At 33.0% G+C, this 121,461-nt stretch overlaps 8 protein-coding genes, 1 long non-coding RNA gene and 3 pseudogenes across 13 annotated transcripts; 4 read left to right on the top strand and 8 right to left on the bottom strand.

The window, feature by feature from the left end:
* The first annotated feature begins 12,539 nt into the window (after window positions 1–12,539).
* On the top strand, window positions 12,540–15,615 carry LOC146939650 (uncharacterized). 2 transcript variants are annotated; one of them, XR_015031743.1, is made up of 6 exons: window positions 12,540–13,084; window positions 13,755–13,882; window positions 14,403–14,612; window positions 14,973–15,087; window positions 15,183–15,248; window positions 15,380–15,615. It is a non-coding gene; the product is annotated as an uncharacterized LOC146939650 (long non-coding RNA). The 2 variants fall into 2 exon arrangements; XR_015031744.1 differs by having other exon boundaries at window positions 12,938–13,084; window positions 13,778–13,882.
* A 12,233-nt stretch (window positions 15,616–27,848) lies between these two features.
* LOC146939649 (glutathione S-transferase DHAR3, chloroplastic-like) lies at window positions 27,849–33,229 on the top strand. Its single transcript, XM_085753214.1, has 6 exons — window positions 27,849–28,095; window positions 30,345–30,435; window positions 30,538–30,681; window positions 31,243–31,360; window positions 31,907–32,047; window positions 32,771–33,229. The coding sequence occupies exons 1-6, from the start codon at window positions 27,882–27,884 to the stop codon at window positions 32,855–32,857; spliced, it is 795 nt and encodes a 264-aa protein (XP_085609340.1). The 5' UTR covers window positions 27,849–27,881; the 3' UTR covers window positions 32,858–33,229.
* A 511-nt stretch (window positions 33,230–33,740) lies between these two features.
* LOC146939648 (F-box protein SKIP19-like) lies at window positions 33,741–34,893 on the bottom strand (annotated as a pseudogene).
* Window positions 34,894–35,475: 582 nt separating this feature from the next.
* LOC146939647 (TATA-box-binding protein-like) lies at window positions 35,476–39,736 on the bottom strand. Its single transcript, XM_085753211.1, has 9 exons — window positions 39,570–39,736; window positions 39,340–39,427; window positions 39,017–39,088; window positions 38,166–38,216; window positions 37,935–37,979; window positions 37,744–37,836; window positions 36,449–36,550; window positions 36,281–36,354; window positions 35,476–35,832 (listed from the first exon to the last, which is right to left on the bottom strand). Coding segments are annotated over exons 1-9 (603 nt in total). The 5' UTR covers window positions 39,647–39,736; the 3' UTR covers window positions 35,476–35,831.
* Window positions 39,737–55,618: 15,882 nt separating this feature from the next.
* LOC146939646 (F-box protein SKIP19-like) lies at window positions 55,619–56,872 on the bottom strand. Its single transcript, XM_085753210.1, has 2 exons — window positions 56,477–56,872; window positions 55,619–56,321 (listed from the first exon to the last, which is right to left on the bottom strand). The coding sequence occupies exons 1-2, from the start codon at window positions 56,800–56,802 to the stop codon at window positions 55,736–55,738; spliced, it is 912 nt and encodes a 303-aa protein (XP_085609336.1). The 5' UTR covers window positions 56,803–56,872; the 3' UTR covers window positions 55,619–55,735.
* A 3,847-nt stretch (window positions 56,873–60,719) lies between these two features.
* LOC146939645 (TATA-box-binding protein-like) lies at window positions 60,720–67,671 on the bottom strand. 3 transcript variants are annotated; one of them, XR_015031742.1, is made up of 9 exons: window positions 66,605–67,671; window positions 65,637–65,724; window positions 65,279–65,350; window positions 64,161–64,211; window positions 63,014–63,058; window positions 62,854–62,946; window positions 61,557–61,658; window positions 61,392–61,460; window positions 60,720–61,046 (listed from the first exon to the last, which is right to left on the bottom strand). XR_015031742.1 is itself a non-coding variant. In XM_085753212.1 (9 exons), coding segments are annotated over exons 1-9 (591 nt in total). In that variant the 5' UTR covers window positions 66,670–67,671; the 3' UTR covers window positions 60,748–61,045. The 3 variants fall into 3 exon arrangements, 2 of the variants coding, with proteins under 2 accessions (XP_085609338.1, XP_085609339.1); XM_085753212.1 differs by having other exon boundaries at window positions 60,748–61,046; window positions 61,392–61,465; XM_085753213.1 differs by lacking the exon at window positions 63,014–63,058 and having other exon boundaries at window positions 60,748–61,046; window positions 61,392–61,465.
* A 16,949-nt stretch (window positions 67,672–84,620) lies between these two features.
* Window positions 84,621–85,960, bottom strand: LOC146939644 (putative F-box/LRR-repeat protein 23). Its single transcript, XM_085753209.1, has 2 exons — window positions 85,429–85,960; window positions 84,621–85,307 (listed from the first exon to the last, which is right to left on the bottom strand). The coding sequence occupies exons 1-2, from the start codon at window positions 85,767–85,769 to the stop codon at window positions 84,785–84,787; spliced, it is 864 nt and encodes a 287-aa protein (XP_085609335.1). The 5' UTR covers window positions 85,770–85,960; the 3' UTR covers window positions 84,621–84,784.
* Window positions 85,961–93,988: 8,028 nt separating this feature from the next.
* LOC146939643 (putative F-box/LRR-repeat protein 23) lies at window positions 93,989–95,979 on the bottom strand. Its single transcript, XM_085753208.1, has 2 exons — window positions 94,798–95,979; window positions 93,989–94,676 (listed from the first exon to the last, which is right to left on the bottom strand). Exons 1-2 carry the CDS (start codon window positions 95,133–95,135, stop codon window positions 94,154–94,156), a joined length of 861 nt encoding a protein of 286 aa, XP_085609334.1. The 5' UTR covers window positions 95,136–95,979; the 3' UTR covers window positions 93,989–94,153.
* Window positions 95,980–98,904: 2,925 nt separating this feature from the next.
* LOC146939642 (protein MAINTENANCE OF MERISTEMS-like) lies at window positions 98,905–101,304 on the top strand. Its single transcript, XM_085749799.1, has 5 exons — window positions 98,905–98,970; window positions 99,103–99,438; window positions 99,891–100,080; window positions 100,236–100,612; window positions 100,756–101,304. Exons 1-5 carry the CDS (start codon window positions 98,905–98,907, stop codon window positions 101,302–101,304), a joined length of 1,518 nt encoding a protein of 505 aa, XP_085605925.1.
* A 1,494-nt stretch (window positions 101,305–102,798) lies between these two features.
* LOC146939641 (putative F-box/LRR-repeat protein 23) lies at window positions 102,799–104,139 on the bottom strand. The gene is made up of 2 exons (XM_085753206.1): window positions 103,651–104,139; window positions 102,799–103,529 (listed from the first exon to the last, which is right to left on the bottom strand). Exons 1-2 carry the CDS (start codon window positions 103,989–103,991, stop codon window positions 103,001–103,003), a joined length of 870 nt encoding a protein of 289 aa, XP_085609332.1. The 5' UTR covers window positions 103,992–104,139; the 3' UTR covers window positions 102,799–103,000.
* Window positions 104,140–107,639: 3,500 nt separating this feature from the next.
* Window positions 107,640–117,736, bottom strand: LOC146939639 (F-box protein SKIP19-like; annotated as a pseudogene).
* On the top strand, window positions 114,000–115,322 carry LOC146939640 (putative F-box/LRR-repeat protein 9; annotated as a pseudogene). The gene is made up of 2 exons (XR_015033463.1): window positions 114,000–114,365; window positions 114,647–115,322. The product of XR_015033463.1 is annotated as a putative F-box/LRR-repeat protein 9 (transcript).
* Window positions 117,737–121,461: the final 3,725 nt, after the last annotated feature.

Genomic DNA, 121,461 nt, shown 5'->3' with positions numbered 1-121,461 from the left:
TGAAATGGAAAAGATTGAAAGGTGGTAGAGAAACGGAACTGACAGATGGTGTACTGAAAAGAGAGAGGGCCATAGCCATGTGATTCTGCCACGTTTTACAGATTCTCTTGTCCCCGTGGTCCCTCCCCTGCACCTCCCGACCTCCCTCTCTCTATTCTTTCTTTTTTCTCTTTACTATGGATTTTTACCACACAAATAGATATTTTTTAACACCAATAAATATTATTTTTTTCTGGATTTAATTAACTATTCCATCTATTTTAAAATAAGTGTTGTTTATATTTTTTACATACAATTAAGAAACATAATATTGATGTTAATAGACATGTCAATCTGCTCTCCATTTTCTATTATACTATCTCCGGTACTATTTATAAGAGAAAGTTTGGTCAACGAAAGTTGATGTATCTGGACTGAATTTTTAACCACATACATCAATTTTTGTTGATCCAAACTTATCTTATAAATAGGACCGGAGTGAGTAAATGACAATGTCTATTATTATAGTTTTGTAGTAAATACATGATATAAATGCACACACCAAAACTATTGTATTGAACTTTGCCATTTATTGTTGGAAATGGAGAGGATTTGAACTCGACAATTTTACTAAACTATCATTATTTACCGAGTTAATGTAATAATGTTTCGGAAGTAGTGCACACTCAATTAATTAGTGATATAATTGGAAGTAAATTGAAAAGTGCAATTTTTTTTGTCAACTAAAACGACACTCATTGTAAAACGGGAAGAATAACATTAACCATATGTGAACAACATGGTCGAGTCTAGCGAAAGATACCAGGCATTTGAATTTTGTTAGTGGTAGTACTCATGCTTAATACTCCATCCATTTCAAAAACTTTTTGAATGTCATTTTCAAGTATTAATACATTCACTATTATCACAAATGGAAAATAAAATATATTGAATTGAGAGTGATGAGAATAATATTAATTAAAATTATTATATTGATAAGTGAAATGAGTCAATTATTTTATGACAAATTTTTTTTCTTAGCAAATGATTCGTTTATTTTAGGACGGAGAGTACATGACAAGCATTAAATTTGATTAAACTACTAAAGGAAATTTATGAAGAAAGAAAACATATGTACTACGAGGATGCAAAATACAGTTCATTCTTTTAACACATCCCAACTTGAAATAAATGAATGAAATCTGATTTAATCATAAAAAAAAACGAGGACGAAAATAGGAGACAAAACAGGGACACGGTTGAAACAGGGATACGATATTTTTCATTCTTTCTTTTTTCTCTTTACTACGTTTTTACCACACAAATTTGAGTTCAAAACTATTTGATTTTTTTTTCCTGGATTTAATTAACTAACATTAACCTCAAACTCATATTTAGACTTTCAAAATGTAGTACACTATCATTCAAAGTATGGCTATGAGAAATACTCAAACTCATATTTACTACTTGACACACAAAGGTTAGGAAAGTGTATGTTTGATTTTGAGGTGAAAAAAATTGATTTCAAGTGTTAAATTAAGTTTAAAAATTATATAAAAGTGATTTGAACATTCAATTTTAGTTTAAATTTTAATTTTAAAATTATCTCTTAGAACTTTTAATTTCAAGTAGAGTGAGCTTCTAGTCCTTCAAAGTAAAACCAATCATACACGACATTCATGAGAGGAAATTTATGAAGAAGAAAAAAAGGAACCATACGTACTATGAAACATATCACATCGAATTATAAAAAGCAATAGTCAATAAAAAAATGTACACAAGACGGTTAAGGGTCATGTTATCATGATTAAATAAACGGTTGTACTAACCGTAGGACCAACGAGATAACAACGTTACGGAATGCAGCCCCCTACCTGAACAAAATAAAACTATTTTCAGAAAATAAATAAAAACCTTAATCTTTAACAGAAAATCACTATAAAACTGACACATGCTGCATGCACAATCATGTTAACGAAAGTACCTAGTTAAAAAGTAAATTTGTATACAGTTATTATTATTCATGTAAAAACTTTGTATTCATGTTTTCTTTAGATTGATGAGCTAAAATTTACTATCAAAAGTTAGATATTTGTAGAGAAACGTACGTAAATTTTCAAATAATAACTCGACAACATGAAATTTTCATTAAATTATCGTTTGTTTCATCTACATCTACCCACCCCATGATAATTATGTAACAAGACAGTTTGCGGATTTTGCTCCCGAGTACAATCTTATTTTTCTCATGTACAACGTGATTTCTTCCACAAGAGACCAAACCGACATAACCTTCTTTCAAACCTCAGATCTTCTCCGACTCGTAATGGTTCAACAGCTTATAAGCTACCGATGACGACGTTCATGAACATCGTCTGTAACGGCTCCCCTTTAATACACAATGGCTTCCTCGACGTCTATATATAACGACCCTTTACAACCTTTCAAGGTACATACCATTCTAACTTCTCCACTCACCTCAAGCTTATGGAGAGTTGGATAGATAATACGTTTGTAAGGTACCACTTTTGGTGGTACCTACAAGAAAGGAGAAATTATCTAAAAGGACTAAAAATAACAACTACACTATTCTAACAAACTAATTCTTCATTCATTCATTTGATGGTCAATACATTCACCAATTCCCTATTTATACAAACTAGAAATTGACATATTCCCTAACAACTAAACAATGACTCATCATCACAATGGATCTCTCTAGATCCTTCTAGAAAGCATGACTCATCACCTAATATAACTTGGACTTATATTATTCTAATGGGCCTATCATGGATCATTACATTCCATTGGTCTTGCACAAACACCTTGTCCTCAAGGTGGTAATTGAAAAGCTCACATTATACTCATTCTTCATACTCATAGCATTGAATTCCACTTCAATTAGACTTTGATGTTTAGCATATTTGACCCATGACATTCCTCCATTCTTGGAGTAGCACCTTGCCCTCAAGGTGAACTAAAAATTATGTTGCAATTCAAAAATTAATCCAAGAGAAATAAGTTCCTTCAGTATTCCAATTTGAGAATTCCGGTGCTGGAACACACAAAGCCCAATTATTAACCAAATACCAGGCCCATTTTTCCAGACGATTCCAACCCGGCTTTAAAACAATACTAACACAGAGATGCTACCGGAAATTGCCGTCGGAAAAACGAAACTTGCAACACCGGGATCAAAGACCTCAATGCATCCTTTTGGTACTTTGTGTTTTCGAGACCAAGGCACCCATGGCCTTCCAGAAGTTGCACCACGGGTGGCTCCCCTCACCGGAAACAAAACAGTCGCCAGAATTGTGACTAATTGGACGGAAATCACGGTCGTAGAACGAAATCGACCCATATCACCACCGGGATCAAATACCACGACCCTAAAACCAAAAGCATGGAGGTCGGGAGACACTTCGAAGCTGCTGATTTGATTGATGAAGACAGAGAGTAGGAGACCCTTGAAACACCATATTTTAGAGTGGTGGAGGGCGGTGGAGTGTGAGATTGTTGTCACCGTACCGCCGGGATCGAAAACAACAGTGTGCACACCTGGTAGATCGACGACGGAGAGAGGATGCTGACGAAGCGTTTCCGCCGCGACGGCGCGCACAACCTTCATTTCCGTTGAAGGCACGGTGGTTGCGGAGGATTCTTTTAGATCCTTAATGACATCGCGTTTTTGCTCCTTGACAAAATCAGACACGGGATCCGAAATAGCCACGAGATCTAGAACGCGCATAGTTTCTTCCTTGTCGACTTGAGAAATCGACTTGACGGTGAGGCTGAAATCACCTTCATCAACTATGATTTCCTGTGATTCTTTTGTTTCGTTGATTTCAGGTTCAACCAATTTAGTTGTTACAACCAATTCATTTTCATGGACGATGATGGGGAGGTTGATTTCACTATCAGTTATGGGCTCCTGGGTTTTCACTTTATTTGTCATTATGGGTGAGGGAAACTGAACAGTAGCAGTGGTGGATATTGTTTGTGATTGGTAGTGGTGGGAAGGTTTGTGTGAGATGGAAATTGGACGTGATGAGGGTTTGGTGTTGAAGGGTGTTGGTTCATCAGTGAGGGTGAAGTATTGGGTATTGTGGGGTGAGGAAGGCGTGAGTGTAGTTTTGAGGAGGGAAACCTCATTGGCAAAAAGTGAAACCTCATTAGCAAAGAGTGAGAGGGTGTTCTTGAAATCTTGTTGGGAGTGTAATATTTGATTGAGAAGGGATCCAATCTCAGTGGTGGAAATGGGAGTATGTGTTTGTTGTTGATGGAAAGATGGTGTGCGTGAATTCCAGTACTGTGCAGTTGTGGAATAAGTGTTGTTGTGGGCTGGTTGTTGGCAGGTTTGTGGATTCAACAAGGTATGAGTGTTGATGAGTGTAGGGTCATGATGGTAGTGGTGGTAGTAATGGTAAGGAGGAGAATTCATGGCAATGAAAGCACCAATGTAAGGTACCACTTTTGGTGGTACCTACAAGAAAGGAGAAATTATCTAAAAGGACTAAAAATAACAACTACATTATTCTAACAAACTAATTCTTCATTCATTCATTTGATGGTCAATACATTCACCAATTCCCTATTTATACAAACTAGAAATTGACATATTCCCTAACAACTAAACAATGACTCATCATCACAATGGATCTCTCTAGATCCTTCTAGAAAGCATGACTCATCACCTAATATAACTTGGACTTATATTATTCTAATGGGCCTATCATGGATCATTACAACGTTTGAGTTGAAGGATAAAGAATTAAAGATTATGGGTTCAAATTCGATGAAAGGAGAAAAACTAATCTGAAAAATTGTTAGTAACCGTTCACGTATGTAAACACAAGTTAATTACAACAGGTGAGTTGTTCAATGAAATGTCCTAGGTAAAACTCCAAGAGCACTCCGAGTAAGACTTAGATGAAAATACATTGTTCAAGATAATTCGATGTCTTCAATGCTCTCTAGGTGTCTCCTTTTATAGGTCTCGCTTTCTTTACCTAATGGGCCTCTCTTTGGACGTCCAGGCCCATTAACCTCTCCACTCACCAGGTGCGTGGAGCTGATCATGTTTATTTGCACTGCTCATTCGTACAAGGCGCGTGGAGTCAAGGGTACACAACTCACATCACTTGTCCGTGCAGGACACGTGGTACGTTATGAGATACTTTCAAGAGGAGGACCACATTGTTGTTTGGACAATGACCTGAGAGTGAGCTAGTGATGTTGACAATAGAGCTTGTGTGACCTGAACGATCAAGATGAGCTAAGCAGGTGGAGCTCACGTGACGTGAACGATCGATCTGAGTTGTTCATGTTGAATAGTCAATGTATAGGAGAGTCCACGTGGTACAATAACATTTTTCATTAAAAAAAACCACCTTAAGCTATTAAATTTGGCTTCAAAATGTTTGTAGATACATCATTCTCCTATGCAACCACCTCCACCACAGATTCCGACCACCTCCTCCATCCACATAACATTTTCTTCAAACGATCCACAACCAGATGAGCTCCTTTATCCTCTTCGCATAAACCTTGAGTATGTTCATAACATAGTCTAGATGTGTAGAATTAATTCAGACATATTCAAATGTTTTTCAGCAGAATTAATTTTGTCATCAAAATTGACTCTTATATGAAGTAATAATGTAGAGATTTCATCTCTCTTTAATGTATTTTTAGTTTTCAAATAATTTTTAAACTCATTTTTACATAAAAGCATTTAAACATAAATCACTTTGCTACCAACTTATAGTCGGAAACATTTTTTTTATAAATTTATGGTATGTTTGGAACAGCAGACAGATGAAGGAAAGAAAGCACAATGAATGGAAAGTTTCTTGAAAACCGTGTTTCCATAGTTTGGTTTCTTTGTTAGAGAGGAAAGAAAGTGTCAGTTTGGTGGGCCCAATGCATAGATAGCTTTCCTACCAAAAATGCAAAGAAACGTGTGGGAGAGTGTGCAGTGCAAAAGCCATTATGATAAAATTACACAATTGCCATTGTTCTCAAACATATTTTCTAATTTATTTATTTTTCTTTAATTAATATGTTTCCCTCACCTGTCACTTCGGCTTCTATTTTTATTCTAATTTATAATATATATATATATATATATATATATATATATATATATATATATATATATATATATATATAAACCACTTGTTTTTAAGATAGTTACTTAATTATACCTATAAATTATATAAATAAATACTTTAAATATCATAAATATTATGTAGGGATATTCATGTCAATTTACTAACAATATCTTTCCTTTCAATTTCTTATCACTTTCACACTAACCAAACAACTATACAATCATCTCACTTTCTACTCACTTTCTATCCACTTTCATTCCTTTAACAATCTTTCTTTTTACTTTCTTTCCTTTCACTTTCTCTTCTGATCCAAACAAGCCCTTAATTCTTCAAAAACAATTGTTTGTCACTATCTAAGCACACCACATTTTGAAACTTCAATGAAATTATGATGTCAAGTAATTTTATCAAACTCAAGGTTAATCATAGGGAAAGGAGAGTGAGGGGAAGAGGGGGCAGCCCTCGACCCGATCATCCAATTCACTCCAACAGACAGGCATGGTTCTGTAGTCAAAGCAACTTCGTCACTTTCGTGTATCCATCGAACGGCAGCCCTTTCGGGGCTTCCTTAGAGACCGGTTAACTCTGCGTAATTTAATCATAAACCCAAAAATATTTGCTTAAAAGAACTACATTCTATAAAAGAAACAAAGGTGTGTTTCTCATTTGCAAGTAGTATTTTATTACACCAAATACTGTATATACATAAAATATAAAAAAAAGAACAGTGGTTATTTATAAAAATAAAATAGAATTGTACCATGACAAAAAAAAAAACCGATAACAATCAAATAACTTTTCAAAAAAAAATATTTAAACAATAATTTTAGAACAATTTTTAGGATAACTCTCTCTTCTACTCTCATCATGTCCTCTCTCTTCATCTCTTCATCTTTCTATTGTGTTTGTCTCAAAAGAAATGAAAGAAAATAGTGTCTTAAAATTGACCGCAAAGTAGTTTTTGTTTTTTTTGAAGTATCACAAAATAGTTGTATAAATATTATTTCTTTTCGCAAATGATAATGACAACCATAGAGAAACATCACCCAGCATGTTAAACAGTTGCTCAAGATAATAATCAGATTCATGGTTTTAATGTTTGTTGTAGACATACATGTTGGCATTGTAGCCCTTGTACGGGTCAAAACTGAACAGCCCCACAACGAACCCGTAATTGTAAATGCCTTATCCTGTTTCTGTTTGTAGGTAGTGGACCTTCTGCTACGGATCATCACAAAAAATTACTACTCTAATGTATCCAATTGAAAGTGGAATTGCCGACATATTCAATTCTCTATTTTTTGAATCATGTGTTATCAACATCAACAATTTACCTAGCTAGCTACCAAACTGTGAAATGCTTCCATCTACGATTCTATTCTAAAGCCTTCTTTGTTTCAATTGTGAAATTTAGTGACTACCTTGACTTGTAGATAAAAAATGGAATCAAGTAATGCACTTTTTTTTTTTTTTGAGGGACCCTAAGCATGCACTTTTATTATGCTGCTAAATGATACTCCCTCAGTTTTAAGTTATAATTTGCTTTGGAAAAAAACTTGTTTCAAATAATAAATCTGTTTACGATAACATGAAGTATTAATGTTATTTTTTCTATTATATCATTAACTATTTATTACTCTTTCTCCTTAAAAAACTTTAATTTCTCTTTAAAATTTCATTAATGAATGATAATTTTGTAAAATTAATCGTACTTTATCTTTCCCATACACAATTGATTTACGTTTCTTAAATTGTGTGAAATGGTCAAAACGACTTAACATTTGAAACTAACGGAGTATATATTTAAAAAGTGAAATATATGGATAACTCACTTGAGTTGATCCGTTAGTGTTACCTTTAAACTTTGGGGTGTGCTCCTCTCAAAATTTCGATTCTCCCTTATATCATTTCGGTGGACTAGTTCAATTTTTTTAAAAGTGAAATATGTCGATATTTATTAATGTAGAATTTGTAAATTATTATAAATTATCCTCTCAGTCTCTAAATATCATACATGTAGCAAAAAACTTAGCTCTAGTATGTCAAGTTATCACAAATTTACTTTAGTTTCGATGTTTTTTTTTTTTTTTGGGGATAGGTTTCTATATTATTTAGAATGAAAAACCTTTGGATATCATGACTAGCAAAAAGAAGGACACTAACGTAATTGTCTGTTCGTTTTTTTCTATTACGTTTAATTGTATATAGGTTTAAATATGTTTTTCGCTCTATACAATTTTTTTCTATTACGTTTAATTTGTGTTCAGGGTTTGTATAAGGCTCGTAGAGTACATTACAAGGGTGGATTTAGGGAAAACACTTTTGAGTGTGAGATTTAATAATTTATGTAAACTCTTTCCTTTTAAAAAACCTCATTTTTTGCTCTATACATATTTGAGCAATGTTTGTACGTACTTTCAACTTCAATCATGATGGATAGTTACTCAACGTCGGCCATCATTTTTCATCACCTCGGATCAGAAATAAATGCGTATACAAGGTTATTTTCAAAATTACAAATTTAGAATAATATTTTTTAACTCAAATTTTTTAAAAGAAAATAGTTGGAAACACGAAATAAAAACTCAACCTTCGCTATATACATCTTTAGATCATCCAAGATATTGACCCTCTTTAGAGTTGAAAAGAAGTAATAATGTTATTATTGTGCAAAAAAAGTAATAATGTTATTAGAGAAAGAAGAAAAAAAAAAGTACATTCAAAGCATCACCATGAAAGTGATAATATGATTTTTATCATTTTATGTAAAGAAGATACACATAAACTCTAGTATAATGATAATAGAGGACACGAAAAATTAGTATTAAAAAATAATTAAACGAGTCCTTTTAAATGGATGGCAATTTGGTCTTACTTTTTTGAAAGTTGACATATCATAAATCCAGAGAAATGGGAATCTAGTCATTTCTTGTATTTTTTCTTCCCAACTCACATAAGCAAAATTTGTTGCCGAAAAGCTACTTTGGAATATTTAATCTAACCCTTTATCAACCAAACTGATAAGTATTTCATTATCATATATCGAAATCACATAATGCTACCATATATCGATATCACATAATGCTAAAAAAATATCAACAAAAATTTTATAATATTATATAAAAAATTGAATAAATAATGTTCAAATTTCAAAGTATATAATAAAGAAAAATTATTTCCTCAAAAACTAATAAAGAAAAATTATTTTAATACATGAATTCGAATTGTAATAATCTCAATAATAAAATTGAATCTAATACTCCCTCTATCCTATATTTCCTATCTAATTTGAAAACAAATATGACAAAATAGACTTTTAATGTAACATTAATCAATATAGTCTAATTCTACCTATAAAGCATTCTAATGTTTTTACATCACAATTATATCTTGTATTTATGACAATTGGTAACATCAAAGAGCATGAACAATGTAATCGTTAGGGGTCCTCGTGAGCTTAACTCAGATGGTAGAAACCATGCATAATATATGCAATGGTCGAGGTTCAAACATCGGCCACCACAAAAAAAATGTAATCATTAGGTGTTAGGAATAGGTCAAACTGGTCTAAGGAGCCTACGGTCTGGCCTATTTAGGCATAACCTGAACCGTTTATTAAAAATATCAAGCTTAGGCTTTTGAAAAAGCCAATTTAAGCAAATAGGTCAGACATAGGCTATTAAAAAAAAGCCTACGAAGCTTATTAGGCCGACATGTTTATGCATATTATCAAAAATCTAGAAACAACTCAAATAATGGACTTTTTAAATAGGATTTAAGGCCTTGTAGTGAAATCGGTTTTTAAGACCTTATAATGATAGACAAACCTTACAATGAAATAGACTTTAATGCCGATATAATCTATTTAGATGTATTAACAACTTTTATATAAAGTAGACCTGTAATAGGCTTTCACACCAGACCATGTCAAAAAAATAAGCCTACGAAAAGCCATAGGCTGGACTTGCAAATATTTTTGTAAGCCAGACTCAGGCCTATCAAAATCTAGTCCGGCCTTACCTATTCCCACTCTTAGTAACCGTGAATGTTTCACCAATTTCTAAATAGATCGGTTTCGGCCCTCTTTGTGATAAAAAATAATAAACCTCTAAATAAACACATGTTTATATATAGAGAAATATGTCAATAAAAATATCTTAATTAATAATCGTTTTGAAGTGGACTTTTTTATTGGCTAAAATTCAATACTACATCCTTTAAGCTATATAAATTACATCATCTATCAAAGTATGTGTCATTCTAAACTTCACATTCACCTTAAACATTGAGCGTCATAATGTTTGCATGTATATTCTCACTATCAAACGTAATCTAATTAAACTAAATAATGAATGTGGTATAACTAGAAGGGTCATGTTAACTTGTGCCCTAAAGGCACATGTTAAGGAACCCAAAAAGAGCAACTTTGCATTGGAAAACATAACATTTTAACTTTTAAGAAGTTGACTGCACGACTTTTAATAAGTATATTTTTATATTGAGTTCCTTAACATGTGCCCTTGAGGGCACAAGTTAACATTTCCCTAACTAAAAATATTAATATTCAACAAAAAATAAAATATCTAAAACAATTAATTGATCATTTGTTCTTAAATCAAATGGCCGGTTTGAGGTCAAATCAGACCAAGTGCGCCGGAGTCATATTCTAATTTATGTTTGTTGTCTGCAATTATGTTTAAATCCATAATTTAATATGATTACCAATTACCAAAAAATCATATCTATATATCTATATATAGTATAAAGCAATAAACACCAATACTTTCTACCTAAGATAGTCACTATCCAGTATAATACTCTTATAATTTAGAATTTAGATGCAACATAACCCACGCATCATACCATGCTGGTCATTTTTTTAATATTTCTTTTAATATTGAATTCGATGTTGTAGGTATGAAGTATATATATCAATTATCGTTTAAGGGTGATTAATTTTATTGGAGAATCCAGTAAGCACACAAAGTGTTTATATTATCTCCTTTTAATTACAGTATTTTCACCACATGTACGGTTAGAAAATGAGTCTCAGTCAAGTTGCTTGAAATGTTCAAATTTCATACTACTTGGACCAAATATGACATGTTAGTTTTGAGAATATATTTTCATAATTAAATCCTTATTTTTTATCCGGTTGAGGAATATGAGATTTGGATTCTCGACGTGTATAGTAAGAAAATTAAAAGTGGTTGTTGTAACAGATTCATGATTTTTTATGATATATCTACAATATTTACTTTTAGTTTTTAAATTAATGGTTGATATTATTCACTTCATACTCTGAAATAAATTGCTCACTTTATAGGAGCTGAATCCATGAACATATAAGTGTTACGCTTTCCGAACATATTTTTATAAATGAAAAACAAAGCGATAACAATTAATCAATTTCAAATTAAAACTAAATATACAAGCAAATCCATATTTCATTTTAAAATAAATATATGGTCTTAAATTTTTCATTTAATTAATTTTTTGAACTCACCTTTTGGATTCTTTAAGTTTCAAAATTTCCATATGAAAATACTAAAAGTAAAGTTTATTATTAATCAAGATATGATATGATGAGAAGAACTATGTCAATAATTGTGTAAAATATCCTATGTGTGTATGATTAGTATATTAAAATTTATATCTAATTTTTCTCGTTACAAATACGTGTTTCATTTTTTTAAAATCTTATGTTTGTCATTTCATCCTAGCTGGAGTAACTGCAACTCTTCCTCGTTCAAATACAACTCCATGAGATTCCTTTGGTTGCTGATAAAGTTCCAAATCCTGCTGATACTATGTTTTACCTTTACGTGAAACCAAGTGGGAATATTTTTAAAATCTAATATATATAATTAAACACCAACCCTAAGTGCATATTTATATGCTATATCTGAATCTGATCAAGAAATTAATCACTTAATTATTGAACAAATTGCTAGGCCTAAGGTAGCTATCACTTAATAGTTTCCGCCGGCAGGAAATCATACAAACAAGATACATTCTACCAAGTGATTAATAGTTAAATAATGGTATGTCTCAATCTCAATTTATGATCACTCTCTTCATTATTGGGATTACTAATATAAAATAATGGTTTAAATGTGTAATTGGTCCCTGCACTTTTAACAGATTTTGGCATTAATCCCTGCATTTTTTTTTGTTTGGCATTTGTCCCTGCACTTTGTAAAAATATTGGCATTGGTCCCTGCACTTTTTTTTGTTTGGCATTGGTCCCTGCACTTTGTAAAAATATTGGTATTGGTCCCTGCACTTTGAAAAAATATTGGTATTGGTGCCACGTGGCATGAAATGATTGGGACCAATACCAATATTTTTTCAAAGTGCAGGGACCAATACCAATATTTTTACAAAGTGCAGGGACCAATGCCAAACAAAAAAAAGTGCAGGGACCAATGCCAATATTTTTACAAACACTACAAGAATTCATCTAACTACTGACGAATTTAAAATTGCATTACTGACGGATTTAGACCCTCAGTAATTACTGGCGGTCTAAACCCTCAATAATGTAGAAAAAACCCTCAATAATATTACTGACGGAATAAACCCTCAATAATTCAAAAAGTTACACATAAAATAATAATAATAGTATTACTGACGGACAAATCCGTCAGTACCGTTATTAACCAATCTGCCTTAGATTAGTGGAGGATTTTTCCGCCAATAATGATAATAGAGATGACAGTGTATTACTAACGGTTTATATCCGTCAATAATGTCATGACATAATAAAATAATCTGCCAGTACCGCTTTATTTCCGCCAGTAAATTAAAGATACAAACTTTAGGAATACAACACACATATACTTCTCCCTCTCGCTCTGGTCTTCTCTCTCGCAACTCTCTCTCAGTTGTCACACATACCCGAACCCCCACCGACAACTTCAAAACTTCTCCCTCTCGCTCTGGTCTTCTCTCTCGCAAATCTCTCTCAGTTGTCACTCACTCACTCTAAGGTAAGCCTATCAATTCTCTAATTTCTCCTTCCTTCTCCAATTGTTTGTTTTAGGGTTTCAGAATTGGGAATTGTTAATGGGTTGATATTGAATGTTGACGCTTGTTTATGAAAATAACTTTATTAATTGAAATTGTTCAGATTTGGGAATTGTTGATGGGTTGAAAATGAAATTGAATGTTGATGCTTGTTTATGAAAACTGCTTATTGTGTAGAAAATTGCTTATTGGCTAATTTGATGGTGGCATATAAATATGAATGTACAATTTGCTACATTTTTAATTTGAATATTCTTATGTTTTGGAACATCCTTTAGAAGTTATTGATTTTGAAAATTCTAGTCGAAAATCAATTTGAATATTCACAAATTGTTAAAAATCCAAGTTCAAAGTTTTCTCCTGCTGAAATGAGAGTATCTTTTCCTCCATCTCTTAACAAATTGTTAAAAGGTTATGGTATCTTTAGCTAAGCAATGGTTAAAAGAAGTGAAAAATATTAAGCATAAACAAAAGATAGACAACATATGACTAGAAGAGTAGTTTAAGGATAATTATCTTTCTGGTCACACTATATATCTTGAAGTTTAGCATATAACAACGAAAGGGATGACAGCGGTTTTGTGGGTGGCCTGCTGTGGGTGAGGGGTCTTTATTTTGGTGTTGTCATGACAGGTATGGATGCATGGTGTTTGTAGGCTCTGTTAAGCGCAGCTGTAGCTTCTGCAGTAGGCTTTTAGAGTTGCAATTTGGTGTGCTGCAATTTGGTGGTTCACACTTCGCTCCTACTTCACTTTCTCAAGGTAAAGACTTCAGATTCGTGGTTCGCAATTCGTTGTTTTATCTTTGACATTTCCCTTCTGATTAAGATTTGGATATTTGATTAGTGATTTATTAGTATATCAATGTTTGATTCATAACCTAAGATATTTTTACTTGAAAAATTGACTTTTTTATACATAAGTGTGTAGGTTCGCAAGTGTGTGTGTGTGTGTGTGTGTGTGTGTGTGTGTGTGTGTGTGAAAAGAAAAAAAAGTTGTGTTTATGTTGAAGTGGTGGTTTGTTTCTCCGTATTGTTGGTTTTGGGTTGTGATGCAGGGGTATGCGCTATATAGCAATGTATTGTAATGTCCAGTGTTGTGGGATTGTGGTTATTCGCATCCCTAACACATTAAGACAGATTTTATACTTGGAATTGCTGCTGCACCACCATCATTGTCATCTGCATTTTTGAACATGTGATTTTGATATTATACTTTTGGTGATTTCATGTTGTTTGTTTGATTACTTTAAATTGTTCTGTCATGTATTCTACATGCGCAGGGTGAAAGCGATGAATCCAGCAAGTTGAACAAAGTATGTTGTCAAAGGGGCAGGACAACAAGGGCTTAAGATTTGAGCATAGCAGTGGGTAGTACTAAGTGTTGGCCAATAGCTGCAGCACTATGGCACTGTAGCGTAGCAGAATTTGAGCAAACCTCTAGAAAATAGGCCTTCTGATTCATGATTCAAATCTCGATTTGGTAACCTTTGGTATGGTCTGGTTTACATTTATGGTTAAGAGTATTTGTGCATGTTATTAGTGTAATCAAACTTTATATATAGCAAATTTGTAATAAAATTTCAGTTCAGGAAATGCCGACACTTGTTTTTGAGGGTCCTTATGTGTCATAGTAATATTGGTCTTACTTGTCACCTGTCTCGTAAGTGTACAGTAGTTTGGGATGGTGAAAGCTCTTAATTTGGTTGCAATTATTCCATTTACTAATACACTTCTCATTGATTTGTCAATGTTGCCTCGTTTGTATCCATCTTTCCTTTGGGATTTGCCGGTCATTTTGGGTTGTTAATTGTTATGTTACATTTCTGGTATATTTTTTATTCTTTCTCCAGATTGAAAAACGTTGAGGAGTTCACCCAGGCTACAATCAAGAAACTAACTCAAGGAATGGCTGAAAATAACAAATCTATGGCAGATGCTAAAACTGATGAAGAAAAGGAAAAAATTGTGAGTCTTATCTTGTGGTTTGTTAGCTGTGTCATACTTTTAATCTTTTATTTTATTATGGGTTATCACACTTACATTTTTACACGATGTTGCAGAAAACTAAAAAACAGAATGCTACAACTGGGTTGTGTACCTGCAATAATATTTTGACGATGACAAAGGTAAGAAAGATGCAACCTTTTTCAAAAATCTATTTAGCGAATGAGTTATTGCGTATATGAGGGTGATTTTCAGTTATGTCTTTGCCCTCCCTGATCTTTTAATTATTGAATTGTTCAATTTGTATGGCCAGCCATTGCACGCAAAAGCACCTTCTTTTATTGAAGATAAGAGAATCAACCTTTCTTGCTGTTTGTTGTTAGCAGCTGAGGACCTTAAAATTGTATTTATGGTTTTGTACAAATGTTATGATACTTAGTTTATTAATTTAGTTTTTAGACTACAAATATTATTGATATATTTATGGTTTTGTACGAAATTGATTTATGGATTGTACGAATATTATGATGATATATGTCGTTTAATTAATTTGTGTCTTATTAAATTAAAATTGTATTTCATTAATTTATTTGCGTTTAATAAATTTTATTTCTTTAATTAAAATTAAAAAGTGGAAAAGAATAAACAAAAATAGGGGGAATTACATTACTGGCGGAAATTTCCGTCAGTAATTCAAATCAGTATAAACATTACTGGCGGAATTTTCCCACAGTAATGGAAAAGTGGTTTTGACAAAGCATTACTGAGGGATTATTCCGCCAGTAATTACTGACGGAATTGTTCCGTCAGTAATTACTGGCGGAATAATCCCTCAGTAATGTTTTGTCAGAACTCCCACTCCATTACTGAGGGAAAATTCCGCCAGTAACATTTCTGACGCTCATATTACTGAGGGACTCGAATCCGCCAGTAATGCGTATTACTGAGGGATTTTTTGCATTACTGGGGGATTATTTCCACCAGTAATAAGCAAAATTCTTGTAGTGAAAGTGCAGGGACCAATGCCAAACAAAAAAAAGTGCAGGGACCAATGCCAAAATCTGTTGAAAGTGCAGGGACCAATTACACATTTAAACCTAAAATAATTATTGAATGCATAATTAAACACAGATCGACGTGTCCGATGAGATCACATTGAAAATTATTTAATTAAGATCTAAACATATGGCACCTACATAAATTAATATTGCATGGTTGGGAGAGGGATATGTAGAATATTTATTAATTTAATATCTAATAAAAAAATACTATATGTGGCATTGACCCAATGCTTCTGATTCAATATTTCAATTTCAATTGTTGCTTGACGCACCCTCAAAGTTAGCCATGCCTAGGTGGTGTGCCCAACTGGCTAATTAAGATGAATGAACAATGCAAGTATATGTGTAGACATAAATATAGTTTAAGCCTCTCAAAAAAAAAAAATGTATAAGGACTAACAATTTTATGTTCAAACCGAGTGACCTATGTGTTAAAAGTTTTGAGAACTTAGAAATTTTGAAGTTTAGATTATTAAAGAGTTTATTTGAATAAATAAAATTCTAATAATTAGGTTCAATTTCTCTCAAAAAAAAAAAAAAATTAGGCTCAATTTTATTATTGCAAGTGTTTCTTGTTTTGTAAGCAATCAACTAGAATGAATTAATCTAAGGAGAAAGAATGAGATTAGAGGATGATGATGAAGATAGAGAGAGAAGAAGAGTTTGTTGTAACTATATTTAATTGATTGATTAAAATGAGAGTTTAAAACTTATTTATATACAAGTAACTTGTTGTTAATAGAGCTAATCAACTAATTAACAGAAGCTTAACCAAAGCTTAACAGTTTGTAACTAACATTTATTAAATATTATGGATTAACTAACTACAAACTTTTGGATAGATTGAGTATTATTTAACAGTAATTTTCGATAGATGAATAATGCTATTTTCTTACGGAATAAATAACAATGAGGTATGTATATAGTATATATGTTACTATATTAACTAACTACAAACTTTTGGATAGATTGAGTATTATTTAACAGTAATTTTCGATAGATGAATAATGCTATTTTCATTATGGATTAACTAACTACAAACTTTTGGATAGATTGAGTATTATTTAACAGTAATTTTCGATAGATGAATAATGCTATTTTCTTACGGAATAAATAACAATGAGGTATGTCTATAGTATATATGTTACTATTGTAGACTCTTACAATTGTAGTAAATTTTAATATGTCATTGTGTCCGTGAGTATAACTCAGTTGACAGTTGATAGAGACAATTCATTGTAATATGCAGAGACTGAAGTTCGAACTTCGGATATCCTACTTATTCACCTTAAAAAGATGAATTCTAACCACTAAGCTCCTTGACAATTTTTTTTAATATCTCCTTCATTCATTTTTTTTATTGTTAAATAATTTAAAATATTTTTTTTGTGTGTCAACCCTGCTGTTTCTAAGGGAAGGAGACACTGGTAATATGCAGCTCGGCTATGAGGTATGCATAGTTTAACAAAAAGTTGTTCCACCTAGAAATTAAGAATATTATTGACAAAACAATATTTAATGGTATTATAGAATATTTAGAAACGACAAATAAATATGAACAATCTTTGTTTGAAAATGCGAAAATTAAAATGGAACGAGTGAATTATTTTATTGGTAGAATGAAAGAGGAAAAAAATTCAAGAACATCATGAAGTGGCTCAGTGTGGGGCAGTCTTTACTTCGACGAGGGAACATGTCAAAATGTCACACACAAAACCTTGAAGAGTGTTTGCGTTTTGCCAAAAAATCCGCTCAACAGTTTTCCTCTCTAAGCACATGTTGGAAACAAATGTTAGGAATATGCCACTTTAAACCAAAAATCTTAATGAAACATATACACGCTTATGCGTATCTGAATGTTGAAGGTGGAGAACTTTAAAGTTAAACCAAAAATCTTCAACAACAATAAAACATATACACGCTTATGCGTATCTGAATGTTGAAGGTGGAGAACTTTAAAGTATTTGTCTCGCAAATAATTTGTTGAATAGGGTTGTTGATGACCAACCTCAAACCATGATAAACACCAAATAGGTGAACAAAAAGTGCATCTCTTGCTCCTCATTAGAAGAGAAGCCAACTATCAAATCTCCCTTTTATCACGAAGAAAATCGACAGCAATAAATTCACTGAAAGCACCACAACTACCATCAATATTCAATTTCACGCATCCATCTTGAAGGGGTCTACTTAACAATGAGAAGATTAATGTGATGCTTTGAGGAGTGAATATTAACATAGGTTAGGTCGGTACACATAATGTCTATAAAATGCAGGACATTTTGAGTTTTCTATTTCCTATCACCTAAACTATGATTGTTTCTGAAGTGCAAGATCCACCAAATAGCTATTGCAAACATGTTACCAAAAGGTCCTTTGGACATAGATTGTAACCATGTTTTCAAAGTTGTGAAGCTGAAGAAATATGGATGATTAACAATATATATCTACTGTCAAACTTCCTTCGATGAAGCACAATCCACAAGATAGTGAATCACATCTTCCTCGTAGGTTCCACATATCTAGAAGATAGGAAAAGTTGCCAAGATGCAATGATGCTGAAACTTGCTAGCTGGAAATAGAACCGTTGGTTTCTAAATCCAATCTCAATTTTCATTACCACTCCACTCTTTATTACAATGGGGTAAAAGCCACCTATATGATGTAGAGCAAGAATATATACCTTAAGTAGATTTCCAACCCCATAACATTTTAAAGGCCTTTTTTTTTATAAGTAAATATCTTATTGAAACACATTTAGTTTAGCATCATTAGTATACACTCCCAAACCTTAATATACAATTATGCACACTTGTTACTCAAATAAAGTTAGATAACCTAAACAAAATTTTCATCCCACCTAGTTCAATTGCATTGTCCTCAAAATTTGAGAAAGCAATGAATGTGCTTCGTGTGGGTCTCCTTATGTTTGTGCACCAAGAACATTTTTGTGCAAATAAAAATGTGCTCTCCATAATGGGTTTGGATTGATAGATGAAATTAATGAATGAGATTTCTCTGCACGTCTTGAGAGAGATTCCAATCAACTGACATGAACAATGAGGAATCCAATGGCTCTCTTTTGTGGTTGAAAAACATGCACGCATTCAATAAAATTTAGATAAGCTATCAAAAATCTCATTGACATGATATGATACTTGAATGTGTTGTCTGCATAGTTACAAATAGATAGTGGGAATGGTTAATGACTTTTCCTATAAATGACCTATTTTTGGGAATGCTCTCTGGGCCAATCCCTGACTCACAGTGAAATCTTTCAAATCCATCCATTATTAGTTTTGTATGAAGGATGAGATATCTCAAATCTTGAAACTATTGGATATCTTTCTCTGGAAACATATGCTTGTATATATCATTCAATCTATTGCAAGTGGGGTAATGATTTGTTTATGCATTTATTTATTTACATGATCGATTAGAAAAAATTTTGAGTTTAAAGGAGGTGGATTGTCAGTTCAAAACAACTTTGCACAGATAAGTGAAAATACTTAGAAGTGGGAGAAAGCGGGAGAATGTAGTTACATTTGTTTTATATTGTTATTTTATTAATTTGATGTGGCAATTCTAAGTATTTTCATTGGTTGTCTTTGTGAAATTGTTTTAAACCGGTTGTCCACGACCTTTTTAATTTTTAGTCATATAACTAAAAGGTTTATCATTTTAAGTATTCACAATTTTTTTTTTTATCTTTTAGACATTTTTAAAACTATCATTGTTAGTTCTTTTAACAGTGAAGAATTATTTTAGTCTCCAAAGAAAAAGAAACTGCAAAACTCAATAATGGGATCTTTGAGAAAAATTTAAAATAAATTTTAGTCTTTGAGAAGAAAAAAAAATGGGACGACTATTTGAACCGCGGTTAAAAAATGGACAGTTAAAATATGAAAATAATTAAAACGACACTATTTGGTTCCTACAATTGAAAAAGTCACTAAATTATATTTTCTATAATAAATTATTTAATTAAATATCAAAAACAATAAACAATATTGTAAAAAAAAACACTCTAGATAAAATGGACATCAAGTAAGAATCATATTCATAACACACTCTCTTGCATGGTCATCGAGAATATGTCTCATTAATACATTACAAAAAAAATCTTAGTGGGACAATTTTTTTATTTTTTATTTTTGGTCAAGTAGTTAGTGGCTAGAAATTCACATCTTAAGATGAATAAGCAGGGTATCTGGAGTTCATACCACGATCCTTACGTATATTATGCAATGTTTTCATCAATTGAGTTAAACTCACGGGGATAATGGAACAAATTTCTATTGAAGGAAAAAAAAATACAATATCCTTTTGTGAGAATTGCAAAACATTTTTTTTTCTCCCACTCAAGTAGACAATTATTTATGAGACAAGGAAGACCAATTTTTCATTCAAGCTTGGTCAAAAGTTATACTTGAAAATGACTTTGTGAAAAGGTTTGCAAGATTATCTTAGGATGAATTTGTTAAATGCTTATGCCACCACTCCACTACTCTTCTAAAGACCATGATTGAAAAAAATTTGAATTTTTTTTTGATCTCCTTTAATGTACTGCTCTTTCAACTCAGGAAAGCTTGCAATATTATCCTCATAAATGATTGTTGCATTCATTCTTTTGAAAGACAAATATCAAGTCTATTGTATGATTGTTGCATCCATACTTACCTCTTTGTAGTGATAAAAATTCTACATTATTTTATGAGCTTGTTGTTATGGTCTATTGCACAAATGATCATGAAATGGTTCCATTACGAGGATCTGATAGTTAATATGTATATGCAAAACAAATTAATATTTGTTTGAGTACTTTGGAATAAAACAATTATTACCATTGTACCTATAAGGTAACAAATACATGCTTGGCTTGTTTCAATGTTTTGTATAGGTGAAGAACTATTGTTTGCTAATAGGTTGAACTAAAGTGATATATATATATATATATATATATATATATATATATATATATATATATATATATATATATATAAGTGGTCTAGTGGCTAGAAATTCTCTTTTTAGGACGTTTGAGGTTCGAACCATCTCTGTATATATTATGCAATGTCCCTATCAACTGAGTTAAGCTCACAGAGACAAACTAAAATGATATTACATGGCATGTATAACTAGCGAAGTACATCAATGCTCCTCAGGGCCGGCCTAAGGGCCAAGCAAGGGCTTTAGGCCTCAAAATTTCGGGTGAAAAAAAAATCCTCTAAAAAATTAATTTGGTTATAAGTATATTGTATGACAGATAAATTACAGACGCTTGAATATCTTAATTGATTACTAAAAAGACCTCAATTACTCTTGGTCATGAATTCAAATTTTGATCTGCACAAAATTGATTTTATAGAAATATTCTATTAAAAATTTAATAATTTTAAAAATTACATTAAAATTTTTGCTTTAGACCTCTTAATCTGTTAGGCCGGCCCTGATGCTCCTATAGCACTGTAAGCACTGGGATATGTTATTTCAAGGCCAAGTATTTCTACATCCTGTTATCTGTCTAAGATGATCTTTATTCACATTTAGTAAACTCATAATCATTAAAGTACACAATGGATGCAATTTTTCCATATAGAAATGTTCTAAACTTCTGCTACATAAGCTTTTTGATGCACAAATATTCTATTTATTCAAATACTCGATTTGTAACCCTAGACAAAATCTTATCTTTCCATAAAGATTCTTGGACAAAAATGAGCAAGTTATTATATATTGAAGAGAAAAAAAATTATTTAGGGACATTTTCGGCCGTAGGGTCATATTGTGTGTTTTTAATTACTATCAAATATCAGTCTCCGGACACCACAAAAAAAAAAAAATACTATCAGATATAAAATGGTCTCTTTTCAACTATTATTAAAGAACTAATTGTCAAATTTTTTTTGTTATTTTTTTTACCATGGTACAATTTGAGATTAAGTTGTCCTAACTCTTTTTCTCAGAAATTAATATTTTCCTTCCCAAAAACTAGTTTGGATGTTATTATTTTTCTCATAGATTAAAACGAGTTTCATCTCTTCTTTTAAACTTTTACCCGTTGTATTGCATGGCTAATAAATTGAAAATACATGTTATTGTTTTTATATATAATATTGGTAAAGAAATTTTGGTGGGTTGGAATATACTAATTTGAGAAGAAAATGAGAATAGTTATAATATAGAAATAAGAAAATTAGTTTTTATTGAATTCACTAAATCATGTTTACATTACTTTTAATTTTTTTATGACAAAATTACTTTTAAGTTATGACATGTAACTTTTTTTTTTTTTTGGGTATTTACATTATGCTACTTCTTCAACTATGAATGCATTACAATTAATCAATTTGAATATTTCAACGCAAGTTTAACAATCAAGCATCACTTGACTGAGTTTGGTCCATAAAAATAGTATATATAAACTATATTTGTCACTGATTAATATAAAAAAATACGGGACTTATATTTGTAACCGATAATTATAAAAAAGAAATACAACACAAATATTTATCACTGATGCATAAAAAAAAAACGAGACATATATTTATCACTAATAATGTAAATGTGACAAATATTTATTCCTGATACATAAAAACGTGCAAGACAAATGCGTGTCATTGATTTTTTTTTTATCAACAGACAAATATTTGTCAATGATTATTATAAAAAAACATGAGACATATATTTATGACATACATAATAAACGATATAAATATTTGTTAGTGATACTGATAAATATAGAAAACTCGATACACATATTTTTCATTGATACACAGAAGTACGTGACAATATTTTTCATTGATTGATATTGATGACTCCTCATCATATTATCATGTATTATGGTTTATTTTAGTCTTTTTATCCTTTATTTTAGGATTTTATAGAGGATTAGAGTGAGTTAAAGATAGTTCTAAGAAGTCTCTAATATTTTGTTAAAGTCATTGTGTCTTATAATTCTCTAACCAGACAATCATAGGATATTTGAGTCTTTTTGGTGTAGGCTATATGGTTGATTATTGATCCAAGAAAAAGACAACTCAAAGACGTTATGGAAACATGAAGACCGAGCACAACGAAGTATTTGAAATTTATGCAACTTGGGAAAATTCTGTCCCAAATCTCGAACACACATCAAAGGTTAAATTCCATGAATGGTAAAGAGAAACAAGTGAAATTCGCCTCAAGGTCCCACGCCCCACGCATGACCCCACACGTCACACACATGCTAATGCGAAGAAGATGATAAATCAACCAGGCATGTGCTCCCGACACACCATTTATATGGTTTTTTTATACATTTAAAGACTATAATGACAACATCATTTACATCCCTAATCCGACTTGACTCAAATTAGTCAAATTCAATGTCATTTCATTGTCAAATAAAAAGAGTCTACTTATTATATAAGTTTCAAAATGAAATTACAAGATTGTTCAAACTTTGGTATAAAGGTTTGTCTTTGTTCAAACATTTTTTTTCCTGAAATCTATCTAATACCTAAATTCTTATCATGTGAGATTAATCCACCTAGCAACTTGGAAACAATTTCAACACCGTTCTATAATTGGGACCATAATTGGTTTGGGAACATCTCTCCCATGTGCATCATAAGGTAGTCACATGTTCAATTTATACATTCTCTATGTACGAACCAACCGGCAAGAGGCCCTCCTCATATCTTGAATAATTTTTGATTATGGGGTCCCAAGATATAAGCATTCTGTGCCACTATTGTCGTAGAAACATTACACTAAACAAAGTGAAATTGAATGATAGGATAGGAGCAAGGTATACTTTATCATAGCAGGTTATTGCCTATCGTAAACAAAGCCCCACATGCATGCTCTTCCATGTGATCGACTTTGGACATGTTTTGGTCCTTGTTTCTAATTATGTCCATAGAAAATTGATGTGCATGCCTTAAGCCAAATTAAATTAACTTGACATAATGATTTTTCCCTTTAGTAAGAATAAAACAATTTTTTTCTTTACATGTAAATTAAATGCCCAAGATTTTAACCTAGTTAATTTTCTTATTGAAGTATCGAATGCCCGATGAGGATATAAAATTTGATTTCTATTTGTTTCTGCACTCATAAATCCACATAATATATGTCCCTAGTGGTGTTTATATCCAAACAGAACCAATCAACATATATGTTGGTCCCTCTAAAAAAAATATATGTGTTGGTCTAAGAGCTAAGAGGCTCGGTTAAATAAGTGATCATGATTCAATCTTTAACTCTTGCATATGAAAGATAACTTGTATGAAAAGGAAGAATCTATCTTTTATTGCTGCTAAACTACAATATATATTTTGTACTTGTAACACAGTTATAAATCAAATATTAAAATCGGTCCTAAAAAATTGAAGAGACACAAAATCAAATTTGATGCTTTTGGAATTCCTTTTGTGAAAATCGCCTAGATTGGATTTCATTTTTTTTTTATAAGTGTGAGAGTTTACATTAATCTATGGTATATTCTTTGTTTTAATTTTTAAATGAGACATTGATTTAATTTAATCTATTTTTTTCTTCATATGTTTCAAACACAATTGATCATTGTTATTCCACAATGTTAATTTTAGGGGAATTAGTCACTTTAGTCCCTGAATAGGAAAGGAGTAGTCACTTTAGTCCCTGAATGCAGAGAAATTGCAAAACAGTCCCTGAATGTAGACTCTGTTGGTCAATTTCAGGGACTAAAGTGACTAACGGAGTCTACATTCATGGACTAAATTGACTAACGTAGTCTGCATTCAGGGACTAAATTGACTAAGATAGTCTACATTCAGGGACTATTTTGCAATTTATCTGCATTCAGGGATTAATGTGGCGACTCCTTTCCTATTCAGGGACTAAAGTGACTAATTCCCCTTAATTTTAATATATTATGCGCTATACATTAAGAGTGAGAATAAACTGGATTGAACGAGGTTTTGCTAAGCCCAAGTCTGGACCAATAAAAAAACTTCAGGGTTTAACTTGATTTATAGCTTATCATAAGCTTTATTTCATGCTCGAGCTTGGTCTTTTTAAAAGTCTTGTTCGACTTGTCAGTCTAGTTAAGAGCCTATTTCACGTGAATATATTTTTTTTTTGGGTGAAATCATATGAGTATATCTAAATATGAAATATGACTTATGTTTAAATAGACTAATGAGCTAAACCATTGAGATTAAGCTCTATTTTATATTTAATGTGGCATTTAGAGAGTATGACTTACATATAAAATTATATTTCAATTCTAATTTATAATAATATATTTAAATATGCAAAAAATTAATGTAGGTCAATAAGTTTAATCAAAATTTAGTAAACCTATAACTTAATCCAAACTACAAAATCTATTACAATAATAATAAATAATAATATTATTCATATTTATTTAAGTAAATCGATTGCTGGACCTAAGTGGCCTTTTTATGGTATACAACCTAGTCTCTTTAGGCTTCTTAAAACATGAACCTTCTTTACTTAAACTAAGAAATCTAACCTCGACTGAGTCTAATGTAAGTTAAGTCATAGACCCTGTCGATCCAACTGATCTATACCATCTCTACTATACATGTGAAGGTTATTTATTTAACCTATAATATATTGTTTAACATACTATAAATATATCCCTTAAGAAACATAATATAAATATATATCTGTGAAACTATTTGTAATTTCCATAAAGTAATTGTAATTGGATTGAGATATTAAATTTTCCAAAAGAGATTTAATAATGAAGAGGCGTTTAAGAAAAAATTGGATGCAAAGAGAAAACCAATCTTACATTTAGCAATGCTTCAATATGAGTAGAGTGCCATAATGGGCCGTTATGCTTTGAACAACAAAGTATAAAAGAGAGTTTTTTTTTTTCTTTCTTTTCTTTCTAAATTGCTCTTCTCACATAAAAATTGCTCACTAACACTCCAAAAATACAAAAATATTCCCAATGACAGATATATGTTGCTGCACTAAGGACCCCCTTTTTTTTTTTTTTTTTTTTTCTTTCTCCATCACATACATACATTCAATCATTCATTCTTGAATAGTTTCTTAAATACATTCATTCATTCAAAACGATAGAAAACAATAGATGATAATTTATAGTTTTATTTCATCCCCGTTCAAATCGAACAATTATAGCACACATGTTATTCTCCTTAAGGATGTTGTGGAATTTTATTTAATTACTGAAAGTTTCTGAAAATGTTAGCATGGAGGTGTCTTACATAGTGTAAGAATTTATTAGTCTCTTTGAGAAAACTCAAAAGAATTGAGAGAACATGTTTTATATACTACTTAATGAGTTTTTTAAATTCTCACGTTAAATTCTTTCATATAAGATGAGTAGTGACGAAAAAGAACATGTTCCAATACTATTTTTTTAACTTCATTACACTACTTTGCCAACTCTCATATTTCCATGGACAAAGGAGTATCTTAAAGTTCAAAACAACATTTGGGTGAATTGAACGCTTTCATTTGAGTCGTTCAATGGACGACAATACTAAAAAATGTCCATCCTCTTTGTGTCTGTGTGGTTAAGTCGACATTTTATTTGATTTATGTGATCCTTCAGATCTAATAGCATGACATCAACCCATACCCTGAACAGATTAGGTTCTCATGCGTTGTAGTAAACTGCATCTAACTTCGTGTACAGATCTATTGGATAAATGTTCATAGTTGTTTGAAACTTGGGCAAATCTACTTGGTGGAGGTTGTTCAGATATACACAACATAATAAATGAAAAAAATCAATGAAAAACTCATTCAAACATTTCATCAAATACTTAGAGTGCTAAATATACATTCTTGGAATGCTTAATATAAACAATATTCGCATTGCAAACATTTGATCATTTACTTCCCAAAAAATCAAAATTTATATAAATCCTAAACTTTAAAATTATTACTAATTTAAACAAAAATTGTAACATATAAAACATAAAATATTAATGTTAAGCGGTTATGAATACTAACTTGTTATTAGAGTGATGGGTCGCTTGAATTTGAAAAAATTGGAAGCTTGTTGCTTTGAAGGAGTTTGAAGTTTGTTTGTTTTTTTTTTTTTTTTAATATTTTGAAAGTAACGGGAGTTTTTGTTGCTATAAACCCAGAATGCAACGACATAACTGTCGTTGGTTCATTTAACGAGTGACAGTTAACTGGTATTGGGGTGTTAACGGCTGCTAATGGGTATTTTGGTATTTTTTTGAGTGTTATGAAGCAATTTAATTATAATTTATTTCAGGGTTAAATAAGTTTTCTGTCCTTATAAATATAGCGAGTTTTGATTTTAGTCCATAAATAATTAAACTGAATGTTTTCATCCTCACAAAATATTTTATTTTGTATTTGGTCCTTAATGACCACTTTATGTTCATGTGAATGTCAAGATTATAACTCTTTTATGTTCAAATTGTATCCATATTTTTTTGTTGTTGAAAGGATTGTGTCCATATTATGTTCGTTTATTATATTCAACCTTTATATATTTGTATTATGTTCAAAAAATGTCAAAAACATATCAAAATATATCAATTTAGGACCAAAAATAAAACAATTTTTTTTTTTTTGAGGATGAAACATCTCATTTTATTTTTTAGTACTAAAATAAAATAAAATTAAATTAATGTTTTTTGCTATGTTGTGGAAACATAGTACAATGACACGTAAACATCCACATAACAAAACACAACCACATCACCTTCATCTCTTACTCCTACAAACAAACGCACGCAAACGTTACCAATGTCCACCGTTAGAATTCAAGTTTCAGCATGCGCTCTTTCCGCCACCGTTAACCACCTTCGTTACCGTCCAAGCTACGCCGTTTCAACTAGCTCCTTCAACAACGGTTTCAGTATTAGACCCCTTAGAGTTTCAATGTCTTCTGTTCCTCCTTCTGAGCCATTGGAAGTTGCTGTTAAAGCTTCTCTTACCACGCCTAACAAGATTGGAGACTGTAAAAATTCTTACCCTTTTCATGGTTTTAGTTATTTTCAGTGTTGAGCTTGTTTTTTTTGTATTGGTTGATAGAAATTGAAATGAAATTAGTATTTGAGACATTGATGGTATTGGTAGAAAGAATAGGGTAGTGTGGTTATGAATAATCTGTTGCATGGACACTTCTGATTGAAGGTGTGTCCGTATCCGACATGTGTCGTGTTCGACACCGACACTTGTGATTACATTAAATTATGTCGAGGTGTCAGTTTCAGTGTCCGTGTCTGTGTCGTGCTTCATAAATTTTGAAAATGTTTAGGAGTAAAGATGGGGGATATAAATCATGATGTATCTAGACTTATGTTGTGTCTACATGCATTCTCAATATGTTTTTCTTTGAAATTTGAATTTTTCTTTAAGAAAATATTTCTTTGAATTTTATATACCCTTATGATGATACCGATACCCTCTACCCAAGGGTAGGATTTGATTTTATTAGAATATAATAACTAGTAAGAAAAGATTAAAGAAATTCAAATCACAAACAATGGAACATGATCGTTTGATTACGCAATTCGGTCAAGTGTGTTATTTACCTCTCTGACTAGACTACAGAGTAGTTGTAGTCCTGTATACTACTTGAGTGAATTAAGTTTTACATCGTTGGCATATACTCCCTCCAGTCACATTTATTAGCAAAAAACTACATTTTATTGAATGCCTAGTGTATTTGGTCTATTATATATACCAAATACATTAAGTATTCAATGAATCTTTTTTTTTTTTGGTAGTGAAGTATTCAATGAATCTAAAAAGTAGATTTTTGCTAGTATATAATACTAAGGTCCAGATTACAACAATATCCCTGAAACGTACCACAGGGGATATCTCCCCTGCACCCTAGTCGCTCCCTGCAACAAACAGTCGGGCTTAACGCACGTTTGGCCAAATGCAAGGAAGGGTGAAAGGAGTTTTGCAGCGATGCGCTAGCTCAGCTCCCTTGCCCCTTTATTGTGCCTATGAACCGTACTCAATACATGAACAGTAACCAAATGGTCAATTGAATCGGAGTATCCAAGTTCAAATTCTGACCGGGACATTTCTTGACCAGACTTTACTTACCTCCTGATCAAATTCCTAATTACTAGGACTCCTTTTTCTTGGAACAGGGTTAGGACCAATAAATCATACATGACCAGTTACTAGCTAAATTTTAGATTATTAGCTCAAATGTCTGTGTGTATGTGTTGAAGATACAAGTAAAATTGTGTAATTTTTCATGTCTGCTAAGTTTTGAACTTCTATTAAGATGGAAATTGAGTTATTGACATTGACATTTCATTTATTTTTGCTTTAGTTCATGGATGTAGTAAATGGCAATACAACAGCCTCTGTATTGGAATCATAGAGTCAATTATGTTATGCTTATATTCTCTTTTTTTTTTTTTTGGTTCAATAGCCTAGTGGCTAGATCACACACTTTTAAAGTGTGGAGAAGTGGGGAATCCGGGGTTCGAACCCCGTCCCCTGCAAACATTGTCCCTGGTAGCTACCAACTGAGCTACACTTACTCGACATGCTTATATTCTCTATTTGAGAAAACAAAGAAGATTTTTGTTTATATTTGTAAAGGATTGTGCCTTAAAATCAGCTGTTTGGGGTTTCTGATGGTTGTGAATCAATTCACAATAAGAAAATGAATTGATTCACTCTGTGTTTTTTTGCCTATAACTACTGTGTTTTTGACAGCTTTTGCACAGCTCAGAAAATATAACCTAGAGAGAGGGAACACGGAAAAACCTAGGGTTCGAGTGTTGAGAGCTCTTGGGCGAGGTTCTAGGGCCTTGGGTAGTTAGGAATTATTAGAGGAAGGATCCAAACTTTCTCTAGTTTGTTCTTGAGTGATTCATCTTTGAGTGGGTTGAGAGAGGAAAGGAGAGAAATTGGGGGCAATTTCTTGGTCACTCCCCCAGAAGTAGGTCAATTTGGGCCGAACTGGGCGAACAAAGTCTTTGTGTGTTTGTTCATCTTCCTTTATCTTTGTTCTTTGATTTAATTGTGGATTTGCTATACATCTAGGTTGCTAGATTTACTTTTGGTTGATTACTGTTGCTTGGACTGTTTTGGTTGTTGGTTGTCTTTGATATTTGCTCCACAATTATTGTCTTGGTGTGATTTGTTCGAATTCACAACTGCATTTGAGTCTTAAACTTGGAGTAGCTATAGACTATAATCACTTGGTGACCCTTTGTTGAATTGTTTATTCAGGCCCTTTTAGCCAAAGAGTGTTGCTGACACTGGAGGAAAAACATTTACCTTATGAGCCAAAATTGGTGGATTTAAGAAACAAACCAGAATGGTGATCTTCTTGTCCATGTTTCACTTACCGACCACAAGTCATCAACGTTTTCTATTGTCGTAGTATTTCGTTTCCTTGTAATAACTTGTTTTGTTGGTTCAGGTTCCTTGAAATCAGTCCTGAAGGTAAAGTTCCCGTAATAAATTTTGATGGAAAGTGGGTTGCTGATTCAGATTTAATCACACAAACATTGGAAGAGAAGTATCCTAGCCCACCATTGGTGACACCACCTGAAAAGGCTACAGCGTATGCTTCTGGCTTATACATTTCCTTGTCATTTGGAGATAATTTGGACTTATAAAATCTAGTTTTCTTGTACATAGCTGAGTTTTTTTTTTGAAAAATACATGGTGATGCAATTAGACAAGCTTAAACAGTTACATCTTGCTCATCTTTTACATATTTTCCCGTTATGTTTTTCCCTACTACTGCATGTCAGATTTTTATTCAAGTAAATAGTCATTCTAGCCTTTGAATCTATCAGATGTCACTATAGTCCTTGAATATATCAAAATTACAAAATCATCCATGAATGCATTTTTCCTTGGTCAATTTGGTTCTTGAATGTATCTCGCCTTAGTCAGTCTGGTTCTCAAATATATCTTTTGTTAATCAGTTTAGTCCATAAAATTGCTAACGAAAGAAACTCACATGGACATTTTTTTTAATTTTAATACATTCAGGGAACTATAGTGACACCGTATGACACAATTAGGGACCATCTTTATTCCTCTTTATTTTTATATTTACATGGCGATAATAAACTTACTCTGATTATCTAATGTGTGCATGTGATTTTGTCTATAGTGGGTCAAAGATCTTCTCTACATTTATTGGATTTCTCAAGAGCAAAGATCCCAATGATGGAACAGAACAGGCATTGCTAAATGAACTTAGCTCCTTCAATGATTACCTCAAGGAAAATGTATGACTTTTTTTTTTTTTTTTTTTTTTTTTCTCTCCCTGCTATTTGTTTGCAATCTTGTTATAAACTTTCAGTATTTTAGGTCTCTCAATCTCTGACCTGGCTACATCTTTTCCTGCATTATGGTCATGGACCCTATAACCTTTCTTGTAGTGGGCACCGCTTAACTGGTTCCTCTTATACTCCATCTACATAAGATGTTACAAAACATTAAATGGGGATCAGCAAATAAATGCATGCTATATATAGTCAGCAAATAAATAGCTGGTCCCTCTTGATATACATTACTGTTATTTAGTCAGTTTAAGACCTGTAAAGTTTATGAATAATTGGATGTAAGCTGTTTTGTAAACAATTAATTTAAGCAACATTAATTTCATATATTTTTTTAAAATGTATGTAAAAGAATACGATCCAAAACACTTATATTCATATAACTTTGAGGGCACTGTTTTCTTGTCTCGATCTTTCTGGATTTGTCTATCATTTTTTTCTTCCTTCTTTCGTATAAATTTTTTAACCTGTGCGAATTTTTTCTTCACACAGGGTCCTTTTGTCAATGGGAAACACATATCTGCGGCTGACCTATCACTAGGACCAAAGCTATACCATTTGGAGATTGCTTTGGGACATTATAAGAAATGGACAGTACCTGATTCACTGACCTTTTTGAAGTCTTACTTGAAGGTACGTTCACAATAAGCCTCCTCACTCAACATCTATCATATTCTTGTTCTTTTAGACAGTTTTCAAATCTAGAACTGAACGCATACTACTTTCTCAAACCCGTACTTATGATGCAGTTTCATTAATGTGAATAGTTTATTAAATTTGTGGAAAAGATGTTCTGCATTGTCCATGCTTAAAGATCACAGGCTAATGAGTGAAAATGATTTATCAATAGGGAGACCTGAATTTGGAGTTTCTTCTGAGCTCTAAATTCAAATGTTTTCGGTCATGTGCCTTGGGCTTTGCAAACCAATTTTTCCGTATATTCAAAGAGGCTTTGGCTCTAGGACGTTTTTGCAATTTTGAACCTTTTCATCAATACTCAAAATGTTTTCAGTAAGGGGCTTCCACATGTTTTTTTTCCTTACGAATAGTATGACACAAGCCCTTTTGTACAATTACCAATTGCTGAAGGAGTGCTTCTTAACAATCACAAACGGTAAAATGCTAATTTATATCACCGAATGTAAATGAATAATAATGTTCAATTTCGATTCTCTTACACTTCATTTTCTGTCACTTTTGCCTCTTTTTCACCAATTGTTGTCAGCTTGTTGTCCCACAATCCCTAGATGATCTGTTGTCCGTGTGTTACATGTTGTATTTAATAATCCTTAATGGAGTTTTCCTTTGTTTATATTATATTACAGTTTGCTATATCTAACAATGCTGAACTTACAGGAAATTTTCTCGAGGGAATCATTCATTAACACACGTGCACAGCCGGAGGATGTCATTGAAGGTTGGCGTCCTAAAGTAGAGGGTTGATGATATCCACTCATTCTACTCTTTTCTTTCATTTGCTTGAGTCTCTTAAGGTTACGTCCGACTCTAGTTGAGTATATATTCAGCGAACATTCCACTGTAGAGTTGAATACCAATATCGTTATGTAATTTAGCCTTGATTATTCACCATGAACTAAAGCATAATTGTTATTTTGTAGTTGGCCACATAATGTAACATGTTAGGGAGAGGCCATGAAGGCTGCATGTAAAGCAAAATAATTGCATTATGCAAGAGAAACTAGAATTACAATCCTTAAACTAGTGCTGCCCTATATAAGAAATAATTGTGTGACGCTTTGGGGTGATGTGCCACTGACCTTGGTCTTAATAAAAGGCAGCTTTCTTTACCCTCAATATCGGTTCAAATGTACACATCCGAAAATTTATCAAATGTGTATGTCTGAATGTTTGCCAAAATGATGTATTATCAAATATATCGTATGTCTGAAATCTGAACGTGTGCAAAAAAAAGATGTATCTTGTGAACGTCGTGAAGTTTTATCGGTCTGAATTTCATTTCTCGTGTTTTGATCTCCATCTCCACACACGACATGTACTTTTAAGTCAAAATTTAGGGTTTTATAAAATATAAAATGAATTTAAAGGATTGAATAGATAATAGTAGTTATTGGAATTGAAAATGGCAAGTGTGTGCTAACTGAAAACTGAACCGAGCAAAATTGAACCACATAAAACAAATAATCCAATCTAATAATCAAGACATGCAACCATATGCTTTCAAAAAAAGGTTCATGAGAAATTAAAATACACTACTCATAAATAAAATATCAGAACTTTCAAATGTCTACAACAAAGCTACTTTAGAGCAACATCATCAACATTTGAGATGAAATCATGCCAAAAAAACAATAATAGTCTAATTGTTCTTCAACACACAGAAATATAAGAAATTCATAATGAGAGTCGATTCTAATACTCCCAATCATCATTAGCCTATGTATCTTCAAAAGTGTCCACATTAGCTAAACCACCACCACCACCATTCTTCTTCATCGTCACAATCATACAAAAGTTTGTCATATGAAGAGTAGTTCGGACGTAGGAAATCTTTAAGTTGCTCGTTGCACCTTTTCTCCAAACTTTGACTCAAATAACGACAATGACAATCTTCCAAATGAAGAGATTCAAGAAGACGACAACCATCAAGAATGGCAAGACACCCAATATTGTTGACTAGAAGATGAGACAGTTTAAGATGCCGTAGTCTAGACATTGTTTTTGCAATGGCAAATGTTTCATCATAAAACTTCACCCAAAGGGTAAAAAAACGTCCTCGTGAGAATTAGTGAATTCAAAAGAGGACAACATTGACCAATTACTTCAAGAGTGTCTTTAGATATGTTCTCGAAAAATAAAATTTCAATCTTCTCTAATAGTGAAAATTTCACAAATTCACCCAACCCTTTATCTGAAATATTTTCACACACAAGAAGTCGCAATCGCCGTAAATGAATTGCCCTGTAAAATATTATTAGTAACAATACATAAAATTTATGATGATTTATATATAGTCATATTATTATTAAACCATGCAGAAGAACGTTAATGAAGAACTATGCAAAATATGTGAGGTATAAAAAAAAGTATGTATAACCACTGTAAATTATATATAACAAGTTATTATATCACTGGAATTGAAACAAACAAAACGAAACTGATTACCTATGAACCAAATATTCGAGAAGGTCATCGGTCCCAATAATATCAATACTAATGTCTTTCAGATGACCGCAACTTAGATCAATGACATAACGACAAATCTTCTCCAAACAAGAAATACTAAATGGAATAAAGTGAATATTATCGATATGAATGGTACGCCACATGAGAGGGTCCTTGCAAATGTTCCACCAAAGAGGACAAACATTACGAGCATTTGTCACAATTTCAACAGTATCAAGTCTCTCAAGTATGTTCTTCATCAAGTCTACTGGAAGTTCAAGCCAGTTTGGCTTTGTGATCTCACCTTTCGGTTTCTTAGCACACAATGCCATCATGTGACAAAACGATTAGTAAAGATTTCATTTATGTGTGATACTTACATATGCTTTTATGTTTTAACTAGTAAAATTTATGTGTGATAATTTTTATGTGGCAACATATAATTCCAATTTTTCAAAAGCATATTCTTAAAAGGGTTTTCTATCACATGCAAAAAGAGTAAAAATGGTGCTTACTGCTTAGTTCATCTCAAAAGATTCTTTGGTGTAGTGGTGGAGTAGAAATGACAGAAGAGTAAAAAGGGTTTTCTATCCCCTTTTATATTGACAAACTATTTCTGCTCTCCCTTTTGTACCGAATTATTTTCTCTATTTGTGAATCAATCAACAGTTGAAATTAGGAAAATGAGGTGGTTAAACAAAAAGTGATCCGATTCCTATAAAAATACTGCAACTTTTGTCATACAAAAATGGCTCGGAAGTGTTTGTTTTGCGTACATGATCAACCATGTAAGATACTTTATTTAAAAAGAGTGTATCCGATTTATATTATAGATCAGATACGTCATTTATCAAATCATCATATGCAGTTTCATACCTAACATTATCCAAAGAAAATCCGAAATTCCATTCAAGCACTTTTGAAGATAAAAAATAAAACTAAATCATAAATAACCAATAATTCATATTTCTCATACAATCTAAAAACTTTTCAAAACTGGAAAATTGTTTTCCTATTTGCAAGGGCTTATACAAATCATAGTTAACTCATCAAACTATAGGTCCTAATATGGTCCTTCTCACATCTAAATTTTAGTGCTCCAATATACTTGAGAACATGGTTGTTTTTACAATTCTGACCAAGGAAGAAGAGAATAAAGGGTGCTTAGTTATCTCAAAAATCCAAATATCAACAGTTTCAATTTACAGCCTGATCAAGCCCACACTATAGATAGACAGCCTTCTCAACCAGAAATTCTTGCTCTTGACAATGATCTGCCATTAACAGCAAATATCGGAAGACATCAGTTATAACTGAAGATATATATTTCATGACAACACACAGTCACACGATCTCCACAATACAACACCAAGAAAAATGCTCAAAAAACATGCATTTCACTTTCCATTTAAAGATACATCATCATATTTCTCTGGTTCCCAGGTCTCAAACCGAGTTTCTTGAGGTTGAAGAGAGAAACTCTCAACCAAGTGACTTCCTGGGAGACAGGCGATACATCATCATATTTAACTATTGAGCAAATATACAATCCATAACAAAATCTACATGACATATTCCATCGTTCCATTAAAAAAAAAACTGAGGGCCAAGTTTCATGTACAATAATAATAATCTGATAGCTGATGGAAGAAAGCAAAACAAAAGTAACACACATATCGACTACCAATTGAAAAGATAGCTAAAATAGAGATACGTCCATACCATTGTTGGTTTTTCCTGAATTCAGTAAGCACCGGATATATGTTCTTAAAGGCTGTGTAAATCTCATCTCTCGACTATAAAAATGGAAATGAAAACATTAGTCAAATAAGTCATAAAAATAACAAAATATAAAAAATTACATCAGAATATCTCAAGATCATTCATTACCTTGGATCCTTTCAGATGAATTTTTCCCGAGTCGAATATATATAAGACTATCTTTGGTTGCTTCATTTCATAGATTAGCCATGGAAACAACACTGGGTTATACTACAGCAGGAACAAACAAGCAAGTTCAATGTGAGTTTATCATCCCTTAAAACTTTCAAGTGTATGGAATGAAATTAGGAAACCAACTGCACTTGAGCAGACAAAATTGAAAAGGGTTCTTTGCATCTATTACACTTTACCACACACGTATCATAACGGAAAATACTATACAACTAGTTCTTCCCATTCTGGTTTCGCAATGGATAGCTTTATAAAAAAACCAAATTATTGATTCAGATCAGTTCCAAAACTAGCTTTTAAATTCGGATCTGGCAGCCACTAAACTAGTTAAGATGTCAGATCAGATTTGCAACGAATAACCTTTTGACTAAGTATAGTTCCCAAACGGACCTGGCAGCCACTAAACATAGATTACTAAATTGAACGTTCCCACAAAATCCGAAATCATTTCAGTACAGTTAGCCTCAGCAATAAAAATTAAACCCTAATTATCCTCATCGAACACTGATCACACCATCTCGTTCTTTTTACAAACCTTAAATCCCAACAAACCCTAACGCTAGTCTAGACATCTTAATTTGCATGAACTCTTGTGCTTCATTCATCTTCAACAATGAGGCTCTCTTGCCAGTTCTGTTTACTAAGGTTGAAGAAGGTTAGTGTGTATGCAGATTGCTGAAGTGAGCCTCACTGTCATAGATGAATGAAGCACTGAGGTTTATGAAAGTGAAGATGAATGGTAAGATCAAGGTTGTTGAGGGTAACTAGTTAAATGTTGTGTACTATGGCTAATTACAATGAGTAGATTTGGAATTTTGATTGAAACATTCGATTCAGAAACTGATGTTTAGTGGCTGCCAGTCCTGTTCACGAACTGGACTGAGTCAAAAGAGTTCGGTTAGTGATCCGTGTTTAAAAATCCAGTCATTTGTAAAATACTTGAGATCAATTACATAATTCAAGGAAACACAAACATCATGCAAAATATTAATGAAAAGTGTGGTGAGCAATGATAGTTATATGTAAAATAAAACTCATCACAAGCCAAAACATGCCCTCATAAGATTTTTACAAAAAATAAAAACATTGACAACAATCTATAGAAAATATTGAATGCTCCATAGGACCAGAAAGAAACACCTACTGGTTACTGCGACAAATTGTTGTCAAGACCAGTTTTCGACTAAATTCACCAGGCAAAACAGAAAATGATTGCTTCATTTTGTACTTACACTAGAGAAAGCGGCATGGGAATTAGCAAGACGTTCAAGGTGTATGGGGAACTTGACATCACAAGAGCCGACAATTTCCTGAATTTTAAAATCCTAAAGCACAAGAGAAAAGGAAATAATCAATGACCAAGAAGTGGGAAAACAATTTTGGAAGAAGCTCTTTAGTGGAGATTATGTGAGAGTAGCCTTACCTTAAATTTAGTAGGGAAGCCCATCTTCCGGATGATTGCTGCATACTGAAGAAGGAGACAGAAAAATTAGAATAGTATTACAAGGAGTTTATTTTCTACAAACTACAAAATGAGTATGTTCAACACAAGCTAACATCAATGGCAAGGTTCTCCAGTCTAATGAACTTCAAATTAGAAGCATTAATATACATGACGATAAAGGAATGAGCTTAGAAAAGGACATTAGTATACCTTACTTGCCGCCAATTTTGACTGGCTCTCACTCTTAGCTCCAGTACAAACCTAACAGTGGAAATTAAATATGAAAAACGCTTAAGAAACATAAATCCATTACAAGCAACATGCTAATAATGTTATTGTCAAAATAGCAATAGATGTCCTTCAAAAATAAAATAAGGCAGTAAAAATGGATCCTATTGTAAATTCTGCAACTATATTACAAGCACCAATAATGCTAAATGAGTGGGAAAAGGACAGATCTGTTTATGAATTACTCAATATAGCATTCAATTGGCATAAGTAGTGAAAATACGTGTCCACTGATCTCATTACCACAATTAAGTAAAACACTGGATAAGAAAACCATATAAGGGGATTCAATAAGAAAACCATACAACTCCAAGTTAATTTCCAATTTTATACGCGTTATCCAATTTTATACACATGCATATGACTAGAGGTTTGTCTATAGAGCAAAACATCCATGTGTGCCCAATCACTGGTCTGCTTCGCCTCTCAATCAGTGCAAGCATATGATAGCGCAGCTGAGCCCATTTCTTGGCACCATCACTACAGTCCTTTCAACAAAATAAGTTCCAATCCAACCACATCAGTCAGTCACCACCTCAGTGCAGTATGCCTCCTTATCCCTCCTACACGAGTACCATTATAATTGCAATTCCCGTGATTCAAGGACAATTCTGGTAATACATGCCTTGCTTCCGGCACACAAAAAAACAACCAAGCAACAGTTGGTGGTGAAATTGTATCTTACTTACAATTCCATCTAAAATATACAGAAGTGCATCTTATGATTCCATCTAAACTATAGAGAAGTGCCAGAAGCAACAAAAGGAACATACCATCATTCCAAAAGAATTGATTTGTGCTTTTGATTCTGGTGCCCTGATCCTCATAATCACAGCAGGATGACGCTGCAAAGATTCAGATCACATACATCAGCAATCAGCATTGCAGAAAAATGACCAAAACCATCATGATAACATATCAAACATGTAACTATTGATAATTGATTTCAGATAACACAAGCGTAGCGCATAAGTGGCCGACATAAATGATAATACTCATAAAAAATCTTATAGATGAACCAAGCTTCCCTAGAACACAATACGTGTCGCACACAAGTATATGAAGGTGCCATTCACAATTAAGAAACAAAACTTGCCTGGGGATTGTACTCTGAAGTAGGAGCTTGAAGCTTAATGGATTGAAGGTCCAACTTACAATCCAAATTTACAGTTGACACAATATTTCTGCCAATACAAATTCAAATTTGGATATTCAAAAGCACAAAAACAATTCAAGAAAATATTTTGAGTTTATCGTAGAATAAACATACACATACACAAAGGCATCAATTCCATTATTAATCGAAAGAAAAAATGGGATACTGACATAATGGTGGGAACAATCCCAGAAGGATTGTTTTGTAAATTCACAGATTGTTTCTCTTCCAATCCTTGTTCGTTCATTTGATTTTTTTTTTTTTGTATGCGTGTAGAGGCCAGTGGCGGTGGGTGTGGAACGGTGTGAACGAAGGGAGGAGCACACAAGTGTTAATTTTTTTTGAGGGATACTCACAAGTGTTAATTAAAAAGTTAAATCTTAAATTTTGTTAAAGATTTAGATATTTAACTACTTATTTTATAATATTAATGAACTAATAAGATTATATAAATTACTACTTTACCACACTAAGTAAATTAAGAAAGAAGGAAGTAGGATAATATACTTTGATTTTTCAAAATTTATGTACTCCCTCCAGTCACTATTATAAGCAAAATTCCACTTTTTAGATACATTCAATAATTAATGTATCTAGTCTTTATTATAGCCTAGATACATTAATTATTGAATGTATCTAAAAAGTAGAGTTTTACTTATAATAGTGACCAGAGAAAGTATTTACTTTGCTGAAGTTCTTCTCTATTTATAGAGAAATTTGAACCTCAAGCATAAAATGCTTGGTTCTCACATTCAACCACTATACTCCACCATCCTTGACTTTTGTACTACAATTTGCCATGCTTTCAAATTGCTTCTGACACAAATTGAAATTAAGCACAGCATACTATGGATATAGGTAAACATACTACTGGTAAGAATTCCATATTTATACTACTAAATTTACCTACTATTACATGTGTGAAATTATTTGTTTCACTATTCTAATTTAGCATTTACTTAGGTAATAGATAATTATCACTTACTATTGTAAGTTGACAATTTGGATAGATATTTCAACATAAATAATAAAAACTATAATCATTATGTTTATATAATTTATTATAACAAATTCTATTTTTGATTGAGGGATATTTCTATAAAATTTGATAAATAAACATATAATTCCTTAAACAAACGGAAGAGGACCAAAATGGTAAACGACAGAAGACTTATGGGACCAAATTGAGACACTTTATAGTTAGGGGATCAAATGATGTATTAAACCTATATTTTTAAGATATAAAATTCCCAAATTGTTATGGTTAAATAACTTAAAGGACATAATTGGTACGGAAAAAAAATTAAAGGGCCAACTTGTTACAATTAGTTAACTTAAATGATTTAAGTTGTACAAAAAGAACTTAAATGATCTAAGTTGTTACAATTAGTTTACTATTCTTACATCTTTGGTAAGGTTGACGAGATAGAGCTACTCGTTTGTAGAACTATTGACACGGAGAGTATGTTGATGATAAGAGAAAACCATTGAGAATTTAGAAACTCTAGGTTAAGTATATGTTTCAATTACTTTAAGAGAGTAAGAATCTCAAGTACATCTACATGTGAAGGTGCATCCCTCTATAGGATTGACGACCTTAAGCATTGACTCGCGAAGAAACTTTGGTGTAAGGTTGCAACTCGACAGCTGGAGGGGAACAACGCTCCAACGAACACATCACTTAAATAGAAGACATAAAGTCAATATCTGAATAATGCTTGATCATTAACTAATTCCAAAAAAATGAATAGAGAAAATTCAAAGAATTCTAACCGCCGCTAACATTTTGCAATAAAAATAGGTTACTCCTAAACTCTCGCTCTTAGCAAACAAATCAAACTGCAAAATCTTCCCCTTACCTTTTATTTATTTATTTCATTTTCTTAAATAAGTAACGCGAATTGTTTAGTTGGACCGACAATTACTTGAATAATCTGTCTTAAGTTGTTTAGTTCAGTAAATAAATATAATTCATTAATATCTAGTAATATGATTTAAATTCATATTCTACTTGAATTTTTACTAGATATTAATACTTGAATTTTTACTAAATATTTACTACTAGATATTAAGTAAATAAATACGATTTAAATTCATATTATCATTGATCAAGTAGCCTAGTGTTAGGCTGTATTTTTGAGTATGTGTTTCAACATGAAAGAAAGGAAAAGCCTCGACAGGATTGTAATTTTCGAATGTGTTTTAGTTTCTAGGCATATGATTTGTTGAACATCTTTACTTAAGTTTGTTTGCCTTTTCTTAAGTTCATCCCAAATCAGTTTTCTTTATTTTGTTAATATGTGAAAAAGTGGGGTGTCCGGGTTTAAACCCCTGCCTCTACATATATTATGCATTGTTGCGGAGATGATTTAAATTCATATTCTATTTGTATATGATTTAATTCATATTCATATTTTACTTGTATGTAATTTTAAAACCGGAGCAGTGGCTCTGTTTAGTAAAAATAGCGCATAACTGATAAGTTAGCTGATAACTTATAGCTTATAACTGATAGCTGATGACTGATAGCTTATAAGCTAATTGAAATGTTTGATAGAATTAGCAGTTCAACTAGCTGATAAATGTAAAATGCATAAAAGGGCATTTTTAATTCTTAATAAAATTTATATCAATTAATATTTAAATATTTATAATTTGGTAATTTAAATTTTTTAATTAATTATATCTTTGATATTAAACTATCAAATCAAATTTTATTCAGTAACATTTATTTTATAGTTATTTTCATTTAAATGTTTATACTTTGTTTTTGTTTGAGGAATGTATTATTATTATTATTATTATTATTATTATTATTATTATTATTATTATTATTATTATTATTATTATTATTATTATTATTATTATTATTATTATTATTATTATTATTATGTTTTTTTTGTCAAGATTTTATATGTATTATTAACACTGGATTATATTTATGTTGAATACTTACTTCACTGAATTATATTTACGTATTTAAAAAACAAAGAATTATTTTACCTAACAATAAGAGCATGCATGACCCTTTATTAAAAAAAATAACATCATGTATCTGGAACCAAAATAAAAATGGTACGTGGTCTTTCGTAACAAAAACAATATGTACATTTTTTTAAAGAAAAGAAATGTACATGTCCAACACCTAACGTTTATTGAAAAAAAAAAAATTGTCCAGCAACTAACGTAGCTATATATATATATATATATATATATATATATATATATATATATATATATATATATTAGTTTAAATTACAATAAATTATGAAGGGTAAAAAAGAATTTTATATAAAACAATAAGAGTAAAATTGGAAGAAAAAATGATAAGTTGTAAGCTATAAGCTCAAACGCTATTTGGAATAGCGTCTGAAAAATAGCTTATAAGCTCGTGAAATAAGCTATAAGCTCGTGGTGAAAAAATATTATCAAACAGAGCTTTTTTGGTCAATCGAGCTTATAAGCTATTCGCTATAAACTCATTTTTTGGATACTATTTCTGTGGCTCATAAATTCATAGTATATTTTTCCTTTTAATCTTTTTTGCATTAAGAAAAACATTTATACGGAGGGAGTAACAAATTTCTATTAAAAATAAAACAGTATTGTAGGAGTATTTTAAATGGTTATAAATATAGTATTTGAAGTTTGAATGATCATTAAAGTAATTTAACATTAGTATGTTCTTGAGAGCGGTAGTTTTTTCAAGCAAATTCCCCATATTTTTGAATTAAAGTTTTGTAAAAACGATCCTTTCAAACATTTATTCCTTAAAACAAAACATTATTGGAAAGTGGAAACATAGCAACTTTTATTATGATTGGAAACCTGTATCTCTTTCAACCGTTGGGTAACCCTGTTAGTGTTTATTGAGGTACACGCCAGATAATATTTTTTGCAAAGTTAATTGGAAATAGAAACTATGTTTTACTTTTACAACGTTTAGTTTTCACATTCAGCGTGTATAAAATGGTTATGATTCAGGAAGCAGTTTTTAAGACTATTCGTTCACATACATGAAATGGCATCAAGTTCTTTTACTTCAAAGGAAGCAGAGTGTAAGAGCACAATGGTACCAAATTGGCTTGAGCACAATGAGCACAAAGGAAGCAGAGTGTAAGAGCACAATGGCATCAAATATCCAATGCCAAATATCCAATGCCAATGTCAATGTCAATGTCAATGTCAATGCCAATGTAAATGTTAATGTCAAATGCCAATGTCAATGTCAATGTCAATGTCAATGTCAATGTCAATTTCAATTTCCAAGCCAATGTCAATGTCAATGTCAATTTCAATTTCCAAGCCAATGTCAATGTCAATGTCAATTTCAACTGTCAATGTCAACTTTCAATTCAAATCAATGTCAATTTACTCTCAATTTGCTTTTGGGCCAACAAAAATGGTCATGTCTACCTTCAAATCAAGTCAATGACAATTTACCCTCAATTGGTATTTTGTTAAACCAGACTTTCAATTTGTATCTTGTTACTGGTCAAGTGCCAGGTTCGATCCAAAAAGAACCACTTGTACCTGCTTTTATACCTATGCTTCCGGACAAACGACAAGTTCGATCTAAAAAGAACAGTTTGTACCCAGCTCATGCTTTGTTATCAGTCAGACGGCAAGTTCAATCTGAAGAACAGTTTGTACCCAGCTTATGCTTTGTTATTGGTCAAACGACAAGTTCGATCTAAGAAAACAGTCTGCACCTTCCCACATGACGTGGTGATAATCCAACAAGCAAGTTCGATCCAAAGAAACAGCTTGTATCAACCCTTTTGTCTATGTCTCCAGCCAAACGGCCAGTTCAATCCAAAGAACAGTTTGTGTCTGCCTATCTGTTTGTATCTTCAGCTAAGTGTCAAGTTCGATCCAAAGAACAACTTGTATCTGCCTATATGTCTATGTTTCCGGTCAAGTGCCAAGTTCAATCCCATGAACAGCTTGCACCTATCTCTTGTTTTGTATTCCTTGGTCAAGTGGCTAGTTCGACCCAAAGAACAACTTGTACCCTATTTTCTATCCCTGGTTTGTCTACCCTGGCCATGTCTATCTGAATCCCCAGTGACATGACAGGTTCCATAGACTCCAGTTGTTTGTCTTGCATTCATAATCAACATATTGCGTAACACTCATGTTTTTCAACTCTGAAAACGTATTTTTATGTCCAAAAACAGTACAAATGCTAATATTTAAGTATCTTCGTCCCGTCAACTCTAAGACTTCGTCTCTAGACTCTCCGGACAAAGAAACTTAAATAGGGGCAGCTGTTATACCCTAATTTTGGACCTAAAAATACCAATTCAATTCCTCTTTTCTTGCATCTTAAGTCATTTGATATGTCTCTGATCAATTGCATCTTTCTCTGCATTTTATTTCGATGTTATTTGCAAAATTCATGAAGAAGGGCATTTTAGTCATTTCCCATGATAAAATTTCTTTCAATCTTTGAAAATTTGTTTGAGTGCTTTCAAATAGTCTGGATAAGTTTCTATTGCAATTCCATGTCAAAATCCATTTTAAAAATTGCGTTTGAAGTCATTTTGAGTCAGTTTTGCCCCTAGGGGCATTTTAGTCTTTTCATGTGTTAAAACCCTGTTTAAATTCTAAAAATTGTCTCTGAGTCTTTTAATTCGCTTGTATAAACTCTTGCTTTAATCCCTTGTTAAAAAAATCATTTTAAAATTGCATTTGAGTCGTTTCGAGTCATTTTAGTCCCTAGGGGCGTTTTGGTCATTTCACATAATATTTCTGATTCGTTTTAATCTGCTTTGTTGTTTTTAATCGTCTCGTTTTACGTTAATTTTCAATTTACTTTTTCAATTCAATTTTAGTTTTAATTTTCATTTTAGTCCGCGCACTTTTGTTATTTACGTTTTAATCCCTTTTAAGTTTGTTAGAGTCCAAGTGCCATGTGTCCAAATGCTATTGGTCCATAAGAGTTTGTTACAAGTCCAGTGCCACATGTCTCATTCCAATTGGTCCAAGGTTCACCACATCATCTATAAATGGGTCAAAGTCAAGTCAAAGTCCACACATTCAATCATTTTTCACAAAAAATCACAAAAATTCATAACTTATTTTCTCTCAATTTTCTCTCTCCTCTAACTAACTCATCTTCAACCTCTCAATTTTCTCTTTCCACCATAACCACCTTCAACCACCACACTCCACCCAAACAACCACCACAACTAACCTAAACCACCACCTCTAACCACCACATTCTTCACAAAATCTCTGGAATTCACCCAAACCGATTCATTTTCCCATCCATTTTCGTCCCTTTCCCTTCACAACAATCGTACAAAATTTTGCAAATTCGTCCATGAATGCACAACAATTTCGAAAATCTATCTCAAACAACAACGGTGACGGATTCGTGACGGTACAGTGATGGAATTGTGAGAAGGAAACAGAGAAGAGAACGGAGAAGAAACAACCAAGATCATGTTCGTCGCACACTGAACCGGCACAAATTCGAATCACAACGAAATCAGAAGCGCAAGTCCATCGCACCTGAATCACCTTCAGACGAGGTAGCCTCAAACAGCGAGAATCCAAAACCGAGGCCAGAATCAGGAACAAGCAAACTCAAATCAGACCGGTGATACAAGTTCAAGCTGGAACGGCGAACAACACCGAATTGTGACAACCGGAAGTGTAACAGATCGGGATAGAGCGGCAGATCAAGTTTTCCTCCTCTCAGAGAGTAATCTCCAAGATCGTAACTGATCAGTTTAGAGGTATGTTGTCCTATTTTCTTTCCCTTTCGCGCTCCAATGTGTTCATCTTTGTTATAAAATTCTCAAAACTCCTATTGTAGACTTAGACATGTATGTTAGGTTGTTATACCCTAATTTTGGACCTAAAAATACCAGTCAATTTTTCTTTTCTTGCATTATAAGTCATTTGAACTGTCTCTGATCAATTACATCTCTCTCTGCATTTTATTTCAATGTTAGTTGCAGAATTCACATGGAAGGGCATTTTAGTCATTTCCTTTGTCAAAATTTCTTTCAATCTTTTAAAAATTTGTTTAAGTCCTTTCAAGTAGTTTGAATAAGTCTCTGTTTCATTCTATGTCAAAATCCAGTTCAAAATTTGCATTCGAAGTCATTTTGAGTCAGTCTTGCCCCCAGGGGCATTTTAGTCATTTCAAATGTCAAATCACTGTTTTAATTCTAAGATTGTCTCTGAGTCTTTTAACTTTGTTTGTATAGGCTCTTGCTTCATTTTCCTGTTAAAAATTCATTTTAAATTCGCATCTGAGTCATTTTTAGCCCCAGGGGCATTTTGGTCATTTCACACGAAATTTCGGCAGAGAGGTACTTTAAAGTACCTCATTTAGGCCATTGGTTCATTTTAGTCCGTTTTGTCAAATTTTAGACGTCGCACTTTACGTTTAGTCAAATTATCATTTTTTATTTTCAATTTTACTTTTAGTTTTTTTCTAAAGTCCAAAGTGTCCAAAATTGCATTCAAGTCCCTTTTAGTTTTCTTTTTAGGCCTTAATTTCGCATTTTTGCATAAATGGTCCTTTTTACCTCAATTTTCTTCTTTAAGTTTTTAAATTGCAATTAAGTCCTCTTTTCCATTTTGCAGTTTTGTCCCTTTAGTTTTTTTTAATTTGCAGAATAGTCCTCCAACTTTCAAAAATTGCAGAAAGGGTCCCAAGTCCAAATGCAGTCATTTTGTTCGAACCATAGTCCAAGTCCAGATGGCAGTTTTCTATTGGACCAGAAGCCACATGGCTCCCTATAAAAGGAGCATTTACTGCAATGTGTCAGAATACACCACACAATCGAAGCCAACTCATCCAAAAAACACAGTCACCATTCTCTTTTCACGCGCCACCATACCAGAGTCCTAACAAACTCTCTCCGTCGCTAAAACCACCGTAACCGTTTCCAATTCATCAAAAACACACACAAATCCACAAATTCATCACTGATTCTTGCCAGATTCATCAACAATTACACAAATTCAGCATGAATATTACAAGAACATAATCAAAACCATTCAATTCGAAGATTCTTTCAAGTTTTTTTTCGTATCTAGTTCTCAGTGGTTTTTCTGCGAAAAACCTCATCATCGAACGTTTTCTTCTTCCTCTTGCAATTCAAGCCCGTAGGCGATCACAAGACGAAGGTCTGAGAAGAGAAGAGAGGGAATCAAAAAACCAGTGAAATCACAGAGACGAAGGGTGAGAAGACAGAGAAGCTTCGATTTATTTTCGAAGTTTCGTTCAAAACATACCTCAGAGACGAAGAAGAAGCTTCAGTGCCTTTTCTCCTCTTTCTTTTGGTTCGTATCTCCAATTTTCAACAGGTATACTCAAGAACCCTCTCGTTTTCAAGTTTTAATCATCATCGAAGGTTCAAAGTAGAAAATAAACGGTGAATCTGAACAGATCGACAAGTTTTAAGACTTGTTTGTTCGAAAAAGTCCAAAAGATTTGAAAAATTTTCAAAGTCGAAATCCTAACGCATAGATCTAGGATGATTCACCGTTTATTTCGAAAGATTAAGTCCAGATTCGTGATCAGCATGAAAAATAACATAAGTTAGGGTTTAGATTCAAATAGATCGGAGAGATTTGAGTGTTGCCGGAATCTGGAATTCACGGCGGTGACTATGAAGATTCCGATGAATCTTCATCGTCTCCAGCCGTTTCATTCCAGAAACCGGCGGAGGAAGACGAAGAAGAGAGAAGAGAGAGGTGAGAGTTTCTCTCACTAGGATTAGTTTAGAGAGAGAGAGGTGTGTTGGAAATGAGACTGGACCGGTCTCATACCTTATATAAAGGCGTTGAACCGGTCCGGTTTGTTTCTGGTTTGGTTCCTTTTCATTTTAACCGTTAGATCTAGGTTTTGGAAACCCTGGATCAATCCAACGCCTCTGAGGCTCTTGGATGATCCAGACACATCCATGGGTTTGGGCTTGGGCTTAGTATCCTTGCAGAGTTCGTTTTTTTCTTTTATCTTTGCTATTTCCTATACCTTTTTTCACTCCCTGCACCTCTGTATATGCTCAAATTACTTGAAAAATTCTACAAATTTTTGTACATGTTTTTGTTAATTTTTGTGATGTTTTTATGCATTTTGTTTACTTAAAATCTTGATGAAAAATGTTAGTGTATATTCTTGCTTCATTTCTTGTTTTTTTATGCAAAATTCATGGAAAATTGTTTAGTTCTACTTCAAGTTCTTGATAATTGTTGGTGATACATGTCACTTGAATTTTTATGCATTTATTGCTACTGTTTGTATTTGGTTTTGACTGCATGTGTGGGAATTTTTCTTAATTGCTTGGTTTACAAGTCATGTTTGTAAATAAATAGTGTAAATATGCCTAAATTCACCTCAAAATGCAAAGCTTATCATATTGCTTCGATTCTCCTTCTAAAACCTGAATTTGTGCCTTTGGAAAATATGTTGAATTGTGAGAATTATAAGCCATATGATTCTTGTATTTTGTTTGTTTGAACCTTGGCTATATTTTGCATTGTTTTGGTTTTGTCTTGTGTTGATTTCTATTGCACTTGTTATGGTATCTTACTTGCTTTATCTTCACCATATTATATCTTGTGCTACTAACTCCTTTCATTTCATGTTTCATCATTTCATAAGCATCTTCATTTCATCCCATATTCATCTCTATTTCTTTCTTGCAACTTAATTTGTACCAAAGTTAGAATGTAAACATTTAGGAGTTTTTTGTAATATTTTCCTTTATGCACTTTTAATTTCTTGGCAAAGAGGCCATAGAATGTATCTAGGGTATGATGTAATGGACAATGGACTCTAATGATGTACACCGACACAAGCACCGACACATGCACACACATCACCATATATAGTTAGAATATGCATGTTTAGATGTATGTTTAGGATTGTATGTTTAGGTGAATGCCTAGGACTTGTACTTAGAAAAAACCAATTTTCCAAACAAATGTGAACAACTTCACTCAAATCTTTTCCAAATAAACCTTGGGATCCAACATCCCATTGAATTTTCCTTTTGTTTTCTTAATCAAAAATCCAATGAAAATAATCATACTTTGACCTCTTTTGCAAATGACTAATTCAACCTCACAATTTTTCAATCTCATGCCCTTGAGGCCTCTTTCTATTCTTCAAACTCTATTTTTTTCAAACTTAAAATCAACCAACAAAAACAAAAACATTTTTGAGAGAGAACTACGGTGGATTTGATCCCTTAAACGGGTACGTAGGCAAGGAACAAAATTCCTTCAATTCAAATAAAATAAAAATCCAAAAACATTCTTCTCCCTCCAATTCTTCATTTAGTAACTTTTAGGTGTAAATAACATTTTCAAAATAGCATTTAAAAATAAAGCGCGCGCGTAGAAATTAAAGACGGTTCCTATAGGATACTATAGTCGTTATGGGTGCCTAACACCTTCCCGTAGCGAAAACAACTCCCGGACCTCGATTCTCAAGGGTTTTGCTTACTTTTTCCCTTCCCAAGAAAAAATAAGATATCACCGGTTAAAAGGTTCAAACGTAATCAATGTTTGACACCCGAAAACCAAGATAAAACATAGGTGTTGTTTGTTTTTGATTTGAGATTGGAGTAGAGAAGAGGTAGGCGGCGCTGATGAACTGGTAGAGAGAGAGAGAGAGAGCGAAGCTTAGGGAGAGATGAGAGGGAGCGGCGTGTTTCAGAGAAGATGAGAGGGAGTTTTCTTTTGTGTGAGTTCCTGCAAAAACGTGTGTATGCTTCTTTCCTTTTTCACCTCATGCGACCCATTCCTATTACCATGCTCATGGGTTAACTAACCCGCTCCATAACCCATTTCTGCATTTTGGGGTTGGGCTTGGGCCTAGTCTCATTGATAAATTCATGATACCTTACTTTCTTGCTATAGGAACACTGTATTTTGCTACCTGAGCCGCTATATTGTTTAACTTTCATGCAAAGAACCCAAAAATTTTACCAAGGCATTTCTTGACATTCCTAGTTGTTTGGATGTTTTTTTTTTATGATAATCCTGATTAAAAAAAATGTGTGATAATATCTTGTTTCTTGCCAACGTTTTCTTGATGAATCTTGTGTAATTTTTACCCAAACTTTGATCATGTATTTTTGTTACTATGTGATATGGATGCTTGAAATTTGATTTTGTGACTGGTCTACCTCTGGAAATGTCTATGATTTTATTACTTTGAGTGTTTAAATTTTGCTTTCTTGTTTTACAAATAATGCGAGTATTCGTGTGAAAATAAAGTGGAAAATATGCCTAAAAATATGCTAGGAGGTTTGGCTTGATAGGTCCTCTTAATTCTTGTGTTGGGACTGAAATAAAACTCTTTGGGAACTTGTTAAAATATGAGGATTGTAGGTCTTGTTCAAGCCTTGCATTGTTGATGAATCTTTAGGCCTATTTTGCACTATTTTTGCCATGTTTTGTAGTATTTTTTTTCTTACTTTTGTTATAGTGATGTTTCCTTGCTTTTATCTCTTGATGTTATCATGTGCTACTAATCCTTTTTGTTTCTTGTTTCATGTATCCCATAAGCTCATCTCATTTCATATTCTAGTTTAACTTTCTTGCAATTTATATTTCATACCAAATTTAGAATGTAAACACTTAGGATTTCTTGTACTTTTACTTTTATGCAATTTTAATTTCTTGGCAAAGAGGCCATAGAATGTATCTAGGGTATGATGTAATAAGGACAATGGACTCTAATGATGTACACCGACACAAGCACCGACACATGCACACACTTCACTTTAGCTATATAGTTAGAATATGCATGTTTAGATGTATGTTTAGGATTGTTTGTTTAGATGAATGTTTAGGCTTTATACTTAGAAAAATCAATTTTCCAAAAAATGTGAACAAACTTCACTCAAACTATTTTCCAAATAAACCTTGGGATCCAAAATCCCATTGTATTTTCTTTTTCATTTTCTTAATCAAATTTCAATGAAAATAATCAAACTTGGACTACATTTTGCAAATGACTAATTCAACCTCACAATTTCCCAATCTCATGCCCTTGAGGCCTCTTTCTATTCTTCAAAATCCATTTTCAAACTTAAAATCAACCAACAAAAACAAAAACATTTTTTGAGAGAGAACTACGGTGAATTTGATCCCTTAAACGGGCACGTAGGCAAGGAACAAAATTCCTTCAATTCAAATAAAATAAAAATCCAAAAACATTCTTCTCCCTCCAATTCTTCACTTAGAAACTCTTAGGTTTAAATAACATCTTTCAAAATAGTATTTAAAAATAAAGCGCGCGCGTAGAAATTAAAGACGGTTCCTATAGGATACTATAGTCGTTATGGGTGCCTAACACCTTCCCGTAGCGAAAACAACTCCCGGACCTCGATTCTCAAGGGTTTTGCTTACTTTTTCCCTTCCCAAGAAAAAATAAGATATCACCGGTTTAAAAGGTTCAAACGTAATCAATGTTTGACACCCGAAAACCAAGATAAAACAATGCCTTCTTCTTGAAACTCTTTACCTTGATTGTTTTATTTCTAATTTAAGTGAAAATTTAAAGCAAAGGTGTCATGAGCAAATAAAATGTTTACGACTTCCGTATGAATATGAAAACTATTTTGTTCATAATGATGACGATGATGATGATGATGATTCTTATTGGGTCGGTCAAAGTGAAAATATGATTGATCATTCAAATTATCTGGGCCGTGAAGATGAATATCATGATGAAGATTCTGAATATGGTGGTGCTATAAGTGATGATGATGTATTATTCTCTATTGCTTGGCATGATTTTATCTCCAAGAGTGGTGGTTACTGATCAACGTTGGTCCATGAAGAGATACAGATATTATTTGATTATTGATGTTGATTTGAAAGTACTATTACGTTGAAGACATGCAAGGCTAAATGGTTTACTTTTATAGTGTCAACTTGTATTCTCTGCTCCCATGAACCTTGTACTAAGTTGTGGTTATCATGTTTTATTAATCTGTATGGGTTATCTATGTTTTTGTTACCTTATTATTTCGATTTTGCATTTTCTTTGATAATGATCAATGTTAGTACTTCAAAGACATCACATTGTTTATGCAGGTGTAGGGTCGTGATTACTGTGAGGATTATTGTTATGGGTATATAGAACCATATGATTAATCTCCATTGTTATGATTCATTGGTAGCTCTGGTTCTCAATTTTTGATTTGCGATTCTCAATTTTAGACTCATGCTTAATTAGTGTTTCTCAATTTTAGATTCACCTTCAATTTGCGATTTATGATTTGTAGTTTCAGAAGTTGACAAATATGTAAACCTTAATAGGCATAAATTAAGTGGCTCTAGAACTTCGAAACCATGTTGAGAATTCAGAAATTTGATTATGTTAAACTTGTGATTATAGGCTATGTTATTATTTTAATCAATTTTTTTGGGTGGATACTGTGAGAAAACATTGAGATTATTATGTCCAACTGCAGTGAAATATTAAAACTTTGTTGTATGTGAATAAGATCAATGTTTATTTCAACCAGTATTGTAATTTAAAAAATGTTGAGGCTATTGTTGAATAGGATATATTATGAGAGGAGTCATACAATGATAGCACTTTGATCGTGCAACTTCTCTGTCATAACAAGAACATCAAGCTTTAAAAATAGCCTAAATTTTAGATATTCTAAAGCACACAAAAGCAGTCATTATCCGGTCAACGTGTCTGAGAATATCTTACTGCATCCACATAAGCAATTCGAGCATACAATTTGAGTTCATCGTAGAACAAGAACAGCTCCATTACGGACATGCTCATTAAAACTCACTCACAAAGCTTTGACGATTTAAATTTATACATCAGGTAAGAATAACTCAATAAAGAGCTGTATCAGTATCAACCAATATACAGTTGATGAAAATATATGCTCTGATAAAATGGAAAAACAAGACTGGACATTTACCGTCCTAGAGGAGGGGGCGGACCCCATGACTTCATTATATATTGTCCCCTCAAGTATCTTATTCCAATTCTAGGGGTGTGAATAATGGTTCTTCTGATGTGGGACTTTTCGATCCGGGCCACTGCATCCCAATAGCCTTTACCTAATTATAAGGTTTGGTACCCCCACCAATGGTGTTCATGGCGCTCTTGGAGACTTGGCTTTGAACTCGACTGGGTCGAAGGTGAAAATTACGGAGGGAGAGGTGTTTGAAATGTCAATGCAAGTTGGTAATTGGCTTGTCAATATTAGGACAGGTTTGTGTATTAGAGATGGGATTGTTGTCTTGTCGATCTCATCTTATTCTTCGAAAAATGCTTTGAAGCCCAAACTTTTTTTCCTAGGGATTTTCTTCCCAATACGAAGAGAAAGAAGCGTCGAGAAATGTTGGGTGTGAAAAAACCTTTATTCCAAGACAAGGGTAACAAGTCCAAATAAGGAGTGGTGACAGGAGTTTCTCCATCAGAGATGGCCTCTAGGAGTTTGCTGGTTCCTCGACTCCTAACATATGAATATTTGTCAGGTACTATATTGTTTTTATTAGCTTATGTCTTGAGGAATGGGTTCCAAGCTTCACTCCCTTAGTGACGGAGGTGTTTTGGGGTGTTGTTTTGGTGGTTCCTCGATTTTAGGGTACTTCTTCTCCGAGTGCTCAACATCATGTGCCTACTGATTCTATTTTGGCGGGTATTCCTAGCGGTCCACATAGTTTTTTTTGTTATCAGTTCTTTCTTTGGGAGGAGGAAGGGGTTTGGTTACTGTTTTGGTCGAGAGGATGAGGTTGAGATTGATTGGATGTTGGTCTATGAAGAGAAAAATGTTGTAGAAAAAAGACGTAGGTTAAGGTCCTAAGTTTGTAATAATTTTCTAAGTGATTGTGCACTTTTGAATTCAACAGAATTTTGGAGGACTAAAATATTCTAACAAAATTATAAGGGGACTAAAACGAATAATAGATATATTTATAGAGATCAAAAACATATTTTTATAAGATTATTAGTATTTTATATAAAAAACAACATTGATATTTATACACCCTTATCTCCAAACATTCATTTAACACCTCATTTTCTTTTCGTCACTCTCTTCCAATCACATAACAACCAACTTATCAACCACATCATTGTCTTAATCTCTATCTATCTCAAATTGTATACACCTCTAAACAAGAAGTGAATTAGAACTTATGGTTACAAATAAGATTCCAACAACAGATTAACTCCCTTGCACATGAACCTCCACACTCACCAATTGGTTTACTAATTAATAACATACATATTCCAAAAACTTTCTGATTCCATTTTGATCACCCACAATTCCTACCACTGACAATCATTCTTATAAGTAGACTCCATTTCAAATTAAATTGAATAGTATTTGTTCACCAAAAAAAAGCTGACTAGTATTTTTTTTTAAAGAGCAAAATAAATGAACAAAACATAACAAATTACAAGTGGTAATTTGACTGTACCACAAAGTACATGAAACCAAACTGCCAGCTCCTAAAACAACATAACAGCAACAGCCAACAACCAAACAATTTCAACAACTCTAAAAAGACAAGAGCAATGCTATTGACAGATGCTTTGACAAAATATGTATCTCAAATTAAGTCATTTTGCAATATCAATGTAAAATTATTCATGTTCTTCCTAATTTACCTTTGTCTATTCTCTTTTCCCTGCACTTTTTTATTCAAGGTTCCCATATAGTAATTCATTGTACCTTCGCAAAAACCATAACTCATTGTTCCCATATAGTAATTTAGGATTCCCATAAATTCATTTTACCAACACAAATTGTGATTTCTTTAGACTCTCTCCACAAATGTATTCACGGTTCCATATTTTAATCCACATTAAATTCAATTTGGAACCGTGTGATTTAAATGATTCAGCCGTGCATTTCATTGCTTTGGAGTAATTTGAACGGAGGGAGTAACATACATTAGTAATTAAGCCAAAACCAACAAAATTACTCCAAGACACAATTGTGATCAACCATATCAACTCGCTCACAAGAAAAAAAATTTAACAAAATAATTGAAGATTACTACAATTAGAAACTTATAACATGGTCAACAACTAACATGAACCACATCAATGGAGGGAGTAGCAATTATGGAAGAATTTTTTTAGAATAAAGATGATATTTCTGTTTAAATGTGAGGTTAAACAGTTACTACTCAAAAAACAAGTAGAGATTGTATCTAATAAATAAAGCATGCAAGCCACACATGGACAAAATTGACAAATAACAAACAAAATACGATTTTCATTGCCTTAATAAAATCATGAGCTTAATTAATGAGTCTCTTCAAAGGATCACCATCCGAATATTCACTATGAAATGAAGGGATGCAACTAAATCAATTGCAATAGCCTCATACATATTTCATCATCACTTAGATCTTCACATTCAGAATAATCATAAGTATCATAAGAATCATCAACCGATAGAGAATCCTGGTAAGAAACATTATCATCATCATAGTATTCTTCATAGTTGTTCGTATATGGCAGTCGTAAATCCTTTATCTGCTCAATGCATCTTTTACTCAAACTTTCACCCAAATCAAGATGATTACATTCCTTAATGTCAAGATATTCAAGAAGAGGACATCCGTCAAGAATAGCACGAAGCCCAATATCAGTGAGCCTGTTTCCTTTAATATCAAGACGACATAGACTAAACATTGTTTCTGAAATAACAAGAGCCTCATTATCATTAGCACCCAGAAAATTTGCATACCCGAGTCCTTCTCTCCCAAATTCGAGTGATTTTAAAAGAGGGCAGGATTGGCCAAGGGCTTCAAGAGAATCCTTTGTTAGGTTGCATAGTGAAATGTACACTTCCTCTAACTGTGGAAGCTTTCTCACAGCTTCAATAAATCCTTTATCCGAAATTCTCATGCATTCATCAAGTCGCATGCATCGTAGGTCGTTGGCACTGTAAAATTTCAATTAAAAAATACTTTATACAACAATAAACACAGATCCTTCATTAAGCAACAAAATATCTAAAAAAATAAAAAATCACAAATAATGAATATTATTAGCCAGTTGAAGACAAATAAAAAAGACGATATTGATATAAAAAATTACTTATCAGCAATGTATTCAAGGAGATCATCAGAGCAACAAGATTCCATTTCAATGTCTACAAGGTGACCGCGACTTCGTTCAACAGCATAACGAACAATCTTTTCAAAATTCATATTATAGTAGCGGTAACGGTAAGAGCTATTGTATATCATGCGGATGCTACGCCACATGTGAGGATCCTTACAAATGTTCCACCATAGAGAACAAACTTGAGATGCACTCGCTACGATTTCAATGGTGTCAATCCTCTGAAGGATGTTTGCTGTAATGTCTCTTGGGAGATCAAGCCAGTTTGGAACATTTGTAGGGATAGAACAAGATGCCATCGTCTCAATATGCAGAAGATACAGTCTAGTGAGCAATGGAACATTTATTTATAGTGAAAACTAATTGTCCTCAAGGAGAAATAGTTTTCAATGAATAAACTTTGGAAAAAGATGTATTATCACGCGTATACGCATAATAATCAAAATTATGTTTCCGATGATAATCCAAAATTGCTCTGTTTCCACTTTCCAATAAATGTTATCTTGAATTTCCTTGAAACTTGAAAGGACAATTTTCACCAAACTGAAATCAAATATAGGGAATTTGTTTGAAAATACTGCTCTCTTGAACACGTCAAAGTTAAATGACACTAGGGCTGGCAATGAACCGAACCAACTCGAAAATAGTTCGATATTCGATTCGATAAATGGTTCGTTGAACTTGGTTCACGAACCTAATGAGTCGAACTTGAGTTGAAAATTAAGCTCGTTAAATAAATGAGTTGAACTTGAACTAAGAATGGTTCGACTCGTTTGGTGTGTATATATATATATATATATATATATATATATATATATATATATATAATTTATTACAAGCTTCTTCTAATAATTATGCACTTCTTTCACAGGAGTTATTACTAATTTGAATAAAAATCAACGATAATTCTAATACATGAAAGTGGAAAAAAAAGGTTAATACCTTTACAAGGCTTTTTAAACATACATATGCATAAAAATTGTCCCACATCGGGTAGTTTTGAAAGTATTGAGAGGAGGAGTGGATATATGAGCCAGCGCATTTCGTTCACAATGTAAAACCTACCGTGGTAGTATATGCTACAGTAGTAAATACAAAGTGCTACCTTACTAGTAGTTTTATTTAAATTATATTTTTGTTTTTGTAATGGTCAAAGACATATTTTTGACACAAAAAAAAAAAAGACTTTTCAAAAAAAAAAAACTCTTAAAATATGCATTTCGAGCAAACGAGTTGAACCTAACGAGCCGAACCGAGTTGTTCGTGAACTTTAAACGAGCCGAACTCGAGTTAAAGAAAAGGTTCGTTTCGAACTCGAGTCGAGTTTCGAGCCGAACTAATTCTTATCGAGTCGAGTCGAGCTCAGACAGGTTCGACTCGACTCGACTCATTTCCAGCCCTAAATGACACCAATATAGGGAGTTTTTAAATATTTTTAATTTCAAAAATCATATTTCAGATTTTTTAAATTGTTTTTTTAATTTTTTAATTAAGAGAATTTACACATCAGCGCCATGTGACAAAAGTTGCAGAGTCAACAACTGTCGCATAGGCGAAAGCATGTCCAATCACCCATAAAATGGGTCCATGGACTATTTTAAAAGACACAATTTTCTTTGTTTTTTTTTTTTTGAATGGCAAAATATATATATAATAGAAAGATAAAAAAGAGTTTACAAAACAAAGGGGAGGCACCAAAACGGGACCCCACAAAACACCACCCCACGGAACACCTCCGACCCCACAGACGGAGCTAGCGGCACACCCAAAGACCCCCAAAAAGGAGCCAAACACCAAGATAAAAGCCACAAAAAGGAACACCAAGAAGCGGAGAGCCAATCAGAATAGGAAGGCCATCAACACCTGCAAGAAAAGAGAACACAAGAAAAACCCCGAAAGCCACACCGGGAAGGAAGGGGAGATACAACCCCACCCACCCCCACAAGCAGCCCCAGGAACACCTACCACCACAAAACGCTACCGACTCAAACACAGGACAGGTTGCGCCTCCCACTCATAGAGAGAACAGGAACTAGCAGGGCATTTAGCCAGGAACCACTTCCAAGCTAAGAGTTTAACCCTATCCACCACTGGCTCCTCTCGGAGAGTACCACCAGCAAAGATAAGGTCATTCCGGGACGCCCAGATGGTCCAGATAACAGCATGCCAAACAAGAAGCAAACCTAACCTAACTCTCCTCCCCCGTCCTAAACCCGTAAAGGCCTGAAACTGCTGGGCTAGCCCCAGGGGCATCACAAACTCCCAGCCCAGCCACCGAGACACCTGATACCACACCGGGAAAAAAGATGGACAAGAAAGGAATAAGTGCACCGAAGACTCAGACGGATCATCGCAGAAGACACAACCCCTCCCATCAAAGGGAAAATTCACCCCGAAAGACACAATTTTCTGAAAGGGTATATTTAAAAAAATAAATACATGGACTAAAATTCAAATTGGTCATATTTGCAGAGACTATTGACATATTTTATCGATAAATATTTTTTTTTGACTATCTTACCGATAAATATATTTAGAAATTTATAGATGGTCTTATAATTAGGCTATATTTAGATTGATAGAGTGGTAAGTTATTAAGTTCCATTGTTTGGATTAGCAATGAAATTAAGCTTGTTTCTTTCCGTCCAATTTTTCAAATAATGGAATGGAAACATTATTCATATTCAAACAATAAAATGAAATCTTTATTCCATTATGTTTCGTTTTCTTCATTCCATTATGTTCCATTCTACTATACTCTATGTTCCATCCATACAAGTAAAACCTTAGGGACAAACATATATATGTTCCAAAAGAATGCATGTTGTAAGAACATTATTTGCTTGAAAATATAATTTGATGAGATCAGCCTTGGTCAATACCAAAATTGATCAAATATACAATGAGTACCATTTATATCAAGTCTGCAAAATGTAAATGGTAGAAACAAGTTTGATATTTAAAATTGATTAAATATGATATTTTGGTCCATGTTCCATTTAGGACCCAAAAGGAAGGAGTCTAAAATAATAGAGGTAGAATTTAAACAAATATTATTTTGTTTGTAGTCTTACTCTCTGTTGCATAAGACCTTCGTGTCTTTAATCTTGTTCATGTTGTTTGAATGTGTGCAAAAAAGACGTGTATCGTAATGAAAAATGAAACAATTTAAATTTTTGGAATTTTGAAATATCATGGCAGAATTGTTTAGATCTAGTGAGACATTGAGCTTATAACTAACTACCGAAAGAAATCGTTGTTTTCGTTATAGAGGGAAAATCACGAGGTGTTGGTGAGTAAGCTAGCCAATACAAATCCTTGGTTTTTACCAATCACATCACTTTTCGTAACACATAAGTACAACTTAGATGATAAAAGACTATAGATATTTGATGTGTTGAGACTCAGACATTTGATATGTTGAGACGCGGTTTAAAATTTTTCACTTCTCTACACTCATGCAAGTTTTGCCGCTAAATCTTTGATAACAAAAACATAGTTGATTGCAGCTGAATTCTTAATGTTCGATTCATTAATCCAAGTAATTACAATTACTTAGTATTTGCATTATTAGTCATTATTGTCTTTCTCAATAGATTACCTAATTATATAATTATGAGTAAATTACACTCCCCTCCCCTAAAAGATGCTTGAATTACACTCCCCTCCCCTCTTTTGTTAAAATGTACACTTCCCTCCCCTCTTATTCAAAACATATTAAAAAATATTTCACTCCCCTCCCTTGAGAGAAGCTTAAATTACATTCCCCTCCCCTCTTAAGTTAAAATCTACGCTTTAGTCCCTCAATAATTTTTTTTAATTTCTAATAATCTAGCAAAAAAATTATCTGACACACTTCAAAGAAAAATAGCAGTGCGGGTTCATTTTAATATAATCAAATTTTGAATACATATCTTTCTCTATTTTTTTTATTCACAATCTCATTAACATATAGTTTTAAACCCTATTATAAAATATGAAACAACCAAAAATAAAATTAAAATATATGAAAAATTAGTAAAGTCGATTAAGTACGGTTATTTAAAAGTGAATTTTATAATCTATTAAAATAAAATACCATGACTTGGAGGTTTTTGCTTGGAGTATATGTTTTCATATTACTCGTTGACAGCAGAACATTGATAATTGGTAAATCATCATCTCCGGTTTCAAACATATCATTATCCAATGAAAATCTGAAATTCCATGACAGAACTTTTCAAGAGAAAAAATAAAACTAAATATTACCAATAATTCACATTTCTCTTGCATTGTAAAAACTTTTTAAAACTGGAAAATCATTTTCCTGTTTTGCAGGGGTGTGGCGATGGGGTTATACAAATCATGGCTTCTCATCTAACTTATAGTGTTCGAATATACTTGAGAACATGGTTGTTTTTACTCTTCTCACCAAGGTAGAAGAAAATAAAGGGTGCTTAGTTCATCTAAAAAATCCAAATATCTACAGTCTCAATTTACAGCTCGATCAAGTCCACACAATAGACAGCCTTCTCAACCAGAAAACCTTGCTCTTGACAATGATCTGCCATTAACAGCAAATATCCAAAGACATCAGTTAGAACTCAAGATATATATTTCATGACAAACACATAATCACACGATCTCCACAATACAACACCAAGAAAAATGCTCAAAAAACATGCATTTCACTTTACATTTAAAGATACATCATCATATTTAACTATTGAGCAAAGATACAACCCATAACAAATTCTACATGATATATTCCATCATTCTGTTAAAAAAAATCGGGGCTAAGTTTCATGTACAATAATAATCTTATATCTGATGGAAGAAAGCAAAACAAAAGTTACACACATATCGACTGCCAATTGAAAAGGTAGCTAAAATAGAGCTACGTCCATACCATTGTTGGTTTTTCCTGAATTCAGTAAGCACCGGATATATGTTCTTAAAGGCTGTGTAAATCTCATCTCTCGAGTAAAGAAAAGAAAATGAAAATATCAGTCAAATAAATCAGAAAAATAACAACATATAAATTACATTGGTATATCTCAAGATCATTCATTACCTTGGTTCCTTTCAGATGAATTTTTCCCGAGTCGAATATATATAAGACTATCTTTGGTTGCTTCATTTCATAGATTAGCCATGGAAACAGCACTGGGTTATACTACAGCAGGAACAAACAAGCAAGTTCAATATGTGTTTATCATCCCTTAAAACTTACAAGTTCTAGTATGGAATGAAATTAGGAAACCAACTGCACTTGAGCAGACGAAATTGAAAAGGGTTCTTTGCATCCATTACACTTTACCACACAAAAGCATCATAACTGAAAATAGTATACTAGTTCTTCTTCTTCCCATTCTAATTTCGGAATGGATAGCTTTATAAAAAAACCAAATTATTGATTCAGATCAGTTTCAAACTAGCTTTTAAACTCGGATCTGGCAGCCACTGAACTAGTTAAGATGTCAGATCAGATTTGCAACGAATAACCTTTTGATTAAGTGTAGTTCCCAAACGGACCTGGCAGCCACTAAACATAGATTACTAAATTGAACGTTCACGTAAAATCCAAAATCGTTTCAGTACAGTTAGCCGCAGCATTAAAAATTAAACCCTAATTATCCACATCGAACCCTGATCACACCATCTCCTTTTTACAAACATTAAATCCCAAACCCTAACTCCAATCTAGACATCTTAATTTGCATGAACTCTTGTAGTTCATTCATCTTCAAAGTGGAGGCTCTCTTGCCAGTTCTGTTTACTAAGGTTGAAGAAGGTTAGTTTGTATGCAGATTGCCGAAGTGAGCCTCACTGTCATAGATGAATGAAGAACTAAGGTTTATGAAAGTGAAGATGAATGGTAAGATCAAGGTTATTGAGGGTAACTAGTTAAATTTTGTGTACTATGGCTAATTACAACGAGTAGATTTTGATTGAAACATTCGATTTAGCAACTGATGTTTAGTGGCTGCCAGTCCTGTTCACGAACTGGACTGAGTCAAAAGAGTTCGGTTAGTGATCCGTGTTTAAAAATTCAGTCATTTGTAAAATACTTGAGATCAATTAAATAATTCAAGGAAACACAAAAATCATGCAAAATGTTAATGAAAAGTGTGGTGAGCGATGATAATTATATGTAACATAAAACTCATCACAAGCCTAAACATGCCCTCATAAGATTTTAAAAAAAATAAAATAAAAACTTCATGTCATTGACAACAATCTAAAGAAAATATCGCATGCTCCATAGGACCAGAAACACTACTGGTTACTACCACAAATTGTTGTCAAGACCGATTTTCCACTAAATTCACCTGGCAAAACAAAAAATGATCGCTTCATTTTGCACTTACACTAGAGCAAGCGGCATGGGAATTAGCAAGACGTTCAAGGTGTATGGGGAACTTGACATCACAAGAGCCGACAATTTCCTGAATCTTAAAATCCTAAAGCACAATAGAAAAGGAATTAATCAGTGACCAAGAAGTGGAGATTATGTGAGAGTAGCCGTACCTTAAATTTAGTAGGGAAGCCCATCTTCCGGATGATTGCTGCATACTGAATAGACATGGCAAAACAACCCGCACCCGCCGGGTCCCACCCGCCCTCGCCCCGATTTTAACGGGGAAAAACCGAATTAACTGGGTCCGGGGAAAACCCGGAGGTTTAATGCGGGGCCGGGGACGGGGCCGGGGGATACTCACACCCGCCCCGCACCCGTATATGTATTAATTAATCTCTTGAGTAAGAAAATAAGAAAATATTATAACGAAGGATATTATCCATTCATGAGAAAAAGTCCACGACCTTCCAAAGGGGAATCTCCTTATCTTATTCCTTTTTATATCCTAATTTTACTACCTTGCTGCTAATGAATTCTAATATGGTGAGCTCCAGGGTGCCTAGTATACGTGTTGGACATGAGTACCTAAATTAGTTGGATGAATAAGGAAACAACCACATGTGTTGGCCCTGCCAAATTCAATCCCTCGAGCACCGAATTCTATCTTCATCACCTTATTATTCTACGTCTTTCGATGCGGTTGCGAATGTTGCGGCGTTGTTACAGGTGTTGAAGGATAAGATTTTGGTTCTTGAGAGTGGTTCTAGTCAGAGTAGGATAGTGCTTGAGGAGGAAAAGGAAGAGGAAGTGGAAGTGGAAAAAAAAAGGAATCTGTTGAGGTTGTAAAAGAGATTGTGGTTGTTGAGAAACCTGCTGCTAAGGTTGAAAAGAGGACCTGTTTTGAGAACAGGTTCTGAAGGAGAAGAGGCTCAAAAGTTGCAGGTTCGAGGGAAACCGTAGGTGGGGGTGGGGGCGGGGCCGGGGAAACCCGTCCCCGTTGGGGGCAGGTCTGGGGGTGAACTTTCTATCCCCGTCGGGTCTGGGGGCGGGGGCGGGGCTGGGTACCATCAAACGGGGTCGGGGCCGGGTGTGTTAAAACCCGCCCCGCCCCGTTGCCATGTCTAATACTGAAGAAGGAGGCAGAGAAATTAGAATAGTATTATTACAAGGAGTTTATTTTTCTACAAACTACAAAATGAATATGTTCAACACAAACTAACATTAATGGCAAGGTTCTCCGGTATAATGAACTTCAAATTAGAAGCTTTAATATAGACGACGATAAAGGAATGAGCTTAGAAAAGGACATTAGTATACCTTACTTGCCGCCAATTTTGACTGGCTCTCACTCTTAGCTCCAGTACAGACCTAACATTGGAAATTGAATATAAAAAAGCTTAAGAAACATAAATCCATTACAAGCAACATGCTAAAATAATGTTATTGTCAGAATAGCAATAGATGTCCTTCAAAAATAAAATAAGGCAGTAAAAAGGGATCATATTGTAAATTCTGCAACTATATTACAGGCACCAGTAATGCTAAATGAGTGGGAAAAGGACAGGATTGTTTATGAATTATTAAATACAGCATTCAATTGGCATAAGTAGTGCAAATGCGTGTCCACCGATCTCATTTAGCATGATTAAGTAAAACACAAGATAAGAAAAGGGAATTCAATACGAAAACCATACAACTCCAAGTTAATTTCCAATTTTATACACATTATCTGGGATAGATCACGGTAATAACTATAGAATGGATTACCGTAACAATAAAAAAAAGTGTATTTTAAGTACTATACAAAGAACACCTAAGTAAGGAAATGCACCTAAGCTTTGTCCAATAAATTTTTCACACAATGAAACTTAAGAAATATCTATACTACTGAAATAACTTTTTTGTGCAGAATAAATATTGGGGTTTTTCCATTATCCTCTCTCTCTTAACATAGTGTATGTGACTTGGAAGAGAATCCCTTTTTCATCTCATTAGTCATTACCAACCATACCAAGTCTGCTTGTCTATGACTAGAGGTTTGTCTCAATAGAGCAAAACAACCATGTGTGCCCAATCACTGGTCTGCTACACCTCCCCATCAGGGCAAGCATATGACAGCGCATCTGATCCCATTTCTGGACACCATCACTACAGTCCTTTCAACAAAATAAGTTCCAACCACACCAGTCACCACCTTAGTGGCAGTATGCCTCCTTATCCCTCCTGCATGAGTACCATTATAATTGCAATTCCCGTGATTCAATGACAATTCTGGTAATACATGCCTTGATTCCGGCACACAAAAAAAAAAAAAAAAACCAAGCAGCAGTTGGTAGTGAAATTGAATATTACATTCCATCTAAACTATACAGAAGTGTATCTTATGATTCTATCTAAACTATAGAGAAGTGCCAGAAGCAACAAAAGGAACATACCATCATTCCAAAAGAATTGATTTGTGCTTTTGATTCTGGTGCCCTGATCCTCATAATCACAGCAGGATGACGCTGCAAAGATTTGAATCACATACATCAGCACTGCAGACAAATGACCAACGATCATGATAACATATCAACCATGTAAGTATGTAACTATTGATAATTGATTTCAGATAATAAAAGTGTACCTCATAAGTGGTTGACAATTTGATATCAATGGTAATACTCATAAAAAACCTTATAGATCAACCAAGCTTCTCTAGATCTTATAGAAAGACTTAAGTTTTTGAAAAAAACAAGATGACCAAACCCAAACTAAACAAAATCCTAATCACGATTAATAAACATAACTTGCCTGGGGATTGTACTCTGCGGTAGGAGCTTGAAGCTTGATGGAATTAAGGTCCAACTTACAGTCCAAATTGACAGTCGACACAATATTTCTGGCAATAAAAATACAAATAGTATACATTTTTAGATATGCTAAAGCACACACAAGCAGTCATTATCCAGTCAATGTATCTGAAAATATCTCACTAAATCCACACAAGCAATTTGAGCATACAATTCGAGTAGACTGTAGAATAAACAGACACAAAAAAGGGGCATCAACTCCAATGAACTCCATAGTGGAATATAACACCCCTCCCCTATGCTCATGCTCATTAAAACTCACTGCCTCAGCTTTAATGACTTAATTTTTTTAATTGGGAAAGAGCAGTCCAAAAACAAGAGGTACCAATAAAATGTGCATGGAATTATATGCCGTGACAAATACGAGAAAACAAGACTGAACATTTACATTTACAGGTAAGTCTTATGCAAGACAGTTTCTATTTAGAATCAATAATTTTCACTGCAGGGGTGGCCTTGAGCATAGGAGGGAGGGGTGGCCGCCCATGACAACATTTTTTTCAATGATTCTATTGAAAATATATTCTCAGAGAACTTTGCTTATGAATAAATCTTTTGCAATAAAAAATGCAAAGAAGAAAGACATCAAAATAAACGAAAAAGTTTAGGACAGGCGGCGGCTCTGTCCATTGGACAAGAGTAAACCACAACTGACAACCTGAGTTTGCATAACAATAAACCTCGTCAGAAATTAGAAAAAAGAGTCAATTTTATGGTCCATTTGCATGTTGTATTCTAAAATAAATATCATACGTGTGGGGATCACTTAAACACGAACACCAGACACAACAGAGACAATGCGACACAGTAAATGTCGACATAGTATATCAAGATACCAAAAAAAACTCAAACTCATTAGAGTCAATCAAAACATACAACAATAAATTGAAAGAAAAATGGGATACTGACATAATGGTGGGAACAATCCCAGAAGAAGGGTGCTTTTGTAAATTCACAGATTGGTTCCCTTCCATTTGATGAGCAACGGCGTGATAGGGATGAACTAGAGATGACGCTAGGCAGTGTGAGCAGAGGCGAACTTGTGCGTGACAGAGGAACTACGGCGTGAGAACTACGGCGCTGTTTCCGGTAGGAGACTTGAATAGGTCTCCTACGGTAGGATACATTAAAAAAGATTGATTTTTTTTTTTGTATAACAAAGATGATTTGTGGCACCATTAGATTAATGGAGAACACAGATCTTACTATAATCTCTCTACACTAGAATTTTTTCACGCTTTCTTCAACCTCTCCACCAAAACAACCCAGAAGAAAAAACACACTTTCTTCCTCTTTCCATTCTCTCCTCTCTTCCGCCGCCGTAAACAACCCAGAAGAGACTCCATTGTTTGGGAACCCAAATAGAAGGACCCTCTTTCATTTCATCCAACATTATTTATAAACCATGAAATAAAAATCAATTAAATCTCCTTTATCGGATTCAATGTCTCTATTCAAGAATGGTTTAATTATCTGTAGCATGGTGAAGGAAAAAATGGATTTTTACATGACTAGAAAAACTGCATCGACTTTGTTGCTGTTATGTTACTGTAAATGGATTAATTCATGTTATATGAATCAAAAATGGGTTTAGCTTCTTATTAATTATATCCTATGTTATTCTCTGCTATGAATCTGCTATGAATTTATGTTATGGGTTTTTTTTTCCAATAGAAAATTAATTGAAAATGAGTTTAGCTTGTTATATGAATAAAAAATTGAAAATTTAAACCATAGTTGCTGCAGATTTGTGGAGTAATTGAAACTGTAGATTTACATGATTGAAATTGGTATATTAATGTTCTGCATCAAAAAGTGTTAATTTTATGAGGAATAAACAAATAGAGAAATAACCAGAAGAAGAATGAATGGTGTGATGGGTGTTAGTTATTTGATGAAAGTTAATAAGAGGAAGACAAGAAAAATAATCAAGTGTAAGCAGACAGGGAGAGGGAGAGAGAAGGATGATGGAACATAGGGTAAAAAAATCTAGTATTAAGAGAATTTGATAATACTATGGTCTACAAAAAATATCAAATACATCCAGCGGTTATCATCCATTTTACAGACAACAAAAAAAAAAAGTCAAGTCTCCTACGGTAGGAGACCTAAAGAGGTCACCTACCGTAGCCTTTGCCGAGAACTACCACGTGTTATAATTTCTAAGTTTTAATTTACATTTTTTTAAACAAGTAGTTTTTTTTTTTTTGTTGTTATAAATTGATTTTTGAAGTCATATAAAATTTATTTATACACTAAATTTGTTATAAGTGTTTATAGTTTAACATTGAAGTGGTAGATCTAAGTTTGTTTATGACATCAACATAATTACTTACTCACATTTTCTTTTTTGTTTTTGAATTTAAACCTAATTTTACATATAAATATTTCATTAACGATATTATAAATTAAAGATTGGTTTGTAAGAACTTTGTTTATGACATCAACATGATTACTTACTCACATTTTCTTTTTTGTTTTTAAATTTAAACCTAATTTTACATATAAATATTTCATTAACGATATTATAAATTAAAGATTGGTTTGTAAGAACCATTGAGTCTTCGTCTCACTCGTATCAAATCCTAGCTACTCTAATGCTGGGTGGCACTTTAGTGACTTTGTGTTGGGTGACTTTGGTGACTTTAGTGTATTTTAGATGAAAGAGAATGATGATTGAAGAATTAAAATAAATTATTTTGATGAGAGAGAATTATTGGTTAGGAGAGAGATAGAGACAAAGGCACCCAAAGGCACCAAAACCAAAGGCACCGAAGTGTTACCCTCTAATGCTCGTGCAATTTAGCTTCTAAACATCATGAACTCAAACTCATTAGTTCGCTCTGGATCTTATAAATTCATCTTTCAGCTTCATTGCTTAACTTAATGGGAGATAACATCGGGCTTGGTTTCGTACTCCCTTAATCCAAAAAGAAATTCCACAAGCAAGGAACCAACCTTTTTTTGACGATACTAACGAATGGAAGAATGAATCTGATGAGCTCCAGTCTGGACTCTCATTGGTCAAACAGTCTGTTAGTCTGTATTTTCGACAGGCTATAATAAATGCAGTCAATGAAGTTTGACTCAAATTTTGAAGAGGGTTAATGAGTTTCGACTCCCTAACTTAGTCGAATTATGGGATTTAAAGAGATTTGTTGTCTTCATAATGTTTGGTTCACAAGATGGAGTCAAAGAGAAGCAAATCGACAAGCAAGGATTTGTCGATGGGAAGATCGTGCCAGATCAAAAAGTCATGCAACAGTTACCATCGAAGGATCTTATTTAAGATTCAAATTGTCTGTAGTGGTTATTGGCAGTTACATTCAAATGTTTCTGTGTAGGTTACTTAGTATAAATAGTAATTTTTCATAGGAAAAACGGGTCACAATTCAATCATACAGAAAACTTACGCTCAAACTATCCGCATTCAGAGAGTAACGAGTAACAAGTCACAATGTATGAATCTGTGTACCAATTTACATTCAAGTTATGCAATTTAAGTTCATTCCTTTAAATTCCTTGCAATTTACTTTTTTCTTAAAGCAATTTACTTTATTCCATTGAAGATAATCTCGACTGATTCAACCCTTTGTTGTATTTTGACAGTTATATTCATATTTCTATATAACAATATCAAGAACATTAATCACTTTCTGGAAAATAACAAACACAATATGTCTTAAGATTTACTGGTTGATCTTGCAAGCAACCATTTGTAAACCAGCGGTTGTTTACCAAAAACCATGGTAAACACAGGTGCAACGAGCCAAGAGATAATAAAAGTACACCAGAACAGAAGAGAGGGTCCAATACAAAGACAACTTTTTTCTCATGAAGCAACTTTGCAAGAAAGGAGTTAGTTCCCTCTGGGCTCGACCCATGAAAGTATCAATTTAACATTAAACACCTATGAACTGGATAATACACCTATGAACTTTAATTTTAAGAATGGTGAATTTGAAAATATCAATTTAACATTAAACACGCACGTAAACATTTTTTAACTGAGCTTGATGAAAGAATGATCATGGTGCTCATATTTTCGGTGAGACCTACGTTACCCCCCTTCTTGACAATTATAACTCAATTTTAAAATGAAAAAGATGAAGATCACATGTTGAATGAAGAAGTTTAATGTTCTTGAGATGAAAATGGTAACTCGTTGTAACAATATTTGATTTCTTAACTTGTGCCTTAAGGGCACAAGTTAGCTTTTCCCTATTTAGTTTATAACATGATTATAATGTTGGGTTAATTATGTTTGGGTTAATTATGTTTCTAGTCCCTATAAAATAGCGATCTTGTAAGTTTAGTCCCTACTTAATTTTAATAGCATTTTTAGTCCCTAATTTTGTTTTTCTGTACTGAGTATTAGTCCCTACTCAATTCAAATTTGTTTAATTTATGCTTAAACTCTTAAATTTTTGAACAATTTTTTGCAGACATGTTTAGAACATTACTAAAAGTTCGTCCGCAAAAAATTATCGCAAAATTTGATTTCTACATCCAGATTTTATTACTTTTTATCTTTAACTTTTGTCGTTTTAAAAAATTCATATTTAATTCATTTCATGTCAGAAAATTCTAAATTTTAGTAAACGAACCTTTCATAGTGTTCTAATCTTGTCTCAAAAAAATCGTTCAAAAATTTAAGAGTTTAAGGATAATTAATCAAACTTTGTTTTAGCAGGGACTAAAATTATAAGTAAATTTTTTTTTTTATAGGGACTAAAAATGCTATTAAAATTAAGTAGGGACTAAACTTACAAGGTCGCTATTTTATAGGGACTAGAAACATAATTAACCCATTATGTTTTAGGTCCCTGTAAATAGGCGTGTTTCCAACATTAGTCCCTACTTAAATTTTATTAAATTTTTGGTCCCCAACTTTTTTTTTCCGTTAGCAAAATAGGTCATCGCTGTTAATTGTTGCTGATTGAGCAAACGGTGAAGCACACGTGGATGCCACATCTGACTTTTTTTTGTTGGGTTAAATATGTTTTTAGTCCCTATAAAATTGAGGCATTTTAAGTTTAGTCCTTACTTAATTTTAATAGTTGTTTTAGTCCTTACAAAAATACTATGCACTCAGTATTAGTCTCTGCTCAATTCAAATTTGTTTAATTTATGCTTAAACTCTTAAGTTTTTTAACAATTTTTTGTAGACGTGTTAAGAACATTACTAAAAGTTCCTTTGCAAAAAATTATCGCAAAATTTGATTTATATGTCCAGATTTTCAACCATTAGATTTATAGTTTCCACAAATCAACGTCATCACCCGCGACATCGTCAACCATCTCACTATATATCTATTGAATAAAAAAAACAAAGGAAGAATAAATAAATGACTTGTGGAACAAGCTAACCTAGAACAAAAGTGGCGCAAAATATTCAAAAAACAGGAGTGTACAGTGGCGTGACTTAAGTCACGCAACACATTAACTCCTTGCGTGATTTAAGTCACGCAGCCTTTAACCCTTGCGCAAGTTAACGTGCGCACCTTGTCCTACTACCTACGAAAAACAGATGAACCAAGCACAAATATCAGCAAAATGAGATGAGTTTTGATGATACAATACTTGATATTTGATGTTTGATGAGCGTAGAAACTTGCTTCTTGACGATTTGCTATGGTTTGGGATGAGGATTTTGACCCAAAAATTCGCACTTTTTGGGTTTTTGAAGGTGGAGGGAAAGAAAATGGTGCTTGGAGTATATGGACTGATGGGTTTTGTACGAAAACAGTAACTTTGCGTTACTTAACTCACGATGCGTGAGTTAAGTTGCGCAACGTTACTTAAGTTGCGCAGGGGTATTTTGGGCATGGCTGCAGGGCGTGAGTGTTTTGTGCTGGGGGAAGAGCAGTAGTCTAGAACCAATTCCTAGAATTATGAAACCCATATTATTTTGAACCAACCCATATGCTCCCATTTCATGCAAAACTAGTGGCAGTATACAAGATGCCTACAGATCAACCAAGGAGTAATGCGTAATTCAATTCTACAAAACCAGATTGTATTGTGAGGGATGCCTCCTACTTATAAACACCTTTTCAAGTTATAGTTTATTCCTTACTTAATTTTAATAGGTTTTTTAGTCCCAACAAAAAAAAATTACTTCTAATTTTAGTCCCTGCTAAAACAAAGTTTGTTTAATTATCCTTAAACTCTTAAATTTTTTGAGACAAGTTTAGAACACTATGAAAGGTTCAATTACTAAAATTTAGAATTTTTTTAACATGAAACAAATTAAATATGAATTTTTGAAAACGATAAAAATTAAAGATAAAAGTAATAAAATCTGGACATATAAATCAAATTTTGCGATAATTTTTTGCGGAGGAACTTTTAGTAATGTTCTTAACACGTCTACAAAAAATTGTTAAAAAACTTAAGAGTTTAAGCATAAATTAAACAAATTTGAATTGAACAGGGACTAATACTGAGTGCATAGTATTTTTGTAAGGACTAAAACAACAATTAAAATTAAGTAAGGACTAAACTTAAAATGCCTCAATTTTATAGGGACTAAAAACATATTTAACCCAACAAAAAAAGTCAGATGTGGCATCCACGTGTGCTTCACCGTTTGCTCAATCAGCAACAATTAACAGCGATGACCTATTTTACTAACGGAAAAAAACGTTGGGGACCAAAAATTTAATAAAATTTAAGTAGGGACTAATGTTGGAAACACGCCTATTTACAGGGACCTAAAACAAAATTAACCCTATAATGTTTGAGTCTTTTTTTTGAGGGGATAATGTTTGAGTTTATTGTTATTAAGTTTTCTACAATAACACTTTGTCTTAATCATGTTATTAATTTTGAATTCTTAAGAAGTGACAATATGACTATGGATGTTCGCAATGCGGTTTGGTTCGGTTTTAAGCCTAAAAGTCGTCCAAACTATAAGATAAATAAACATGCAGATTGGTTTGGTTGACTTTTTAAATGGAACCAAAACCAAACCAATGCGGTTTGGATTGATTTGGTTGTTGCAGTTTTTTGCAAGACAAATTAAATTTTTGTTTTCAACGTTAAAGTCAATTTAAAAGTTAATTAAAAACAACTTATTTTCAACAATGTTTTAGATTTGATCTAACATTACAATTTTATTTTCATCCTCTCATCAACATAGACCAAATTAAAAACATGGACCCAAAAACAATCCTCTTCGATAAGAAATGCAAAAGTCTAAGATTTTATAATTCTATAAAAGTTCACGTTGAGTTTCTATTCAAGATATATCTAACATAAACATCTATGCAAAAGTGCAAGTATAATAATTAAATTAAAACACATATTTTTTTTTTGGATAAGGCAAGGAATAGTTGAGGCATAAATACAATTAAAATCACAAGCATAGAAAAAAACTTAACAAGAGAAACACTATGTCTTAGTAAAAAAAATAAAAGAAAAAAAGCATGTGATTCTATAAAATTTCTCATTGAATTTCTAGGAGTACTAGGTTTGTGACCTAAGTTTGATTAGTGTTGCGGTTTGGTTCGGTTTCGTTTGGTTGCCAAAATAAGAACTGCAAATCAAACCGAACCATATTGTCAAAAAAAAAAAACGAAGCATACGGTGAGTAAAAATATGATCTGAATACATCCGAACCAAATGCAATTTTTGCGATTTTCAGTTTGGATTGGTTCGGTTTATGGTTTTTTTATTGAGTTTGTTGGGTTTTGAACATCCCTAACTACTCCCTCCGTCCCTTAATGTAAGCCCCCTTTGCTTTTTTCACATTTCTTAAGAAAAGCTGTTAGTGTAATTAAAAGAAAAGTTATAGGACGCGCGGCTCAGTCCATTGGACAAGAGTAAACCACAACCTGAGTTTGCATAACAATAAACCTCATCAGAAATTAGAAAAAAAAGTCAATTTTATGGTCCATTTGCATGTTGTATTCTAAAATAAATATCATACGTGTGGGGATCACTTGAACACGAACACCAGACACAACATAGACAATGCGACGTTGACAATATAGTATATCAACATACCAAAAAAACTGAAACTCGTTAGAGTTAATCAAAACATACAACAATAAATTGAAAGAAAAATGGGATACTGACATAATGGTGGGAACAATCCCAGAAGAAGGGTGCTTTTGTAAATTCACAGATTGGTTCCCTTCCAATCCTTGTTCAGCCATTTGATGAGCAACGGCGTGATAGGGCTGAACTAGACATGATGCGCAGTGTGAGCAGAGGCGACCTTGTGCGTGACAGAGGAACTACGGCGTGAGAACTACCACGTGTTATAATTTCTAAGTTTTAATTTACATTTTTTTTAAAGTAGTTTTTTTTTTTGGTTATATAAATTGATTTTTGAAGTCATATAATATTTATTTATACACTAAATTTGTTGTCCTTGTGAGCTTAACTCAGTTGGTATGGACAATGCATAATATATGTAAGGTCCGGGGTTCAAACCCCGACCACTACAAAAAAAAAAAAAATACACTAAATTTTGTATACACTAAATTTGTTATAAGTGTTTATAGTTTAACATTGAAGTGGTAGATCTAAGTTTGTTTATGACATCGTTTATGACATCAACATGATTACTTACTCACATTTTCTTTTTTGTTTTTGAATTCAAACCTAATTTTATTTGTTATAAGTGTTTATAGTTTAACATTGAAGTGGTAGATCTAAGTTTGTTTATGACATCAACATGATTACTTACTCACATTTTCTTTTTTGTTTTTGAATTCAAACCTAATTTTACTGATAAATATTTCATTAACGATATTATAAATTAAAGATTGGTCTGTAACAACCATCGAGTCTTCGTCTCACTCGTATCAAATCCTAGCTTCTCTGATGCTCGTGCAATTTAGCTTCTAAAACACATAAACTCAAACTCATTGGTTCGCTCTCGATCTTATCAATTCATCTTTCAGCTTCATCGCTTAACTTAATGGGAGATAACATTGAGCTTGGTTCTACACTCCCTCAATCCAAGAAGGAACTAGCTTTTTTTACGACACTGACGAATGGAAGAATGAATCTGATGAGCTCCAATCTGGACTCTCATTGGTCAAACAGGCGCAATGGACCAAATAAACTTCCATGTCAAACACACATAATACAATCAAGTGCTTCTTTTGGGAACTCTGATTCAAATCACATCCAAGGTGTAGTTAGGAGTGTATCTTGGAAGTCCGGAGTGTATCTTGGAAGTCCCCCCCTCCTTGGCTCGGTTTCTCTTAATGTGGATGGTAGCGTGTTCAAAAAATTGGGTTTAACAAGGTTTGGTTGCTTATTCGAGATCATGAAGGCTATTTTCTACGTGGTTTCTATGGTAATATTGACCCCTCTTGTATTTTATATGCTGAGATTCTTGCACTTTATCATGTTCTTGATTTGTGTTGGTCGACTGGTTATCGACGAGTTATTTGCTATTCAGATTCCTTGCATGTGATTCAGTTGGTTCAGGATCCTCTTAACATGTTTCACAGATTTGGTAACTTGATTAGCTTAATTAAGAAACTCTTAGTCAAGATTGGATTGTTGATTTGTGTCATACTCTTCGGGAAGGCAACATTGCTACTGATTGTTTGGCTAAGTTATGTGATAAAAGTTTTGAGAAATTAGTGCTTTTAGATACAGCTCCTCCGAATTTATCCTCCATGTTGCTTGTTGATGTACTAGGCATCTCTTTTGTTAGGCATTAAGTTTTTTTTTTTTTTTTTTTTTTAGTTTTTTCTTTTCTTTTTCTCTTTTCCGTTTGTAACCAAAAAAATAAAACAAGTGCTTCTTTATTAACAAAAAGTACATAATAACAATAAGTTATAAGCTACAGGACTAAAAAGGATACCAAATATCAAATCAAAATATTAATTCAATTATCTGTATTTATCCTTATTTATTAATTTTGTTACGTCTGCAGCAACTTAACCTAATTTTTTCCCGCTCATTTGCTTTATTAGGTTTGCAATTATTTAACCTAACAAATTTCATCTAAAAAAACTAGACCATCGACCCGTGCTAACGCACGGGTCATATCAATAGTAATAATTGACAATGAAATAAAAAATAATATAAAAGTGCGATGGCAGTTCATTTTATAATGAAACATCTACTCTGCGAATATAACATAATATTGAAATAGCATGAGTCGTTTAACACAAAAAGTTTGACACTTTGCTAATACCTTTAAAATGAACATATGTCGGAAAAAATATATTGTACAACGAAGTACTACACATTACAAAAAACTTTTTTATAAACCACATTCGACGTAACATTGGTATATTCACCGTCTTCATAATTTATCAAGATCTTCAAACCATCTCTTGAAGTAACCCTTGATATTGCAACATACAATTGTCCATGTGAAAAAACAGGAGAAGGTAAATAGACACCAACATTTTTTAGTGGCTAACCTTGGCTTTCGTTGATAGTCATTGCAAATGAAACAATTAACGGAAACTGATCTTGGAATATCAATGTTGATAGTTTTTTGTTATTTACAAATGATATACTTTATTTATTAATTTTGTTTTTGGTGCATCATATACTTTATTACTTATCCTCATTGAACATGTAACACATTCTTTCGGTCTTTGGAGTGCATTTTATCCTCCAAGCATTTCTTTAGTGTTTAATGAATCATCATATTTTCCTTTCTTTTCTTATTATACTTTTAACTTTGGATATTATTTCTCAATTTCTTCCACAGATTTTTCTTTTGATAGTAATGGTTGTTAACCAAGGACTAACAATTCTTGTGTCTTCCACATCTAGAGTGGTTGTTGCCTGTTATCATGAATTAGTTGTTGCCAAGTTATACTTATGTCAATCGACTTGTATATTGCATATGAGCATCTTTAAGGATTAACAAAAGTTTATTCTCTATGCTAATGGCAGTTCACTTTCATAATTGATTGATTCGCACAGGACATAAATTATAATGTCATAAAAAATATGAACATAAATTTATTCCTCTCAGTATTTTTCTTTAATCGATCCTCACAGACCACAAATCAAACCTGCACAAAAGAAACTAAAATATTGTCAGAACTCCCAATTTAAAATAGCAAATCCTTTCAATGGTCCTTGCAAATGTTCAACAATTTTGCAACCGAACTAATGTTCAACACTTTCAATCTCAAAAGCAACCAAACTTAATTGAAGGAACAACAAATTTCAATAAGCATTTAGAATATTCATGTGAAAAGTCTACTCATACAACGATTTTGCCGACTTAATGTCTGAACAATCTGATCCTTCAATTATGCTTAAAACATTATGCAATGCAAAACCAAAAATCAATTATGCAAAATAAAAGATTGACTACCCCTTGTTCATTTTGAAACCATCACCAACAACAATATCATTCTATACACCAGTATAGTTGAGTTAGTTCAAGTGGTTCTCAAGAGAACAATCCAATTTGAGCTTCATAAGCAATTCGATTTTTCCTGCAACTTCATTCCCATAACACAATTTATTGAATGTGGTCAAGAAATTGATATACATTTTGCTCAAACATATAATTAATGAACCACCATATCACAACATAAATTAGAATACATAAATAAGAATATATAAGAAGACGCAGATAAGAAGACATAAATAAGAAGATATCTTTTTCATTAAACTACTATTAAACTATAAGAAAATAGACATAAGAGCCAAGATATTAATTGGTCAGTGAGCAAACCAATATAATTGAGTGTCCTCTAATGGTAAAGGTAAGAAAACTCCTAATGCTTACAAACCATTCTGCAAAATAAAGTGGATCAAATGAGTATGGTTTATTGGAGTATAACAAAATCAACTTAGAAAAACTGAAAACAAAAGTGAATATATAAACTAAAGAGAAGAGTAGAAGAAAAACAATAAGCAAATGATTTAATCTACATGACTATGTCTTGTGTAAATCCTGCTACGCAAAAAAAGTACCTTGATACAAAGCAAGCCATAAGTGACACAACAATCAAATTTCAATAGTGAGCTAAATATCCTGCATAGCATAAGCAAACTCAACATCATTGTGTTAGGTTAATATTGCAGTACCCATCAAATAAATAAAATATATTATTTAGGTTAATGGTTTGTATTGTAGTCCCCGTCAAATAAAATATATTCTTTAGCAACATTGAAAGGAAAAAAAAGGAAAATTCTTCATTTAAGCCAATTAATATATTTTTAAAAATGGGATAATAGCAATGTTGTAGAAAAATACCTCTATTGGAGGATGTAATAATTCCCTAAAATACTGAGTCAATATGTTAGCAATCCCTAACAAAGAAAACCAAATGAAAATTAGCTCATGAGACTTTTCATGCTAAATGAAACCACATAAGAAGAGATTGAGGGCTATATAGAGAGGTAAAGAGAAAAAGGCACAAAAAATACACTAAAAAGAAAGTAACGTTGGGTATTTGCAGAATGGAAACAACTTTGGTACCTGCAGTGCACATCAACCTAAGAGGTTACAATCAACCATCAGCCATCATCATCATTCATCAACTTACTCCAACCAGTCATCAGATCCCTACATTTGAGCACTAAGCAGACTTCATGCTAGCACTATAATAGTAATACCATTTATAACGATGAAGAAGATGTAAAACACGTAACACAATGAATTTTCATCTAGATAGAGTTGTATTGCATTATGCAAAATTATACATCATAAGGAAATAAAGTGATTGTAATCCAGTAAAGTAAGAAAAAAGTCACTGTATTCCCAAGCAAGGTTGCTTATATAAGAAAGCTAAAGAGTGCATTTGATTGCCGTGCATTTTCTGTTTTCTCTATTTCTATCTTAATAGCCATCCTTCTACCAAAATCAAAGGATTCCATACTCTATATGAGCATCACTTTTTGGAGATATTGAGCAACCTATCAATATATCAATTCACTCACCTATCACATTTCCAAAAAACAATAAGAGAAACAAAAAAATTGTTTGAATTAGAACAAATATGAAAAAAATAAAATAAAAAGGATTTGTGCATCACAGTTTAAAAAAGGTATGGCAGTGAGAAACAAAACATATTGATTCAAATGAGCTAAAAAAAAATATTTAGAATCCATTACTCATGAAAAATGCCTAAATTCTTTATCTCAAAATCTATCATTCTTACTACCAAAATATTTCTCCAATCGATCTGAAAAGTCGATGCCAAAGAGAAATTACAAAAGTAATAATTAGAAAATAGAGATATAAATCAGTGTCAGAAGAGAACATGAGATATTTCTTCATCATGATGGCGTGTCATAGAATGGGAAGGATGAGAATTGAAGAGATAGTGGGAGAAGAACAAATGATCAGGAAATAGAATGGAAAAAGAAAGGATTTGCATACTCACGCAAATGAAACATTGCTTTTCTCAAATTTATTAACGGAAAAAAGAAAGGATTTGTCAAAAGATGAAACATTGCATACTCACACAAATTTTTGTTTTGTTTTTCAACAAAAATAGGATAATTAGGTTGGAAAGGATAGGAGCGATCTGTTTAAAGGAAATAATAGGAGTGATTTGTTTTTTTTTTTTTTTTTTTTTGTTGTAGGAAACGATTTTTGGAGTGCAAACAAAATAGGAGCAATCACTTAATAGGAGTGATTTGTTTTTTTTTTTTTATGTTTATCAATTTAGCAGCAATTTGTTACACCTAATTTTCTTTGTTAGGAGTGATTTGTTTTTTTTTTTTATGTCATGAATTAGTTAGATGGAGGAAATATCAAAGTTACATAAAAAAGCAATGAAAATAAAAGAATCAAAGAAAAGAAAAAGGTATGTTAACTAACCAGATGATTATGTGAAATCAAGAGAAAAAGGGAGTGATGTTGCTTGCGGTTCGTGAACCAAGAGAAAAGGAAGAAATAAATATGAAAGTAAACAATTTTTGAGTAAAATTAAGGTGAAGTTTAGGGCCAATTTGTTTCAACAACAAAATAGGGCTATAGTTGTTTCGGAAAAATAGGGCTATAGTTGTTTCGGAATTAAGCTTTAGGTTAGGGTTAAAACAGGAAATTTAATCCCTAGGGTTTAGGTTAAAATTAGGGCTAACATTAGCTTACGGTTAACTTTTATAGATAAATAGATGCATTGCACACCAATTTCATTCCTATCCACTTGCCTTTTTTTTTTGAAGAAAATATTTTCTACCATATCAATCCTTATCAATCCTTATTTATTAATTTTCTTACGTCTGCAGCAACTTAACCTAATTTTTTCCCGCTCATTTGCTTTATTAGGTTTGCAATTATTTAACCTAACAAATTCTATCTAAAAAAATGCATTGCACACCAATTTCATTCCTATCCTCTTGCCTTTTTTTTTTGAAGAAAATATTTTCTACCATATCAATGATGTTAAAGATTATTTATTGGTCTTTATTATAGTCGAGAAAACTCATGCGACGCACGGGTCAAAAGTCTAGTTAGTTTTGTTAAGTCGGCAACAACTTAACCTAATTTTTTCTCTCCACTAATTCCTTATTAGGTTTGCAACAATTCAGTCCTAACATTTTGGCTCTAAATTTGCATCATTAGTTTGTGATTATTCATGCTACCTCAACAAAAACCTAATATTTTCCTCTTTTCTTCTTTACCTATCCATGATTTTTCTCGAGGTTCGTTCCCATTAAACCTTTCTCTCTTCCTTCTTTGTTTTTTCTTCACCGCTTTCCATATAAATTCACAATTCACAATGTGATTTTTTTTCCCACTTCACATATTCAAGCTTAATACATAGATGTGTCAACGGTTTATATTCATTGATACGGGGTTATTAATTTATTTATATCGTTTTATATTAGGGTATGCTCAACTAAATTGCCCATATTTCAGTTCTTCGCATGTTTTAATTAAGTTATTGTCATTAAACCATATACCGATGCCGCACTATTTTGCTGTCTTTGTTATTCTTGGCAGGTTAATTTGAAGAAAACATTGCATTTTGGCTGACCATTATTCTATATGCAAATTGTTGATCCTAATTTTGTGCTGCATTATTTTATGATCCATTTTTATGATCCATTTTAGACTGTTTATGACTTATACTACTGGGACCATTTTCAATAGAGACTATTCATGACTAATATTGTTAACATTATCACCATCAAGCTGTATTTTGGTTATGTGTTTGATGACATTGCCGATGCATTAGTTTACGATACATTGCTGATTGTGTACGTCTACTATTGCCAAGTTCGTGGTTTACTTCTTCAAATACGTTCGACTTTTATCAAATATTTAACGTAACTTAGTCATAGTGATTTATCGTTAAACTTACGATTAAACTATAAATCATTGAATTATGTGTCTAAAAATATATGACCCGTGCTGCACGGGTAGACGATCTAGTAATTTATTATAATAACTAACTACGGGAAAAATATTTGTGACTTATGATTATATATTTAAAATTAGTGCAACAACATACAAGCAAATGGTTGAGTACAAGACCTGACCTAATATACTCGGTGTGCTTTATTGGAAGATACATGCAAAAGCCTACTGAATTTCAAATGGCAGTTGTGAAGAGATTTATCACAATATAAAAAAACCAATTTAAAGCTAAAAAGATTAATCTAATACACACGTTAAAACTTAAAACACCCTAAGATGGGTTGGTGGTGGTAGTTCCTTGGAGTATTTTTTTTTTTTTACACAAGTTCCTTGGAGTATTAAAGAAAGCATATTTTGGTTTCCTGTGGTGGGCCTCTCTGTTCGTGACTTTTGAAGTGGTGTGTTTTGTTTTTGCTTGCCACTAGTTTGGTTTGATTCCTTCAATGTACTACTATTGTATCTTTTGGAGTCTTGCTTGCACTATGTCACGTGAAGGCTGCTAGTGCTTCTTAATTTTTGCCTTGGCCACCATCTTTTTCTTTTTGTTTATTATCTTTTGGACTAATAGACCTCAGTCAAAGCTTCAGCTTTAGGCTTGGGTTGTGTTAGCTTTCCTTTAGTTGCTTCTTTTAAGTAGGGGGATTAGTATATCTTTGATAGTTCCTTTGATCTCTCTTAGGGGTGGGCATGGTTCGGTTAACCATGTTAACCGAACCGAACCGAACCGAACCAAAGTGTTGAAATGGTTCGGAAAAACTAAACCGAACCGTTTAAAGTTTGGAAGTATCCGAACTGAACCTAAGTTATGGTTCGGTTAACCATTTTCTTACCTATTAACCAAACCGATCCGAACCAAAACAAATATTTTTTATCCAATGAATAAAATCACTTTTATTAAAAAAATAACAAATTAGAATTAAAAGCTAGAATAGTTTATTTCTTCAAAACAAATTATCTTATGCAAAACAACTTATTACGATCTCTTTTATTTGAAAAAAATAGCTTATTCAAAACAACTTATTTTATGAAAAACAACTTATTACGATATCTTTTTAAAAACAATTTATTCAAAACAACTTATTTATGCAAAACAACATATCAAGATCTCTTTTTTCAAAATAACTTATTCAAAACAGCTTATTTACGTAAAACAGCTTATTAGGATCTCCTTTTTCAAAATAACTTATTCAAAACAGCTTATTTATGCAAAACGGCTTATTAGGATCTATTTTTTTAAAAAAACTTATTCAAAACAGCTTATTTATACAAAACAGCTTATCAAGATCTCTTTTTTCAAAACAACTTATTGAAAACAACTTATTTATGCAAAACAGCTTATTAGTATCTCTTTTTTCAAAATAACTTATTCAAAACGGCTTATTTATGCAAAACAGCTTATCAAAAAAGCTTATTTACGTAAAACAGCTTATTAGGATCTCCTTTTTCAAAACAACTTATTTATGCAAAACAGCTTATTAGGATCTCTTTTTTCAAAAAAAATTATTCAAAACAGCTTATTTATGCAAAACAGCTTATTAGGATCCCTTTTTTCAAAATAACTTATTCAAAACAGCTTATTTATGCAAAACGACTTATTAGGATCTCTTTTTTCAAAAAAAAACTTATTCAAAACTGCTTATTTATGCAAAAACAGCTTATTAGGATATACTTTTTCAAAACAACTTATTCAAAACAGCTTATTTATGCAAAACAGCTTATTACGATCTCTTTTTTCAAATTAACTTATTCAAAACAGCTTATTTACACAAAACAACTTATTACAATCTCTTTTTTTCAAAATAACTTATTCAAAACAGCTTATTTACGTAAAACAGCTTATTAGGATCACTTTTTTTCAAAATAACTTATTTTGAAAAAGCTGTTTTGAATAAGTTAGTTTGAAAAAAGTGATCCTAATAAGCTGTTTTACGTAAATAAGCTGTTTTGAGTAAGTTATTTTGAAAAAAGAGATCGTAATAAGCTGTTTTGCATAAATAAGCTTTTTTAAATAAGTTATTTTGAAAAAAGTGATCCTAATAAGCTGTTTTGCGTAAATAAGCTGTTTTGAATAAGTTGTTTAGAAAAAGTATATCCTAATAAGCTGTTTTTGCATAAATAAGCTGTTTTGAATAAGTTGTTTTGAAAAAGGAGATCGTAATAAGCTGTTTTGAATATGTTATTTTTGAAAAAAGTGATCCTAATAAGCTGTTTTGCGTAAATAAGCTGTTTTGAATAAGTTGTTTTGAAAAAGTATATCCTAATAAGCTGTTTTTGCATAAATAAGCTGTTTTGAATAAGTTGTTTTGAAAAAGGAGATCGTAATAAGCTGTTTTGTATAAATAAGCTATTTTGAATAAGTTATTTTGGAAAAAGTGATCCTAATAAGCTGTTTTGTGTAAATAAGCTGTTTTGAATAAGTTAGTTTGAAAAAAGTGATCCCAATAAGCTGTTTTACGTAAATAAGCTGTTTTGAATAAGTTATTTTGAAAAAAGAGATCGTAATAAGCTGTTTTGTGTAAATAAGCTGTTTTGAATAAGTTATTTCGAAAAAAGAGATCTTAATAAGATGTTTTGTGTAAATAAGTGGTTTTGAGTAAGTTATATTGAAAAAAGAGATCGTAATAAGCTGTTGTGCATAAATAAGCTGTTTTGAATAAGTTTTTTTTGAAAAAAGTGATCCTAATAAGTTGTTTTGCGTAAATAAGCTGTTTTGAATAAGTTTTTTTTTGAAAAAGAGATCGTAATAAGCTGTTTTGTGTAAATAAGCTGTTTTGAATAAGTTGTTTTGAAAAATGAGATCGTAATTAGTTGTTTTAAATAAGTTGTTTTGAAAAAAGAGATCCTAATAAGTTGTTTTGCATAAATAAGCCGTTTCTAATAAGTTATTTTTGAAAATGAGATCCTAATAAGTTGTTTTGCATAAATAAGTTGTTTTGGATAATTTGATTTTAAAATAAATTGTTTTGCATAAAAGAATTTATTTTAAAATAAGTTGTTTTGAATAAATTGTTTTTTAAAATAAATTGTTTTTAAATAGATATGCTTAATGGTTCGGTTTGGTTCAGTTCGGATAATTGTGGTTACTAACGGTTCAGTTCGGTTAGTGAATTGTTATCAAAATAATGGTTCAGTTCGAGAATTGGTTAAATGGTTCAGTTAATTTTGATGTGGTTCGGTTCGGTTAACCGGTTCAAAATGGATTTTGGTTATTTTTGCCCACCCCTAATCTCTCTTGTGCTTTAGTGTTTTTTTTGGATTGAGGGTGTAATATTGGGGCTAATCCTTCAAAGTGTCATTTGTACTTGACTTGTGGCTTTAACCGATTTTTTGGTTATACCGCGTTTTATTGAAATCTCATATCTTTCGACCAAAAAAAAAAAAAAAGCACCATAAGATCAATTTGACTATTTATCTATCAAAATACACTAAACTAACACTTCTAGTGCGAAGATAACTTTTCTTTTTAAAATTGATAGCTATGATTAGAATTTATCTTTAACATCATTAACATTGGCTAGCTATACTCAAACTCGCATTGGTTAAATATGTTTAGTCACATTTTGGTAAATAAATAGACTACTCGAACAAAAAACACAATCAGAATCATTCATAAACAAAAACATAGATTAATCTGATTAATAAAATATGCAAGCCACTCATAGATACGACAAAAGTTAAAAAAAAAAAATCATGTCTTCCATTGTCTTCAACAAAATTAGTCTCTTGAAGGATAACATCAACTTTTCACTTGGACTTCACATTCAAAATCAATCAAATGGATCATAACAATCATCATCTATTAGAGAATCCTGGTAATAAACTCGATCATCATAATCGCAGTCTTCATAGTTGTAGACAACTGGCAATCGCAAATCTTTAATCTGTTCAAGGCACCTTTTCCTCAAGCTTTCACTCAAATTAAGATTATAACATCTTCGAATATCAAGAGCCTGAAGAAGAGGACAGCCATCAAGAATAGCAAGCAAACCTACATTAGAGAGCTCATTTCCTATGATATTAAGATGGCATAGTCCAGACATTGTTTTTGCAATAACAAATGCCTCATCATCACCAACATCATACACCCTATATTGATTACGAGATCTCACAAGTTTGAGCACCTTTAAAAGAGGGCATGATCGGCCAACAGCTTCAAGAGACTCTGTGGATAGGACGCACTCTGAAATGTCCAGCACCTCTAGCTGTGGAAAATTTCTCACAGCTTCACTGAAGCTTCTCTCTAAAATTCTATGGCAGTTGGCAAGCTTCAAGCATTGTAGGTTAATAGCACTGTAAAAAGATAATATCATTAAGCAACAAAACATTTTAAGAAAATAAATCACAAATGGTAAATAAAAGAAATTAACACTTTAATTCAAGAGAAAAATATTGCGATGATAATAACAATTACTTCTTAGCTATGCATTCAAGGAGATCATCAGTGCAAAAAGACTCAATTTCGATGATTTCTAGATGACCAGAACTACGTTCAATGGCATAGCGACAAATCTCAACTAAATCGTCATCTGGAGTGTCAAGGTCAATCATGCGAATAGTTCGCCACATGAGAGGATCCTTGCATATGTTCCACCATTGAGGACAAACTTGACATGCACTTCTTACAATTTCAATGGTATCAAGCCTTTGAAGAATGTTTGCAGTGATGTCTCTAGGAAGTTGCAACCAATTTGGCACTGCTATGCTTTCACATTCTGCATCCTTTGCAGGAATAGAATGAGATGCCATCATCATATATGCAAACTATGCCGTAGCATAAGTATTTGATTCCAGAACTATTGCCTTTTATAGACACCGCTAAGAATAAAACTTTATTATGGTCATGCGTATCATACACTAAGACGCTTAGAATAAACCTTTTTGATGAAACGCAAAGAATAAAACTTGATAAGTTTCCCCAATACCCTATTGTTAGAGTACTCCATGGGTCCTTAAACATATGCACTTATTGTATCTATCTTATTAAAAAAATTGATAATATAATTTGAAAAAATAATCATAAACTCATTTAGTAATTTGAAATAGATTTTTATTTAAGGATAAATTTTTGTTAAATTCGTGATTACAGTTAGATACGAAGAGAGTATTTTTTTTTTTAGAAAGATACGAAGAGAGTATTAACTACTCAGTTAGTATGAATTTTTAACCACTAAATTACCTGAAAAATACAAATAGCATAGATTTTTAGATATGCTAAAGCACACACAAGCAGTCACTATCCAGTCAATGTATCCGAAAATATCTCACTAAATCCACACAAGCAATTTGAGCATACAATTCGAGTACATCATAGAATAGACAGACACAAACAAAGGGGCATCAACTCCAATGAACTCCATAGTGGAATATAACACGCCACCCCTATGCTCATGCTCATTAAAACACATTGCCTCAGCTTTAATGACTTAATTTTTTTTTTAAGGGTCTTGTTAACGAGTGTCTCCGGAATACTCTTTAAATATGCTAAATAAACTAAGTATATTTTCAAAATATAAAAGTTTTCAATTTCCAATGCACTGATTACACAAACTTTTATAAAAAATTACTATTTTAGGTCCTTAACCAGTGCCCCGGGGGCACTAGTTAACATTTTCCTTTTTTTAATTGGGAAAGAGCAGTCCAAAAACAAGCGGTACCAATAAAATGTACATGAAATTGTATGCCGTGACAAATACGAGAAAACAAGACTGAACATTTACAAGTAAGTCTTATGGAAGACAGGGGTGGCCTTGAGCATAGGAGGGAGGGGCGGCCACCCATGACACCATTTTTTTCAATGATTCTATTGAAAATATATTCTCAAGAGAACTTTGTTTATCAATAAATTTTTTGCAACAAAAAATGCAAAGAAGAAAGACATTCAACATTAACATGATTAACATTGAAGTGGTAGATCTAAGTTTGTTTATGACATTAACATGATTACTTACTCACATTTTCTTTTTTGTTTTTGAATTCAAACCCAATTTTACTGATAAATATTTCATTAACGATATTATAAATTAAAGATTGGTCTGTAACAACCATCGAGTCTTCGTCTCACTCGTATCAAATCCTAGCTTCTCTAATGCTCGTGCAATTTAGCTTCTAAAACTCATAAACTCAAACTCAATGGTTCGCTCTCGATCTTATCAATTCATCTTTCAACTTAATCGCTTAACTTAATGGGAGATAACATCGAGCTTGGTTCTACACTCCCTCAATCCAAGAAGGAGCTAGCTTTTTTTACGACACTGACGAATGGAAGAATGAATCTGATGAGCTCCAATCTTGACTCTCACTGGTCAAACAGGCGCAATGGACCAAAAGATAATAAAAGGACACCATAACAGAAGAGCAGATCTAATACAAAGACAATTTTTTTCTCATGAAGCAGCTTTGCAAGAAAGGAGTTAGCTCCCTCCGGGCACGGTTTGGGAAAGTAATTAATCAATTTTGTTTTAAATCAAGACTGAATAATACACCTATGAACTTTAATTTTGAGAATGGTGAATTTGAAAATATCAATTTAATATTAAACGGCCACGTAAACATTTTTTAAATGAGCTTGATGAAAGAAAGATCATGGTGCAGTTATTTTCGGTGAGACCTTCGTTACCCCCCCCCCCCCCCCCCCCCCCCCTCTCTCCTTGACAACTATTGTAGAGTACACACATCCTGTGCAAATTACATATGAATAAGGTCAATAATGAGGTAATAATTACAAATTTGGGAGAAAAATAAGCATAACAGAGTTGGAGGAAACCAATAATAAATTCTATGAAACCGAGTAGGAGCCAAGCGTTGATGCCACTCTAGCAGTAATGTCTTCTCCTGCATAAGAATTATATGATTTATTTTAATTTACAAGTTTCGATATTGTACTAAAAATAAACTTCCATGTCAAACACACAGAATACAATCAAGTGCTTCTTTTGGGAACTCTGATTCAAACCACATACAAGGTGTAGTTAGGAGTGTATCTTGGAAGTCCGGAGTGTATCTTGGAAGTCCCCTCCCTCTTGGCTCGGTTTCTCTTAATGTGGATGGTAGCGTGTTCAAAAATTTAGGTTTAACAAGGTTTTGTTGTCTTATTCGAGATCATGAAGGCTATTTTCTATGTGGTTTCTATGGTAATATTGACCCCTCTTGTATTTTATATGCTGAGATTCTTGCACTTTATCATGTTCTTGATTTGTGTTGGTCGACTGGTTATCGGCGAGTTATTTGCTATTCAGATTCCTTGCATGTGATTCAGTTGGTTCAAGATCCTCTTAACATGTTTTACAGATTTGGTAACTTGATTAGCTTAATTAAGAAACTCTTAGTCAAGATTGGATTGTTGATTTGTGTCATACTCTTCGGGAAGGCAACATTGCTACTGATTGTTTGACTAAGTTATGTGATAAAAGTTCTGAGAAATTAGTGCTTTTAGATACAACTCCTCTTAATTTATCCTCCATGTTGCTTGTTGATGTATTAGGCATCTCTTTTGTTAGGCATTAAGTTTTTTTTTTTTTTTTTTTAGTTTTTTCTTTTCTTTTTCTCTTTTCCGTTTGTAACCAAAAAAATAAAACAAGTGCTTCTTTATTAACAAAAAGTACATAATAACAATAAGTTATAAGCTACAGGACTAAAAAGGATACCAAATATCAAATCAAAATATTAATTCAATTATCTTTATTTATTAATTTTGTTAAGTCAGCAACAACTTAACCTAATTTTTTCCCTCCACTAATTCCTTATTAGGTTTGCAACAACTCAATCCTAAAATTTTCGTTCTAAATTTGCATCATTAAATGCTAATCCTCAACCCTAAAATTTTGACTCTAAATTTGCATCATTAGTTTGTGATTATTAATGCTACCTCAACAAAAACCAAATATTTTCCTCTTTTCTTCTTTACCTATCCATGATTTTTCTCGAGGTTCGTTTCCATTAAACCTTTCTCTCTTCCTTCTTTGTTTTTTCTTCACCACTTTCCATATAAATTCACAATTCACAATGTGATTTTTTTTCCCACTTCACATATTCAAGCTTAATACACAGATGTGTCAACAGTTTATATTCATTGATATGGGGTTATTAATTTATTTATATCGTTTTATATTAGGGTATGCTCAATTAAATTGCCCATATTTCAGTTCTTTGCATGTTTTAAATAAGTTATTGTCATTAAACCATATACCGATGCCTCACTATTTTGCTGTCTTTGTTATTCTTGGCAGGTTAATTTGAAGAAAACATTGCATTTTGGCTGACCATTATTCTATATGCAAATTGTTGATCCTAATTTTGTGCTGCATTATTTTATGATCCATTTTAGACTGTTTATGACTTATACTACTGGCAGGGGCGTAGCCCTTCATATGGGAGGGGTAGCCTTGGCTACCCCAAAAAATATATTATTATTGAATTGGTCGGTATGTATTTATATCCGGTTACCTCAAATAATAAACATTTAGCTACCCCAAACAAGTTCAGTTGGAAAAATTAGCATAAATAATAAAGTAAAAAATTACTGCATGCATGATTGATAGATTTATTTGTATTGGTTTGATACTTCTGCTCTCAACAACAACAATAGAGAAACTTTTTTCAACAATAAAAATTATCAAAACAATAGTCATAGACAAATTAAATGGACAATGAGTTTCTTGCAAATTAATTATTTATTTACATTTGAAAAGACATTATTAAACAGATAATTATGGATGAAATTGGGTTCTTGAAACACATTTTGCCCAATGTTAATTTTGGTCCTTAATTTTTTGTTAGATATTATATTCAAGACTAAAAAGATTTTTTTTTTGTAAGATTTTAAAAACAACAACAACAACCAAGCCTTATCCCACTAAGTGGGGTCGGGTACATGGATCAAATGCTGCCATAATGTTCTATCATAAACCAAATTTGGATCCAACTCATTGACCTCTAAATCTTTTCTAATGGTTTCTCTAATAGTTTTCCTAGGTCTTCCTCTACCTCTTTTAACTTGACTCTCCTCCATTTGATCTACTCTTCTTACCCCGGCATCTACGGGTCTTCTCTCTACATGTCCAAACCATCTAAGCCTATTTTCTACCAACTTTTCTACTATAGGTGCTACCCCACTCTCTCTAATGGTGTCATTCCTAATCCTATCCTGTCTAGTCTTACCACTCATCCAACGCAACATCCTCATCTCCGCTACGCTTACTTTACTCTCGTGTTGGCTCTTAACCGCCCAACACTCCGTACCATACAACATTGCCGGCCTGACTGCTGTCCGATAGAACTTTCCTTTCAGCTTAAGTGGTACTTTCTTATCGCACAAAACACCTGAGGCTCTTCTCCATTTCAACCACCCGGCTTGAATACGATGATGTACATCAGCTTCTATTTCTCCGTCATTTTGTACTATGGACCCAAGATATCTAAACCATGTAACTTGGGGTATGACATGATCTCCAACTTTCACCTCCAAGGTAGACCCACTTCTCCTTTTGCTGAAGTTACATTCCATATACTCCGTCTTGCTTCTACTCAGGCGGAAGCCATACGCTTCTAAGGCTTGCCTCCAAGTCTCTAGCCTCCCGTTTAACTCCTCCCTCGACTCACCAAGCAAGATTACATCATCTGCAAAAAGCATACATCTCGGTGCTAATTCTTGGATGTGTTCCGTCAGCACATCCAAAACTAAAGTAAAAAGATAAGGACTTAGGGTTGACCCTTGATGCAGTCCTATTGTTATTGTAAAATTTTAAAAAACTGAGACAAAAATTGAATAATTTTTTGAAGGACTAACCATAAAAAATTATAATGTATGAGACTAAAAATATATTTTATCCTTAAATTTAATATGTTTGTTTTAAAAAAAAATTCTTCTTTATAGTTGGCCCCTGCGTAAATTTTCTGCGAGCTTCGCCACTGACTACTGGAACCATTTTCAATAGAGACTATTCATGACTAATACTGTTAACATTATCACCATCAAGCTGTATTTTGGTTATGTGTTTGATGACATTGCCGATACATTAGTTTACGATACATTGCTGATTGTGTATGTCTACTATTGCCAAGTTCGTGGTTTACTTCTTCAAATATGTTCGACTTTTATCAAATATTTAACGTAACTTAGTCATAGTTATTTATCGTTAAACTTACGATTAAACTATAAATCATTGAATTATGTTTCTAAAAATATATGACCCGTGCGGCAGCACGGGTAGACGACCTAGTAATTTATTATAATAACTAACTATACGTGGGAAAAATATTCTTGACTTATGATTATATATTTAAAATTAGTGCAACAACATACAAGCAAATGGTTGAGTACAAGACCTGACCTTAGTATACTCGGTGTGCTTGATTGGAAGATACATGGAAAAGCCTACTGAATTTCAAATGGCAGTTGTGAAGAGATTTATCACAATATAAAAAAACCAATTTAAAGCTAAAAAGATTAATCTAATAGACACGTTAAAACTTAAAACACCCTAAGATGGGTTGGTGGCGGTAGTTCCTTGGAGTATTAAAGAAAGCATCTTTAAGTTAAATTCTGCTCTTTACCCAAATGGTTTTGCTCACTCCCAAAGTAAAAGTTGAAAATACCCTTACACATGTTAACTCACGTTGCGTGGGTTAACTTGCGCTAGTTATAATAGAAACGTGACTTAAGTCACGTTCTAAATTAACTTCTTAACTTTAATCTAAATTATTTTATTAACATTATTCTGAAATTATTTTGTTTACATTAATCTAAATTATTTTCTTAACTTTATTCTAAATTATTTGATTAACATTATTCAGAAATTATTTTGTTTACATTAATCTAAATTATTGATTCGATATTATTCTTTAAATAAATAGAAATATTAATAAAAGTAAATACAACATTAGAAAAAAAGCAAATATAAAATAAATGAATAAAAGATGCATAGAACAATATCTTATTTTATTAATAATTCATACATTACAACAATTGTCATACAATAATTTTGAACTTATTCACTAAATCTACTTATTTTCTCCTTTTTGGGGTAAAAAATAATCAATCTTCGTGGGGTAAAATAGTGAGCAGCCTTCTTGGGGAAAATACATCATTAACCCTTGGGCTAAATTTAAATCAGGTTTTTTTACCACAAGAAGTTCTTTTTACCCACGGTAAAAAGTTTCTGCGGTTAAAAAAGCAGATTTAAAATTATCCCACGGGTCGATCACTTCCCCAAGTCGGCTACTCACTATTTTACCCCGATGAATTTTGATCACTTTTTACCCCAAAGAGAATATTGAAAAAAAAACAAAGAAAGAAGAGAATTAGAGGGAGAGAGTGGGAGGAGATAATGTGAGGAATATAAGAAGTATGTGAGGGTATTTATATGTAGAAATGGGAACCTAGGTTGTATCTAACATAAATGTGGTAAAAAAAAAAACGTGTTCTTGTGGTAAAAAACGTGTGGATTGAATGTTGGAAAACTGACCAAAGTTGGAAAAAGGTTGTTCTTCACCGGCCAAGTAGCGTGAGTTAACTCGCGCTAGTGCTAAGTGGCGTGTGACTTAAGTCACGCTCCTAATGCACTAGCGCAAGTTAAGTTGCATAGGGGTATTTTGGACTTTTACTTTGGGAGTGAGCAAAACCATTTGGGTAAAGAGCAGAATTCCTTTTGGTTTCCTATGGTGGGCCTCTCTGTTCGTGACGTTTTTTTTTTTTGAATAACTCTGTTCGTGACTTTTGAAGTGGTGTGTTTTGTTTTTGCTTGCCACTAGTTTGGTTTGATTCCTTCAATGTACTACTATTGTATCTTTTGGAGTCTTGCTTGCACTATGTCACGTGAACGCTGCTAGTGCTTCTTAACTTTTGCCTTGGCCACCATCTTTTTCTTTTTGTTTATTATCTTTTGGACTAATAGACCTTAGTCAAAGCTTTAGCGTTAAGCTTTCCTTTAGTTGCTTCTTTTAGGGTTTGTTTGGAAGACAAGAGAGAGTGAAAGGAAAGATAGTATGAGGAAAGATTGTTAAAGGAATGAAAGAGAGAAGAAAGTGAATGGAAAGTGAGATGATTGTTTAGCCGTTTGGTATCAAAGAAAGTGGAAAGAAAAGTAAAGGAAAGATAGATCTATGTTTATTAAAATGACATAAATATCCTTACATTAAAAATTGAATATTATATATATATATATATATATATATATATATATAATTAATTAATAAAGTAACATATATTAATAAAAAACAAATAATAACCCGTAACAAACAAATAATAAATTAAAAGTATTATATTCCATATACATAGTACTAAAAATTGAATGCCAGAAACCAAACCAAAATCACGTGAGAAAACAAGCGCATGCCATTGGAATTTTTTATTCAATATTGGCAATATTGTAATTTTACCATTCAGAAAACCATTCCCCAACTTTCTTCACTGCATTGAGTGGAAAGTTTTAGAACGTGGGCCCCCACCAAAATGATACTTTCTGTCTACGGTAACAGAGCAACCAAACCAAGGAAAGACTACTAATCCATCCACTTTCTGTTCTTTCATCAATCTTTCCTTACACTATCACTCAAACCAAACAGACCCTTAAGTAGGGGGATTAGTATATCTTTGATAGTTCCTTTGATCTCTCGTGCTTTAGTTTTTTTTTTTGTATTGAGGGTGTAATATTGAGGCTAATCCTTCAAAGTGTCATTTGTACTTGACTTGTGGCTTTAACCGATTTTTTGGTTATACCGCATTTTATTGAAATCTCATATCTTTCGACCAAAAAAAACACCCTAAGATCAATTTGAATATATCAAAATACACTAACCTAACACTTCAAGTGCGAAGAGAACTTTTCTTTTTAAAATTGATAGCTATGATTAGACTTTATCTTTAACATCATTAACATTGGCTAGCTATACTCAAACTCGCATGAGTTAAATATGTTTAGTCACATTTTGGTAAATAAATAGACTACTCGAACAAAAAACACAAATCAGAATCATTCATAAACAAAAACATAGATTAATCTGATTAATAAAATATGCAAGCCACTCATAGATATGACAAAAGTTAAAAAAAAAAAAAAAATCATGTCTTCCATTGTCTTCAACAAAATTAGTCTCTTGAAGGATAACATCAACTTTTCACTTGGACTTCACATTCAAAATCAATCAAATGGATCATAACAATCATCATCTATTAGAGAATCCCGGTAACAAACTTGATCATCATAATCGTAGTCTTCATAGTCGTAGACAACTGGCAATCGCAAATCTTTAATCTGTTCAAGGCACCTTTTCCTCAAACTTTCACTCAAATTAAGATTATAACATCTTCGAATATCAAGAGCCTGAAGTAGAGGACAGCCATCAAGAATAGCAAGCAAACCTACATTAGAGAGCTCATTTCCTATAATATTAAGATGGCTTAGTCCAGACATTGTTTTTGCAATAACAAATGCCTCATCATCATCAACATCATACACCCTATATTGAATAGGCGATCTCGCAAGTATGAGCACTTTTAAAAGAGGGCATGATAGGCCAACAACTTTAAGAGACTCTGTGGATAGGACGCACTCTGAAATGTCCAGCACCTCTAGCTGTGGAAAATTTCTCACAGCTTCACAGAAACTTCTCTCTAAAATTCTATGGCAGTTGGCAAGCTTCAAGCAACGTAGGTTAATAGCACTGTAAAAAGATAATATCATTAAGCAACAAAACATTTTAAGAAAATAAATCACAAATGGTAAATAAAAGAAATTAACACTTTAATTCAAGAGAAAAATATTGCGATGATAATAACAATTACTTCTTAGCTATGCATTCAAGGAGATCATCAGTGCAAAAAGACTCAATTTCGATGATTTCTAGATGACCAGAACTACGTTCAATGGCATAGCGACAAATCTCAACTAAATCGTCATCTGGAGTGTCAAGGTCAATCATGCGAATAGTTCGCCACATGAGAGGATCCTTGCATATGTTCCACCATTGAGGACAAACTTGACATGCACTTCTTACAATTTCAATGGTATCAAGCCTTTGAAGAATGTTTGCAGTGATGTCTCTAGGAAGTTGCAACCAATTTGGCACTGCTATGCTTTCACATTCTGCATCCTTTGCAGGAATAGAATGAGATGCCATCATCAAATATGCAAACTAAACTATGCCATAGCATAAATATTTGATTCCAGAACTATTGCCTTTTATAGACACCGCTAGTGAAAACTAAACATTTTAAGACGCTAAGAATAAAACCTTGTTATGGTCATGCGTATCATACACGAACACGCTAAGAATAAACCTTTTTGATGAAACGCAAAGAATAAAACTTGATAAGTTTCCCCAATACTCTATTGTTACAGTACTCCATGGGTCCTTAAACATATGCACTTATTGTATCTGTCTTATTAAAAAAATTGATAATATAATTAACTTGTCAATTTTATGTATGGAGTAAAATACCTTTAGTACATGTATATAAGACACTTGATGGTTTAATTAGGAGTGTATTTGAAAAAATAATAATAAACTCATTTAGTAATTTGAAATAGATTTTTATTTTGAGAATGGTGAATTTGAAAATATCAATTTAATATTAAACGCCCACGTAAACATTTTTTAAATGAGCTTGATGAAAGAAAGATCATGGTGCAGATATTTTCGGTGAGATCTTCGTTACCCCCTTCTTGACAACTATTGTAGAGTACACACATCCTGTGCAAATTACATATGAATAAGGTCAATAATGAGGTCATAATTACAAATTTGGGAGAAAAATAAGCATAACAGAGTTGGAGTTGGAGGAAACCAATAATAAATTCTATGAAACCGAGTAGGAGCCAAGCGTTGATGCCGCTCTAGCAGTAGTGTCTTCTCCTGCATAAGAATTATATGATTTGTTTTAATTTACAAGTTTCGATATTGTACTAAAAGTAAACTTCCATGTCAAACACACATAATACAATCAAGTGCTTCTTTTGGGAACTCTGGTTCAAATCACATCCAAGGTGTAGTTAGGAGTGTATCTTGGAAGTCCGGAGTGTATCTTGGAAGTCCCCCCCCCCCCCCCCCCCCCCTCCTGGCTCGGTTTCTCTTAATGTGGATGGTAGCGTGTTCAAAAAATTGGGTTTAACAAGGTTTGGTTGTCTTATTCGAGATCATGAAGGCTATTTTCTACGTGGTTTCTATGGTAATATTGACCCCTCTTGTATTTTATATGCTGAGATTCTTGCACTTTATCATGTTTTTGATTTGTGTTGGTCGACTGGTTATCGACGAGTTATTTGCTATTCAGATTCCTTGCATGTGATTCAGTTGGTTCAGGATCCTCTTAACATGTTTCACAGATTTTGTAACTTGATTAGTTTAATTAAGAAACTCTTAGTCAAGATTGGATTGTTGATTTGTGTTATACTCTTCGGGAAGGCAACATTGCTACTGATTGTTTGGCTAAGTTATGTGATAAAAGTTCTGAGAAATTAGTGCTTTTTGATACAGCTCCTCCGAATTTATCCTCCATGTTGCTTTTTTTTTGGTTACAAGGCTAAAGGGGAAAAGGAAAAAGAAAGCAGAAAGAAAAGAGACTAAGATCTCAGGAACAAAGTTCCAGAAGCGTCATTCCTCAACAAAGGACGGAGGTCATCAGGAGGTGATGAGTGGAGAGAAAGGCTGGCATCTGAACTAGCTCCAAGTTTGGCGAGATAATCTGCACAGTAGTTCCCCTCGCGAAGAGTATGGTGAAGCGGACAGCTTAACTGAGCAAGCTTGTCTTTAATTTCCTGGATGAGGACAGCGTGAACATGAAACTTAGAAGGGTTGCCGGTTATAAGGTTGATGGAGAGGAGGGAATCCGAATAGCAAATCAACTCAACAAATTCCATGTCTTTGGCTATAGTAAGTCCATGGAGGATGGCAGTGAGCTCAGCTTCAAGGATGTCCGAGGAAGAAGGGAGGGAACCTGAAAATCCCATCAGATAAAAGCCTGCACTGTTTCGGATTAATCCCCCGAACCCTGTCCGAGATGGAGAACCAATACAACTGCCGTCGACGTTGAGAATGGCACAATCGAAGTTGCTGTTATTCCAACGGATGTGTCTGACAGAAGGAGCAATTGTGTTCAGTTTGTAGAAGCAGCTTTTGATGTCGTCTGCAGCGCTGTGAATTTGCGATATCAACCTGATAAGAGGCAAAGTTTCATCACTCAAACACATAGAGTTGCGGTGTCTCCAGACCCACCACAATCCAGCAGCGAACAAGATTGCGCGCGAACAGTTTAAACCATCCTTGATCCAGTCCGTAACACTCACAACCGAGAAGAATGAGGATTCCAGGAAACCAAGATGCTGCCAGATATTTAAGGAAAAACTACAGTCACGCAAGCAGTGTAATATAGTTTCTTCAAAATCACCACAACGTGTGCAGATAGGAGAAGGGGCAATGTTCCTGTGATGAAGCAGCGATAAAGTGGGAATTGAATTCTGACTAGGCAATGTTCCTCCATGTTGCTTGTTGATGTACTAGGCATCTCTTTTCTTAGGCATTAATTATTTTTTTTTTTTTAGTTTTTTCTTTTCTTTTTCTCTTTTCCGTTTGTAACCAAAAAAATAAAACAAGTACTTCTTTATTAACAAAAAGTACATAATAACAATAAGTTATAAGCTACAGGACTAAAAAGGATACCAAATATCAAATCAAAATATTAATTCAATTATCTTTATTTATTAATTTTGTTAAGTCTGCAACAACTTAACCTAATTTTGTTAAACTTACGAATCATTGAATTATGTTTCTAAAAATATATGACCCGTGCTGCACGGGTAGACGATCTAGTAATTTATTATAATAACTAGCTATACGCGGGAAAAATATTTGTGACTTATGATTATATATTTAAAATTAGTGCAACAACATACAAGCAAATGGTTGAGTACAAGACCTGACCTAGTATACTCGGTGTGCTTGATTGGAAGATGAAAATTGCTTTTTTGACAAAGAATAATTCCAATTGACACAAGTAAATGACCTTAATGCCCCTGGCGGTAGTTAACTACCGCTGGGAAACACGCCGGTAGTTAACTGCCGCTGGAACTCAGCGGTTGTTAACTACCGCTGATATCTGTATGTTAAGAACGCAAACAGCTTCCAGTTTCTGGTTCAAGTTCAAAACAACACAAAACCAACACAAAACCAACTTGACCCCAACTTCAATTGCACGGATTTGAGGCAAATTTCTTCAAGTAATTAACAAGTAAGTACCTTTCTTCCTATTTACATGTAATGTAGGCTGTTTAGGTTGTTAGTTTTCATAATTTTAGCAAAATGTTTAGGGTTTAGGTTAGGTTTAAAAATTGCAAATTATGATATAATTAGATGTTGTTTAGGCTTGTTTATGCTGACATTGTTGTTTAAAGTAGGTTTTTGTTCAATGTAGTTGAATTTGATGTTGAATTAACACTAATTGTGCTAGTATTTTAAAATGCACTTAAGGTGTTTGATGAAATGCCTAAGTGAAATAATCTTGCTTTTTTTGTGATTTTTTTTTTCCAAATATGTTAAATTTAATAATGTAATATGTTATGTTGGATTTTGAATATGTGAATATGTGAAATGTGAAATGTCTAAGTTGAATTAATATGGTTGGATTTCCAAACTTATATTAATATGGTTTTTTTTTTAAATATGTGAAATGTCTAAGTTGAATATGTGAATATGTGAATTGTGAAATGCCTAAGCGAAATATGTACAAACTATGTGAAATGTGAAATGTGAATATGTTATGTTGGATTTCCAAACTTATATTAATATGTTTTTTTTTTATGAATATGTGAAATGTCTAAGTCGAATGATAAATGCCTTAAAAGTATATATTTTTTGGCAACTTATTTATGTTTTTTAAAATTTGTTTTGTACAGATATGGCTAGGGATACGGATGAGCAGCAGCGGGTTATTAGAGAGGATAGGATACGGAAAGGTAAAGAGGCGAGTACCGCTAGTGCTCAGAGAGAAAAGGGGGATAAAAACCCGTATGTCCCTAAGACTCGGAGGCGCAGGGACCCGAGGATACATGGAGAGGGCTCACAATCACATGCACATGTGGATTACTCCTCCTAGGTGGTTGATCCGACACCAGCGCATGATTATGCGGATGAGGGTTTTGTTGGATATGATCGGATGCAGGAGGAGAGCATGTTTTTTCAGCCGCCACCGCAGGACGAGGCAGAGGATGAGGGGGTGCCACAGGATGTTATGGAGGATTATCTTGAGGCAGATAATCCTGTTCCTGAGGGTGAGCCTGAGGCGGCGACTCAGCCACGAAGTCGTTGTGTTCAGTTGATACCACCGTATCCTGCTAGAGAGCCTCCCTTTCCTGGAGGACCTGAGACCACGTCACTATTGTCCGACTACGCGAGGCACGTGGCGAACCCTCTTTGGGTGAACCATAATAATGTAAGTGTTTAAATTGTTTAAAATTCTTTAAATGTTTTAAAGTGATTATTTAAAATATAATGTAACGTAAGTGTTTGAATTATTAAATATAATGTAGCGTAAGTGTTTTAGTTATTTAAAATAATGTAGCGTAAGTGTTTTATTTATTTAAAATAATGTAGCGTAAGTGTTTTAGTTATTAAATATAATGTAGCGTAAGTGTTTTAGTTATTTAAAATAATGTAGCGTAAGTGTTTTATTTATTTAAAATAATGTAGTGTAAGTGTTTTAGTTATTAAATATAATGTAGAGTAAGTGTTTTATTTATTTAAAATAATGTAGCGTAAGTGTTTTAGTTATTAAATATAATGTAGCGTAAGTGATTTAATTTATTTAATATTATGTAGCGTAAGTGTTTGAATCATTTAAAATAGTGACAATGTCTTATTTAATTTGAATTTCAAATGTGGCAGGATGAAGTGGGTTATAAGAGCATAAATGCAGGGAAAAGGTTGAAAGAGCTTGATAAGCCGGAGGCGGGTTTGAGGTGGTTTTGGGAGCCTGTGGAGGGGTCTGGCCTCCATGGTTTGATACACACTGGGTATTCGACTGTGACCCATGCCATGATACGTGCTCTATGCGAGAGGTGGCACACAAAGACCAGTAGTTTTCATCTACCTGTGGGGGGATGGCGATCACTTTGGACGATGTGCATAATCTCTTGCACATTCCTATTCACAACCGCATGCTGGAGCATGACGAGGCGATGGATAGGGACCGTTCGATTGATCTGATGACCAGGTTGTTGGGCATGTCAGATGCTGATGCCAGAGCTAAAGTTGGGAATGAATCTCCTGGTCATATCAGTTATCCCGCACTGAAGCGGGTTTATGAGGAGCACCTGACTGAGGCTAGACGACTTGATGATCCACAGTCGAGGGAGGAGCTGCAGGAGAGAGTCAGGAGGAGGGCGTGTTGTATGAGGAGTTTCCTTCTATATCTCGTCGGTTGTGCGCTGTTCACTAACAAAACGAACAGACACATCGACTTGATATATCTTGATTGCATGGCGGACTTGGGGGCGATTGGGAAGTGGTCATGGGGAGGGATGACCTTAGCCTACCTCTACGATTATCTAGATGATTATGTTATCTTGAATAACAGAACGATGGCTGGCTCTACGACTCTTTTTATGGTAATAATTTAATATTTATCTTAATTTCTTTATGAATTTATTTTATAAATTTTATTATCATGTTAGACTATTTTATAATGTTTTAGATTTATTGAATATTTAACTCGAATAATTATTTTTGTGTATTATTTATTTTGTTGCAGGGATGGATTTTGGAGCATTTGCCAGGTCCTTACCCAATGAAGCGTAACCCGGAGTGGGATCCGCGGAGTCCATGTGTTGGGAGATGGCTTACTAGCAGAGGGCATAAGAGTGTGCACCATTACCGCTTACGCCTGGATCGCTTGGAGGTGGATGACGTCAGGTTTTCTACCTATGGTGATCACAGAGACGTGCACCCATTTCAGATCTTGTGCACTTACTCGGGATGGCTCATGTGCGGGAAGGAGATGGTCTACCGTCATTTACCTGAGCGGGTAAAGAGGCAGTTCTCCTTTGCGCAGGACTTTCCCAGACATCCGTCAGATGTCCCTCTGGTGCCTACACAGATGCTGACGACTGTGTTGATGGACGCTCAGCCATGGTTATTCACTGTTTGGGGAGATGGGTGTGAGAGACCATGGCAGCATGTTCCTGGCTACATGGCTTGGTATGTCAGAGTCTCTCACCCTCGCATTCTCCCACCTGATGAAGGATCCCCTCGCAGACCGGCGAACGTTGAGCAGATCATAGAGGAGGAGCATGCCAGATAGATGCCTAACACACTCACGATCGTCCGAGATGTGGCGCACATAGCTAATGATATTGTGGCTAGGCAAGCCGAGATGACCAAAGAGGAGATTGTCCAGGAGGTCATGCGGATAGCTAGTGCTATTGGCCCTGCCCTTACTTATCAGATTGTCAGGCGGCGCAGGGGGCAGCAGAGGCAGGGTAGGCAGGGCTGATTATTATTAGGATTTTTTTATGTATTTTTTGACTATGATGATCATGATGTATTATTATGACATGTTCCATACATTTTCCTATTTCTATGACATATACGTACGTTCGTTTTATATTATTTCTTGCGTTTTAATTTTACCATGTTCCTGTTAAATATTGGATGAATATGTTTAGGTATCAATTGGTTATTAGATGAAAATTTTTGAAGAATTTTCAATTGGTTATTTGATAAAATTTTTAGATGAAAATGAAAATTAAAATTGGTTAGGAAAGACATTGGAAGATGGAAATGAGCTTCTGGAAAATGATAAGCACGTAGCGGCAGTTAACAACCGCTGCCTTCAGCTTCAGCGGTTGTTAACAACCGCTGAGTTCCAGCGGCTGTTAACTGCCGGCGTATCATGGAGCGATTGTTAACGGCTGCCGGCTGCTGGAGGCATTTTAGTATTTTACTTGTATCAATTAGAAGTTTTCATTGTCGGAAAAGCAATTTTCTTGGAAGATACATGGAAAAGCCTACTGAATTTCAAATGGCAGTTGTGAAGAGATTTATCACAATATAAAAAAACCAATTTAAAGCTAAAAAGATTAATCTAATACACACGTTAAAACTTAAAACACCCTAAGATGGGTTGGTGGTGGTAGTTCCTTGGAGTATTTTTTTTTTTTGACACAAGTTCCTTGGAGTATTAAAGAAAGCATATTTTGGTTTCCTGTGGTGGGCCTCTCTGTTCGTGACTTTTGAAGTGGTGTGTTTTGTTTTTGCTTACCACTAGTTTGGTTTGATTCCTTCAATGTACTACTATTGTATCTTTTGGAGTCTTGCTTGCACTATGTCACGTGAAGGCTGCTAGTGCTTCTTAATTTTTGCCTTGGCCACCATCTTTTTCTTTTTGTTTATTATCTTTTGGACTAATAGACCTCAGTCAAAGCTTCAGCGTTAGGCTTGGGTTGTGTTAGCTTTCCTTTAGTTGCTTCTTTTAAGTAGGGGGATTAGTATATCTTTGATAGTTCCTTTGATCTCTCTTGTGCTTTAGTGTTTTTTTTGGATTGAGGGTGTAATATTGGGGCTAATCCTTCAAAGTGTCATTTGTACTTGACTTGTGGCTTTAACCGATTTTTTGGTTATACCGTGTTTTATTGAAATCTCATATCTTTCGACCAAAAAAAAAAAAAAAGCACCCTAAGATCAATTTGACTATTTATCTATCAAAATACACTAAACTAACACTTCTAGTGCGAAGAAAACTTTTCTTTTTAAAATTGATAGCTATGATTAGACTTTATCTTTAACATCATTACCATTGGCTAGCTATACTCAAACTCGCATTGGTTAAATATGTTTAGTCACATTTTGGTAAATAAATAGACTACTCGAACAAAAAACACAATCATAGATATGACAAAAGTTAAAAAAAAAAAAAAAATCATGTCTTCCATTGTCTTCAACAAAATTAGTCTCTTGAAGGATAACATCAACTTTTCACTTGGACTTCACATTCAAAATCAATCAAATGGATCATAACAATCATCATCTATTAGAGAATCCTTGTAACAAACTTGATCATCATAATCGTAATCGTAGTCTTCATAGTTGTAGACAACTGACAATCGCAAATCTTTAATCTGTTCAAGGCACCTTTTCCTCAAACTTTCACTCAAATTAAGATTATAACATCTTCGAATATCAAGAGCCTGAAGAAGAGGACAGCCATCAAGAATAGCAAGCAAACCTACATTAGAGAGCTCATTTCCTATGATATTAAGAAGGCATAGTCCAGACATTGTTTTTGCAATAACAAATGCCTCATCATCATCAACATCATACACCCTATATTGAATACGCGATCTCGCAAGTTCGAGCACTTTTAAAAGAGGGCATGATAGGCCAACACCTTCAAGAGACTCTGTGGATAGGACGCACTCTGAAATGTCCAGCACCTCTAGCTGTGGAAAATTTCTCACAGCTTCACAGAAACTTCTCTCTAAAATTCTATGGCAGTTGGCAAGCTTCAAGCAACGTAGGTTAATAGCACTGTAAAAAGATAATATCATTAAGCAATAAAATATTTTAAGAAAATGAATCACAAATGGTAAATAAAAGAAATTAACACTTTAATTCGAGAGAAAAATATTGCGATGATAATAACAATTACTTCTTAGCTATGCATTCAAGGAGATCATCAGTGCAAAAAGACTCAATTTCGATGATTTCTAGATGACTAGAACTACGTTCAATGGCATAGCGACAAATCTCAACTAAATCGTAATCTGAAGTGCCAAGGTCAATCATGCGAATAGTTCGCCATATGAGAGGATCCTTGCATATGTTCCACCATTGAGGACAAACTTGACATGAACTTGTTACAATTTCAATGGTATCAAGCCTCTGAAGAATGTTTGCAGTGATGTCTCTAGGAAGTTCAAGCCAATTTGGCACTGTTGTGCTCTCAAATTTTACATCCTTTGCAGGAATAGAACGAGATGCCATCATCATATAAGCAAACTATGCCGTAGCATAAATTTTTGATTCCAGAACTATTGCTTTTTATAGACCCCGCTTGTGAAAACTAAACGTTTTAAGAGCTTCGAATAAATCTTGGTTTCTTTCAAAAAAAGAATAAAACTTTGTTATGGCTAAGAATAAAGCTTGTTATGTTTCCAATGTTGTTATGTTTCCAATGGTAAGTTGCTCTAGTTCCTATAAGTGTTTGAATCTGCTTGGAAAGACAAGCTCTCGTGAATACTCCAATGTTAGAGTACTCCATGGGGGTTATTGTATTAGTCTTATTAAAAAATAATATAATCAACGTGTCTTTAGAGAAAGTCTAAAAGATTTAGACACACTCACACAAAATATAAAAATTAAAACAAAAATAAATCAATCACATCAATTAATACTCCCTCCGTCCATATATGTAACCACCATTTCCTTCTAATAAAAGGGTGTTTACATATAGGGATGGAAGGAGTATCATTTAATTTTATTCTCATTTAAATTTTTCTATGTTTTGTGAGTGTGCCCAAATCATTGCCCAAATCATTTTGATTTGGGGTTGTGCCCATCTAAAACTATCTTCGTGATATGGAGTGAAATATCTTTAATATATGTATATAATTAATTTTTATTTTTTATATTCACTTTAGTATATGTCTGTATTATATATAAGGAGTTTGATTCGGAGTTTACTTAGTAGTTTAATTAGGAGTTCATTCGAAAAAAAACAATAAACTTAGAGCTCGCTTGTTGCGGATTAAAATAAAAATGATTTTAACCTTGAATAATTTAGAGATTTTATAAAAAATCAAAATATATTTTGCATTTGCTTACCGTTATAAAAACCATTTTTATTAAAAAAAAAATTAGTTTGTTAAAAAATTAGTTCAATCTTTAGAAGATACTCTTAATATATTCTCATTTAAAACTATTTTTTTATTATGATTGTTTTAAAAAGTTGTAACAAACATGCAATACTTTTTAAAGTAATTATTTTTTATTTTTTTAAAAAGTGCGTGATTAGAGTTAGATCCGAAGAGAGTATTAATTACTTAATTTGTATAGTCCATGGGAGTTTAACTCAGTCTCAGTTAGAACATCTCAAATGGGGAGTCCTTTATTTAATAAAGACCTCAACTTATTAAGGATTCCTATAGGAGGAAGAAAAAAGTGGAAACCTATTGGTTACCGACAATTATATAAAAACTACTCCCTCCGTTTCAAAATGAGTGTCGCTTTAGCCAAAAAAATTTGTTTCAAAATGAATGTCACTTTCATTTTCCAATGCAATAATAACTTTTTCTTTTCAATTGTACCCTCCAATTAATACTCTGTACGCTACTTCCAAAGTATTACTTTTAAAACTGACCAATAGTTAATGAGGATAATTTGGTAAAATAATCATTCTTTTTCTTCTAATCATTGCATTTCTTAATATGTGTGTAAACACCTAAAACGACACTCATTTTGAAACGGAGGGAGTACCTCTTTTAAACAACTAACTGATCCCGCGATTAAAATAGAAAATAAAGTAGATCAAAGTCGGTCTCACCATCTCAAATTGAGGTGACTTTTCTCTTTATTTTTTTTCTTTCTTAATACCCATGTTAATGACTAAAATACATATTAGTGGATCTATTTAAATACCATTTTTAGTTTAGTACCATTCGAGACCACCCCACACATGACAAAGAGATGATCCACCCCACAATTGTGTATTTGTGTAAGAGCAATTAATGAGGTTAAGCAAGATTGAGCAATTGTGGGATGGATCATCTCTTTGTCACTCAATCTTGCTTAACCTCATTAATTGCTTAATCTTATATAAATATGTTTTCATTGAAAGGCCAAGAGATATCATGATTACTCCCTCCGGTCACATATATAAGCAAAAATCAACGTTTTAGGTTCACGGAATAATTAACGTATCTAGTCACATTTATAGACCAAATACATTAGTTATTCAATGAACCTAAAAAGTTGTGTTTTGCTTATAAATGTGACCAGAGGGAGTATGTACTTCTTGACTTGGATTTCATGTTTTCATTGGAAAGGTCAATTGCTTAATCTTATATAAAGAGATATAAAGAGATGCTCGTGTCACTCAATTAATGAGGTTATCTGTACTTTCCTTGGCCTTTCCAATGAAAACCTGAAATCCAAGTCAAGAACTACATAATCACGATATCTCTTGCTTTCAATAACTTTCTAGAACGGGTAAATTGCTTTCTATGTAAACGTGAAAATACAAAGGGTCATGTTAACCAGTGCTCCCGGGGCACTGGTTAAGGAAGTTAAAAGAGAAAGTTTTAAATAAAAAATGTCACTTTTTATACTTTTAAGACCTTGAATGCACAAGTTTCAATGCAACATTACTACATGGGCACTGGTTAACATTTTCCAAATACAAATAATAGTAAACTCAACACATAGTTATCCTCTTACAAGATAGATTTGGAATTTTTTTAACAATGCATATGATAATTATGACAACTAGTTCGTTTATTGAAGCCAGACTCATTGAATTTCTGATTATCTTTAGCTAAAGTTTATCATTGTTTAATATGATTGTTTGAAAATGTATTCTATATTGAAATGTGGTTTTCCCTTCATGAAGAGATCATTGAGAAGATAGGTGGTAGGTTCCTCTAGGAAGTAATAGGTAGTAATATGATTGCTCTTTGCGAGGATTAAACTTTAATTCCTTAGTACAGAACTTCACAATGGAAAATCATTTAGCAATATGGGAAAAAAATCAAGATATATAGAGAAACTTATATATATATATATATATATATATATATATATATATATATATATATATATATATATATATATATATTGTACTCAATTTTTTATGGAGGGAGTATATATATAACAGCAGCAGCAATAATGTTCTTGATTTACTAACAATATACTAATTGGAAGACATTGTGACAATAAGCAATTGTTTCTTCAGACAGGAGCGATATCAAAAACCACTAAATCATTCAAGAACAAAATTAAAAAAAGATAATGTGATGAATAAAACATGCAAACCATATATGCTTGAATACTAGTTTTTTTGAGACATTCTAATATCTGACTTTCAAATATCTGCAACAAAATTACTTTAAAGCAACATCATCAACATTTGAGATGAAATCATGTATTCCACTAATACCGGGCTTTACAGCAATACACATTAAACACATACACATTCGTGATTTTTCAAGAGCCTATTATTCGCAATATATAGCACTGCTGGTAAGAAAAACATTGAGTTTCTACATTCATAAAAAGTTACTTGTAATTTGAAAGTTTTAATCTTCAACATATTTCTGTCATTCATGGTTAATCATGCAAAAAAACCTACGTGTTTAGTTTTTCAATTACTAATTAACAAAAACCACAAAATCATTCAAGAACAAATTTTTTTTTTTGAACAATCATTCAATAACAAAATTAAAAAAGATAATCTGATCGATTAATAAAACAAGCAAACCATCTATGCTTGAATACAAGTTTCTTGAGACATTCAAGTACACTTTTTCAAAAAGAAAATATGAAAGTTTCAAATGTCAGCAACATCGTCAACATTTGACTTGAAATCATGCAAAAAAAAACAACCAGAATCAATTATCCAATACTCCCAATCATCATTACATATGTATCTGCAGAAGTGCCCATATTAGCTAAATCATCATAATTGTAGCAATTAATTGCAATCTACAAGACACATGGATGTTGAAAATCTTTAATTTGCTCTCTGCACCTTTTAAGTAAACTTGGATTGGAATTGGAACAGTGATAAATGCAACCTCGCAGATCAAGAGATTCGAGAAGAGGGCAACCGTCAAGAATAGCAAGCAATCCATCATAGTCAAGAAAATATCCATGCAATTTAAGATGGCGTAACCCACTCATTGTTTTGGCAATACCAAATGCTTCATCACCCTTGATATAAGAGTACACGGACTTGTCATCACTAGTGGGCAAGTCAGACAACCACTCAAGATTTAGTGACTTCAAAAGAGGGCAACATTGGCCAATAACTTCAAGGATATCCTTAGAAAAACTTTTGCTACAGTGAGAAATTTCAAGCTTTTCTAATAGTGAAAAAACTTCTTCACAAATTCACCAAACCCTTTATTTGAAATTCCAGTGTTGCCAAAAATCCGTAACCGTCGTAAGTGAGTTGCCCTGTTGCAAATAGATGCACTGATATAATTACTATCTATTTGAGTTGTTACATACACCCTTCGGTCATTATTATTATAAGTAAAAATAACATTTTAGATTCATTCATTAAATGATGTATGTGGACTATAATAAAGACCATATACATCATTAATTGATTGAATTTAAAATATAAATTTTTGTTTGTATAAGTGACAATAGGGTGTATTGGTGTATAACACTGATCCATACGAAAGAAGGTCAATTGAGAGCATTGCAAGTTATGCCGAATGACTAAAAAGAAGAATACTGGACAAATAATATCAAGGGAAAAGCTTAATAGTGCGACTGTGTGCTGTGCAAAATTCAACAAACAAATTACAACCATTGGATAATATGCTTGCTTTGATCTGCTTGATTTTTATTTACTTTTAAAATGTTAAAACCAATTGTCACCAGCACACCCATGTTTCGTCATCTGTTCGCACTGCCATTTTTCGCACTAAATAGCATGTCTCACATTAAACTATAAATTAGATTATGTATAACCATGGTTAAGAAAAATGACATATCAAGAAGTATAACAAATAATTTTATTATTATGAAACTGGAACTGAAACATGCAAAATGAAACTAATTAATTACCTATGAGCCATATATTTGAGAAGTTCATCGGTCCCAAAAGACTCAATAGCAATGTCTTCAAGATGACCGCAACTTAGGTCAATGGCACAGCGACAAATCCTCTCCAAACAACGAAAATCAAAAGGAGAAATATCGTTGATCATGTGAATGGTACGCCACATTTGAGGATCCTTGCAAACCTTCCACCAAAGAGGACAAACATTACGTGCACTTGTCACAATTTCAACAGTATCAAGTCTCCGAAGTATGTTCTTTGTCAACTCTATTGGAAGTTCAATCCAGTTTGGCTTTGTCATGCACTCAACTTTCGTTTTCTTCCTTTTCATGCTTCAACGAAGCTGAAAATAAGACCTGAAGTTACAAATTGCATATCAAAATTGAAATAGTTAAAAGGAGATAGATGAATACAAGTTGGAAACTATACCTGCAATTTGAATACGATGGAGATCGAGGGAACTGAAAATGGGGAGAAATGTGATTCACGGCGATAAGAAGCCTTCGTGACTCTTACACGCTTTCAGTTAACCCTATCTACTTAGGTTATTTAATTACACGTTATGTTATTTTCTTACACGTGTGTTTCTTCTTTTTATTTAATTTTTTTGTTACTACTTCTTTTTAATTTAATTACAAGTTTTCTTCTTATTTTCAATTAAAAAAAACTTTTTCTCACATTTCTTTAATTTTTTTTATTGAAACTCACACACACAAGTGAAGGGGTTGGGGTTTAAACCGTTTACCCTGTGTTTGTTTAGCAAATTCGACTTTTTGTTAGTTAAGTTGGAATTTGTGGATATTATATACTCATTTTTGTTTTCATTTTAAAAACGTAGCAAATTTATGATTCTTGAAATTTAGAGTTGATATCTAGCTTAGATGAGTAGTGGAACTGGTATAGAAAGTAAAAATCTTTGATTTACATGAGTTCCTTCCAAACCTTAAGTCTAACAAATTGGGGTTTTGTCTAATTCTTTTATCTATTGGTAGTGTGATCTTAGCTAAGTTATCACAAGAATCGAAACTATTGTATGATGTTCAGATTCGGTGGAACTTTCTCTAGTGACCATTACGAAGGGCATTGTTAAGAACAGAGTTGATTCGTCTTAGTGTTTGATGATGATCATTATCGTATATTTTGATTATTTTTATTATGAGAATGATATTTGAACAACCATTTTTTGACAACTTTTATGACAACTTTATCTTTCATACTCACAACTTTTTAGATGAATCATAGATATATACAAGAAATGTAACAAAAAAAAAACAAGAAAAAGATATATACAAGAACTCATTTGTATGCTAGAAGTACATCATTCATCTTTTTATATGCTATAAATATATCTAACAAGCTCATTATTATGATACAAAATTAATGTAAGACTATTGTTAAATGTGCACTTAATAAGAAATTACCTCATTGAAATTGATGAGACACACATTAATTTTGACAGTTGATATATTAGCTATGCTGGCACTCCAAAACATCATATGTCAAATGCAAATATTTATAAAAAAAAAAAAAAAAACAAAACAAAGAAAGATGAGTGAATGCGTCTCACATCAGTTTCATGATCCTGAATGCATCTCGCATGATTTTGCATTATCAAAATCAATTTTGCGATCCTTTTAATCAATTCAAGAAAGTTGACATTTCTGTAATGATATAATTTAATTTTTTGGAACCATTGAAAGACAAAATTCAGATTAATTTCTCTAGTATGCATTTTCTACTAAAATATAACTTGTTTTGTTATAAAATTATCCCAATTTATTTGATATTAAATATCACCAATATTTTTAATATTAGTGAGGCACATTTTTATGAACAGGGGGCCCAAAAAAGTATCACCAATTTTGTCGATAATAATGTTTTTAGCACATTATCAAAATCAACGAATTTTTTATAGGGAGGGTGTATATAAAATCTTTGTGATATTCAAGGCTATATATAGCAAATCGCGCCAAAATGACCCAAAACATTAACAGGCTTCAGCCCAACCTTTCGTCATATTGATGCTTGGGGCCTTAATGTGAACTTTACTATATTCATCCCCCCCTGATGACATGCTGTCATTACGTAATTTTTAGGACTTATTGTGACATTTTGATAGAGTTCTCATGCAATTTATACTGTTCTGGAGCGCAAAAAGCTGAAATATTGAAGTCTGTTTGAAGTAAATCGCGCCACGCCAATTTCAAGCCGTGCTGCGATTTTTGAAGCGAAATTACAACCTCCCTGTTTGAGGGAAATCGCGGCACGCCATTATACAAGGCGCGGCGCGATTTTGACGGGTCAGGCCCATGACTTCTATAAATACTGCACTCAATCTGATGAACAAGGGTTACGATTTTGGAGAGCAAAGTGCGATTTTGAGACATCGAAGACGGCTAGAAGGGCGATTTCTTCAACCTTTTACCAATTCATGTATGTTTTACTTCAATCATTGATTATGCTATTTGTAAACTCGATTATGAGTAGCTAAATCTCTTAGAGATTAGATCCGAGATGAATCTTTGTAACCCTAATTGACACATGTTGCTGTGAAACTCTATTTTGTTTATGAATTCAATTCTAGTTTATTCAATTCAATTATTCTTAATGCTTTTTATATCTTGATCACATATAACTTGATTTCGTGAGAACGAACGACCACTGACCATGGCTTTCGACTTAGACCTAATTGAATTGTTCTAATAAACAGGGTTAGTCTAGGAATAGATAATCGTTTGTTAGTGATAATAGGTTAACGTTCGGTAAAACCTTCAAGAATTATTAGATCACTCAAGGGATTGGGGGATGTAGTTTGAGAAGAGGGTTCTAACTCAAGGGATTGATTAGGGCTATTTTGTTAATCATCGTAAATTAGAAGAGGATTCATAACAAATAGGTGCAGTAGACCAATTAGGGGAAACTTAGAGGATTCGAAGGATCTGATCTCATCTCTCTCATATTTTCTTAATCAAATCTTTATTTTATGTTACTTGATTTAATTAAAATCAAACCAAATCTACTGCCTAGTGGCAAAACTAAAAATAACTTTTATACATCCTAATTATATAACGCAATTGAATTATTGAAGTTAAAAACAGTCCTCGTGGGATCGATATTTTTACTACTTCGATAGTATTTGGTGCACTTGCCAAACGTCTATCACCCCCCCAAAGCCAAATATTTCTATGTATACCCCATATTATAAATTTGTTTTTGGCCCCCTACCGGCATGGGCCCTAGGTCGTCGCATCCCCGACCTATGCCTAAGGTTGTCCCTGATTGGTAGATCCTTTTTTTGTGTTTCAAAATGGCAACTAGAAACTGATTAAGATGGACGAGAGGATTGCATTGCAGAGTGCGTGTTCTTTAAACGAAAAAATAAGAGCCCACTGATTTTATTTTTGAGTCGGTCACAAATACTTGTTCTCATTTCTCACAATAGCAAAGTGTTCTCACCTGAGTTGTTTTATACTTCCTCTATTTTATAATAGGTGTCATTTTTATTAAAAAAATTGTCTCAAACTTTTTGTCTATTTTATACTATTAATACAACATTTATTACTTTTTTTCACTATCATACCCTTATTTATTGCATTTTAATCATCTATAATTATTCTACTAACGATAATTAATAACCGTGTAAAACTCAAATATGTGACACTTATTGTGAAACAGAGGTAGGAAGTATTAAAGTGTAGTATATAGTATTTAATTATTAAGGGAGAAGATTATAATTCAAACATCTTTAAGAGTTGAGTTTAGTTTTAATTTCACAAGGTTGGGAAATGTATAATTTAAGATAACAAGAAGATAGGAAAATGTAATTTACTCCTTGGGTATTTATTGGGTTAATACCTTATATAACCCATGTAATTTGGGTGAAGTTTGAAAATAGTCCCTATAGAAATAAAAACAAAGAATTCACTCTTATAATCTTGAATTCTACATATTAGGACCTTTTACAGGGATTATTTTAATACATTTTAACCTTTTAAAGTGGCTATTTTCAAAACTTCACCAAAACATGTTTTTCAACGAAATTACACAATCCATCTCTTGACTTAATTTTAGGTAAGTTTTTTGTCCTTTATATTATTTTCCAATTTAATTATTTATGTTATAAATGGAAACATCCATATACTTTTTTTTTTTTATTAAAAAAAATCAAAAAATCATCAAACTTATAAACAAACTCAAGTTTTCGTCATACAAACCTAAAAACCCATGTAATTCTTGGAAAAAATACAATAAACTCAACTTATATATTAGAAATCCCCGTGATTTGGCTTAGTTGGTAGGGATATTGCATATTATATGCAGGGGAATGTGTTAGCTCTATCCACTCCACTTCTCCACAATTAAATTGTGTGAACTCTATCCACTAGGTTACTTGAAGAAAAGAAAAAGAAAAAAAAAACTGTGTCAATTTATTTTTTCAAAATATTGAAAATTCATTTTTTTCAATTAATACTTGTTAAAGGTGTAATCCTTAACACGTGCCTTTAGGAAATTTATGAAAAAAAATTCCTTCTTATTTTAGGGCTAATCTAATGCATGTAAGAGTAACGAAGGTTCTTATTGCTTGAATCACTTTTCTTTCTCCATCTGATCTCCACATTCTTCAGTTCCGTCGATAATCCATCGTAATCAAATTACAAGGTATAGTTTCCAATTTGTATACATCTATCTCCTTTTAGCTATTTCAATTTTGATCTGCAATTTGTAACTTCAGGTCTTATTTTCAGCTTCCTTCATTGCAATTTTGTTTGATTTGGGTTTGATCCGAACATCAAAAAAAAAAAAAACCAAATTAATTGGTTTGAATTGGAACATTGATTCATTGGAGCCTTGATTTGGTTCTCACACTCCTACCTTTCATAACTTACAACCGTATCTTTTAGGTGCAATTCTACAATAGAGTGTGCTCTTAAAAAATTATTTTAAAAAAAAAATAACAATTAGGGATGCTGGTGTATCATTATCACAATTTGTATCTTTTTAGGGTTTTTTTCTTCTTTCCTAGGGCTTTATAAATTAAAAGAAAGCGTGTGAATTACTTACTTTGCCGGACTGCGTCAATCTTGCACTCTCCATCGTATACCATATTCATCACTTCATCATACAAATATATTACAAGATATAATTTCCAATTTGTATGCATCTATCTTTTTGGCTATTTCAATACTGATGCAATTTGTAACTCTTAAGTCTTAGTTTCAGCATCATTTCTAGAATGAAGGGGTCGTGTATCAAGAAAGCTAAAGTTGATAGCACGACAAAGCCAAACTGGCTTGAACTTCCAATAGGCTTGACAAAGAACATACTTCAGAGACTTAATACTGTTGATAACTTGATATTGTGACAAGTGCACGTAATGTTTGTCCTTTGTGGCGGAAAATTTGCAAGGACCCTCTAATGTGGCGTACCATTCACATGACCAGTGGTTTCACCATTGATTGTTTTGCTTACATGGGGAAGATTTGTCGCAGTGCCATTGACCTAAGTAGCGGTAATCTGGAAGACATTACTATTAGCTGGTTTGCAACTGATGAACTTCTTGAATATTTGGCTCATAGGTAATTAATTAGTTGCATTTTGTTTGTTTCAATTCCAGTTTCATAATAATACTATATTTTGTTATCAACAGCATTGATCCTTCTTGCTATGTCATCTTGCTTAACCATGATTATACTTATACATATTCTAAATTATAATTTAATTTAATATTTTTCGTCCCATATTCTCCTTTCCAGCTAGTCATTCAGCATAATTTGCAATGCACTCAATTTACCTTCAATGTTATGCCTAATATGCAACAACTCAAATTGATATTAATTGGTACATATATTTGAAACAGGGCAAGACACTTACTACGGTTACAACTATTTCACTGCTACGAAATTTCAGATAAAGGGTTGGATGAATTTGTGAAGAGGTTTTCACTATTAGAAGAACTTGTAATTTGTTGCTGTAGCTGCAGCCTATCTATGGATTTCCTTGAAGTTATTGGTCGATGTTGCCCTCTTTTAAAGTCACTAAATCTTGAGAGGTTGTCTTCCTTGAGTTTTTATGGCAAGCGTGATGAAGCATTTACTATTGCGAAGACAATGACTGGGTTACGCCATCTTAAACTGAAAGGAATTTATGTTAATTACGTTGGATTTCTTGCTATTCTTGACGGCTGCCATCTTCTTGAATCTTTTGATCTGCAAAGTCACACATCTCTTGTTGGCAAGTGTGATGAAGCATTAGCTATTGCAAAAACAATGTCTGGTTTACGCCATATTAAATTGAATGGAATTTCTCTTAACTATGTTGGATTGCTTGCTATTCTTGACCGCTGCCCTCTTCTTGAATCTCTTGATCTGCAATGTTCCACGTATTATTATTCCAAATCCAAGCCATGTTTACTTAAAGGGTGCTGCGAGCAAATTAAAGATTTCCGACTTCCAATTCTCTATAATTCTGATTTAGCTATAAGGACATTTTTGTTAAGATACAGATGCTAATTCTGATTATGATTGATGTCTTGGCATGATTTCTTCTCAAATGTTGATGATGTTGCTTTGAATTAATTGTGTTGCCAGCATCTGAAAGTGTATTTGAATTTCTCAAGAACCTATATGAATTATCTTTATTAATTTTGTTCTTGAATGATTTTGTGGTTTTTGATATCGCACCTGTCTCAAAAACAATTGCTTATTGTTACAAAGTATTCCAATTATAAATTCCCAAGGTTAAGCTACTAAAATGGAATTGATTTGCCAAATAGATATATTTTATTGTTAATTAATTAGTAATTCAAAAACTAAATTCATAGATTTTGTTTCATGATTAATCATGAACAACAAAGAAATATGTTGAAGATTAACAATTTAGAACTACAGGGAACTTTTCATTAAAGTAGAGACTCAATGTTGTTGTTCTTATTTGCATTTTCTCTTGTTTCAGTAGGCATATTTGTGTGGAATTAAAGTGTTTGCACGAAGAACCTATAAATATTTAATATCTTTAAGACAAAGGATAACTTGATTGTTAGAACATCAAGAACATTGTTGCAGGAGTTGTTATATCCTATACATGAATTGGTTCCCTAGATGTAATAGGTAATAGCTAAACAAATAGAACTTTTTAATTGAACTAATTGGTATACACCAACATGTGTAAAAACATTTACACTGTATCAAGCATGGGGCTTCGAGGCTTTGACAAGTTCAAAACAGAATTGATATGTAGTTAAAAGAAAAATAATTATAAATCAATATAGACTTCTAAAACATAAATCAAATTAGGAGTAATTCAACAATTAAAACATAGATATTCCAATACTTAATTAATGAAAGCATGCCAAGCAAACCACATATGATTACAAAATTCTGATGGAAAATAAGCATACTAAAGAAGAAAACAATTAGCTAGGCTTCCGATGACTTCAACGAAATTCCAATAAAACATTAGGTTATTTTCAAGGATCACCATCCTAATATTCAGTTTGATACTATGAGATATAATCACATACGAATAAATCGATAATGGACCGCTTGTTTCAGCATCATTAAATATCAAAATCACAGTCCTCACAACCAGACCAATTAGAATTTATACTTCCAACATCCCAATAAGAATCATCGTCTGAAGAATCGAAATCTAGTGTTGGAGGTACCAAAACTTTAATTTGTTCACGGCACCTTCTCTCCAAGCTTCGATTAATATAATATGTATAACATCCTCCCAAGTCAAAAGACTCAAGAAGATGACATCCATCAAGAATAGCTTCAATACAACCATCACTAGCCATTATATTAGCCTTAATGTTAAATATAATGGCTATCGGAGAGTCTAGCACAATTTGCAAGCCGCAAGCGCCGCAGGTGACACGCACTGTAAAACAACACCTATTAATAAATGTCTGACAATAGAAATAAGATACATATAGACTATAGTCACAATATATTACTCCCTCCATCCCATAATAACTGAGCCAATTGCAAAAAAAAAAAGTGTCTTAAAATAACTGAGTCATTTCACTTTTCAATACAATATTAATTACTTTTTCCCCTTTATAACTCTAATTAATATTACTTTCATCACTCCCAATTCAATATATTCCACTTTGCATTTATGATAGTGGAGAATGCACCAATACTTAACAAAAGCACTTAAAACTATTTTTCTCTCTCATTCATTTATACATTTTTCTTAATACTCCCTCCGTCTCACAATAATAGTCGTTTAAGGTTTGTGCGCGGTAATTAAGGAAATGATTAATTGTGTTGATTTCAATGGTAAAATCAATATTTTTTACTAATATACCCTTATTAATTGTAGTCAGTGGAGTAGTTAAGTTAGATGAAATTCAATAAATAAGGATATGGTAATGGAAAAAAGTAATAAATGATGCATTGGTATTCTAAAGTGACTATTATTTTGAGACAAGGAAAAAATGCTAAAGTGACAATTATTGTGAGACGGAGGGAGTATGTGTGAAATGAGTTTTTGGCTCAGTTAATCTGGGACCGAGGGAGTAAGAAACAAGACATCTTAAAAAATTATATAACACACGTGAGGAAGAAATGAGGTCCTTAGTGAAATACCAATTATCAACTATGTATTTAAGAAGATCATCAGTTCCAATTTTCTGAATATCAATATCTTCTACTTGACCACAACTTCTCTCAACTGCATTACAAAAAATCTTCACCAAATTATCCCCATAGTTGTAGCGAGCATAGTCGAGCCTAGTCATGCGAATGGTGCACCACATGTGAGGATCCTTGCAGATATTCCACCATAAAGGGCTCACTTTACATGCACTAGAAAGTATTTCAATGGTACCAAGCCTCTGGAGGATGTTTGCTGTGACGTCTCTTGGAAGTTCAAGCCAATTTGGATGAACAGTTGTGCTCTCATTTTCCACTTCTGTTGTTGGAAAAGAAGACGATTTCATAATGCAAACGAATTGAGATTCTATAATTTGGATAAAAGTATTGTAACCTTTTATAAAGTGAAAGAACTAACCGGTTTGAGAGTGAAATTAATAGTTTCCAATGAACATTGAAAAATGATGATTATCATTAATAGTATCATCCTTTTAAAAAAAAAAAAATTAATACTCCCTCCGTTCCTATTTACAAGAGACATTTCAGTCAACAAAAATTAATGTATCTGGTCTAATTTTTTTAACCAGATACATTCGCTTTTGTTGGCCCAAATTTTTCTTATAAATAGGACCGGAGGTAGTATTATCATGTGTAGTACTCGTAATTCCTAAACATTTTGAAAAGTGCAACGGTGATAAGAATAAAGTTGCTCTGTTTTCCATAAGTACATGTGGAAATACTACAACTTTGAAATTTGACCGGTGCAAAGACTGCTTTTAATTTCTTTTTGAATAAAAAATAATACTCGTATATTCAATATTTTAAAAATCAGTATCAAGAATATAAAACCCATTCAAATCACAAGATGTCTCAAGAATATAAAACCCATTCAATATTTTAAAAATAAAAATTTATCTTTCTTTTTTCCTTCATTTCACTCTTAACTATTCTACATCACACCATATTATGAGGTATTGTCAGCCTTGAATAGGTGGGTGAGCAATCATGGTTTTGTCCTTTATAAAACACATCTTGGTGGGTTGAAGAATGTGTGAGTTGTATAAAACTATTCTTTGCCTCAATTCGCAAGCATTGTCGGATTTTAAGCCTTTGTTTAAAAGTTTGGAGGGGACAGGAAGTGATTGTTTTGGATGGTGAAAAATATAAGAGGAAAACGATAAATCTTTCGTGTTTTTTCAAATAGTAAAATGGTAAATTGACGCTTATGATCAATATATTTTAAATTTTAAGAAAAAAATTAAATTAAATTTGATTAATTCATATAAATCTTAAAAAAAAAGTATCTAAACCTTTCTTCAATATAATTTGTGAGTTACACCCAAATTAAGAGGATTTTTTATTATGAAGAAAAAAGAACTCTCCAAAGTCCTCTCATTCCAATGTCGTTTATATCTTCCACTTTCTCCTTTCTATTTTACAAAGTTCTCCCCTCCTTTTCCCTCCAAACTCTCAAACAAAGTCTAAAGTAAACATAAACATTTGTCCCTGAGTCTAGGCTTAGTGAGAATTAATGGATCTGCTCCGTATTTAGGGATGGTAAAGCGGACCGACCCGTCCCGTTTAGGCCCTTCTCATGTAATCTCACTTAAAACGGGATGAGACGAGCCGAGTCAAATTAGGATTTTTATCTTCTCACTTTTAAAATTGTTCATTCACACCTTAAAATTACGCTACTAACCTCAGATTGTCGCTCGCTACCTGCGGTAGTTAACTGTTGCTGGCCCAACGGCAGTCAAGTGTCATTGCAATATTTTTTCTGTTAAAAGACATAAACTACCGGCTCACATTTCATACACACATTTTAATCCCTCTTCAATTGAAAAAAAACACAAAAGTGTGAATTTTTGGTAAAAAAATATATATTTGGTCTCAAATCATTGGAGAATGATTGCTATAAGGTTTCTACACTCATCAAACGCCAACAAACATGTGATGCATCATCTAACTCAATTGTCCTGATTCATTTCTTTGTCATGTTTATGTTCTGCTGACAACCTAGAGTCAACGACAGTTAACTGACGTTGGGTATCAGCGGTTGTTAATTGTCGTTGGGCCATCGGTAGTTAACTGCCGCTGAAGTCCCGTTTTAAATTTTGGTGCCCTTTTTCCTTTTGTTTTGCATTGAACCATTAGATAAGTTATTTATATATTTTTTTCTTCGGAATATTTTATTCTTTGTTGATAGTTATGGTTGAAAATGCTGTAGATGATGTTGTTAAGTCCAAACCGCCTTTTTTTGAAACTTTGAATGATACCTCCGTTGATGTCAAACATTTCATTGAAGCATCCGTTGAAGTGAAACCTTCTGGTGTTTCCAAGCTTAGTGACAATGAAGTAAACACCGTTTCTTTTTTTTTTTCCACCAAGGATAAATGGCAAGTCTGAGATGATATGCTTAATTGGGTTCGTCGAAAAGCGAAAAAGACGGGAGTTACTATGTCTTCTGAAAGATGATTGTCCAATACCGCCGGTGTGTACGAAGTGGGAGATACATAAGATTGGTGAGGCTGAGAAATGGAAATTTGAGTTTTTGGATAGACAAAATTTGTTCCGAGACCTCATGGCTAAAGTAGAGAAATCGTCGAAAAAATCAACTAATCAACTTAATCCAATATTTTGTGAGACTCCCAAAAAAATAAAAAGGAGAATTAGAAGTTATTGAAGAAGATGAAGATGATTCAATTTCACTAGATAGGCTACGACAATTTTTGTCGGTGTTCATTCTTTTTTTGGTCAATATTACACTGACATATATTTCGTGGTCGATAATGTAACTCAATTTTTTGTGGTAAATATGTAACTATCATTTGATAAATTATATAAATATATGACTTTTATGTGGCGGACAAATCAACGGCAAGTTTATTGGTTATTATTGCTTTGCGTTTTATTAAATATATGTCTCTCTTTCATCAATAATTTACTTTACATTGCATTTCATTTTATTCTGATATTTGTTATTCCATAAATCTATGTGAAGTGAAACGTGTCCAAAGATGCACAAATTGAAGTTCATAGGCATAGGCTTTTAAATGTTTTCTTAAAAGTGAAGCATGTATTCAATTTTTATAGTAAAGCATGACATAGGAGCGAAGTATTGGATTTATGATCGGGTAGCAAATAATATATGACAATGTAAGGGAATAAACATAGAGCCTCGACATAGCTTGTCGAGAATTAGATAACTAAGCATAGATTTATTTATGCTAAGTTGTGAAGTGAATAGTTAATTTATTCACAAGCAAGATTAAGACAAGAATTTTATATGGTCAAGACCATTAAGTAAGAGTAGGAGTCGTGTCTTTTGTATTCCTTCCAAGGGTGGATACAAGAGGTTCTCCGAGGGGAATGGGATAAGCCTTAAGGGACCCGCACGCCACTGAGGGAGTCCGGTGTGCCTTTGCTAGGTAATTTCACCGGTAGTAAGGGATTAACTTTTGGGGTTACTCCACCCGAAATTAATCCGTAAAATGAACTCAGATTTATTATTGTTTGTTTGACGCTAACTTCTAACTTAATCATGATTTTGGTTATAAATTGATGTTAGATATGTTCAAGTTTAAGAAGTGAAGTAAGTAAAGAAAGATACGTCGATGACGAGTTAGGTTTTACTTAATCGTCCGACTTAGATTCGTGTCTTGTAGTATAGATCTTGATGCGTAGAGCGTATCTTGATATAGCCCCCTTGACCGCCATGACACGTATAGAGAAGTAAGACCTTTGGTGAGATTTAAGAAACTATGATGGATCTAGTATGCACTACCGTCTAGTCAAGCAAAACCACACACGTTAAATCAACCGGCATGTTGTATTTTAGACACGTGATAACCGTAGGTTTTTCCCCGAGGTTATCACTAGCCTAGGGCTAGATAGAACTCACTGAGACATTATGTCTCATCCCTCTCCTTATTTGTTCAGGTTCACAGGTCTCTCGTGGAAAAGATAAAGAAAAAGCTTTAGATTGATCGTGTTTGCATGGATCCAACTTGGGGTTGGACTAGAGATACTTATGTTATATTATTTGAGATGTGTTGTTATGAACTTATGTAGC

This window comes from Medicago sativa, chromosome 3 (genome assembly GCF_051527215.1).
Source record: "Medicago sativa cultivar Bolivia chromosome 3, Bolivia_mono, whole genome shotgun sequence".
NCBI lineage: Eukaryota > Viridiplantae > Streptophyta > Magnoliopsida > Fabales > Fabaceae > Medicago > Medicago sativa.
This window is presented reverse-complemented; position numbering and strand designations above follow the sequence as displayed.

What these genes read in the sequence shown, in the direction of transcription:
- LOC146939646 (XM_085753210.1), bottom strand. Translation starts at nt 56,802, where the DNA reads ATGGCATCTTGTTCTATCCCTACAAATGTTCCAAACTGGCTTGATCTC. An exon ending in CTTGAATACATTGCTGATAA is followed by an intron (nt 56,322 to 56,476) that starts GTAATTTTTTAT and finishes GAAATTTTACAG; the next exon opens with TGCCAACGACCTACGATGCA.
- LOC146939644 (XM_085753209.1), bottom strand. Translation starts at nt 85,769, where the DNA reads ATGATGATGGCATCTCATTCTATTCCTGCAAAGGATGCAGAATGTGAA. An exon ending in CTTGAATGCATAGCTAAGAA is followed by an intron (nt 85,308 to 85,428) that starts GTAATTGTTATT and finishes ATCTTTTTACAG; the next exon opens with TGCTATTAACCTACAATGCT.
- LOC146939647 (XM_085753211.1), bottom strand. Translation starts at nt 39,646, where the DNA reads ATGAACGAACAAGGATTGGAAGAGAAACAATCTGTGAATTTACAAAAC. An exon ending in CTTCAGAGTACAATCCCCAG is followed by an intron (nt 39,089 to 39,339) that starts GCAAGTTTTGTT and finishes GAATCTTTGCAG; the next exon opens with CGTCATCCTGCTGTGATTAT. An exon ending in TTCATCTGAAAGGATCCAAG is followed by an intron (nt 36,355 to 36,448) that starts GTAATGAATGAT and finishes CCATTTTTATAG; the next exon opens with TCGAGAGATGAGATTTACAC.
- LOC146939649 (XM_085753214.1), top strand. Translation starts at nt 27,882, where the DNA reads ATGTCCACCGTTAGAATTCAAGTTTCAGCATGCGCTCTTTCCGCCACC. An exon ending in CCACCTGAAAAGGCTACAGC is followed by an intron (nt 30,682 to 31,242) that starts GTATGCTTCTGG and finishes TTTTGTCTATAG; the next exon opens with TGGGTCAAAGATCTTCTCTA. An exon ending in TTTTGAAGTCTTACTTGAAG is followed by an intron (nt 32,048 to 32,770) that starts GTACGTTCACAA and finishes CTGAACTTACAG; the next exon opens with GAAATTTTCTCGAGGGAATC.
- LOC146939641 (XM_085753206.1), bottom strand. Translation starts at nt 103,991, where the DNA reads ATGATGATGGCATCTCGTTCTATTCCTGCAAAGGATGTAAAATTTGAG. An exon ending in CTTGAATGCATAGCTAAGAA is followed by an intron (nt 103,530 to 103,650) that starts GTAATTGTTATT and finishes ATCTTTTTACAG; the next exon opens with TGCTATTAACCTACGTTGCT.
- LOC146939645 (XM_085753212.1), bottom strand. Translation starts at nt 66,669, where the DNA reads ATGGAAGGGAACCAATCTGTGAATTTACAAAAGCACCCTTCTTCTGGG. An exon ending in CCGCAGAGTACAATCCCCAG is followed by an intron (nt 65,351 to 65,636) that starts GCAAGTTATGTT and finishes AAATCTTTGCAG; the next exon opens with CGTCATCCTGCTGTGATTAT. An exon ending in CAAAATTGGCGGCAAGTAAG is followed by an intron (nt 63,059 to 64,160) that starts GTATACTAATGT and finishes ATGTCTATTCAG; the next exon opens with TATGCAGCAATCATCCGGAA.
- LOC146939642 (XM_085749799.1), top strand. Translation starts at nt 98,905, where the DNA reads ATGGCTAGGGATACGGATGAGCAGCAGCGGGTTATTAGAGAGGATAGG. An exon ending in GGATACGGAAAGGTAAAGAG is followed by an intron (nt 98,971 to 99,102) that starts GCGAGTACCGCT and finishes TACTCCTCCTAG; the next exon opens with GTGGTTGATCCGACACCAGC. An exon ending in TTTGGGTGAACCATAATAAT is followed by an intron (nt 99,439 to 99,890) that starts GTAAGTGTTTAA and finishes CAAATGTGGCAG; the next exon opens with GATGAAGTGGGTTATAAGAG.
- LOC146939643 (XM_085753208.1), bottom strand. Translation starts at nt 95,135, where the DNA reads ATGATGGCATCTCATTCTATTCCTGCAAAGGATGCAGAATGTGAAAGC. An exon ending in CTTGAATGCATAGCTAAGAA is followed by an intron (nt 94,677 to 94,797) that starts GTAATTGTTATT and finishes ATCTTTTTACAG; the next exon opens with TGCTATTAACCTACGTTGCT.